This window comes from Podarcis bocagei, assembly GCF_964188305.1.
Source record: "Podarcis bocagei genome assembly, chromosome: 7".
NCBI classification, from domain to species: domain Eukaryota; kingdom Metazoa; phylum Chordata; class Lepidosauria; order Squamata; family Lacertidae; genus Podarcis; species Podarcis bocagei.
Window position 1 is genome coordinate 21,493,469 of NC_138132.1, and position 143,862 is coordinate 21,637,330.

At 43.2% G+C, this 143,862-nt stretch overlaps 5 protein-coding genes across 9 annotated transcripts in view; 3 read left to right on the plus strand and 2 right to left on the minus strand.

The window, feature by feature from the left end:
* Positions 1 to 29,018: 29,018 nt before the first annotated feature.
* Positions 29,019 to 52,683, minus strand: HNRNPR (heterogeneous nuclear ribonucleoprotein R). The gene is given in 12 exon segments (XM_081201792.1): positions 29,019 to 30,300; positions 30,466 to 30,587; positions 32,427 to 32,576; positions 33,387 to 33,592; positions 36,362 to 36,497; positions 38,101 to 38,277; positions 39,473 to 39,586; positions 42,196 to 42,303; positions 42,789 to 42,907; positions 44,874 to 45,042; positions 52,592 to 52,615; positions 52,618 to 52,683. Coding segments are annotated over 12 exon segments (1,986 nt in total). The 5' UTR covers positions 52,669 to 52,683; the 3' UTR covers positions 29,019 to 29,690.
* Positions 52,684 to 55,391: 2,708 nt separating this feature from the next.
* On the minus strand, positions 55,392 to 60,913 carry ATP5IF1 (ATP synthase inhibitory factor subunit 1). The gene is given in 5 exon segments (XM_081202086.1): positions 55,392 to 55,646; positions 57,610 to 57,722; positions 57,860 to 57,972; positions 57,975 to 58,018; positions 60,822 to 60,913. Coding segments are annotated over 5 exon segments (489 nt in total). The 5' UTR covers positions 60,899 to 60,913; the 3' UTR covers positions 55,392 to 55,504.
* A 202-nt stretch (positions 60,914 to 61,115) lies between these two features.
* On the plus strand, positions 61,116 to 73,376 carry DNAJC8 (DnaJ heat shock protein family (Hsp40) member C8). Its single transcript, XM_081202059.1, has 9 exons — positions 61,116 to 61,263; positions 63,308 to 63,409; positions 64,634 to 64,690; positions 66,162 to 66,228; positions 66,456 to 66,550; positions 68,131 to 68,202; positions 69,268 to 69,359; positions 71,482 to 71,557; positions 72,596 to 73,376. The coding sequence occupies exons 1-9, from the start codon at positions 61,195 to 61,197 to the stop codon at positions 72,716 to 72,718; spliced, it is 753 nt and encodes a 250-aa protein (XP_081058185.1). The 5' UTR covers positions 61,116 to 61,194; the 3' UTR covers positions 72,719 to 73,376.
* Positions 73,377 to 80,956: 7,580 nt separating this feature from the next.
* PTAFR (platelet activating factor receptor) lies at positions 80,957 to 97,308 on the plus strand. Of its 2 annotated transcripts, none has more exons than XM_081202019.1 (3): positions 80,957 to 81,278; positions 85,391 to 85,556; positions 94,162 to 97,308. In XM_081202019.1, exon 3 carries the CDS (start codon positions 94,211 to 94,213, stop codon positions 95,270 to 95,272), a length of 1,062 nt encoding a protein of 353 aa, XP_081058145.1. In that variant the 5' UTR covers positions 80,957 to 81,278; positions 85,391 to 85,556; positions 94,162 to 94,210; the 3' UTR covers positions 95,273 to 97,308. The 2 variants fall into 2 exon arrangements, with proteins under 2 accessions (XP_081058145.1, XP_081058146.1); XM_081202020.1 differs by lacking the exon at positions 80,957 to 81,278 and adding an exon at positions 84,861 to 85,258.
* Positions 97,309 to 100,254: 2,946 nt separating this feature from the next.
* EYA3 (EYA transcriptional coactivator and phosphatase 3) overlaps positions 100,255 to 143,862 on the plus strand; it is a 50,990-nt gene continuing 7,382 nt past the window's right edge. The window contains exons 1-15 of one of the 4 annotated variants that reach the window (XM_081201970.1): positions 100,255 to 100,659; positions 103,994 to 104,133; positions 119,533 to 119,627; positions 122,202 to 122,245; positions 124,183 to 124,262; positions 126,503 to 126,569; positions 128,132 to 128,274; positions 131,735 to 131,872; positions 135,400 to 135,485; positions 135,682 to 135,865; positions 137,373 to 137,512; positions 139,336 to 139,419; positions 140,514 to 140,603; positions 140,911 to 140,969; positions 141,909 to 142,066. In XM_081201970.1, the coding sequence (XP_081058096.1) occupies positions 119,595 to 119,627; positions 122,202 to 122,245; positions 124,183 to 124,262; positions 126,503 to 126,569; positions 128,132 to 128,274; positions 131,735 to 131,872; positions 135,400 to 135,485; positions 135,682 to 135,865; positions 137,373 to 137,512; positions 139,336 to 139,419; positions 140,514 to 140,603; positions 140,911 to 140,969; positions 141,909 to 142,066 (1,306 nt within the window). In that variant the 5' untranslated portion in view covers positions 100,255 to 100,659; positions 103,994 to 104,133; positions 119,533 to 119,594. Of the gene's footprint in view, positions 100,660 to 100,860; positions 101,152 to 103,993; positions 104,134 to 119,532; positions 119,628 to 122,201; positions 122,246 to 124,182; positions 124,263 to 126,502; positions 126,570 to 128,131; positions 128,275 to 131,734; positions 131,873 to 135,399; positions 135,486 to 135,681; positions 135,866 to 137,372; positions 137,513 to 139,335; positions 139,420 to 140,513; positions 140,604 to 140,910; positions 140,970 to 141,908; positions 142,067 to 143,862 lie in introns of those variants that run through there. The other 3 variants (XM_081201969.1, XM_081201971.1, XM_081201972.1) reach the window with 3 other exon arrangements.

Genomic DNA, 143,862 nt, shown 5'->3' on the forward strand with positions numbered 1-143,862 from the left:
CGCTGTCCCCAGACCTGGGGCTGCGGGGAGAAGATCGCTTCTCCCCGCCGCCCCTTCCTTCAAAAGAGGTCCGGGGGCAGCGGGAAGCGCTTCCCGCTGTCCCCAGACCTGGGGCTGCGGGGAGAAGATCGCTTCTCCCCACCGCCCCTTGCTTCAAAAGAGGTCCGGGGGCAGCGGGAAGCGCTTCCCGCTGTCCCCAGACCTGGGGCTGCGGGGAGAAGATCGCTTCTCCCTGCCGCCCCTTGCTTCAAAAGAGGTCCGGGGGCAGCGGCAAGCGCTTCCCGCTGCCCCCGGACCTCTTTTGAAGCAAGGGGCTGCGGGGAGATCGCTTCTCCCCACCGCCCCTTGCTTCAAAAGAGGTCCGGGGGCAGCGGGAAGCGCTTCCCGCTGTCCCCAGACCTGGGGCTGCGGGGAGAAGATCGCTTCTCCCCGCCGCCCCTTGCTTCAAAAGAGGTCCGGGGGCAGCGGGAAGCGCTTCCCGCTGTCCCCAGACCTGGGGCTGCGGGGAGAAGATCGCTTCTCCCCGCCGCCCCTTGCTTCAAAAGAGGTCCGGGGGCAGCGGGAAGCGCTTCCCGCTGTCCCCAGACCTGGGGCTGCGGGGAGAAGATCGCTTCTCCCTGCCGCCCCTTGCTTCAAAAGAGGTCCGGGGGCAGCGGCAAGCGCTTCCCGCTGCCCCCGGACCTCTTTTGAAGCAAGGGGCTGCGGGGAGATCGCTTCTCCCCACCGCCCCTTGCTTCAAAAGAGGTCCGGGGGCAGCGGGAAGCGCTTCCCGCTGTCCCCAGACCTGGGGCTGCGGGGAGAAGATCGCTTCTCCCCGCCGCCCCTTCCTTCAAAAGAGGTCCGGGGGCAGCGGGAAGCGCTTCCCGCTGTCCCCAGACCTGGGGCTGCGGGGAGAAGATCGCTTCTCCCCACCGCCCCTTGCTTCAAAAGAGGTCCGGGGGCAGCGGGAAGCGCTTCCCGCTGTCCCCAGACCTGGGGCTGCGGGGAGAAGATCGCTTCTCCCTGCCGCCCCTTGCTTCAAAAGAGGTCCGGGGGCAGCGGCAAGCGCTTCCCGCTGCCCCCGGACCTCTTTTGAAGCAAGGGGCTGCGGGGAGATCGCTTCTCCCCACCGCCCCTTGCTTCAAAAGAGGTCCGGGGGCAGCGGGAAGCGCTTCCCGCTGTCCCCAGACCTGGGGCTGCGGGGAGAAGATCGCTTCTCCCCGCCGCCCCTTGCTTCAAAAGAGGTCCGGGGGCAGCGGGAAGCGCTTCCCGCTGTCCCCAGACCTGGGGCTGCGGGGAGAAGATCGCTTCTCCCCGCCGCCCCTTGCTTCAAAAGAGGTCCGGGGGCAGCGGGAAGCGCTTCCCGCTGTCCCCAGACCTGGGGCTGCGGGGAGAAGATCGCTTCTCCCCGCCGCCCCTTGCTTCAAAAGAGGTCCGGGGGCAGCGGGAAGCGCTTCCCGCTGTCCCCAGACCTGGGGCTGCGGGGAGAAGATCGCTTCTCCCCACCGCCCCTTGCTTCAAAAGAGGTCCGGGGGCAGCGGGAAGCGCTTCCCGCTGTCCCCAGACCTGGGGCTGCGGGGAGAAGATCGCTTCTCCCTGCCGCCCCTTGCTTCAAAAGAGGTCCGGGGGCAGCGGCAAGCGCTTCCCGCTGTCCCCAGACCTGGGGCTGCGGGGAGATGATCGCTTCTCCCCGCCGCCCCTTGCTTCAAAAGAGGTCCGGGGGCAGCGGGAAGCGCTTCCCGCTGTCCCCAGACCTGGGGCTGCGGGGAGAAGATCGCTTCTCCCCACCGCCCCTTGCTTCAAAAGAGGTCCGGGGGCAGCGGGAAGCGCTTCCCGCTGTCCCCAGACCTGGGGCTGCGGGGAGAAGATCGCTTCTCCCTGCCGCCCCTTGCTTCAAAAGAGGTCCGGGGGCAGCGGCAAGCGCTTCCCGCTGCCCCCGGACCTCTTTTGAAGCAAGGGGCTGCGGGGAGATCGCTTCTCCCCACCGCCCCTTGCTTCAAAAGAGGTCCGGGGGCAGCGGGAAGCGCTTCCCGCTGTCCCCAGACCTGGGGCTGCGGGGAGAAGATCGCTTCTCCCCACCGCCCCTTCCTTCAAAAGAGGTCCGGGGGCAGCGGGAAGCGCTTCCCGCTGTCCCCAGACCTGGGGCTGCGGGGAGAAGATCGCTTCTCCCTGCCGCCCCTTGCTTCAAAAGAGGTCCGGGGGCAGCGGGAAGCGCTTCCCGCTGTCCCCAGACCTGGGGCTGTGGGGAGAAGATCGCTTCTCCCCGCCGCCCCTTGCTTCAAAAGAGGTCCGGGGGCAGCGGGGAGCGCTTCCCGCTGTCCCCAGACCTGGGGCTGCGGGGAGAAGATCGCTTCTCCCCGCCGCCCCTTGCTTCAAAAGAGGTCCGGGGGCAGCGGGAAGCGCTTCCCGCTGTCCCCAGACCTGGGGCTGCGGGGAGAAGATCGCTTCTCCCCGCCGCCCCTTGCTTCAAAAGAGGTCCGGGGGCAGCGGGAAGCGCTTCCCGCTGTCCCCAGACCTGGGGCTGCGGGGAGAAGATCGCTTCTCCCTGCCGCCCCTTGCTTCAAAAGAGGTCCGGGGGCAGCGGCAAGCGCTTCCCGCTGCCCCCGGACCTCTTTTGAAGCAAGGGGCTGCGGGGAGATCGCTTCTCCCCACCGCCCCTTGCTTCAAAAGAGGTCCGGGGGCAGCGGGAAGCGCTTCCCGCTGTCCCCAGACCTGGGGCTGCGGGGAGAAGATCGCTTCTCCCTGCCGCCCCTTGCTTCAAAAGAGGTCCGGGGGCAGCGGCAAGCGCTTCCCGCTGCCCCCGGACCTCTTTTGAAGCAAGGGGCTGCGGGGAGATCGCTTCTCCCCACCGCCCCTTGCTTCAAAAGAGGTCCGGGGGCAGCGGGAACACCTTCCCCCACCGCCCCGCTTCGGAACGGTGCTCCGAAGCGGGGCGGGGGGCGGGAACACCTTCTGAAGGCTGGCGGGGGGCAAAAGTCTTTGTCCCCCCTGCCTGCCTTCCCAGGGGCTTTTAAATCGCCCCGGACAGCGGAGAAGTCCTCCGCTGTCCCGGGGCGATTTTAAAATGCCGCCCGCCAGCATTTTAAGATTGCCCGGACAGCGGAGAAGTCCTCCGCTGTCCCGGGGTTTTTTAAAATGCTGAGGGTGGGAAGAAAAGCCCTTATCCCCCCCCCCCAGCCTTCAGAAGAGGTCCGGGGACAGACTGTCCCCGGACCTGGTCTGAAGGCGGTTTCCCTAGGAACGCATTAATTGATTTTCAATGCATTCCTATGGGAAACCGTGCATCGCAAGACGAAAAACTCGCAAGACGAAGAGACTTGCGGAACGAATTAATTTCGTCTTGCGAGGCACCACTGTAGTTGGAGCCTTGATTGGATTACCTAGGGGCTCTTATATTTACCATGCGTGAAAGCACCTTCACATTGTACGCCATCAGTGCGCCGCATGAAACCAAAATTTAAGTTGCTTGGCCCTGTTTCAGGTTTAGCTTGCAGGTTACAGTGTTGAAAATAGGACAGGAGTTGGGATTTGCCTGAAACTCCAACATTAATATTCAGCCCTGTTTCAACATGCTCCGGTGCAGAGAAGAGTCAAGCAGAGGTGAATGTCAAGGATGAGCGTTTAGAACTGAGTGTGCAAATGAGCTTTCAAAGCTTTCTGCTCCTATGGGCTCATTAGAATACCCCGACAGTGATTTCAAGAGTCATTTGCACTCTTGTCTAAACATTTATTTGCATACCAAGAAGGGAACCTCTAATCACCGTGATGATTAGGTACCACCAGATGGCCTCTTCACCCTTGAGCAGGCCGCCAAAAGTCTCGCTCGGAAACTATTCATCAGGCAGCACAGCTCTGAATAGTAGCAGCTAGTGGTCATTAGTGCTGGTGGGCTGGAAGTTAGAGAGATCAACAATACGTGGAGCCAGAGCCAATTACAGGGAGCCCCCCCCCCCCCGTGACGCAGATGTAGGGAACCAGAGAGCCAGTGTGGTGTAGTGGTTAAGAGCGGTAGACTCGTAATCTGGTGAGCTGGGTTCGCTTCCCCGCTCCTCCACATGCAGCTGCTGGGTGACCTTGGGCCAGTCACACTTCTGTGAAGTCTCTCAACGCCACTCACCTCACAGAGTGTTTGTTGTGGGGGAGGAAGGGAAAGGAGAATGTTAGCCGCTTTGAGACTCCTTTGGGTAGTGATAAAGCGGGATATCAAATCCAAACTCTTCTTCTTCTTCTTCCTTCAGACGTTGCCAGGCCGCAACCCCCATTGTCCCTAATTGGCCCTACTGGGGTGGAGTCCAGCACCACCTAGACTCCCAACACGTGCTCTGAGTGGTTGTATGTCCAGGGTACTTTGTGGGACCACTTAAATCCTTATCTCCTATCTCAAGTCACCGATATCGTCTGCAGGACCACCAGTAGTCATTCTCTAAGTTAGAATCATAGAATCATAAAGTTGGAAGAGACCACAAGGGCCATCGAGTCCAACCCCCTGCCAAGCAGGAAACACCATCAGAGCACTCCTGACATATGGTTGTCAAGCCTCTGCTTAAAGACCTCCAAAGTAGGAGACTCCACCACATTCCTTGGCAGCAAATTCCACTGTCGAACAGCTCTTACTGTCAGGAAGTTCTTCCTAATGTTTAGGTGGAATCTTCTTTCTTGTAGTTTGGATCCATTGCTCCGTGTCTGCTTCTCTGGAGCAGCAGAAAACAACCTTTCTCCCTCCTCTATGTGACATCCTTTTATATATTTGAACATGGCTATCATATCACCCCTTAACCTCCTCTTCTCCAGGCTAAACATGCCCAGCTCCCTTAGCCATTCCTCATAAGGCATCGTTTCCAGGCCTTTGACCATTTTGGTTGCCCTCCTCTGGACACGTTCCAGTTTGTCAGTGTCCTTCTTGAACTGTGGTGCCCAGAACTGGACACAGTACTCCAGGTGAGGTCTGACCAGAGCAGAATACAGTGGCACTATTACTTCCCTTGATCTAGATGCTATACTCCTATTGATGCAGCCCAGAATTGCATTGGCTTTTTTAGCTGCCGCGTCACACTGTTGGCTCATGTCAAGTTTGTGGTCAACCAAGACTCCTAGATCCTTTTCACATGTACTGCTCTCAAGCCAGGTGTCACCCATCTTGTATTTGTGCCTCTCATTTTTTTTGCCCAAGTGCAATACTTTACATTTCTCCCTATTAAAATTCATCTTGTTTGTTTTTGCCCAGTTCTCTAATCTGTCAAGGTTGTTTTGAAGTGTGATCCTGTCCTCTGGGGTGTTAGCCACCCCTCCCAGTTTGGTGTCATCTGCAAATTTGATCAGGATGCCCTTGAGTCCATCATCCAAGTTGTTGATAAAGATGTTGAATAAGACCGGGCCCAAAACAGAACCCTGTGGCACCCCACTAGTCACTCTTCTCCAGGATGAAGAGGAACCATTGATGAGCACCCTTTGGGTTCGGTCAGTCAGCCAAGTTGGCAAGGCTCATCTGACAGCAACAAGAAAATGAGTCTTTCGTATCATCAGCCCAGTCCTGGAGAATGCTCTGCCTGTAGATATTCAGCCAGCACCTTCTGTTTCATGCTTCATGCCACCAAGTGTAAGCCAACAGTTAAGAAAATATCCTTCTAGGAAATATCCTAAAGGTAAAGGGACCCCTGACCATTAGCTCCAGTCATGACCAACTTTGGGGTTGCGGCGCTCCTCTCGCTTTATTGGCCTAGGGAGCCAGCGTACAGCTTCCAGGTCATGTGGCCAGCATGATCTTCTCCAGTTTCTGTTAAACAATATTTCTTTTAAGTCTAGGTGTCTCAGAATCATTCATTTGTTTTTCCCAGGAAATATCCTAATTCTGGGATGTTTGTTGTAAACCGCATTTGTTTGTGTGTGTGAGTCTGTGTGAATAGCAGTACACAAATACTTTTTATAAATAAACATTTTTAAGACTGGAGGTAGGCGGAGCACTGCCCCATTTGCCCAAATGTACCAGCTTTCAGGGACACGGGTGGTGCTGTGGGTTAAACCACAGTGCCTAGGACTTGCTGATCAGAAGGTCGGCGGTTCAAATCCCCGCGACAGGGTGAGCTCCCATCGCTCGGTCCCTGCTCCTGCCAACCTAGCAGTTCGAAAGCACGTCAAAGTGCAAGTAGATAAATAGGTACCGCTCCGGCGGGAAGGTAAACGGCGTTTCCATGCGCTGCTCTTGTTCGCCAGAAGCGGCTTAGTCATGCTGGCCACATGACTCGGAAGTTGTACGCTGGCTCCCTCGGCCAATGAAGTGAGATGAGCACCGCAACACCAGAGTCGGTCACGACTGGACCTAATGGTCAGGGGTCCCTTTACTTTACCTTACCAGCTTTCAGGGGCTCTGGCTATCAGTGGCAGAGGTTATCTCCCTCTTGCCATTCTAAAATCATCCGACTAGCTAGAGTGTGAAACAGGATGCTGGAACAGGAAGACTTCTGGCCTGATCCTGCAGCGCTCTTTAAGTGCAGCACCTATCACCATAGGACAATTCACTATCTAGTGTACTGAAAGCCTACTTTGCTATTTATATATTCATTTATTTGTTTCATTTGGGGTTGCTTACGCAAAGCTGAAAGAGAAAATACAATTCAAGCAAATTCCAGACTCTTGGTACCTAAAAGGGCAACCAGCATCCTGCTGTTCAGATATTGAGTTCCATGTTACAGACTCATACAACTTTTCAACTATACGAACATTTCCTATAAATAACCAAAAGATCTAGACATTGTATGTATAGAGATATGCCAACATACTCAGCCCTGCCAAATTCTGCATACAATATCCACTGTAATACAGAATTTTGATTCCCACTTGAAAACAGTGGGATATAAGCGAGCAGTGCCTGAAATTAAGAGAAATATCCAGGTAGTACCAACACAATAACCTTGACTGTTCCAAGAGTAGGGACCTGTGGCATTTCAGATGTTGTTGGACTACAACTCCCATCAGCCCAAGCCATCAAGGTCAGGAACGATGTGAGTTTTAGTCCAACTGCGTCTCATCCCTGATCTTTCTAATAGCAGCAAAAACCAGATCAAATCCTTAGAATCCTTCAAGATTATAGTTCGCATTGCTGCAATGGAAAAGTCTGAATGCACACAGACACTTTTGAAAAACCAATAGATCCGACTGACAAGTTTTTGGTGGTTAGTGTTCTCTGAACTTCAGAATAAAACGTTCTGCTCAACAGTTGCATTTTAAGGAGAAACACACACAAAGGTTTCAAAAGGTGTCTGCCTGTGTTGGATTATTAATCAAATGCATTAATACTTTTTTTTAAAAAAATAGGATAGTAATAAGGCGTTCTTTTAGAAGACTTCATTCCAAATAACCTTTTAAAGGAGAACTCTCTGTAATTTGCCTTTGTTCCTGTGAACACATCACCAGCTTAATTTGGGGATTCATCTGCATGGCTTGCGCTCACAGTGAGCAAAGCATGTACATTGTGGGTACAAAGATTAATATACTAAAGAAGGAAGAAATCACACGTACAGCGTTATGCTGGAACGGGCTCTTCTTTTAAGATGAACATAGTGGGCTAAAAATAAGGAAGGTGACACCCAAACTGCTGTAGAATCCTTAAATGCAGTCTGAATGAAAGCCTACCAGGCATCAGCCTCAGCAAATCACTTGACCCACAACACATGCTGCAGAAGACACGATCAGGCAAGTTTGGCACCATGCCAAATCTCTTACCCACTTATACAGGGCATATATATATATATATATATATATATATATATATATATATATATATATATACACACACACACACACACACACACACACACACACACACACACATATATATATATGCAGGTTTTGGTGTCTTCGGGTGTCTTCCCGTGTAAGAGTTGGGGTGTCTAGGCGACGTTTCGACGAGGTCTCACTCGTCATCTTCAGGCTGGTGCTTTCGGCTTCTTGTTACTGGAACAGAGCAAGATCTCAGTTTTTGAGTTCCTATAAATACTGTTGAGGGGGTGTGGTGTATAGCCTCCAACGTTCTGGGCAGAGAGGAAGTTCCCAGGTTAGTGTGCCTTTTCTTCTTTTGTTCATTAATTACTTGAGGGATATCTTGAGTGATTTCTTGAGTGATAATCTGAGTACCACTTAGGAGGGTCATTAGGTGTGGATTAGTTGCTAAAGCTTTCGTGTCTTGACCTCTTGAGCTTGTGAAGAGTTTTTCTGAGAAGATGGCTGTACTGCACTTAGTTGTGCTCTGGCTTGGCTTCGTGTATAGGGGCGAGCTGTGGTTTTGTGCCCTGTGCCAGCCAGATCTGTGTAGGGATTGCAGGGGGGTGCAGCATCCGGAGGTGCCACTATGGTTTGGCTACTGGATGGTGTCTGTAATTTATCTGTGGAGAGGGTCTGGGTTTGGGTCTGGTGTGGTTGATTGGAGATGGCGTTCTGTGTGCTTCTGGTTCTGGTTCTCAAGATATCCCTCAAGTAATTAATGAACAAAAGAAGAAAAGGCACACTAACCTGGGAACTTCCTCTCTGCCCAGAACGTTGGAGGCTATACACCACACCCCCTCAACAGTATTTATAGGAACTCAAAAACTGAGATCTTGCTCTGTTCCAGTAACAAGAAGCCGAAAGCACCAGCCTGAAGATGACGAGTGAGACCTCGTCGAAACGTCGCCTAGACACCCCAACTCTTACACGGGAAGACACCCGAAGACACCAAAACCTGCATTCTTGTACCCGTGAAAATCTACGAAAGCAAATATATATATATATATATATATATATTCCTAATTTTGCAAAGTCCACTGCCGCAAAACCTCCAGAGATCCAGTGCCCACATAAAAACCAGCGAATGCTGTTAAATAGGCTGGCTTTCTACCAATTCTGCATTTGCTCCCTTCTTAATGGATGCTACAGAACCTTGGTCTATTTTTGTGGAGCAGAAGGGATGGGGGGGGGGGAGAGGAGATAAGGGAAGGAAGATAGCATTCTTCTTGAAAGGATGCCATAGCGCAGTCGTATTTTCCTTTCATTGGCCCCATTGTGTCCACATGCTCAAACTGCCTCCATTTATCAGGGAGTTTTTACTTTCTGTTTCTCCGTACATTTCAAGTCCCTATTTCTGCCTTTTAAGGAATGCCTCAATACAACTTTCACCAATACAGATTGCTTGAGGCGCTTCTTCTCGAGTCTAGCTCCTTCCTCTAGGTCTCTAGAAAGGGGAAGAGGGATGCGTGTCACAACTAATGTACATCTGTGTAGACCAGGATTGAGTCTTTTTCAACCCAAGGGCTGTATTTCCTTGTAGCAAATTTTCTGGGGGCTGCACACTAGTGGCAGGCAGAGCAATTAATTCAACCCTTTCCTTTGTCCAGTAGGCTGTATTCCAGCCCCGCAAAGTTAGAGGTTTTTAAACACACAGGCTTTCAAGAACCAGGCTTGCATCCTCACCCTACAGGGACAAGGAAACATTCTAGTCTGGCAAAACTATTTGAGAAGGGCAGAAAGCAGGGTCAACGAGGTGTGTGGCCTGGGGAAGAGTGCAGGCGGTCAGAAACAGAGGTCTAGAGGACTTCATGTAGCCCCCCACCCCCAGGTTCCTCATCATTGATGTAAAACCATACACCTGCACATCAAGGTGCCCTATCTTACAGTCTACCATAGAAAAGGACTTCCGGGGTGGCGCCATCGGCAATGTCCCTCTGAATTGGAGGGACTAGCTCTGCGCGAAACGGGTCTTTTCCGCTACGGCGAAGCGGGGACCCTTTTAAAAATCACAGGCGGATGAAGCCTTTCGCACCTTAAAGGAACAAATATTGACAAAATATCTGAAAAAAGGAAACTCTGTTGCTAGACTTGTCTTTAAAAGAAAGATTAAATAGAAGTTTTCCCCCTAGAGGGAGACTGTGAAACTGTAACCATATTATGCAAGAATATTATGGTTATGAGAAGTTGGTAAAAATAAGATTTAAGTTTTAAGTTTCAAGGTTTTTTATAGTAAGATAAGAGTAAAATAGTTTAAGGTAATGTAATGACAGAATATTATGAAATATGGAAAGGATTTGCTGTGACAATTAACAACCAGGATACAAGGAAGGGGAGGAGGAGGAGGTCAAGGAAAGAGGGTAATGATAGTTGAGGAGTTGAGAATAATGCATTTGTTTTTAAATGTTTTTAAATGTTTGTGGTGTATTTTTGGGTTTTTTTTGGTTTTCTCTTATTTTGATGTATGGTTGGAAGTGGCTTGGGTTTTTTCTTCTTTTTCTACTTTGTTTTTCTTTTGTAACTTTAAAATTTTTTCCCCAATAAATATCATTATTTTTTTAAAAAAGGTGCCCTATCTTACAGTCTACCATTTGAGAGGGCAGCAAGGCTGATTTTGAACAGCGGACAACAACAATAAATTACATGGGGCCATTCTTTTTCCAAATCTTGAAACATAAAAATGCAACCCTTTGAAACAGTGGTGGGCAGGTTATTCTAAAAGAAATACAGAACCCTACAGAATGAAGAGACGTCACTTAGTACGTTTCCAAGCACAATTCAAAGTGTTGGTGCTGACCTTTTAAGCCCTAAACGGCCTTGGTCCAGTATACCTGAAGGAGCATCTCCACCCCCATCGTTCAGCCAGGACGCTGAGGTCTAGCGCCGAGGGCCTTCTGGCAGTTCCCTCATTGCAAGAAGCAAAGCTACAGGGAACCAGGCAGAGGGCCTTCTCAGTAGTGGCGCCTGCCCTGTGGAATGCCCTCCCATCAGATGTCAAAGAGATAAACAACTACCTGACATTCAGAAGACATCTTCAGGGAAGATTCAGGGAAGTTTTTAATGTGTGATATCTTAAGTGTATTTTTGGTCTTTGTGGAAGCCGCCCAGAGTGGCTGAGGAAACCCAGCCAGATGGGCGGGGTACAAATAATAAATTATTATATTATATAGTTCAGCCCTTGGGCAACATGGGAATCCTGCAGCCACCCATCTTCTGCTGAAGTACCTCCAGCAAAGGAGATCTCACCATCTCAAGACAGTCTCCATCCCACTGTCAAGCAGCTCCTACTGCATAGGAAGCATCTCCCAACCTGCAGCCAAAATCTGCCTCCATGCAATTTTCACCAGTTCTAGTCCTGCTCCCTGGAGCAACAGGGAGAAGTCTCCTCTGCCTTCTGCATGGCAAATTTCTGATGAGTAATGGAGGAGTCCCCTTCAGCCACAATCCTTGGTGGCTGTAAGGGTGTTATAATCACGTCTCCATTTTTATCTGTGAAATGTTAAGAGAAGGGAGAGGGAAGCTGTGGCTCTTGGGATGAGGTCAGCAGTCCACAGCTCCTGTCTGCTACAGATGGCAGGTCTATTCCAGAAACTGTGAAGCTGAAGGTTTTCCCCACCGCTGCATTAGAGGGCATAAGATTTTTCCTGTTTGCAGTTACACCAACATTTCAGATGGCACAATGTGTTCAAGGCCTGTTTTGTGCAAGACGATTTAAGGCAAAGATGGCAAAGAAATTTGGAAGTCAGTGGCTTTTTTTTTTTGCAGTGTAAGACTTTGAACTGTTACCTAGCAAACTTCCTTGTCTAAGCAGGCAAAGTAAGGTTAGTTTGTGTGTGTGAAGTAGAAATCTTTGGAGTACAGCCCTTCTCCTCTGGAAAGAAGATATCACTAAGCCAGTTTCCACCACACACTGAAAGATGTGCTGAGTCCATTTGCTATCGGGGGTACAGTGGTCTCAAGTCATGTAGGTTAACTCTCTATAAGAGTCTGCTGGGTAGGAAATGAGGATAAACCTGAATAGCTCAGTCGGTCAGACTGAGCATTTTGCTGATAATGCCAAGGTTGCAGGTTCAATCCCCCTATGGAACAGTTGCATATTCCTGCATTGCAAGGGATTGGACTAAATGATCCTTAGAGTCCCTTCCAACTCTACAATTCCACGATGGAGACTCTATGATGAAGTCCACCTTTGCCTTTACCCAATTCCCTTTCTGAGCAGCTATTATTTAGGGAACAGTTTGACAAGTAGCACGTAGAAGCTTAACAGCCGTGTTAGCTGCCGTCTTTTAAGTACGAAGGACAACTTTATCAACAATGGTAGAATGCTCATCTTTAAACAGCCAATGGCTTTTCCGCAACAAATGTTCCAATCCATGAACTGCAGGAATGCAGCTGAATGGCTGAAAAGGTAGCAAATAAATGATGTGAATCGATGTTACGAAAAGCCAAACTTACCTTCAGGAGACTAAGCGGCATTTAACTAGAACTGTGGCGTCATCTAGTGGGCCAAAGGGATTCTGCAGCCGAATTGCTAAGCAAATTCCCACCCCCTTTTAACTAATTCAGCTGGCCCAGCCGATTCCCTTTGCACTTTAAACCAGCTTCGGTTTTCTCTCTTCTGTTACTACGTTTGACGCACTCCCGCATACATCTTGTTATCTGTTTGTGTTTAAAGTTGGGTAGCTGGTTACAGCAGAGTAAAGCAGGAAGTCCAGTCTGCCATCAATTGTACCAAGGAAACTTTTGCCAACAATATAAACAGAAATGTGCTGTACAACCAGAGAGACCAATAATAAGCTGATTACGACATCCTTCATATGCACCCTAAGTGTGTACATGCAGGCCTTACTGTTGAAGCAGCATCAACATAACCTTCCCTGGCCTGTATGTGGAACTAAGAAAAGCCCCCAGCCACTCTCTGCTCCAAGTATGGAGGAGAAATAGGGACAGTTTGAATTTTCCACTCATTGTGACTTCCTATTATTCACCCGTTGACTAAAAACTACAGCAGTTGCCACTTTTGGCAACCTGCACAAAGCGTACAAGAAGACTGCAGCTGCAATGTTCAATTGTCGTTTGTTGTGTTTGTTTATTCCATACTTTTTATCCTTTATTTATGAATAATCAGAAATTTAAAACAAAAACAACCTGCAGCAGAGTTCCAGGACAACCTGCAGCAAATTCTAAGTACTTATTCTCTACTGCACTTTTTGTCGCTCCACATCTCAGGGAAATACAAGTTTGGAACTTAAAAGGAGACCAACAGGTAATTTTGCCGTGTGCTTGGTGTAAATTGTGTTAACTGAAAATTTGTTTCACTTACCCATAGCCTTGTGAACAAGTTAGTATTCAATCCTCTACCAAAAGTGTTGTTGAAGGTATTTCTTCCAAACAAGCTCTCCTTTAAAAAACAAACAAACCTCTTCCTCTCCGGTATTTTATACCATTAACCAGCCTTTAAACACACTCTATTGCCCTACTCTTACAATAACCAAATCCATTCCCATTTAGCACTTCCACTTTAAATGAAAACAAATCAATTCATTCCCCTCTGAGGTTTTTAGTGTTTGGTTATAGGTTTATAAAAACGCCAGCCATGTAAGAAACAGTATTTCAATAACCTTTCTTTGAAGGGGACTCCAATTAAAAAAAGAATCACCAGCATTGCAAAAAAAGAAAAAGAAAAGAAAAATCTTTAACAGAAGATTGGAAATAATGCATCCTGTTTCTCTGCAGTGCAGTGCCGACAAATATACCTCAGAGGAAAAGCAAATTTAATTCCAATCTACCTTGAGCAAAATGGTACTGTTTTCATTTACCTTGTTGGAAATTAAACTGTTTGGATAAGGGCTGCCACTCAAGTAGACAGTAAACTGAATGAGCTACCATTTCCATATACCTCTCCCTGTATGTGGAAAGAGACAGAAAGCTGATCCACTCAAGTTTCTTGTGACACAAGTGTGTAATTTATTATGCTTATTCATTCAAAGCTCTTGAAGTACTCTCTATGAAAATGAAAAAGGAAAGGGGAATCAAACTAGCTGCACACCTAATGCAGTATCGTGTGGACAAGCGGTTATGATAAAACACATGCAAAGCAATTGATGTATTAATTAAACCAATGTGCATCAACTTGTTAAAAAAACGCTGTTTAAATAGACACTTTAAGCACACACGGCTGCTTTGCATCACTTTTGAGCCTCAGCTTTTATACAGAGCCTTAAGAAGCCTTTGTCCACTTTTGGGATACCAAGTTGAGTCAATGATGAAACTAAACCCAAAATGTTAAGACCCACATCCTGAGCATCTGCCTGAAGCACTTTTATTTTCCTTTGTAGGGGGGGGGGCTTCCAATGGCATTAACAACATAGCACCCCTTGCCTCCTCTCCTACACATCAGAGCATATTTCTGAGATGTCCTTGCATCTACCAGCCAGCCCCAAAAATGCAAGCAGAATTTTCTATCCTCCCCTTGGTTAATAAGGGAATACCAACAACAGAAAGCGTGACATGCATTTCTCTTCTATCCCGTTCTTCCTCCAAGGGCTGTGTTTTATGTGCACCTTTTCCCAGTCTCCCATACCAAACTTAGTGATCTCCAGCAACAGAACTGCATCGTGTATCTTTGTAAAGTTCTCTGAGCAGGAACAAGCAGACTCTCGGAAAAGACCACAACACACTCACTTCGGAAAAGTGTTTATTTAAGGAAAACAAGCCATTTACATAGAGTTAGGCAGGCAAATGAAACACAGCATAGAGATTTCTTTCCCCCAGTTACTTCTTACTTCTTTGCTGGAGGTACTATACCCATCTTGCAGTAACTCCACAACCCAATTGGAAGATGTCGTATCTTTCAAGGCAATCTGTCCTATGTAAATTTGTTTTTTGCACCACCCATCCTTGTATTAAAATACCCTGTATTCTTCAAATATATATATAACAAGATGCCTGCTTTCACCTCTTAAGCAAGTGAGCCTAACGGCCTATGTTTAAAAGGGTGGTTAATACTCAGCAATGCCCAATTTTGAAGTGATTCAGAAATGGATACTTTTATTCCAACCAATTCTTATTTTCACAGAAGCCTTATTCAGGCATTGCTACCAACATGATTACCATTGCAGTAGGAAGAGCAGGCCTTCATTTACCCAGCCACCCACCTCTTAGGTGTAACACCACCCTCCACAGCACAGGATTGGGGGAAAGGGGGAGCAGGGAATGCACTGTCAGAAACCGGGAGCACCAACCCACCTACTTGGTCCATGTACAGTAACTGGGAGACTAAGAACACCTGAACTGGGCTAATGATGTACAACCTTCTCCAACTGTTCTAGGATGCACACCTCATTTTTCTCATGTGCGCCTTCAGAAAAATAGCATAGAATTTGTCTTTTGGGAGATTGAGGGTGGGTAGAAATTCATTATTACAATGCTGCCTATGAAACATGAGCAAGTCAGGGAGAGAATCCTAGCCTAAGCTACACAGAGGCCCCCAATATTCACATCCAGGGACTCCCAGGATCACATCCATGATGCTAGGCACCACTCAGTTGTGGGTAAATGATGTGATGCGTAAATTGTATTTGTACAATGTGTGCATGTGAGCAGAGGCAGCCGCTCCTCCTCCTTGCTCTTGTCATTACTCACTTGGGGGAGCTGGCAGTGGGCCCCTGCCAAGCCTTGGCCAATACCCTATAATGCCTAACCTTGACATCAGATGTGTACTCAAAAGCCAAGAATCAGGGTTGTCCCAGTTATGCATTTTGCGTTGGTTCTTTGGGGTCCTGCCAACACTTACTTCGCCTATTTGGGATGGGTGGTCTTCCACCCACCAAGAAGTCAACCCAGTAGCTAACTCACCCCTTTTGTCTTCCCAGGTCTGGGTGGTGTCATCATTCCAGAATCACAGGAATCATAGCAGCATAGTGTCCCCAAAGGGACCTTTCTGTCTTCCTCATTTGACACTTCTGAAATTTCAGGGTTTCACAGCATAAGCAAGACATTTTCATTATAGCTGCAATTATACAAACAAACCTGATCTGTGGTCTTTATTCAACTATACATGCCACTTTAAGGATAGTTAACTACTTTTGTTACTTTAATTCTACTAGTTATTTACTGATTAAATTCTAGCTGTTTTCCAGACAGGCTAGGAAAGTTGAAAACAGAACGTTCATAATTTGTGTCCACATAAGAAATGGTGGCAATGGTGGAGGAATCCCGAAAGAAAAGAATATTAAAACCAGCTTCATAGTGGGCCAACTTCAGTGTATAAAATATGGGATTTTCCAAGTAATATCTTTAATGCCTCGCCATTTAAAAAATATTAGTAGTATTTTAAACAACAATTTTGCAATGGAATGTTGCACTTTCTTTTCACATTAGTGTGGCGTCAGTGAACTTAATTCCAAAGATCCTTCAGATGCTCAGGAAAACCTGAAATGTCTAACAAGGTTTGTTTTCCATATAGCCTCTACTTAAAGTAAGTATGAAGTGCTGTATAACACAATTACTGTTTTTTGTTGTTGTTTTTAGAGGGGGAGCCTCTCTCTAAGCCATACAAGCTGCCTGTGTTTCGCGCATGTCTGATCAGACAACATAAATGCATGTCTGATCAGACAACATAAAAGCTATAAATGCTTGTTCTCTAGTATCTATCATGCCTATCTGATTACAAAAGATCATAGAAACTAATTTTAGAAATGTGATGGTCTTGCTTTTCCCTATACAGTGGTACCTCTAGTTACAAACTTTAATCGTTCCGGAGGTCCGTTCTTAAACTGAAACTGTTCTGGTACATGATTTCCATTCTCATCCTGGGGCAAAGTTCTCAACTCGAGGTAACTCTTCCAGGTTAGCGGAGCTTGTAACCTGAAGTGTTTGTAACCTGAGGCGTTTGTAACTCGAGGTACCACTGTAATGGAGCCAGTTGATTAGAGATTAGTTGCTACGGATATCACAAGCAAGTCTCTCAGGTGAGGTTTAAAAAAGTTAGTTGGAAGAGGTTAAGTGGGTACACCATGTAGGGGAATAGGAACCAATAGCAGACAATGCAGTCTCTGGCTTCTTTAAAGATAAATAAATCACAACCTTCAACTAGTTAAGCTTCTGTGTTAGGTTTGCTCTTACTTTACTGATGAACTCTTTGGCCATTGTTCAGCACTGGACCATAAAGGTAAATGAAACAAGACACAGTAAGCTATGCTGTGGATTAAGAAACTGGGTCAATCACTAAAAGTTAAGGAAGCACTTAAATCCCAATTTGACAAAGCAGTTATACGAAAGGCACGTCTGGGAAAATGTCCATAGGCAAAAAGAAAATGCAACCATATAAAGTAGAACTCTTTTGATCAAGCTGTGCCTATTATTGTTTTTAAATCTGCAGCAAATGTTTATAATTTAGATGGACTAGAAACAGACTCCAGGATATTCATCTTTTTTTCTGGTACTATTCCCCCCCCCCAAATATTGGATGCTTTGTACAGTTTCATCTTGCTCCAGTTTAAGTGGACAGCCAGCCAGCATACGGCAGAATGCTCAATAATAGTTATTTATATGACCTGCTACCAGTTGTTTTGGGTTTTTTTGCTCAGTACAAGAACAGTCTGTATAAGCATGGAATAGGCTCACTAGTCATGTTGTAAGCTGCCTTGAGAATCTTCTGAATTATAAAGGCATACGTGTGTTTTTAAATAAGCAAAAGCAGCTCTTCTGATTGGCTCTAAAGCATATGGGTTGTGATGCCACCAAATCCATCCATTTCAGAACCCATTCAAAAGCATATATATGTGCCAAGTCCTGGGGCCCTGGGTGCCCAAGCACCCACAAAATTGCCCATGAAGGGGCCGGGTACCCTTAAATTTTGGTGCCAGGGCCATGCACACTGCATGGCACCCACGGCCCCGGGGTCAGGTTGACACTCCTGCAAGCGTATCTCTGGTTGCCTTTTGTTCTTTGGTTTTACATACCTTTCTGCCACACTGAAAGCTGGTTAGCTGACTCCTGATTTTCTGCCTTAGGGAGTCAGATTCAGCCCTTGAGCAAGTGAGAGAAGTCTGTTGGCTCCAACAGAGCAGCCTCTGGTAAAGTCTCCCGAGTTCTTCCTTCCTTTATAAGCAACTAACATCTCATGGTAGCAAGTTACGAAATTATGCAGTATGTGAAAGAATACCTTCTTTTGTCAGTCCTGAGGCTACTGCCAATCAACTTCATTGAATGAGCCTCGAGTTCTTATATTGAAAACTTATCTCATAATTGTATAGCTTCTTATTGTACCTGTCATTCCCCCCAACCAAAAAAATCTGTAAATGAAGTTTGCCTTTTCTCATAGCGAAAGTGATCAGAACCCTTAGGCTGCAATTCTGTACCAATTTATCTGTGAGCAATCCCCGTTGAACTAGCGTGACTTACTCCCAAGTCGCATACTCTTACCTCTGCCTGTTTTGCAACATTAAATGTGTACGCCTGGGCTTTCTATTCCAAGTATAGCCTCACCATATATTTATACAGCAGCATCATACTTGTCATGTTATTTCCAATCCCCTTCCAAACACAAGGATGGTTCTGAGCGAGTTCTCCATCACAACCTCAAGATCTCCCTTCTTGATAGTCACAGCCACTTTCATTTATATTCAGAGCTACTCAGGATTTTAAAAATCGAATATGCAACACTTTGCACTTACCTGCAGTTTGGTTGCCCATTCAACCACTGGAAGAGAGAGCTATTTACAGCATGTATGGGAAACCTGTGGCCTTCCAGATGTTGTTGGACTACAACTCCCATCATCCTTGACCATTGGCTACACTGGCTGGGGCTGATGGGCATTTCAGCAATATCTGGAGGGCCACATGTTCCTTACCCCTGCTTTACAGGTTGCTTGAGTTGAAATACTTCCAGGGAGAAGGGCATGAACCTCTTTTAAAGGAACGATTCATTCATGCTAAGTGAAAGCTTGCTACTGAATGTGGGAATCTGAAGTAGTTTGAGCCAGTGACCACAGCACGAGTTCAGGATCAGCCATTGAGGTGCCCTCCAGATGTTGTTGGGACTCCCATCTTGCATCAGCCCCAGTCAACATAGCCAGTTGGCACAGAGTTGAAAGCCACATCTGCAGGGCCCTACATTGGGTACCTGTTATATTCTGATTGTTTATTTCTCCTTATCCTGGTGCTATTCTCATGTGCTTATTCTTCCAGGATTGAGATGCTTATTGTAATTTTTTATTTAGAACTTAAGCTGCTTGCTGAATTTTGTGTTCTTAATACTTAACGACGAATATATAAATTTCATTAATAATGTAAGCTGCCTGTGCCATCTTCATATGTGGGCATGAGCTGTCTTTGTGGAGAGTACAAAAATAGGGATTTTGCATTCACCCCTTCTCTCCCCCTTTCCAGTAATACAGATGGCAGAATAAGTATATTATTATTAAGGGAGGGAGAACAGCTCTTACCTTAGAGGCTCAGGAAGACAGACATTCTAGGACGCTGGTTTAGATTAAACGGAAGGGAAATCTGAGAGGGTACTTACTTTTGCATTGGGGGGGGGGGAAATCTTAGGTGCACCTTCAAATCAATGACAAGACCTGGAATTAAATGCAGATGCACCAGCATTTGCTAGCATGTTGAGGTCTTTGTCCTTAATTTTTTTTTAATAATCTAAGTCCTGAACACAGGGCACCTCACGTGCAAAAAATATTACTAGCCCATTTTTTTATTTTTCACAACACTGTAACTACTAATAAGAGCTAAGAGTGGATTACTTTGGCCAGACTCCAATAAGCAGTAAAGCCAGTGGCCTAAGCTGAAAAGGTTCCAATTTTCCTCAAACAGCAGCTTTCCATGCCTTGTGGCAAACTGCTTTTGAAACTTACTGAAGAAAGATATTAAAAAATCCCACCAGAATACTGCAAGCACACTGCATGAGCCAAACTCTTTAAATTGCAGTCAGAGTTTTAACGGTACTAACAGAATAGCCCTGCTGTAAAATGTAGCTCTTCCAGATGTCAAATATTTGGGGGAAATATACCTAATGGAGAAACAGGAAGCAATAATGATTATTTATTTCAACCATTAACCATAAAATGCTCATAAATTCCAGGCTGATGCTTGAACATATGAAGAGCACATGAAGTCACCTTCTACAATGTTAAGACCACTGAGCTAGCTAGCTCAGTAGTTTACAGGGAACCTTTGGCTCTCAGCTGTTGGTGGACTACAACTCCCATCATCCCTGACTCCTGGCTATGTTTGCTGGGCTGATGGGAGATGTAATCCCAAGAGGGTCTGGGCAGGGAGGGCAAACTTTTCCCACTACTAGTCTAAACTGACTGGCTGAGTCACAGGTGTGTGCATGCGTGAGTGCACTTTTCAGTCTCACAGATCCTTCTGGCTAGGGATAAGAACACGAGAAGAGCCACTGGCACACCTAGTCCTGTGTCCTGTTCTCATAGCGGCCAACCAGATGTCTGTGGGAAGCCCACAAGGAGGACCTGATCACAAGAACACTCTCCCTTCCTGCGGTTTCCAGCAACTACTCCTGTGACCTCCAGATAAAAGGGATTAGAGAACTTCTTCGTGGAAAACAAGTGCTCTACTGCAAAGACACCGGGACTTTGTGGCACAAATTGGGAATTTTTTTCCAGCCAGCATCATGACTTAAGATTAGTTCTGCTAGCTACTGAACGGCAAGAAAGTGGATTTCACTTAGCAGTAGGTTCACCAGAGGCAAGTCATTGAGAATACTTGTCAATCTAGCATATATTTAGCAAAAAGTATTGATTCATTTGGTGTCTGAATAACTGGCTCTTTTCTTCTTTTTAATTGGATTGTAATTTGGTAATGTGGATTTATTGTATTGAAAATTAATAAAAACTATTATACAAACAAAAAGTATTCCATTGGTATTTCAAAACATTAGAATCCAAAAGGCCTCAGTGTAGTTCTTGACAGCTGGGCAAAGTGTATGATATGCATTCATTAAATGCTTTTGCATCCTGGAAAAAAAGCTATCTCTATCTAGAACACATGACCCTGGGGCAGTGGGAGTATAACCCCTTGTTGTTCCAGGAGGCTTTCTGCACATCAACCGGGGAATAGACAGTACTGGGCTAAATGGACCAAAGGACTGACTGTGCAAAGTAACTTCATACTCTCTTACTTTGAATACCAGCCTTGAGTTATGAAAAGACTGCAAGGAAGAGAAGTTTGCCATCTAGCCAGAACTAGGCTAACATTCCCAAAAGGATTCCTTCAAACAAACTCCAGCCAAAGTTAAATCTGCCCGGGTTCTGTTGACAGAATATTTGTCCCCAGAGCTCATCCACTTGTCTCACCACTTCCCTCCAGGAATACTCATTCTTTAGAACTGATTTGATGTTTGCTCCGATTTAGCACTAGAGAGCAGGCTTCCCTTGGGAAAGTGGTGGGACAAACAGAAAACCGCTTGGACTCGTGGTTTCTAGGCACGGGGAGCATGCAAAAGTGTGGATAAGCCCTCAGTTTAAAAGGTTCGATCCAAGGAAAATGGTACCTTTTATATGTACAGCAATTCTCCCCATTTAAACCCACGTTCCAATTCAGTACAAAGTCTTTATGGTGGCTTTTTATTTAATTTTTTACCTTTCGATTTCCAGTACACACACGCCTTTGCTCTGTGATGTCTTCCTCTTGAAAACTGACAGCACCTTTGACCAGCTGGACACCAGGAGTTACGATGTTCTCTGCAAGTTATTCAGCAGCTGAAACTTGTTCTACAAACACATCTCAATTGACAAAAACTAGTTGTTACTAGAAAGCGTTCCATGTAATGTAGCTATACCAGTGGAATTCAACATGTGATGGACGGATCAGCTCCCGCAAGGTTAGATTTAACAAGGAGGAAGCGACTTGTCACTGGATACTAAAAAATAAAATGTGATGGCAATAATCTAAACAACCCTATAAAATTAGCAAGGTTTTGTCAAGAAAATTGGCTCAAATAATTCTACTAAAAGTTGACATACTGTGCAATTAGGAATACAAGCCAACCAGACCTTTTGCATATTTTTATGGAAGCAGGGCCTTTTCCAAAAAGATCTGCTGCAGTCCACTGCAAAGGTGTTCCTCTTCTCTCAGCTAACCAAACCTCCACTCTGCTCCTGTATTCAGGACACTACTTCCTAACACAGCTCACGCCCCTTTAAATGCAGTTACCCACATCAGAGTCTTTATGAAGATCTTACTCCCCTCCCCTGCCCCTTTTATTTCATTCATATTTCGCTGTTTTATTAACTGTTTAGAAATGAGGAGCTATCTATATGCAATTTATACATAAATACACACAACATTTATCAGAACACACATTTTCAGCCACTTATTTCCACTGAAAGAGTTTATGATTTCAGTTAAAACCTTTTTTTCCCCTTGTTAAAGCTTAAGGAGAAATGTTACAAAATACCATTCAACGGTTTCTTACCCCACCTGATTAAATGGACTATATATATAGAGAGAGAGAGAAAGACAGAGAGAGAGAGAGGGAGGAATTGTAGTATGTGGTGGAGATCTTTCTGGCAGCTCCTCATGCTCTACTGTTTGTTATGCTTGGTTATAAGATTAGTACTGGAATATCATCATTAAAACAGAATGCTTTAATTACTGCAAAAATACTGGTGCCAAGCAAACAATGTACGGAACCCACCTGCTCTGAAGCACTGGTTAGCTAAGATATTGTAAAACTACAGAAGTGGCAAAGATAAGTAGTTACATTTGAGAGAAAGTGAGGGGGGGATAAGACTGAAGCATTCCAAAGAGCAAAGTCACCCTGCAATTTTAGGAGAAATTTGGATAATACTTGTATAGAACTTTTGGATTTGACTGACAGGCATCCCCCCACTTACAAGTGATTTTCTCACGCACAACCACGTATATGCACAGCACCAGGAAATAATTCATTAATTCAATTCATACCTGGAAATGGCGGGAGTGATAAGAGTCCTCGTGGTTTGCAAGGAGACCCACTCCGAAGCCCAAAGAGGATGTCAGTGAAGGCGGAGGAACACCCAAAGAGACCAGAGGTGCAGCAGGGCTTTGTTTAGGCTGCTCAGCCTCCCCAGCTAGCAGCTGACACACGAGGTGGCGCAGCAGCCCTTTGACCGCACATCCTCCAGCCTCCTGCTGGCCCCGGAGCTTCCATTCTAGTTGTAGATATTTTTGGATACAGTATTTTTGAATGGATTGAAGAGGGAGTGGCAGACAGGGAGTTTAGAGGGCGCTCCCCACTTTACGTGATTTCACTTATGCACGCAGGGGGCCTGGAACATAACCCCCGTATAAGTCACCTGTACTTGCATATTTGTTTCCATTAAAAACAACAACTTTTGTTCAGGATGAGAGCTAGTCTTAGTCCAGACCTCTCCAATGAGATCCCCTTCAGTCAGCTGGGTTCAAATTCCCACCAACCTAAGCCAGCATGGCAAACAGCCACAGGTGATGGGAGTTGTAGTCCAAGAATAAATGGAGAGTGCCACTTTGGTAAATCCTGCCTTGGTCTAAAGTCTGTGGGAACTCTTAGAATCATAGAATTGTAGAGCTGGAAGGGACCACGACGATCATCTAGTCTAACCCTCTGCAATGCAGAAATCTCAACTAAATAATCTATGCAGGTGGCCATCCAACCTCTGCTTAAAAACCTCCAAGGAAGGAGAGTCCACCACCTCTCATTGGAATATATGCCACTGTTGAATGAGAATTTGTAGTAGTTCTGAAGGGCCCTTGAAGAATCCCAGGAAGAATGTGGTACAAGACATTTAAGGAGAGAGAGAAAAACACTTGGTTTGGCTATATCCTAAGCAATTTTCTTAGCAGAAAAACTGGATCCTTTCTGTCCAAGTTAGAAGTTCTTTGCCAATGACTAGAAAGAAGGTATTTCATTTATGCACACTCCTCTGAAATTTAGTACAGCTGGAGGAACCCAGGAACTCCAGTATTAAGCAGAAATCTAGGTAAAATCAACTTTACATTGAGAAATCGCAAACATATAGTAGAAATTAGGCAACCTAGGAAGGCAAGGATGAAATAGGCTCAAGCTGGTAGGGGGGAAAAAAGTTAACTGTGCCAAAACAAAGGAACGCAAAGAAAATTTATTGGCATGTTTAGATAATTCATTTAAGGTTTTATGAAGTAAGCTAAAATGAAGTAGTCAAGAGAATATGTGATTGTTAAACCCTCTACAGCAAAGCTTCAGTTTATCTGAATTCAAAAACAGCTTGTTAATGTGGAGGTTGCTTCTCTTTTTAAGCCGACCTGTGTCATGTTCAAAACACAGCTCCTTGAAAGCATGAGTATATGAACTCCGGTATAAAACTTCTCTCTTTGCATCCAACCCTCTGGGAAACATCCTGTTCCCCATTCCTGGTTGCTAGAAATCTGGCCATTTCCGCCCCAAACAGGATTAGCATTCTAGATTTAACTGTGGCAGCCTTCCCTCATTTAGCATCCTCCATATGTTTTGGAACTACAACTCCCATCATCCCCACAAGGCACAACCATAACTATAGTCCAAAACAACTGGAGGGTACCAGATTGGGGAAGGCTTAACTACAGCAATGCTGTAAGGGTCAAGTTTCTACTAAAGTCTGGTGATGAAACCACAATTCTTCTTAGGGAACCGAGAGATCGTTCTTCTTAACCAAAAACTTGGCTCCAAAAGGTTTGTCACTCTTGTTACCTTGAAATCAGATTATATTTTCATCAAACCAATCAAAAGAGCTAGTTGAGAGTTTCCAGGGACTTGTGTGTACCCAGATATTATTTATTTATTTTTAAGAGCACACTACCATGCCATATCACAAACTGCTTTTGAAATTTCCCCATTTTTCAAAAAAAGAAAGAAAGATGGTTTGCCAGTTTCATTCCCAAACAGGAAATTATGGGAGGTACTGCCTACTCAAAATTAATAAAATGTTAAAATGAAATGTGTCAAAAACCTTGAACATGTTTCCATCAGATAAGCAAGGTATCATGTGCAGAGACTTTATTTTGCACTCTTTAGCAGCAGAAAGAACAGCCACCCAGAAAGGCCCATCAAATTCTAGTACAGTCATGTGGTTTAAACATCTCTGGAGTCACTTAAATGGGGAGAACTCATTTCGTAAGAACCAAATATAAGACTGCTGGGTTTGTTGAAAGTGTTTTTATTGGACTGATACGTCTGGGTTCTGGAAGTTAATTTTCTTATTTAATTTTTAATGTAACTATACAAGTAACAAAATGGAGGGGGGGAAATGTGCCCTTTTTTTTTGAGGGGGGGACACTTGCCATGTAGCACAATGGACTACAATTCAAGAAACAAAGCTCCAAACCTCCTTTGTTCAAGGAACTCTATGCTTTGGCTCCAGAGAACTGTGAGCAGAAGGAAAATACCCAATAGTGCTTGCAGGAGTTCATGCACTGTTACAGCAGGTAGGTCCAATAGCAGTTCTGAAATTAATGGCCCTAACTTAGTAATGCTCATTAATTTCAATGGGCCTACTCTGAGCAAGACTTGCACTGGATACATCCTAATGTATCTGGAAATTGTTTCACTTTCCTCACTAAACTGCTCTAGTGTGAGATGCAGAACTGTCCCAACACAAGCAGAAAGCACTTTTGGGTCTATGACTCTTATGAACTGCTTTTCTAACCATGTTTTTTACACCTTCAACAATCTTCTTCCCATATAATTCAAACCTATGAACTCCAGAAAACCTACAGGGTCTCGTTCATACTCACCTCCCACAGACAGTCAACTCCTCTACTAGAATGAAGGGCTTTTTTGAACAAGAAACCCAAAACAATTAATAGTTTAGTAAGAGAGAGAGAAGGCAAAGAGCACAATCCTCCCGCCACCCAGAAGAAAGCCAGCCGTTTCATGTTATTTCGAGAAAAATGAGAAAGGAAGTTCTCTTACCGATAACTCCAATGGTTACTGTCCCCTGCGAACCCCACCTAGCAAGTCGACATCGTGACATGTCAGGTCAGGGCAGCCTCAACCACGCTTCCCTGATAGTCAGGTAATAAAAGGAAGGAGTTAAAATAGAAGTTACGTTTGCAGATTTCTGGATAACATCAGAAAATGTAATGCAATACATTCCGAACTGTCATTCAGAGCTTCTGGTAACCGCCTTACAAGGTGTTAAAAATATATTTCTCCAGAAGAAAATTAAACAGAAACAAAAATAGTTTTTAAGCAGTTTCTAACCAATACCCAGATACTTATCATGATATAACTTCATTGTGTAATGAAGATCAGAGGCATTAATAGCCCATTTCTACTGAGGGTTTTCCCCCCCTATTCCAACAGCTGCAAAAGTTAAACATGTGCACCTTGGTGAGCAAGTTTGTACTTTGTAGGATTTTGTTATCAAATTCATCAAGCAAAGCAGTTTTTATTTTAGCCCTAAGTTAACAGAAGCTCCCATTTTCAGAGAAATGGGAAACACAGCCCAGAGTTCTCATCTTATAAAGCCCACAGATCTTTAGTGGCTTCAAGCTTTCATTTTTAACCACAGAAAATCTATTTGTGCCCACTTTCAGTATTTCACGAAATACTCGTTCACACAAATATTTCAATCTAAACCAAAGGATTATGTGCAAGGTTTGAAAAATCTGGCTCGTATATGAGGAGTTGCAAGAACCCAATTCATGCTTTGGCCAGGCAAAAAAAGCCCTACTGAAGTTCCAATATTTGCTTGCATAAGGACTCCAAGAATCCCCTTGGACTCCCTTTTATCAAAATATTTTCATACATTTCTTTGCTTTGCTCATAATAGCCTTATTACAAGCATGTTATTTAATGTTCAAAATGCAAATGAGGTTCAAATAATGGCATACAAATGCAGACAAGGTGAAAATATAATCAGGCTTTGATAAATGATGGTCATTCATATAGCCGATTATTAAGCTTAATACCTCCAATACGTTTGGATTTTAACAGAAAAAAATGCTTTAAAACAGTTAAAACAATTGAAGATGGCTATCTTCAGCTAGAAAAAACAAGCCTTACTGAAGGAACTGTAAGCCTAGAACGATTACTATACCTCTAGAAGTTTTAGACATTTTCCTTCATAAATGGGAATGGTTCTGTTAAGTGGGTAACTCTGAAGTATAATCTGGCTTGCAATGCATTGCTAGATCTATGTAATTAGGAATTTGTAGAAATCTTTTGATATAGGTTTCCGAAGTACCAAAACTCTGGCATCATTTTTTTTTTCAAAGTCACCTTTGTATCAATAGAGACATTGAAGCAACTGCTATAAATGAGTGATCAAATATTGAATTCCATTTCATGATTCCGTCCCCACCTTGAAGAACAAAGGATTGATACTCTTCTGTGACAGGGTTTTTGTCCCTCTGAATTGCTTTGCTGAATAAAAGGTCAAGGCACAGATGAAGCAAAATATATTTTGGAGTGCGTTTTTTATATTTAATTTTTTTTTGTGAAGCAAAGTTTCTTAAAGCCATGAATGTCTAATTAGATTGTGTTCTGTATTTAATTTGAAACACAATTGTCCTCTTCATAGCGTATACATACCACTAAGATATCTGGACAATACTGCTGTCTTTAAAGATGGAATTTAAAACAGAAGTTTGCGGACAGGTAGGACTGCTAATTTTGTATGCAGAATTTGCTACTTGAAAGAACTTCCAGAATTTAGTTGCATTTTGGATATAAGAATTTTACAGACTTGACGTTTGGGCAAGATTAACAAACACATCACAAGATTCCTCATTATGCACAGGCACATGTGTGTGTTACATTTCCAAATCTTTCTAGATTCTGACATAGACATTTTCACATCAATACAAAACTGCTTTTTACCTCTCTTGGCAGTCCTTGTGTATGCTCCATCGTAAAGGATAACTTTAAAGCCCTTTAGGACATGGGCAAGTGTTTTAAATTGGCACAAATTTGGTTTCACCAAATACTGTTAAGCTGTGGAGTTGATTGTCAAGCACTTGGATGAGTGAGTGAGTGTGTGTGTGTGTGTGTGTGTATGATTTAGGTATTAGAAAGCCAGCCACTTCTACTAGACCTAAAAGCCAGATAAGCTTCACAAGACAAATCCTGCAGCTTTACTCAGACAAAACAAAGACATATTATATGACCAAGAGCTACAGGATTTTTTATTTTATCAGAACCATGGTCAGTTACTGTTACCATAGTACCCCAAATATCTGGCTGGACTGAAAAGCCATTTTTCCTTCCTCAATGAGTCAAGAGCTACAAACCCACGAAAAGTATCTTCCTGACTCACAGCATACAAAATTGTAGGAAGAATGAACACTGTTCGCACAACAATGTAATTCTGTCAAACAGATAATACTAATGGAGGTTCAGACAAGCAGCTTGTTCTCTCCCAATGACTTGTTATTTTTCACTATGTTCTAATCAAAGGTAAACTCATAAATTTGGGGCTAATTATTTATTATGGATGTTCAAGTTGGCCAATCTGATCTGTAAATTTAAGACCTATGAATTTATTTCCTATAATGCAAATGTACTTCACTGCAGTTTAGCACAGTGCAAAAGATGCAAACAGGTAAAACATCATAAATTGAGTCTCAAATGAATATTAAAAATATGGCAAAAATAGAGTTTGTACAAAAAGTTCTTTAGACTCTGAAGATATCTCAAATCAATGGGAATTTGAGCTTTAAATCATTCATTCAGAAGGGTGTAAAATCTAATATTATAATCAAATTAGCAATTCTATTATCTAGAGCATAAAATATTTATTTACATTTTCACTGTACTTCGTAAGAATTTACAACCATTCTCATATCTTTGTTCAAAGCAAACAAAAACAACATTAAAATTGAGCACATAATTGTCTGTTTTTATGTTTGCACACTATCAAATTGAGTTGAAGTCATTAGATGTTATCCATATTAGTAGAATAAAAACAGGATAAGTTTATTGACTGCCTTCCTACATGAAACTTCTCATATATCCAGACAGTGGGACTTAAAATCATATGACTAAAAACAATTTGCACAAGTTTACAAATGTACTTGAAGCTGTTAAGAAAGCAACCAATTGAAAGTTAAATGCAACTAGATTAGATTAACAATTACGAAATTTCAATTTGATGCTATGATTAGACCTAGCTCTGACTCATATGCCACAAGTGCCAGATGTTGGAAATTGCAAGAAATTTGCATGAATTTGATCACTCACATAGGCAGTTTTTTTATATCTAAAAAAAGATGTTTCTTGCAAGAATTACCAATAAAATGTTTTAGGACACAATTGAATTTGAAATAGGTAATGTTTTGAATAGATTTTTGAGTTTTATTGAAATCTTACATGAACAAGAAGAAATTGGAAATACAATCACATCAAGGAACAAATTGCCACGGATTTGACGTTTAGGCCAAACAAAATTTGTAGGGCAGATTTTCAAAAAGGTGTGAAGTTATAACAATTTAAAAACACAGTTAACCTACTTCTAGGAATGCAAAACATACAGTCATGTTATTTTCAATACAAGAAAACTTAATTTTGTTTTAATTTCTTAAAACTACGGAGACAAAGTACTAGCTTTACTTTATGTACAGCATATGCCTATGTAGTCTATCCCAAATCCAAAAAAGAAAAAGGAAAAAATGAAACTGTCCAAAAACAGAAGGTCTGCAAAATCATGATTTAACAGTGTCGCCCATCCTGCTGATAAACTGCTAAAATGAAGCCTAAAACGATAAAAAGCACTGTCTCCCAAAACTGTGTTTGGGAATTCTGCAAGCTCAGTAATGTCCAAGTGCATTTATGAGAAAAGAAAAAAATAATAAAAGACTTGAGTATATACACAAGAGAGTGATTCTTCAGCCCAATACAAATGGCAGCCAATCACTACTGAAGGATGAAACATTAATTTTTGGAAGGATGTAGAGCTATAGCCAAATTCTATCTTTCCAATATTCCCACGCCCTCCTTATTTGTCTTACTTCCACTGTTGCCCATACGTATCCTGATAAAATTCCTGGTTGTCATTATTGTAACCATAGTTACCGGCATAGTCACCACCTTGCTGAAGCGGCTGCTGAGCGATGGGTTGGGAGCCCCAGTTCTGCTGGTTGTTGGTCTGGCGGCGCTTGGAATCCGGTTGGTTGTACCCATCAGCCTTTCTCTTGCCTCCCACGTTGCCCCCACGGTTGCCCCTGGCTCCACGAGCACCACGTCCTCTCTGCTGCTGGGCAGGACCCCCTCTCCCACCCCTGGCTCCTCTTGGTGGTCCCATTGGTGCCCCCCTCTGGGAATAGCCAGCTCTACCTCTTGGTGGTGGTGCTCCCCGCCCCCTAGGTGGTGGAGGTGCGCCTCGCCCACCCCTTCCTCCTCCTCTTCCTCTTATAGCATAGCCATCATCATAGCCGTAGTAAGGATCTTCATAGCCACCACGGTAGTCATGATAGTCATAGCCATAGTAATCATCATAATAATCTTCATAGCCATAGTAATCTGGGGGATAGCCATAGCCGCCTCTCCCTCCACGCCCTCGGCCTCTAATTGGAGGTGGCATACGAGGTGGAGGATAGTAATAATAATCTTCGTACCTAGTGAGCAGGAAAAAAGCATTAGCATTAGTTCATGCTGCTTTCTCAATTTAAAAGTTCAAGCGGAGTTCAGCATGCCAGATTAAAGTAGATTTTTATTATGTTGCTATCAGACAGAAACTCCCGTCTTTGAGCTACGGTACAGTTAATGAAGTTAACACTCACGCAGTACTTCTGGAGGCTTGTCTGGCAGCCTGGCGTTCTTTCCTTTTCTTATCTGGAGGCTTAGCTAATACTATTTCAATTTCTTCCCCCTCTATCTCTTTTCCATTCATTTCGTTCATGGCCTGTTTGGAAGGGGAAAGAAGTTTAAATTCCATTCTACAGAGAAGAATCCTTCAGGATTTCCCACCTTTCCACTCTTCTAAGTCCTGATATTCTCACGTCCACAGTAATTTCATTTCAACACTATGCATATTTACATACTGAATGTTTTAGGAAGTGAATCGCTTTAAATTTGCCTGAGACAAGCACAGAACACCTGTGTGCCTACTCTGGTGTAGGAGAGACTTCTGTAACAATGAAGAGCTACTATTAGCTCTTTGTTTTAAAGCAGGGCATTGGACTGAAGGCTGATCACCCTTTCTGGAAGGAAGACAAGACAGTCTCCATTAGTGCTTCACAGTGAGAAACACTTTTTCTTGCTTGAGCTGCTTTTAAAGATGGAGAAGACTGGAAAGCAAATACAGTGGTACCTTGGTTCTCAAACACCTTGGTACTCAAACAACTTGGAACCCAAACACTGCAAACTCGGAAGTAAGTGTTCTGGTTTGCGAACTTATTTCAGAAGTCAAACATGCTCCGTTTTGAGTGCCACACTTCCGTTCTGAGTGTTACGCTGAGGTCTGTCAGTTTTTGCTCTTTATTTTGCATTTTTGTTTTTGAGGCTCTTTGATTTTGTGACTGTGTGGAACCCAGTTCAGCTACTGATTGATTGATTGATTGATTGGTTGATTGATTGATTGATTGATTGTGTGACTGCAGTAAATTCTTTATTGCTTTCATTTTATGGATCAATGGTCTCATTAGATAGTAAAAATCATGTTAATTTGATGTTTTACGGGTTGTTTTTAAAAGTCTGGAACAGATTAATCCATTTTGCAATACTTTCTATGGGAAAGCATGCCTTGGTTTTAGACCAGACTTCCTGAATGGATTAAGTCTGAGAACCAAGGTACCACTGTAGGTAAAGCGGAAGGAAAAGTTGGGGGTCTTTGGGGGGGGGGAGATTATTTTCCCCTAGAACTTTGTTAATACAGTGGTACCTCGGGTTAAGTACTTAATTTGTTCCAGAGGTCCGTTCTTAACCTGAAACTGTTCTTAACCTAAAGCACCACTTTAGCTAATGGGGCCTCCTGCTGCTGCCGCGCCGCCGGAGCATGATTTCTGTTCTCATCCTGAAGCAAAGTTCTTAAGCCGAGGTAATATTTCTGGGTTAGCGGAGTCCGTAACCTGAAGCGTATGTAACTTGAAGCGTATGTAACCCGAGGTACCACTGTACAAGGCAGCATATGCTATTTAAAATATGCAATGTGAATAATGCGCTGGTAAAACCTTTCCAACGTACTGGGGGTGAGGGAGAGCAAGAAGATTTAAATGGAAAGTATCAGACTAGATGAACCAGTTACAATATTCAGCATTTATAGAGCATTTTTGGGGGGTTCGAAGCATATACATTGGATTGCCTCCAATACCATGCTTGCATGCGTTCCTGCCATAGAGTCTGCAGTATGCCCTGGAGGTTAGGAAAGAGGCTCAAGAAAGGCATGAGATGTGGGGCACAGGCTGTAGCGGGAGGGAGAAGTCAGGTAGAGGCTGACTGCAGCTACCATCTTGCTGAATAATGTAGGTCTGTATGCATCACCACGACATCAGATGAAGAGTTTTCCTTTGCCTGTGCAGTTTGAAATCAAGCTGCACAGGGAAAGGAACAGCAAACGCCAGTTTTGGCTGGGAGCTTTGTTTTCATCTACAGTGCACTTAACGTTATATATGACCTCATGTGTTGGGCTGGTGGGCGTGGCTTGGGGGAAACAACCTCACAGGCCAAAATAGGATTCTTGCCAGGCATAATCAGGGACTGTTCCCCACCCACTGGCCTAGATAATGAAATTGTGCATACCTACCTTGACCGCTGCCCCCCTATCTTCAAAATGAACAAAAGCATAGTCTTTTAATTTCTTCACTCTTTCCAGCTTTCCAAACTCTGAAAAGGATTTCTCCAGTATTTCTTCCGTCACTGTAGTGGCCAAGTTTCTCACAAATAAAACTTTCACCTGTTAAAAAAGGGGGTGGGATTTTGACATCAGCTTCAGAACTCCAGTAACTCTTACAATACATGCTTACTCAGATGCAAGAGTGCACTAAATAACCATCCAGGAAAAGATGGCTTTATCTCTGTATCACAAGAGACATTAATTTTATCACTAAAACTGAAACAGCAACTAAAAACACGGACCACTGACAGCATGTTTCAGTGTTGGCTTCTGGAGAAATGATTAGGCCTCCATCAACTTTTACTTTCAAGATTTTATTTAAGAGATACAGGCACACTTCCATGTTGCTTATTTTTTGTAACAGATTCCCAGGAAACAGATGGCATTGACCAGCATCAGTACATTAACCCTACTGCCAGGTTGAGGAAAAGCATGGATGTACCTGGAATTGTATACTTCAGTAATTCTTACTCCCCAGGGAGGGGAAAAGGCAAAGTATCATCGCAGACATGGCCACCCTACTGTAATGGCAAACTACTTTTGGCTCAAAGGGCTGCATGTTCATTCTTGGCCAAACCCTCTGGGGTGTCCAGGTCAGGGGAGGGTGTGGTCCCCCACACCTCAATTGCTGCATGCCAATCAGCTTGGGGGGTGTTATTGGCCCCTCTGGGCTCATCAAATGATTGATCCGATGACTGGGGAGAAGGCAATTTGTGTCCCCATCAGGGTGCTGGGGTCACCCAAGCATAGTGTCTTCTTTTAATTCATTTTCCTCCCCTCCCCCCCCCAAATTTGTGAGATCTTGGGGGATGGGATCTGTGTCCCAATCTGGGGTTAGTCACTTCAGCAGTACAGCCTTTGCTCTATTACCTTTGCCATGACTTCTGGATCTGGTTCCTCTACAGGGTCAGCCCATTCCACAGTAACGACGTTTCCCCAGACTTTTACTTTCCCACTCATCAGCCGACGCCGAGCTTGAGCAGCTGATTTGTGATCCTCGTATTCCAGGAAGCAGAATCCCCGATTCTTCTTTTTATCATCAGGTTGGTGATACAAGATTACATCCACTAAACCTTCTGTAAGAACAAGACACCCGGATGTAACACAGAAGCCTATTTCTAGCTTGAAATGCGAACTGGAATGCAGAAGCTTCAGCATAAGCAGATCAAGTCTTCAGCACACTCAAATGATGCAGTACCAGAATACACACACAATAAAGTTCTCCCTTCTCTAGGCACTGGCTCCATCAAACTTACTTCTAGCACGAGGAGATGGTAGAAGTAATGTTTCTTTGCCCAGCACTCAAAATCTGATCCAGGGCTGCCATTCCTCTTCTTTTATCTGGCCTCCCAGGTTGTGAGGTCTGCATCATAAAGGTGACACCACCTACCAAATCTAACACCACCTGGGTGGAGGGAGATTCCTCCAATGAAATGGCAGCGCTCCAAATGGTCAGGGCCAACTTACCCATAGGCGCTAGGGGTGTGGGGCAGCCGGGCTCTCAGGGGCGCCCGGCTGAGAGTCTGGGGCCCAAGAGTTGAGTCTGGGGAAGAGCCCGCCCATCGGTCAGAGTGCCACAGTTGGCTCTTCTGCTGCAGCGGCTCTGAACCACAGGTTTGGGGGGCGACCAAGCCAGTGAGACGCTGAGGTGGCCGGCTGGCTCCGCCCTCCTGCACGCCTGGGACTGGGCAACCTGGGGGGTGGGAGTGCCAGGCAGATCTTTGCATCCCGGCATCGCATATGCTTAAGACAGCCCTGCAAATGGTACTGACATTCTCATTTTGCTGCCACTGGGAGACTCATTTTTACCATAGATGACCTCAACATGCATCCAAGGGATCACCAGTTCTGACTGGATTTGAACTTGGCTGTTCAATATCGTACCACCCCACTCCTTGCACACTCTCACCCCTCTTCTGATACTTGGAAGCTCCCCCACCTCATCAAAACCACTTCTGGGCCATTACAGGGAGGCAAAGAAGCACCTGGTACAGCACATCACTTCCTCTAAGTGGGAAAGCATTGGTACCCAAATGTATAGATTCTCCCCATGCCACCTTTTCCCTTCCCAGTTATTTTAAGCCAATGGAAGAGGAAAGGAGGGGGGAAGCAAACTTGTTTTAAATAAGTACCAGTGGTCTTAGGGTTAAGAGAGAGAGAATCAAGACCAGCCTGCAACCCTCTCAAAGAGCTCAATTTTCATTAGACTTCAAACACCCTGAAATTCCCAAGTCCAAATGAGTGCCTGCGACTCCTACGAAATGTCTGCTGGAAGTTCAAGTAAAATGCAAATTAACTGCACAGCCACTTCAAGCTGGATACCATTCAAACCCTATAAAAAGGAACTGGGTGGACTTCCGGGGTGGCGCCATCGGCAATGGCGGACTCCCTCTGAACTGGAGGGACCAGCTCTGCGTCAAACAGGTCTTTTCCGCTACGGCGAAGAAGGGACCCTGCTAAAAATCACACGCGGGTGAAGCCTGTGACCATGGGACTTGGCGGGCACCCTTAGCGCCCCCCCAACCCACAAAGGAACCCACTAACGGGCTCCGAAGTGAAGAGGGGGAAGTGGCGCGGTGCTGTGAGTAAACTGCTATTTCCGTGGAGCAAAGCCGCACAGCCGTTGCCGGACAGCGCTGCCTTTTTCCTGGGACAATTTGGCTTCTAAAATAAGCACCCGTGAGTACTTAAAACTTTGAACAATCGGACCTTAAATAAGGACTTGCGAGCAGAAAGGAATTGGACTTAAAAATTTACTCTAATTTGGTACTGAAACGGGAAGGTCTAAACAGGAAGTCAGCCTTCCGTTTCTTTGTAGACAGAATAAAGCAAAGACAACGTAAACTAGAGCTCAGAAAATCGCTGCTAAAGGATTGGCTTTCATCATTTAAAATTGTTGAACCCCCCTTCGGCAGCAGGAGAAAAAGGGGGATCTTTTTTGGACTGTTTAAACCTGCAGAAGTGGAGTTCCCACGATTGAAAGGAGAATATGAAGAAGAGCTGCGGAAGGGACATGGAAGAGATTTAAGGGCCTCGGATATAAGGTTGCCAGGTTAATGCGCTAGATCGATGCGATAAAAAGGACTGACAAAACCCGGGACCAGGAGGAAGGGACGCTGGATGAAGATTGGATTGTTTTTATTTCTCTTTTTGTTATCAGGATTGTTTTATAGGGTTGATGAATGTTAGAAAAATGTTGGAACGAAATTACTTGGCTCTAGCAAAAATGTTTAAAGAATTAGGTAAGAATATTATTTGTGAGAAGTCGGTAAAAATAAGATTTAAGTTTTAAATTTTTAAGGTTTTCTATACGATAAGATGAAAATAGATTGGGGTAATGTGATGACAGGATACTATGAAATATGGAAAGGATTTGCTGCATAATTATTAACCAGGATACAAAAAAAGGGAGGAGGAGGTCAAAGAAAGAAGGTAATGAGAGTTGAGGATTCGAAAATGATGGATTTGTTTTTGTTTGTTTGCGGTGTATTTTTGTTTGTTTGCAGTGTATTTTTGTTTTTTGAATCTGTATTGTTTGATGTGGTTTTTTTCCCTTTGTTTTCTCTATTTTCTTTTTCTGCTTTGTTTTTTCTTTGTAATTTCAAAAAATTTCAATAAATATCATAAAAAGAAAAGGAACTGGGTGGTGTTTCATAGGTTAATATTGTTTGGTGTGTGCATTTTAAGTGGTGCCTTAGAAGGGTTTATATTCTGAAAGATAGAAGATATAACTGTACTAAATAAATTCAGAGTCTTAACAGGCATGTTTATTATTAACACTAGTCTGCTTCTTTCATGAGTGAAATGTTAATGCCTTACAACACGTCATATGCTCAACTCCTTACCTGTAACTTTGCTGAACTCTTCTAGTATGTTTTCCTTGGTCTTGTTTTTTGGAATTGATCCAACAAACAGCCTGTTGTTTGCCACAGAGATGCATACGCCAAGGTGTTTACCAGGACGGATTTCATAGTTGTCACACTGAAAAGAACGTTAAGCTGAACACTCATCTTAAAGTTCCAATTTAATGGTACACAGATCAACAAACTCTCCACCTGCTCCAATGGGGAAGATCTCAAAATAAAATGCTATCTACTACAAAAAAAGCTTCATACCTGCATCCCACTTGGGAAAGATTTAAGGTTTCCAGTAATCTAGCTCATTTCCCAATAATAGGCGTTTGCCAGCTCAAAATACACTGTCTAAGGAGACTTCTCAGGTTTAGAATGCTAAATCTAGCCTCACAAACTTCAGGCTAGATGTCTGAGAAGCTCACATGCACAAATCTCCTGTTTCATCCCAGTACCTGGTACTCAGGGGTACACTGATTCTGAACATGGAGGTTAGATTCTTAGCTATCATGGTCATTGTTGTTCATAAATGTCTCTATTAAAGAACTGTGTACATTAGTACAATTCACTGTAATGTAGCTCTGAGGGCTATCTTCAAAAGGAAGATGCTCCATTCCTAAGCACATCATCTACTGTTACTTCACTATCAATAAAACATCCTTTTTCAGATCAAGCAGCCTGGACTCAGGAAATTTTTATGACAGTGAACACCCCAGAACTTATATAAAGTCATCACTATTATACTTCCACTTTATTTTCAATCCATTTCCCAAGTGTGAATTTTCCTTTATCGCTGCTGGTACACACTAACATTTTCAGTAAGCTTTCTCCTTAAGGAGGTTTTTTTTTTAGGCTGTTACCAACAATTTACAATCCATTAGTGTATCAGCGAAGTTAGTATTCCCATTTACCCACTCAGTACATCACTCAAGATGCTCTTGCATAGCATTTCAGCTTCTGCTCTGTTTGAAGAGAGCTTTTTATGGAACAATCCAATTGGTACTTACTTGAGAGTAGGTCCTGCTGAGAGTAAGTCCTACTGAACTCAAAGGAACTTACTTCTGAGTAGACTAGTTTAGGATTGTGTTAGTGCCCGATTGGTAAAATCCTAATTTGCTATTATCTGCACACTTAGCTAACTCACCAATTAACTGTGCCTCCAGTTAATTTATGAAAGATAAATACCATCAATTACAGATCCTTGGGGACCCTTCTCTGTACTCAGAAAACTATCAGTTAATTTTCCCTTGCCCCTTTTTAGCCAGTTTTATCCATCATTTTGTCCCTTTTCTATCAAACTTTAGGAGCTTCAGTGAGGAACCAACCATCCTTACCTACAACTGCAAATAATTCAAAAAATGTTAACCAAGCCTTTGCAGATGCCTTGCTATTTCATGTTTTCAACTAAAATTTACCTGGGCTGAAAAACAGCTATCAAGGAGGTCTCAATAATAACTCTGTGTCCAAGGTCCAAAAGGAGAACTCAAGTCAGATTCATCCTGCAATTTTCCTTATTAACATCAGATGGCATGGTTAAATTGAGAAGTGCCTTAAGTAGCAGCAATTAATGACTAGTTGTTTATAACTAGCTAACTGCTAATTTATAGCTCATTACTGAGTGATCTAGAATACTATGGGAGCCCACTTGCAAAGAAAGTATCTATGAGTTACAGGATGTGACCACAGCAAAGTCATCCCATCCTCCAACATATATAGCATGGCATGACACTTACCAATTTAACTGCTTCTTGTGCTGCATCTTTACTACAGAAAGTGATGAAAGCGTAGCCTCTGTTCTGGCCAGAGAGGGGATCCATCATGAGCCGCAGGTCCCAAATTGGGCCTGCCTTCTCGAATAGTGGTACCAATTCATCTTCATACAAATCCCTAGGAATTTTACCAACAAAAACCTGACGAGGGGAAAAAAATATTTTGTTAGAAAATGACATTTTTAAAAAAAATTCTTAATTCATTTAATAAAAACAATAGATTTGTGTAAGGTGATATTTCAAAATGGTTGATCTTTTCAAACCCTCAGAACAGAGAAGCTCTCGCTCTAAGCACATGGGCCACTACCTAGAGCTACTTTAGGAATACCCTTTCTTTAATCACTGCACACAATACAAATACTGGCTCAGTTCAGATGTAACAGGGAACAATGGTTTCCCACTACACAACCTTGGGCTTATGCACTCCCCTCCTTCCCACCCAAAAGGACAGCAAAAGCTTCTGTTTTCAATTTTAAACTAGCCGCAGTTCCCTGTGATGGTGAATTTGTGGAACTCTGGTCATTTAACCCAGCGGTGGGAACCATTTTCAGTCAGAGGGTCACATTCCTTTCTGAGCAACCTTTTCAAGTGGGTGAGGCCAGGAGCCAGTCCAACTGATGGGACTCTTACCTTCACAATAGACTACATTCCAGTCAGGCAAAAGTCAGAGGTTTCTACACACACATTTCTCCATTCCCATCCAGGGAAACAAGAGGAATTATCATAGTTCAAGGACTCATTCCAGCTAGGCAAAAACACTTGGGAGGGCATGGAACACGGTCAGGGAGAGGTGTGGCCTGGGGACAGTCCTATGGGCTGGAAAAAGAGAGGCAAATGACCGCATTTGTTCCCCACCTGCTTTGTGAACAAATCAGGATTTGAAACCTAATTTGATCCTGACTTGCTGTCACTAACCCTAGTTTAAACAAACCACAGTTCCAAGTTGGGCTGTCACGGGGCACCAAGGCTAGTTTAAAAATGAAAGCAGAAGTTTCAATCTCCTATTTGCAGGGGGGTGTGATGAAGAGTATGTGAGCTCATCGCTTATCGTAGCTCAAAGCTGCAGTGAGTAAACCACTGTTTTCTATTACACCTGGAGGGCCACAAGTTAGCCAAATGAACAACAGCTCTGAATATTACTGCAGTTAAAAGACAGGCTTTCAAAGTGTTTCCTGTCAAAATTTGGTTGGAAAACTCAGCTTAACAATTATTTTCATTATAGCTAAAACTAAATAATTAGTTTTTAAGTCTTATTAGACGAAATTGGCAACCATTGTTAGGTAAGGACAATCTTTATGTATCTGCAATTTATGTGCAGCAGTATGTACATACAAACCTCTGTGCCGATGCCAGGCTGGGATCCTGAGTAGACCGTATCTGGAGGGGGGCCACCATACTTCCGCTGGCCTGTAGTCACGTCCAAAGTATAACCAGTCCTCTCTAGCAAAGCCTGAATAAAGGATGAAGAATTAGAAGTAGATGTTTTCATCGCACAAGTGGCATTCAACAACACATTCTTTACCAAGACAGAAAAACAAACCAGAAACAGCCCCATCCACAGAACCTCTTGCATATTTTATCTATCTATGTATGTATCTATCCTATACACCACCCTATACCCCGAGGTCTCAGGGCAGTTCACAACAAGACCACAACATATAAAATCAAACCAAAAGCAGTAACCCAATAACCCCCCACAAAAAGGCCACATTCTAAAAGGGTGTTGGATGTCAATAAGATCAACCAAAGAAGAGTCTGGATTTGATATCCTTGCTTTATCACTACCTGAAGGAGTCTCAAAGTGGCTAACAATCTTCTTTCCCTTCTTCCCCCACAACAAACACTCTGTGAGGTGAGTGAGGCTGAGAGACTTCAGAGAAGTGTGACTAGCCCAAGGTCACCCAACAACTGCATGTGGAGGAGCAGGGAAGCGAACCCGGTTCACCAGATTACGAGTCTATCACTCTTAACCACTACACCATGCTGGCTCTCAGGCCTGGTTAAAAAGGAACATTTTTGCCTGGCACCTAAAGGTGTAAAATCATAGAATCATAGAGTTGGAAGAGACCACAAGGGCCATCGAGTCCAACCCCCTGCCAAGCAGGAAACACCATCAGAGCACTCCTGACATATGGTTGTCAAGCCTCTGCTTAAAGACCTCCAAAGTAGGAGACTCCACCACACTCCTTGGCAGCAAATTCCACTGTCCAACAGCTCTTACTGTCAGGAAGTTCTTCCTAATGTTTAGGTGGAATCTTCTTTCTTGTAGTTTGGATCCATTGCTCCGTGTCCGCTTCTCTGGAGCAGCAGAAAACAACCTTTCTCCCTCCTCTATGTGACATCCTTTTATATATTTGAACATGGCTATCATATCACCCCTTAACCTCCTCTTCTCCAGGCTAAACATGCCCAGCTCCCTTAGCCGTTCCTCATAAGGCATTGTTTCCAGGCCTTTGACCATTTTGGTTGCCCTCCTCTGGACACGTTCCAGTTTGTCAGTGTCCTTCTTGAATTGTGGTGCCCAGAACTGGACACAGTACTCCAGGTGAGGTCTGACTAGAGCAGAATACAGTGGCACTATTACTTCCCTTGATCTAGATGCTATACTCCTATTGATGCAGCCCAGAATTGCATTGGCTTTTTTAGCTGCCGCGTCACACTGTTGGCTCATGTCAAGTTTGTGGTCAACCAAGACTCCTAGATCCTTTTCACATGTACTGCTCTCAAGCCAGGTGTCCCCCATCTTGTATTTGTGCCTCTCATTTTTTTTGCCCAAGTGCAATACTTTACATTTCTCCCTGTTAAAATTCATCTTGTTTGTTTTGGCCCAGTTCTCTAATCTGTCAAGGTCGTTTTGAAGTGTGATCCTGTCCTCTGGGGTGTTAGCCACCCCTCCCAGTTTGGTGTCATCTGCAAATTTGATCAGGATGCCCTTGAGTCCATCATCCAAGTTGTTGATAAAGATGTTGAATAAGACCGGGCCCAAGACAGAACCCTGTGGCACCCCACTAGTCACTCTTCTCCAGGATGAAGAGGAACCATTGATGAGCACTCTTTGGGTTCGGTCAGTCAGCCAGTTACAAATCCACTGAGTGGTAGCATAGTCAAGACCGTGTATAATGAAGGCGCCAGGCGATCTTCCCTGGGGAGAGCATTCCATAGACGGAGAACCACTGCAGAGAAGGACCATTCTTGTGTCGCCACGCAAACAACTCGGTGCTGCACCCAGCTAAATGAAGTGCTCTTCCTCTTGCTGCTTATTGGGACCACAGACTAGGCGTTGTATCCAACTAAGTACTACTCAGACTAGGCTTACTGAAATTAATGACTAGGGCTGGGTAATACCTGCCTGCCATCGTCGTAATACACCGACAGCTAAACACTGTGATATGGTGGTATATTACGATGTTGGAAAGAAGGCGGGGAGGAGGAAGGCAGTTGCCGGCCACAGAGACAATTAGTGTCACTGTGCACAGCTTCTGCCTCTTCCAAAACTGCAGCCACCTCTTCCAGTGCACGGCGCATGGAGGAAGGAACCCAACCATGCAAGGAACAGGGCGAAGTCGCCTCCTCCTCCAGCTCCCACCCATTCTAAGGCAACTGAGGAAGGCTCACAAATGCTCCATCCGTGCGCCTGCATCAGCCGCTGCCGCCTTTGCATGGACGGGTGGGGGAGGGCTGCCTCTTTCTCCCAGGAGAAAGAGGTAGCTTGCACATGCTAAAGTGATTGAGGAAAGAAGCGGCCATCGAGTCCCTGTCAGGGAAAAGGGTGGAGTATAAATTAATAAATATATAATAATTATAATAATGGAGGCACGTTTCTCTCCTATATATAGATAGGGCTCTTTTGCTATTACGCATTTGCAACACTCGTGATTTTAACTATTTATTTCATGTCATACAAGCCCTCCCCCCTCAATACGATTCTTTCCTCCAGTACAAGTCCTTAAAGCAACACCAGAACAATGCAATTAATTACTTAAATACAGAAATATCTACATAGAAGTTCAGAAGAACCTTTATCTGTTCCCCTGTACACTCAGCATATGTATACATTACCTTAATCTTTGCTTCATCTGGCCCCTTTGTTGATTCTTGTACTTTGCTTCCTTGTTTCTCTCTCTGTCTGTAAGTCTTCATAACTCCACATAAAAATGCACTTTTGTTCTGCAGATACAATTTATGACATCATTCAAGAGGAAGGCATAAAAAGAAACCTGAAGCCATTGAACCTTGCATAACACTCAACTGCTGCAACTTTTGACAGAACTAAGTAGAGTGCTTCAAAAAAAAATCACTTTGTACAATTTATTTAACACAAACAACCACTCCATTGAACACCACATCAGGCCAAGGACTCTGAAAATGAGAGTCTTTTTACACGCATGCAACTCTAGACTTTAACAGTGCAGCCCTATACATGTCTACTCAGCAGTAAGCCCCACAGAGTTGAATGGGATTTCCTTCCACTAAGGAAACATAGGATTCCAGCCTAAATGCAGTGTTTGAGGGGTAAGGTTGTCAAAAAGACACAGTGCAGAAGAGTTCAGAAAAAAGTATGACAACCTTTGTTGGTGCTTGTTATAGTCATGTTAGAAAGAATGCTACATTTGTGAACCTATTTCTTCACACCACAGGAGCTCTTACCTTACCTGTACATGCGACAGGTCACTTTCCTTAAACTGCTGTAATACAGAGAGGGCTCCTTCTTCGTTAAATTCTCTAAGAGCATCTATTGCTCTCTCATCAAGATCAACATAAGCTACCAATCCTAAAAAATTAAAAATAGAAAAAAGTTACAGATTCCCATTTAATTATACAGAGGCAATTTCATTCAAAAACACTATTTTATTTTGCTAAATTTGAAGTAATTTGAGCTCAGTACATCAAGGTAACTACGGCAAACTAAAAAGTTATATCCAGAAACAGGAACTGTGTGGATATTCTGCTGCACAAAGCAACACTACATATCAGGGTTTGAAACAATGACCTCTGGCTCACATTTCCTTTTAGGATATTTCTTTAAGATGGAGCCATTACAAACGATGCATAAACACTACATAATCTAACAACAGTTGTGCTACAGCAGCTATTTGAGCAACCTATAAAACCAACTTCTCCCCTTCAAAAAAAACTAAAGTGAAAAATTATCCCCATTTCTATAAAAAGGAGATTACAATGAATGTTTTTTACTACAGATAAATACCGTTTTGCCACAACTTTCCAGCCAGTGACATTATTTCAAGCCCTGTTATGTACATCAAGTACACTAATATTAAGCTTGCAGGTGCAGACCCATATACAGTAGGACCAGTTCTGAAGCATAAAGTACTTTCTTTTACATTAAAGTTAATATCAGTTTATGAAAAATGTAGAAAATTTCTAATTCCATCAGTATTAAATGGTAAGGTGCTGAGATATTTGTACCAACTTCCAATAACTATCCAGAGTGTTTTGAATACTTCGGGATTTTAAAGAGCACTGAAAACATCTTTCTTCTCTATCACACAGAATAGCAGTGCACAAAGACTGCATTTCAGAATTGATCCTGCATATTGGAAGCCATATTTTGTACTGGGACAAAACTCAGCAGAGGTTTTAAAAGTAATGAAGTTCAGCCCCAAGTTTAATTATAAAATTAGTTGTAGCGAACACTACTAACGGACACCAGTGGGGAAAGTTTAACCATGAAGATAGTTGTACAAATATTGTTGAATACTAGGTAGTAAAAAGTTTTAACATTAATGCACTTTCAAGTTTAGATAAATGTCAAACTCCTCATGACACAACCTCAGTTGCAACACATTCTAAAATCCTGTACATGCATTTCTCAGACACCTACACTCAAGCCACTAAGTGTACATCATCATATAGCACCACCTTAGAGAAGTGTCTCTCTAAGGAAATAAAAGCTATCTGGCAGGCACTCATTGGGATTGTCATTCAAGACAGATCAGCCACATGAGTCAAAATATCAACATAAAGAAGACAGCTATGGTATTGTTTTGAACTGCCTTAAACTTGCATAACGTTTGGAGTATTTTAGGGGGAAAAGATAAAGCAGATCTTGTCACTGAAATATTTGAGATAAGGGCATGAAGCAGTTCCATTTATATTTCTAAATATATTCACAACACGCATACTAAAGAGGAAGAGGAAGTTTCTATTTCACACCCCAAAAAATATGTGTTTCCTAAGCAGAACATGTGTTCTCTCTCTCTCTTTAGAATACACAATAAGCCACTTGCTCCATGCAAGATAAACGTAATTCAAATAATAATTATTAATCTGAACACATCAGTATAATTACTGATATGGACTGAAATATTCACTAGGAGCTGGACAAACATGAAATTCACTTACAGACTGGAATTCAAACGTAGCCCTAAGTCAAGCAATCAAGCTATTTCCCTCAATAAGCCAAGCACCTATTGAAATATTAAGTGTTTAACACAGTAACTATAAATTGGTGATTATTTTATAGAGGAAACTTACAATTCAGTAAGCTGGAATGTCCACTTTTACTTGTGTCTATGAAACAGTTAAGTGCCCTGATGACCTAAGATACTGTCAACATGTCAAACCCAATTTGACCTCAAAGAAGTGAAAGCAGCTGTACATTCAAAGCTACACAGTACAAAACACAAGTAAATTTTTTCAACTTTAAAACCTAAAAATTTGAAAATCGTTTGCCTTCACTTTCATAACCAATCAGAAACAAGAAATGCATATTATACCTGTCTGAAATATTTCATCAAGTCTCTCTGCCACCTTCTGTGGGAGGCCTGCCTCTATCAGTGTCTTGTAGTGTTCTGTGTGAGTTACACTGGAAGTATCCATTGGTTCTTCCTCTTCTTTTAACTGTACCGCATTACCATTCACCTGATTAGCCATTTTATTATGCTGCTGGAAAAAATTCAGGAGCTATATTACATAAAGCCAGAAATAACTAATTTGTAGGACAATGCATTTATCTAAACTAATTTGTAAACATGCTGCAAGTGACTTGAATTAAACCTATTATTTAAAGCCTTTAGAATGCAGCTCACCTACATTAAAGAAGTACAGTTCTAAATACTGTGGAACATGTACATGGAATAGCGCACAATTTTAAGCACTTCATGTACATCAGATCTAATTTTGATTTTGGCATTAATTTCTGTGATCTTAGTGGTGGGGAGTATACTGAAATGCATGAACATCTGCCATTATTACCCTGGTCTCAAAAAGATTTTAAGTTAATGTGCTTAATACAGAGGCCTACAGGGCAGCTTAATGTGCAAATGTCAATACTTGCTTTCCATCTTTCCCATAGTTTTCTGGCTTATTTCCATACCTTCCTTCAAATCCTGTTACATAAGAGAAGCCATGCTGCTTTAATGTACACTAGTTGCCAGAACACTTTTTTTAAAAAAATAAAAAACAACATGCCACATTAGGTTTTGCACAAGTGGAACAATCGATAAACGAATTGCATGTCACATACCAGCAAGATGAACTTGTATTAAATTCTGCATATCATAGCACAGCATGTTATTCCAGATATTAGAGTTTAAATGAAAGGTTTAAACGAAAGGCAGCACCTTCAATTTTCCATATCAGTGAGAAAGACTTGATGCGAAAGTCAATAAGAAGACTGCAGAGATATGAATAAAAAAAAAGTAGCACTATCTTCTCAAACAAATACTGAGGTATTTTGCCAACTTATTTTATGTGTCTGATTACAAACTGGTGCTTAATATTCAGGCATGACAGCACAGGTGATATAAACAACTACTTAAGGAAGAGGGCTGGTTGACAGTGCCATATTAGCAGAGAGGCAAAGCAATCTTGATTTCACCAGAAAACTCAATAAGACATATGAAACAAATATTTTTTAAAAAACGTTTTAAGTGCAGAACACTAAAACTAGTCCTTCAAATACTAGATACAACTTTAAGATAATCATCCAATTAAAAGCATGCAATACAATTAATGTATCAAAAGCAAGACAAAAGAAGATGTCCCACTCCAGAAAAGTTTTGCCATCAAAACATTTTAGTTCAAGGTCAATGAGTACTTTAATGGGCTATGACCATACTGTAGCTTGTGCAGAATAACTGGTACACTATTCCATTTTTGTAGCAGATGCCACCACACTCCTTTCTACTACAGACTGTACAAAATCCCTGAAATTATTGCTACTTCATGTTTCTGAGCACATGTCCTACTTTAAGACCAAAAGAACAAAATGCTTTCAAGCTGAACAAAACTGTTTTGGTGATCCACAAAACCGGGGCCTCTAGTTTATTGAGGTTGCTCCTTAATACCTCTGCACTTACATGAAAAGCAGCAGTGGTGCATTAAGAGACAAAACCCCACAAAGAATTAAGACCAGTTGCTTCTTAGCAAATACTGCACCTTGAACACGGGATTATGATGCTACAAGTTTCCCCCAAAGAATTTCTCAGTGGTTAGTCTGGTTATATTAAACCTCATTTTCCCCCCTCAAGTGAAAGCATGTTTAGAAGTGTTACATCCACACTACATGCAGCATTTTATGGGTTCCAGTTCTACTTTGTCACCTGTTACTTCCTTTGCGGGGAACACAACACCGAAAAAAGTAGGTCTGCCACACACAAAGCCATTTTTCTAGTGAAAATTGTATCCAAGCAAAGGCTAGTGGGACAAATGTAACCCACTTTGGGAGATTCATTGTTTCTAGATACCTCATGGGCACTATACAGTGAACTCTTAGGTTACGTACCTCTCTGGATATGTAATCTTCGGGTTGCGAAAGCAGCAAACCTGGAAGTATTTTTCCGGGTTTCGCCACTCGCGCATACGCGGAAGCACTCTATCATGCAGTGCCCATGCGCAGAAGCGGTGCCTCTGGTTACGGATTTTTCGGGGTGTGCATAGACCCCCGGAACAAATTAAATCTGTATCCAGAGGGTCCACTGTATATTTAAAACATCATCAGACCACTAAAAACAGCATCTTCACCCTAAGACTCCTAGTTTATTAAGGGTGCTGAGAGTATTTAGGAGACCCCCTGGTACTATCACTGAGCTCCAAACTCCAGTCATCCTCTCTTCCCATAGAACTCTGTGAATTGTAGCTCTCTAAAAGGGAACCGAAGTCTATTAACAACTCTCAGCATCCTTAACAACATACACTTCCCAGGATTCTTTGGCGGAAGCCATGACTGTTTAAAGTGATATAATACTGCTTTAAATAGAAAGTGCAGATGGGACCCTTCGCCTGATCACAGGAACTTGGGCTTGATTATCTCCAACAATGAAATGCCAACACTACCAAAGCAAAGACAACTTGAGGGATATGGGGATATGTAGCACCCAAACAAAAAATAACACCACCTTATTCTAAATACTATTGTTTCAAAGCATTCTCCTCCAAGAGAATGTTCATATAGCTGACATTTATAAAGATTCTCAATGCACTTCAGTGCATCTCTCAAGGGCTTGAAAAAGAATACAGAAGAAACAAGCATGTCTATCAATGTTTTAGTGATAAAAAGATGATTGGTTGATTAAGATATTTACAGATAAGTTTAGTTACCCTACGTACATAGAATTCCTAGAAAATACTTCAAGGCCATTCTAATTTCTCTTCAGAGGTGGTAGCACAATGAAAAAGAAACTTGGCCCTTGTGGGTAGAGCTTCGCCTTTCTGCAGACAGTTGTGGATTCCACAAGGAATCAGAGTCTAGAGTGTTTATGGGGAGGTTCATATTTTATAGAACTTAGTTATTAGCACTATTAGAAATATGCTAATACAGCTTTATTAGCAAAGCAGTAACCTTGATGAAGCTAACCAAGTCTAGGTTGGCTCAGTGGATAGATGAGAGACTCCATGGGAATCCTATGTATGCTGACTTTTAAGTGTCACAAGAGAAGGAAGGTAAGTGTATTAAATAAACTATTAAAGAACAACAATATATCAATCCCAAGGAAATGACACCTTCACCACAGTTCAGTTTGTTACACAAATTACTTAAATATTCATGTATGAAAATTATATACAGTATAAGCAGAATGTCAGAACAAGCAATACTCAAGATTTGTCTCCATATTTTACTGTTCTATTCTGCATGCAGCTGTGAAAGAACTGCATACAAGCTTTGACATGAAGTAAGCTTTTGGGGCCAGGGAAATCCTTTCTGGAGGAAATGTGATTGTACCCCCTCCCCCGGCCATGCTGATAACATTCAGGCACCAAACTGAAAACATTTATGTCTAGGCTTTTGGAATACAGTTGGTATGGAGCCTAAATCTATACTGCACAGTACTGTTTATTTTTCACTACATGGCATTATAGTTCTTCATATAAACAGCTGATGGTTTAAATTGCTTTATCGTGTTTGTTTTTTATAGTTGCTGTTAAGACACCCTGACCTTCTGTAGAAAGATGGGAAGAACAAAAAATAAACTAACAGTCACTGTGCAATCGAAACCCATCAACAAATTCACATGATCCAGTACTACTACTGTTTTTGAGTTTTACCTTCACAACTCACTATAATGGACTCATTTGCACTGAATTTACAAATGCAGATAAAAAACATTCAATAACACAGTTTATGATCCAATACAATTAGTTAAGAATTTTCCTCACACATTTATCAAGCTTCTGTCCTGCCTTTCCATAAAGATGTTCAAGAGGATTCTCTTTTCTTCTGAATATACCAAACTATGGCAAACTTAAAAACTAAACAAACTCGTTACACAAATAATTACAGAAACTGGGTATTTACCAGGCTATTCTTCTCAGCCTTCTGCTCTAATATTACTACTACCACCACCAAGCACAGGTTGCTGCAAATACAGCAATGCATATAACTAAAAGCCTGATGCTATGCTCAGAGGTCCACAGATTCACTCATCGCAGTTACCATGGCAACCACCCCTCTTCCCTAGACTCTGACTTCACATTGCGCTTTCGAGTCACTAAACTTCCAAAGCAAGATAAAGAGACTTACCCTACCTCCCGCTGCCCCAAGTCTGGAACTCAGGCTAAAGGCACTCAGAATGCCTCTAAGGCACAGTGTGAAATCAAGGGTGAGACCCTCCCACCTATTAACCTTATTCCAAGCTCAGTCTCTTACACTGCATGACACTGTGTAGTGTCAGAGATGGAGCACACACACATATAGACACTCTGTGCAGAGGGGTAGGGGGTGGGGCCAGGGTTGGAGGTGACCATACATAATGGCTGGCTACCAAAGCCCCACATTTGCGGGCTCCTTCCCAAACACCACTTTTTTGCTTTCACCTGTGCAAAATAACCTGCATCTTATGCTCCAGTCATCACTCCATGCAAGAGCAGGGACGGGGTGGCACTGTGGTCTAAATCACTGAGTCCAGGCTTGGTTGTAAAGTGGGGTGAGGTCCTGCTGCTTTGGCCCAGCTCCTGCCAACCTGGCAGCTCAAAAGCATATCAGTGTGAGTAGGTACTGCTGTGGCAGAAAGGCAAACGGCGTTTCCATGCACTCTTGCACTTGTCATGGTGTTCTGTGCACGGTGCACCAGAAGCAGTTTTGTCATTCTGGCCACATGACCTGGAAAAGCTGTCTATGGACAAACACCAGCTCCCTTGGCCTGAAAGCAGAGGTGAGTGCCACACCTCATAGTGAAATTTGACTGGACAACCATCCAGGGGTACTTTACCCTTTTACCATGCAAGATTCCTTTGCACTAGTACTTGGCTGATATTCTGTCAATGCACCTGTGGCTTTTGTAATGCCCCTGTGAGATATATTTGCTACCCTATTCTATGTTCTAGCAACCTGCTACAGTGTGTTAGACCAAATATTTGTGGAATGACAGCAGGACAGGGCAGCTGTATGAGATATACTAAAGAATCTTGTTTTGACCATGAATGTTGTAAGTTCTTATGTGCAGAATGGAGTATATGCGCTGCTTATCCTATGGGCCCCTGCACTTGGATATTAGTCTTATGCATTTAGTTATCATTCATGTTTCAAAAGTATAGCCTTGCACTAGTGCCAGTTAGGGTCCCAATTCCAGCATCCTATGCAGGAGGGCCAACTAATTTTATGCCTCCTATACACACTGTTATCCACTTGGAACTGCTGCAAAGCTTTATAGTTCTATGTGTTGAACTGGGCTGCCCAAGTTCACTGCACTAGTGTAGGAACAGGGCTTACAGACACACTAATGCAGGGCATATCCAAAACAATCCTAAGCTTGTTTACACTCAATTCCCACTGTATTCACCATAGGTTGCTTCCTTAATTGTGACCCTAATCAGCTCAGTTGCTTCCTGACATGACTATGACTCAAGAAATAAACTTATTCTAAGATTATAGAATAACTTTTTACACTAGAGTAATGTGAGGTTTATTCTATTTTAGTGTTTCTATTTTTATACCAAGCAAAAATCTTAATACAGTAAGTTTGATCAAAAGTTAAAATCAATTAAAATAGGCACACAACCAACAGACAACATTGTTCTTACACTGGAATTTTATATCCTACTTCAAGAGAAGGCAAATAAGCAAAATAGATTTATTGTTACCAGAGTAGCCCACTACACTCTACTGAAATTTGAGAAATGAGAGACATGTATAGTGCAATCCTATAAAGAAGCAAGTCCCATTGAGTTTAATGGGGCTTATTCCCAGGAAAGTGAGTCAGTACAGAGTTGCAGGATTGTAGCCACAGATAATGATCTATAATAGAAGCTAAATTATAACTTAAACCACTGCAGTACTACTGACACCCTTATACAACTTCTGAAAGAGGATATAGGTATGACAAAATGCTATGACAAAAATATTACGGACTACTGTTTAGCAAACTACATTAAAATTATTTGTGTATATTTTTTTGTAACTGAAAAGTTATTCAGCAAGTTTCCCCACTCCATAGCAAGTTACTATGTTTTTACAAGCTAACAACACAGCCCAGCTGCAATCTTTGTATGTGGAGTTTTTAAATCCCTTCTAACTCACATCAAGATTTCAGTGAGAGCTTCAGAAATAACCCAGTTATTTCTGAACTTAAAAATGAAAGCCACAGCTCTCAAATGATTCTATATGTCACCACAAACTCATAATAAACTCTACACTGTCTCTGCATATGTAAAATAAGTATATATGCCTACAATTACAAGTCACCTGGCAGAGTAAACCAAGTATTATCACACACACTCAGGATGGACCATATACCTAATATACCTAAACAGAACATTGAAGTAATTCCTGAAAATAGCACATGCTGCATAAAGAACTTAGCTAGCCTACAGGTCCCATGGATGGTGCTACAAATACAGTAACTTCACAAGTGTAGTACTGTTACAGTTAAAACATTCCACCCCATTTCCTCTACCATCAAAGTTAAACAAGTATCAGCAGCTGTCAACAGCTCCTATGGTATTCTCATCAACCAGAATTCCCAATTAATCACTGTCTATCACAAGGAACAAAGAACCCTTACCACAACCAAATCTGATTCTGACAGCGCCACGAAAAAGCACTGCGATTAAGTTTCAAATCAAATGGTACTTGGGGGCGGGGCAGGGATATGCTCCATTTGCCAAAATAAAAAATGGGGATGAATCCAGGCTCCCCTTAGGAAAAGGAACATTTGGCAGATGGGTGTTTGTGGGTTTTTTTTTTTTAGGGCAGTAACTCAAGGCACATTTGCTCGGAAGCGAAAACCGTGCTGTGTTCCCGCAGGCCAGCGATGCACAGGAATGCAGCCCTGCAGCTCGATCCCCGAGTTACAGCTTCACCCACAACTTTAAAAAGCCCTGCCGGCTTCCAATGGGACTCATTCCCCGATTTCAAGGTGCCTAAGGCTTATCCGAGAGAAAGATTATGCCCGCCGGCCTCAACTCTCCAAGCAAACACCCCTTAGGGACCACAACATTCAAGGCGGCAATTCGCAAACCGGAGGAGGAGAAGAGGCAGGAATACTACTACTAATAATAATAATTTCCATTTCTACAGGAATGGAAACCCCCTACAAACACGCCACGCGCTCAAAAAGGCAACCCGAAAGGAATCGCCGCATTGGTTTTAAACACCCACACACCTTCCTTCCTCCCCATCCCAGGTCATGCTAGCGGGGTTAGGCCTCCTTCCTTTCCCATTCTCCCTCTCCCGGAATGCGGCGGATCAGGGCCCTCCGCACTCAGCTGAGGAGGCCCCTCTAGAGGGGGGGGTCGCACGCACCCGGGCCTACCTTCCCCGCCCCCACGTCGACGGCGCGGGGCCTGCACCACTCAGACGCATCCCGCCAGGCGCGCTGCGGCCACAAAAGGCGCCTCGGAGAGCGCGGGCCTGGGCATCTCTCTCTTCTCCCCCCCCCCCGCGCGCGCCGCCGCCAACTACGAGAGCGCGCGCTCCTCTGTCCCACCCCGCCAACATCCCTTCTTTCCCCCCGGTTACCGGTTCCTCGGCCAGGCGGGCCTTGGCGGGCAGACTCACCGGAGCGGGACCTGCGCGGCGCGGCTTGGAGGCAGCGGCTGCAAATGGCGCGCGCTCCTCCTCTTCCCTCCCCTCATGGACGGCGGGAGCGACCCCGGCAACGCGAGGGGTTTCCCGGAACTGTTTCCAGGGACTGCTCCCCGGCGTCCAATCCGGGGGAGGCGTTTCGGAGAGGCAGGCCGGAGACTCTATCGGCGCCAGGAGGCGGGAGCAGGCGGAGGGCCCCCGCGGCCAATCAGAGCCCGAGGAGAGCCCAGGCCAATCCGCACGGCTGGGAAAGCCATGGCGCGCCGGTAGGGTTAGGCGGGGGAGGGGGTGGGAGGGGAGAGAGAGGGAAGGAATCCAGCGCTTAAAAAAAAGAGCGGACGGTTCCCGCTTTTTGTAGTTCTTTTGCAGACAAAGGAGGCTCGCTGGTCGCCTCGCACTTTCAGCCTTGCGAAGGCCTCTCTGTTGAGGTATCTGGCGGTACTTCAGCCTGGACGTCTTTGAAGGCTCCCTCTTGAAAAGCACCCAAAATAAATCCCTTCACAAGTAAAAACCAAAAACAAAGCCAAGTTTAGTACAGATTCTCTCTTCCTGACACGCTACTCTTCTAGATTTAGGGATTTATCCTTATCATTTTATGGGGGCGCAGGTGTATTTCTGCAGCAGAGGCAGTGGTCGGACCTTTTCGGTTGTAGCCTCTAAATCACAAGTCCTTTCTTCCCAAAGACGTCTGTGTACTAGGACCCTTTCTTAATTCCCTTTAATAAATGGATTGAAACATTTCTATTAGAAAGAAAAAAAGAAGATAGGGCATTAGCGTTTTATATTACTGTGGTTTTTTTCTTTCCCTTTAAATATATATATTGCAGTGCGTTATTTTGTTGATTTTTTGTTGGACTCGATTTAGGTTTCAACCCCCTATTTAACTCAGTGGAATTTATTTCTGTGTAGATATGTATAGGGCTGCACAATGTTGGCTTGTATATTTGTGGATTTTCAACTTTCTATATTATATGATATGTTACACTATATTATATATTATGTGTAACATAAATTATAAACAATTGTGGGCTGCTTGGTCCTTATACTGCTTATTTAATTTTAATGTATTATAAGTTATTTTGAGTTTTAAACATTAAAACACTCTTGTAAAGACTAGAGGCATGTGCTTTATATGTGTTTAACCTGTTGACTGTATATTGCTTGATGATCCATTTTTATTTAATTTTGAATTGTAATGACCTTAGGCTATTAAGTTATAGTTTGTGATGTAACATATCCCATTACATTTTGTGGTTGTCATCTTCCTCCAGTGCCGTTTTTAATTAAAGGAATATAAATGTTTCAGTTAATTAGTGAAACCACACCTGAACTACATGTCACAACGGATGCAACTTTAGCTGTGTACACGTAATACATTTAAAGCATGATCTCCCACAAAACCAAATTCTGAGGACTGTAGTTTACCTCCTCACAGAGCTACAATTCCTAGTACCCTTAACAAACCACAGTTCCCAGGATTCACTGACTGGACCACACTTTGAATGTCCATTAAATGCATGGTGTACATGCAGCCTGAGAGGTGTTTATCATTTCAGTAAGAAGAAAACAAAATGGGAAATGACCCATGCTGAATCCAATTGAAGGTGCTTGGTTGTCATTTCAAAGCCAGACCATTGATTCATTTAGCTCAGCATCATCTGCAGTGCATTGACTAGACTTTCCGAAAGTATTTTCTCCAGCTCCATCTAGAATTGCCAAGGTTTGAACCTGGAAATTTTGAATGCAAAGGATGCCCTCTTTCAACAAACCCTTCTTCCATCTCTTCTTTGCACTGTATAAGGCCATATTACATCCTGTCTGAAATGTGGTTGGTAGGCATTACTTGCCATGCTGATATAATTCTGTAGGGTTTGTTTGCGTCTGTTCAGACTTGGATGTTACTGATAAATCAGAAACTGTAGTGGAAGTGTCCAGATCTTTCATTCTCTGATTTCACTGAATTTATTCCAGTTGTTTATTCACACTCAATTTAGCAATTTGGTGTTGCCTGTGCTTGTTCCATGCCCATCTTGGCTACTGATCACCAGTGGGCAGTCACCAACATATCAAGCAGCTGACACTACACTTTGAAGCCCCAACTATTAGGACTATAATGAGCAGCACCTCCATGCTGCTCTTTGATCCTACAAAAACTAGAGGTTCTGAGGCAAAACCTCTTCTTTTTTAAGGGAGCCTATATCAGACATCTAGCAGGGTTCTAAGGCAACTGTCCAAGGATACCAGGTTCTGATGCTGGCCCTGCTTTACTGGGCAAAATGCTTCTGTTGGGAATAATCATTTGGGCTTGATGAGAAATACTGGATTCTGATATAAAAGTGGTTTCTCTTAACTATAATTTCACTAGTGTTCACAGTCCACATTCATTCTATGGCACTAATTGTGTTGCTGGATGTCAGCTCACACCATTCTGGCCACACAGGCTGGAAGTAAAGAGAGTTTCAAGTCCAACAGCGTTTGGAGAGGCACATGTTTCCCACTCCTGATGTAGTAGCAAGTGACCAGTTATTACTACTCCCCGACTAATGCAAAGGGAGTGTTATATTTGCCAACAGTTACAAGAAAAAGGTGCACGAAACAGTAAGAAAAATGGTTTGGTAATGCAATCATTACATCCCAAATTGCTCCTCAATGTGAGACTTTGCTAGCAATCTTCAATGTAACCCCCTGCCATCTCACCCTGGGGGAGGGGGAAGATTCAGTAGACATAATTATGGCTAGATATGCTGCTAAGTAAGAAAAAACTGACCAGGAAGAGAGTGAGTTGTTTTATTTCATACTGTGATAAGAGCAAGACCTTGGATGTCGGCAGACACCATTTTTAAAGCAATGCCAGATACATCTCACAACAAGAAGGACTGAATTTACTTAATCATCATCAGTAAGCTTCTTGAGCTTGTACTTATGGCGTTCAATTTCCTTCTGCAGGCGCTCTATTTCTTTCTTCTGATGTTGTATTTCATCTTCATGATGTTTTTTCAATTCTGCCAACTGTTCTCTCTCTTTCTCCCTGCAATAGTATGGTATGAATTAATAGTGCAGATTACCACAGCTAATCATTCAAGTTTCAGCTAAAGACAATGCACAAAAGATAGGGCAGTACAGTGTATCCCCCATCTACATATGCAACCTTAGCAAGGCTATTAGATGTGTACAATTGTAGGTGCAGCCTCACCATTTCACACCTTCACCCATATTCAGCAGATACTTGTTGACATCTGTCTATCTTAAGAGACAATGGATTGTGCTGCATTAGCAACACCAACGTGATTTCTCTGGGGTGGAAGCCTGAGCTGTGTGTATGGAGAACCTGGGCTGCCCAGACAACAAAACCTCCCTCTTGGTCTTGCTGATGTGCTCTAAACGTCTTGTGTGCCCTATCTGCCAGAGCCTGTCTACGCATGCAGGGGAAGTCTGTAACCCACTGAGGGTTTGAGACCCATTGGCTACCCTCACCTGGTTTAGCTGGACAGTTGAAGCTGTTTCCAGGACCGTAGGTGCTGTCGCATGCTGACAGTTTATAGGAGCCACAGATAATTGAGCGCAGGGTGGGGACCAAAGATGGACAACGTACCCCAGAAGGAGCAGTGTGTCACCCACTAGAGGTACTACCCCTCCTCTAACACCCCATATACCCCAGTCAGCAGATACAGCAATATGATAAAAATAGTCCAGCTCATTCAGAGGGCACAAAACAAACCATAAGGTAGCCAGTAACTGCTAATTTCCAAGGTTTGCCACGGAGTTTGATTCCTGTAATATTTACTATTACTACATTAATAATCTGCCTTTCCTTCAAGGAGCTCAAGCCACTATGTATGGTTCTTTCCCATCACAATCTAACACCTTAGGTTGAGAAATTATAGTGTTGGGTCTTCCTAGTCCAATTCTCTAGTGTAACAAGTATACTGCACTGGCTTTTGGTTAACTAAAAGATACTATCTAAGATAGTACCTGTCATTAAGTATCTTCAATGGCGTAAACAGACTAAGCATTCCTTCCACATTTACTTCTAAACAAGTTCCACTGAGTTAAGTAGGCCTCTAAGGATGCTACATGCCAAGCTACATATTACAATAAATTGTCTGTTATAAAAGCCCTGAAATGATGACTATTTTGTGAGGTCAAAAAAATTAGAATGGCTCAATCTTCCCCCTTCTGCTATTTTTCTACATCAAATCACATTTCCACCGCAGCCCATCTCCTTAAAGACTGGGGCAGGGGAAGAAGAGAAAGATGAACCACCATGATTTATGTTTCAATTTAACTCTAAGAAGAAAAGAACAAACACTAAAAGAAAAAAATAGTACAATAACCAAATTTGTTTATTGTGGTATAAGCTTTTATAATCTATATCCAACATCAGATGAGTGAAGTGCTATTCTTAATAGAGGGGCAGGTAGCTCATTCACACAAACAGAGCAAAAATGTGATGTAATGGGGCTAAATGTCCGTACAATTCAGGGACTGGAGCCTATGGCATTTCTGTGCAGAGTTCAAAATGTACATAAAGCAAAGTCACTGTTTTGTGTGTGTAAAAAAAAAAAAAGCCCATTACTTTGCTTCCACCACCAAGTCACCAAAAGTAGGGGAGAAAGAAAGGGACAGTTATTTCCTTTAATAAATGTATGTCCTGCATTTTAAGTGGCAAAAACATGGTAAGAAAAAAAATCAACACAAAACACTCTGGTAAATAACACAATCGACTAAAATAATAATCCACGAACCTAAAATAATTCGCCAGTTTATTTTGGCACACAAGGCCAAAGTAAAGAGAGAGAGGAGCTGAACAAATCCTACGAACGCCTCCTCTCCCAAAACTATATCCAAAAATCCCAAAGTATAAGTTGCAGATCCGTCTTTTAGTAGCCACTACGTAGTTACGACCCAGAACTAGGCGTGACGCTTCCAGCAGCACATTTAGGCAGCAGATAGGATGGCGGGGGTGGAGGGAGGAAAGAAGAAGAACGTACCTGAAGTAGCGCTCCTCCATGGCGGCTTCCCGCTTCCCAAAGGCCCCGCCAGCTTCACGGACGGAGCCGCCTCCGCCGCCGCCCTTCCCAGCACCTTTGCCCAGCTCGCCCAGCTGAGGGAGGGAAGAGGGGGAACAAGGGGAGAAAAGGAGGATCAGGCTCCGGGTGTGCTTCCCTCTTCCAACCGCGCCTGCCGAGGCCTTTCGCGGCCCCGAAGCCCTCCGCAGCCCACCTCACCCCAGCCCAGTACCTGGTCGGCGCCAGAGCTCCAGGCCCGCTGTTGCTGGGGCAACGCCAGGGCTCCTCGAAAACCGCACCTCAGTACGGAACTCACCGCAGCCATCTCAAGTCTGCCCTTGTCGGGGGCGTGGAACCAGCCCCAGCAAAATCTGATGATGCGCCTTCCTGTCTGGGAACCGGAAATGAGGGGGGAAGTAAAGCAAGGGCCAATCAGGGCGAAGGAGCGAGACATAGCGGACCAATCGACGTTTCGCCCTGAAGGTCATGCGGAAGTGGAAAGGGAGGAAGGCGAAATCATAGAGATATGAAAGGTAGAGGGGAAGAAAGGCGGCAGACGCTCACATTCTGAACTTCCGGCATCATGGAAGGCTCGTGTGTGGGTTTTTTTGTGTCTTGGTGGTAAGCTATTCTGGGCCAGTTCGCCGAAGGAGGAATGTATTGATAGGAGAGACTCTTCAGGCTACAGTTCTGCGCACGTTTATCTGGAAGTAACACTCAGTAGGCATTCGTTCTGAATAGGGTTGCACAGTGCTTTTTTTCTTTAAAAATGTTTAGGGGCACACTCATTTTCCTATTCATATTGAAATGCTGCCCCTCAATGAGGCCAAACTTAGATTCACAAAATGTTTAGGTGTATGCGTACCCCCAGAAAAAAGTACTAGGGCTACATAGACATAATGCCATCCCCAACACACGTGCCTTGAACTCAGTAATACTAGGCATCCTTGGCAATCACTAGTAGCCAAGTAAGATTGCCTTCCATAAATGCAGTTTTAGCAGTGTGTCCCTACATGACTGTGGAGGCCAATTCTGGATCCACACATCCTTCCACAGTGGGGACATAGGTTTCCAGGTGGGAATTGATCACAGTGAGGATTTGCCAGACGTCCTCTTTGCTTATTTCTCCCTTTCATCCAATATTTGTGCTTCAAAATCCATGATGCCTTGGGTAGAAGCTATTCTGCAATTGGAGTGCTCACAGGCCAGTGTTTCCCAATTTTCGGTGCTTATACTGCTTTTCTTTTGCCTTGAGAGTGGCTTTAAACCTCTTTTGTTGTCCACCAGTATTTTGCTTTCCATTCTTGAGCTGGGAATAGAGTAGGCCTCAATGGAATTTACTTATGAGTACAGTGGTACCTCGAGTTAAGAACTTAATTCGTTCCGGAGGTCCGTTCTTAACCTGAAACCGTTCTTAATCTGAGGTACCACTTTAGCTAATGGGACCCCTCACTGCTGCCACACAATTTCTGTTCTCATCCTGAAGCAAAATTCTTAACCTGATGCACTATTTCTGGGTTAGCGGAGTCTGTAACCTGAAGCGTCTGTAACCCGAGGTACCACTGCAGACATATAAAATGCAGGTTGCAAGCCAATTCATAAAAAGAGCTAGATTGCATTAGTCCATAGACCAAAGCAGAGTAAAAACAGAAACATAAAAGCCAATTAAATCTGTAGGTAGTACATCCTACATGACTAGAAGGCACTGATGACATTAACTGGTTTACACCTCTTTTCAAGCTGTTCAAATTGGAAACCATCACCACTTCTCATGGAAGCAAACTCCATCATTTAAAAACATACCGTGTGAAGAAGTACATCATTTTGTCTGTCCTGAATCTTCCACCATTCAACTTCATTGGATAGCCCCAGGTTCTAGGTTATGAAAGAGTGAGAAAAACGTCTATCTACTTTCTCCATACCATACATAATTTTATAAACCTCTCTCATATACTCCCCTTACTTGTCTTTTTCCCAACTAAAAAATCCCAAATGTAACTTTTTTCTCATAAGGGAGTGGCTCGGTCCTACCAATCATTCTGGTTGCCTTTTCTTCGCTTTTTCCAACAGTGCAATATCCTTTTGGAGATACAATGACCAGAACTGTGCATAATATTTCATCTTATTTATAAGGCTTCACAAAAGCACCCACCTTTCCTAGTTTCTCTAACAGACACTCAACCCAAGCCATATTGCATACTGCCTCTGCTCTGCACCCTTCTCAGGAACGGTTGCTTGGCTGAATGTATCATTGAACTACAATAATGCCTCTTGGTTTTTCTTAGCAAGAAATCCACTTTTTCACAGCAGCTGCATTGACATTTTCATTTGAGCTATCCAAATGTCCCCAATATCTTTTCCAGATATTGGGGTTATCTTTTACCAGCTCATGTGTATGTGAAGTTAGAATGTTTGCACTCGTGTGCTCAATACTTTATGCTTACTTAAATTGAACCACAGTAGTACCATAAACTAAGTTGTCTTGCCAGGTTTATCTATGTCACTTCCCTTTAGTTTGGTGGGAGCAAATAGGCAAATTAAGCATTTGTGTTGTCTCCCCCCTTAGTCTACCCAAGAAACTCAGTGTGTGAAGAACTTTGAGCTGGTTTGCTCCAGCTCAGCCACATTGCTCTCACCAGCCATTCTTGTGTTCCTATACCAATAATTTAGAAACTTTCACTACTTTGTAACAAAAAAAAGGTTTTACAGTGGTACCTCGGGTTAAGTATTTAATTCGTTCCAGAGGTCCGTTCTTAACCTGAAACTGTTCTTAACCTGAGGTACCACTTTAGCTAATGGGGCCCCTCACTGCTGCCGCACAATTTCTGTTCTCACCCTGAAGCAAAGTTCTTAACCCAAGGTACTATTTCTGGGTTAGCAGAGTCTGTAACCTGAAGTGTATGTAACCCGAGGTACCACTGTACTGCTTCTGACTGATGTATGGAAAAGCACATGAACCAGACCTTTGAAGGGTTTGGTGGTAAGTAAAGCAATTTGTAACTTGCCAGACGTGTGGCCTTTTCCTGCGTGGGGGAAGAGGGACATTTTACAACTCACTTGGAAGGGCTAACAGCCTATATTTCCACAGCCTATATTGCCTATTTTGTGACTTTCTCTGCTGGAATTCTCTCACCCAGGAGTACTTACCCCAAACTTGGAATATGTGTGTGTGTGTGTGCACCATTAGCATTGACCTGATAAGGATTTGGATGGAACCCAACTCACAGGGTTGTTGTGAGGCAGGCGGAAGGAGAGAGGGAGAACTGACCATAAGCTCAAAAGGGCAGGTAACAACGTCCCTTGTGGAGGGGGCGGGGGAAAGCTGCCATGTCGCTTAGCCCCGTTGGTTGCTACAGCACACCTGCTGCCGGTGGCAAGAGACCTGCAACATAAGACGCGCTGACAGTCGCTGCAACCGCGCACTGGCCCTTTAAGAGCCCCTCCCGTCCCCTCCGAGGCAAGGCGAGCAGCTGCCGGTCACGTGTCGGCGGCTTCAGCCGAGGAGGGAGGGGAAAGGGGGTCCGTATCACGTGGGAAGGTCGAGCGGAGGGTCACGTGGCGCGAGAGATGGCGACCCCGGCGGAGCGAGAGGCGGGCCGCGGCGCCGAGGAGGCGTTTCTCACTTTCTACACGGAGGTGCTGAGTCCCTGGGCCCCTTCCCCCCCTTGCGCTTCGAGCCCCCCGCTTTCCCTCGCCCTCCTCGGGCCTTGGCGCTGGCTAGGCCGCGGGAGGAGATCAACAAGGCGCTCCCTCCCCTCTTGGCCTCTTCCTTTGGGACCGGCCGAGGGCCTTTCCCTCTGTCGTTCCCCCCTCCCCCCTCCCCCTCGCTTCCTGGGGCGGAGGGGCCCATTTATCGGGTGTTACTCCGGGGTGCATCGGCGGCTCCTCAGAGCCCCTCTTGAACCCCCCCTCCTCGACTGTCCTGGCTATGGCTGCCTGGGGTTGCCAATGTGGTGTTTTTGCGGGGACCCCGGGGAGGGTCTTTAATGGTGAAGGAGGGGGCAGAGGGACCCATTCCTCATCTGGTGTGCATGCAGGGCCGGATTTAGGTTTGATGAGCTCCTAAGCTACTGGAGGTAATGGGGCCCTTTATATGTCCAGCTGTCCTTTGTCAACAACAAATGGTCGCTGTTTTGTATGTTGAATATATGCTATATGGTAATTTATGGACCTAATAGGTATCTAAAGCCATTTGCACATGTTGCCATGAAACCAGTCCATGCAGAATGTAAAGGTAAAGGGACCCCTGACCATAAGGTCCAGTCGTGACCGAATCTGGGGTTGCGGCGCTCATCTCGCTTTATTGGCCGAGGGAGCCGGCGTACAGCTTCCGGGTCATGTGGCCAGCATGACTAAGCCGCTTCTGGTGAACCAGAGCAGCGCATGGAAACGCCGTTTACCTTCCCACCAGAGCAGTACCTATTTATCTACTTGCACTTTGACGTGCTTTCGAACTGCTAGGTTGGCAGGAGATGCAGAATGTAGTCACCCTATATATAGAAATGAGCACCCAGTGATATATTAGGGAGCAGGCTAGCAGGCAGGGCCCATTACTTGCATCATAGGAGCCTACACAACACAAAAGACTGTTGCTGTATGTAGGTTTTATTTGTTTTTTATCTTGTATTTTGGAAATGTACGTCCAGTTTTTTTCCTTTACATTTTTGGGGGGCCCCAAGAGAGTGGGGTCCTAAGCTGTATGGCTTGTTAAGCTTATACGTAAATCGGCGCTGTGTGCATGGCGTTGTTATTATTATTCATAATAAACAATTGGAGGGCTGAAAGTTGGGGATGCCTGGTTTAATGTATCCATCCTGTGTAAAGTCTTCTAAGTGACTAACAGTTGTCGGTGCACACCTGGAATAATTAATGCAGCTGCAGTTGTGTGCCCTCTGGAATTTGATACCTCACAGTCCGATCCACATGTTTGAGTACTGGCACTTACTTGGTGCAGGATTCTACCATATGATTGCAATGTGCAAATGCAGAAACTGGTATCGGGCACAGAAATCGTCATTCAGAGAATATCAGCCTTCATTATAATAAATGTCTATACCATGGTTCAGTTAGTCATTTGGCAGCACCTGATGCTGTAACATTGTAGAAGCCAAGCAGGTGTGGTAGACCTGGTTAACTCCTTTAATGGGAGACCTCTTGGAACCCCATGTAAGAGCAGGATGAAATAATGATAATAATATATACACTGAAAAGAAAGCCTATACTATATCACTGAATTCACAAACCAGTATTCATCTCCTTTATTTTGAAACCTGTTGCACTATAAATATGGCTCTGGCATGCACTATATATTATTCACACATCTGGAAAATATTTTTTTACAGCAATGTAATTTGTTTTTGAGGAAGGGACAGGGAAGACAGTTTGTACCAGTTTTCCCTGAAGTACCCCATACTGCCTCTCAGGTTGCTGCAAAGGTCTCCTGACCCTCCAGGACAGCTGTTCAGGCGGCAGGGGCTTGCTGGAGGAGGAGGGATCAGTCAAAATTGCTTTCCACTCCTCCCAGCATGAGCAGCACCTCTCTGAGTGCATCTCTGAATCCAACCCATAATGATGCTTTGCTCTTGGGCTCTGAAGATAACCTTTATTTACAGGTGTTCCTTTCAACATATGTTTTAATAATGTACAGTTCTAATAATTGATGGCTGTTTAATTTCTGCAGGTGAAACAAATAGAAAAGCGGGACTCTGTTCTAACGTCAAAAAACCAGATTGAGAGGCTTACTAGACCTGGATCATCCTATTTCAACCTGAATCCGTTTGAGGTAAGTCCAAGCACATTTTCATTAATACGATTTTTTTTTACAGCTGTTAATTTGTTTATTGTGTGATTGACAGTCATGCTCAGTTTCATAGCTAGCACTTTCTTTAAGGCAGATGGAAACTGCAATGTCATACTTGTCTCTTCAGTTTGCACCTGCAAAGGGTACCTACAACAAAGTGTTGCAGTGTAGAGTGCTCTTGTTCAGATGTTTTATTTCTGATTTTCAGATATACACATTTCAATAGTTTTACAATCATTTTAACATTTCAAAACTCGACTTACTCCTCTTTCTGTCCTAAATTTGCAAATTTCTTTTAATATCTTCCCAGGTTTTTACATAATTATCTTTATGCAGATTTATATTATTTGCTGTTAACCATACACCTAGATACTTAACCTTTCTTTCAATCTTTAGACCTGACACATCTTGTAATTTATTTTAACTCTCATCATTCATATTTTTTACCATGAGTTTGGTTTTGTCTTTATTAATCTTAAGACTTGCTACATCTCCAGTTTTTTAAATCTCTTGTAATACTTTTGGGATTGACTCTATTGGTTTTACAGATATCACGTCATCTGCAAATGCTTTTAATTTAATACTGTCTCTGTCCCACTCTTATACATTTAATTTTTTTTATTACAACTTATTCTTTGCGCCTGCCAGCCATTCTGTTTTCCAGGATACTCCATTCCATTCTCTGCTCTGCCCTGGCTTTCCACACACACACACACACACACACACACACATCCATAGCCAGTGGACATTCAGTGGTCACTGGGCTGTTTGGGGACTTTTTCACCTATGCCCCCTGGCCCAAGGTTTTATATTTTATATTTTTGCAAACATTGTTTTCTGAGCCTGTTGGTGTCTACTTCTTATACATGGATGATGTGGGCTACATAACTGTCATCACCTGGAAAACGAGTTTATTTGTATATAGGATTTTCTGAGGCAGACCTCTTTCAAGGAAGCCACTTCTGTCACTTTCTCAGTCTGTGTACCAAAGAAGAAATGCTCATTTAGGCACACACAGGCCTAGATCCAGTTGCATAACCAAAGATGTAAGCTTGGGAAAGAGCATGAGTTTTGGCATGACATGTTATCACAGCCTTGTCTACTGGAATGTAACCCTTCTGCTGAAGAAAGTTTTATGTAGTTTCCGGATTGCAGAAAGGCTCAGAATGTAGCTGCTTTTGATGATGTTACTTTGGTCTCTTCCAGGTGTTGCAGTTGGACCCTGAAGTTACAGATGAGGAGATAAAGAAGAGATTCCGTCAGGTACATGCCTTTGTTGTTATTTTTGTAATACAAAGAAGCTTGGAGCAAATCATTTGAGGAGAGGGGAAAGTACTTCTCCTTCAAAGACAGTTTAGCAGAAATAGGAGGGAAAGTGTTCTTCCCTAGTATTCGCAGAGAAACAACAATGGCTTTGAAGTTGGATATGAGCTTCCCCCAGAAAAACTTGGGGTTTGTTTTCCCAGAATGTATTCTTGGTGGCATAATTATACCCACATTTGGTTTCATGTCCTACTGATTACTAGGCATCCTATATGTTCATATACACATGCCTAGCCAGAGTATTTGTTAGAGAACTAGTTATTTAATGGTTTATTTATTTTTACTACTACAGTGGTACCTTGGTTCTCAAATTTAATCCATTCCGGAAGTCCGTTCCAAAACCAAGACATGCTTTCCCATAGAAAGTAATGCAAAATGGATTAATCTGTTCCAGACTTTTAATAACAACCCCTAAACCAGCAATTTAACATGAATTTTACTATCTAACGAGACCATTGATCCATAAAATGAAAGCAATAAACTGTGTACTGCAGTCACACAATTAATCTATCAGTAGTTGAACTGGGTTCCACATAGTCACAAAAACAAAACAAAAAAAAGCCACAGAAACAAAAAATGCAAAAAAAATTAGCAAAAACAGACCGACCCCAGCGTAACACTCAAATCCGAAGCGTGACACTCAAAACGGAGCACGTTCAGCTTCTGAAAAAAGTTTGCAAACCGGAACACTTACTTCCAGGTTTGCAGTGTTTGGGTTTCAAGTTGTTTGAGTACCAAGGTGTTTGAGAACCAAGGTACCACTGTCTTGGTTTGGGATGTGCCGTGTGTCATGGGTTGGGACTGTGCAAGTAACCCTGAAGCCCCATCCCCACCACTGTTCTAACTCCTTGAGCACTGGAAGTTCAGTTCTGACTTAGGTTGCATCAGAGACTACTCATTTTTGCAAGCTTTCTCTTCCAACTAAATAGTACGCAAGCTGTGTGTTGTTGTTTTGTTTTATTTGAAATTGAAGCTGAGACTCTCAAAATGCCAAATTTTGTACCAGGTAACAAGTCCTGGTCTTGCACTGTGAAATCACAGATGTGAGCACTTTGGTGTTGTTTTATTATTCATAGTTTGAATAAATTGCAGGGGAGCAAGATTTGAGGGCCGTCTAGAAAATTAGTTTGAATATCTGTGAAAAGATACACAGTATTAAGGTCCACAAATCTGTAGTTATTTGGGGTGGGTTTCTTCAGTTGATCTACTCAGCTGCTTTGCTGAGATTGGGGAGGCCTGGGAATCCAGATGAAGGGCTTATTCCAAAAAGAGGAGAATGAGTGGTGAATGTTTGATGCCATTTTATTAATAAACAAGGCACAGAAGCCAATGTAGAGCATTCTGTTATGGGTAACCCTGTGATAACAGCACACCTTTTGATAAAAATACATTTTTACTCTGTCTTTTACAGTTATCCATATTGGTGCATCCTGACAAAAACCAAGATGATCCTGAAAGGGCACAGAAGGCATTTGAAGGTACCTCGCTGATTTTCCTGTGCTTCCAAAGCTCCAGATGCTAGCATTGCACCAAATGAATGCGGTTGGGTTTGATGCTAGAGCTTGGAAAGAGAGCTGCCTACTGCTGCTCCGTTGAATCTCTGGAAATAAACACGGCTTAGTGTTTTCTCAAGCTCTGATCGCATAAGCAGTGTAGACCATTCAAGTTATGTTGAGTGTGCTGATAGAAATGTTTGGTTTGTCAGCTGTCGACAAAGCATACAAGTTGTTGCTGGACCAGGAACAAAAGAAGAGGGCCTTGGACGTGATACAGGCTGGAAAGGAATATGTAGAGCACATTGTAAGTACCGTGGGTGTGTGACAGCTAGCCTCTGATTTGAGGGAGGGGATTAAGCGACTGAGCTTGATGCCTAGGGAGGGGGTGCAATTTTATGTTTGCCGAGAGCTAAAGTGTTTCCTCATCATAGTTCAGGTTAGAACAGAGCTTTTCTGTATTTTATTCAACTATGATTTTGATTTTCTGCAAATATAACTAGAACTGAAATGTTAGAAATGGCAACAGGGAGGCATACCAAATGTAACTATTGGTGCTTGGAATTTGATGAATGTTAATTATTGTGCAGATGAAATCTAATTGATAATTTAAACTTATTTTGAAGCCGTCTTATTAAAATTCTGCTAGGAAAAAAATGTAACTTAAACATTTTTGCTGATGGGAGATAAGATTGATTTATTCTGATACTTTCTGCCATATATCATCCTAGACACAAGCTTGAGTGGATTATGTTAAATTGTTTAAACATTTTCATGTGTTCAGTGCTTTAGTTTGGCTAGGCCATATCCCTTCATAGCTCTCTGCTCCCACATTGCTCACATTCTTGCTGTTGAATTAGATGGAATTCTTGCTGTGCCACTTTACCTTTGAGTATGTGATGGGTGAGGAGCTTAGGCATTAGAATGCTGCCTAATTTTCCATCCTTGTCTAAATTCCTCACTCCTGTCCTTTGTCTCCAACCAACCCCAAAAGCAGAATATTGCAGAGCTAGAAAATGAGCTCTTTTAAAAGCAAATGGGAAACTGTTTGGGACTGAACTGAAATCCTGTATCATAATCAGGGTGAATCCAGGGGGGTGGGGGGGATGCATTTGGCCTGTGCCTGAATTTTAGATGCTTTTCATTTCTTTGGCATTCGGAATTTTTTAAAATGTGCATCACACAGATGTGACACACTCTCAGCTTAGAGATGCATCTTTAAGCAAATAAGAGATGAGATGTAGTAAAAGACATGGTTTGTTTGTTAAATGATAAAGATTTTGCCACATTAAAGAACTGTAACTTATAGATATGAATAAAAAGATATCAGTTCTGATGGCACAAGATTAGACAGATCAGCATGTTCTCTTAAGATCAGGTGACTATCAATCCAGCCAACCACCGGCTCTTTTCTATACCTCCTTCCCGATATATGTCATCATTTTAAAATTATTATTATGGCTAGGGGTCCCAAAAGCTGGAGGTGGCCTGGGACTCTATAGACTTCTGAGAGGGCCTGTCCATAATGACATATGTGTGGGAAGTAGGAGAAAGTTACAGAGTGTCCAACTTCTGTTCAACTTGCAGTCGTTTTAGCTAGCCTCCTTTTAGCCAGGATAACTATAAACTTTTCTTTAAAAAAATAATCCTGTAGCATTATCACTGATCATGTCTCCTTGTACTTGCATTTTCATATTTTTAACTTGCATATCCAGGCAGTAAAAGGTAAACAAATTCGGAAATCTGTTTTCACTCGGGGCCCATGACATCAGTGCCTGTGCTGATTGATCTTGTGACTGTTGGAATGAACCGCAGAAGTGATAACAAGCCTGGTGCAGTTCAGACTCTGTAAGATTTCTGTGCTCCTTACCTGTGATACCTTTTTAGGCAAAAGAGAAAAAGAAACAGTTAAAGAAAGAAGGCAGGCCAACCAACATAGAAGAAGATGATCAAGAAGTAGTAAGTTGACCAGCAGGATATACTTGGTTGGCAGGGCTGGGTTCTCCCAGGCCTGGGGTGTACCTCGTTGCTTTATGATTTGGGAGCAATGCACATCTTGGAACATCTGAGGCTGGAGGCGTGTAAACCTCCTCAGTGTCTCTCCCTCTTACATTTGTGGGCCCCCAGTAGGCTTGACAGGTGGTGGGATGCAACATCACTCTTATGAGTGCTGGACAGCCAGGCTGTTGCTATGTAAATTCCCCCACAGTGCTACTTGAGGGACATCTAAATGACAGCACTCCCAGACCTGGTGCCTGATATGTATGGCCTAGTTGCCATTCTTCTCTTAATGTCAATATGCTTACCACCTGCTCACTCAGACCCAGCCACTTGGTGTGCTGGGGAGGGTTTGAAGATGGGGACACTGTCGGGTTGCTTGGGTGCCACAGCTGTCTCAGGCTGCTGATGCTGGGCCCGGTCTGTTTTACCGTGTTTTAAATATACTGTGACCTGCTTGGGAAACCTCGGCTAGCAGGTAATATGGAAGTATTCCCAATAGATATATATATATATATATATATATATATATATATATATATATATATATATATATTTGCGAAGTCCCTGCTCGCTCTCCCTTCCTTTTCATTATTTGGTCCTCATTTTACTGTTGTGTGCTGAGATTTACTGCTTTCCACTGCAGTTTTATGAGACAGCCTTAACCATGTCTACTCAGAGATTGCAGCCTCTGTTACCTTTCCCAAACTCGAAAATAATTCCATTCTTAAGAACTTTACTACAGGGTGGTGTCTTGTATAAACATTTGAAAGATTATTCTGGAATGTTCTAGCGGCGTGATGGGTTGGTAGAAGATGTAGTATTTCAAGTCCCGGCCTCTGAAGTGTCCAACTAGTGTGTGCTGCGGTGTCATTTTTTGGTGCATGCAGTCCTGCGGAGGGGGATGGGGGAAGGAGTTTTGATTAAAGCTTTTCATTGCATTTTTCCAGGCCCAGGGGTTATGAAATGAAAGGTTACATTGCAGCCGGGCCCTTGGTATGAATGCTAAACCTGTGTTTCTTACAGTTCAAACAAGCGGTGTACAAACAGACAATGAAGCTCTTTGCAGAACTCGAAATTAAAAGGAAAGAAAGAGAAGCAAAAGAAATGCATGAAAGGTAAGAGAAGTAGTGGGGTATTGTGTTTGGTGTTGCTTTTCTTGAAGCCCATGTAGTTAGGAATCGTGGAGCATGTAGGCAGCATCTGAAATCTGAGTTGTTGGGGTTTTCCAAAAGTAGCCTCAGGGGAAGTGCTTAGTGGGAGGGAAATGCTATTTTATTAAGCATTTTTATAACGCTTAACCCCTGGGTGGGCAAACTAAGGCCCAGGGGCCAGATCCGGCCCAATCGCCTTCTAAATCTGGCTCACGGACAGTCCAGGAATCAGCGTGTTTTTACATGAGTAGAATGTATCCTTTTATTCAAAATGCATCTCTGGGTTATTTGTGGGGCATAGAAATTCGTTCATTCCCTTCCCCCCCAAAATTTAGTCCAGCGCCCCACAAGGTCTGAGGGACAGTGGACCGGCCCCCTACTGAAAAAGTTTGCTGATCCCTTGCTTAACCCAATGAGTAGCTTTACACATCCTCCCAGAGAGAGACAGCTATGTTAAATCTGTTGCAAGAAACATAACAAAGAAGCTTTTGACACCTTAAAAAGAACCCCAATACATCTTGTTGTTGTGTAATAAGCATGTGTGGTCTAGCACCTACCTCATCAGATGCATGAACTGTTACCCTGAGTTTACTTTTTTCTTGTGTGTGTATATAAATATATATCACACACATACACCTATCTTTGTGTTTGAAATTGAAAAAATGGCCAAGAAATACAACACAATTCTACAGAAAGCTTAAACGTATACAAGGCAGTCATGGTGACCATTTATGGACAGCTGTAAATAGGTGATAGCATAGCATGCTATAATGTGAGTGGTTTATAAATCTTCCAAGATAAAAAATGCCAAAACTAGGATATTGTTTTGATTAGAATTCATTTTTCTACCTATTGCTGATGGTGACTGTGGTACCTTGTATAGATGTAACCACAAACTTGTACCCTTTTCTTTTACAGGCATTTGTCCCACTATTAAAATAATTAAATCTATGCCTGTATACATGAGCCCTTACCACAATAAATCTTTTATTATTTAAGTTGCCACAAGATGTTTTGTTTAGCTTATGATGTATGATACATTAAGGGATTGATACTTGTCTTATGCAGCCCTCTGAGCTGTATTGTGGAGCAGGGATTTGAATTCACCCTAATACATGCCCCAAACCAGTGCTCTGCCCACTTATACCGCAGACTTAAGTTTTGTAAGAGAAAGAGTATTGCACTACATAAGTTATTCGCAAGGTGATGAGGTGGGTTGCAGTGTGTCTCATGTACTGGAAAAAGTAATAATCTAGGATGACTAGGAGAAAATACATAATTTAGGTATATGAGGGAAAGAGCTCTTGCGTTGTAATATCGAGATTGGAGCTCCAGGTGGCAGTCTTTGTTTTACAAGGCTTGTAGGCTGAGAGATCCAGTTAATGTGCTTTCTGCCCTTTTCTTTGCTCTGAAGCCAGGTTTATTTTTGTTCTAAGTGCGTCTCCTCTGGGCGGATCCAAGTCCTGCATTTTATTTTGGGCCCCGGCACTCAGCACCCAAGGCCCTTTTCATTGCAGCAAGCGTTAAATATGCCAGATTTCAACCCATTTTCAAAAGTGTCATCTTATAGCAGGAACAAGCTGTTCCAAAGGTCTTTATCCAAGACTGTGTGGGTGGCTTGCCATATAGAAGCCTAATGTAATATTTGCTAAATTCGTACCCTGTCCTCTGCCAAGGGTTTGTTATGGGTAATACGCTGTTTCCTTTTCAGAGGCACACACTTAAATTTAAAAGGTGGTGGTGAGGAGATACATGGATGGACATAGCATAGAGATGTGGACATATTGAGGAATCTGACTCTCTAGATGTTGTTGGGCTCTCGACTTCCACCAGCCCCAGCCAGCATGGCCAATGGCCAGGGATGATGGGAGTCATATACACAAATAGGATTCCTTTCCCAGATTTCTCCCATCTGTTCTGTCTCATGTATCCTTGTCGAGGGAAACATCCAGCTGATCTCCCTTAACTCATCCTGTCTCATTGCTGACCAATGCTGATCCTTAATCTAGTCCTGGCCCCCGTTCCCCAGCACCATTTTACTCACAGGGAATGCAATGCTAATTTTTCTCCCTGGCTCTTATTCTAGGAAGCGGCAAAGAGAAGAAGAAATAGAGGCTCAAGAGAAAGCCAAGCGTGAGCGAGAGTGGCAAAAGAATTTTGAGGTAATTGTTATTTGCAGCTTTGGCTGTCCTATCAGCATTTTAGCAGTCTAATTTCAAAGCGCACTTATTCTCTAGTAAGTCCTACTGAATTCAGTCAGACTTGTGAGCAAATGTGCTTAGGATTGTGCTGCAAGGCTTGTGTTGAAAGGGTTATTATACATATGTGTGTATGTATGTACAGTGGTACCTCGCAAGACGAATGCCTCGCAAGACGAAAAACGCGCAAGACGAAAGAGTTTTCCGTTTTTTGAGTCATTCCGCAAGATGAATTTCCCTATGGGCTTGCTTCGCAAGATGAAACGTCTTGCGAGTTCTTGCGAGTTTTTTCCTTTTTCTTAAAGCCGTTAAGCCGTTAATAGCCGCTAAGCCGCTAATAGCCGTGCTTCGCAAGACGAAAAAACCGCAAGACGAAGAGACTCGCGGAACGGATTAATTTCATCTTGCGAGGCACCACTGTATGTACGCATGCCTACCTACATATACTGCCCTTTTTACCAAAGTGCACAGCTTTGTTCTGGATACTCCCAGCATTCCCTGCAGATTCAGATATTAATTCTAGAAGCAAAGAAACGCCCACCAGGGTGCCTCAAAAACCGTATAGTTTAGTTTTTCTTTTGCATTTGAAGCTGTCATGTCTGGCAGTGGCCTTCCAAACTCTTAGCCTGATGTCCCTTTCCCATCCCTGGTAGCTGAAATCCTGTTAACTTGAGGTAGCGTGTACTGAAACAAGAGCCTTTGACTCCAGAGCATGTGCTCTGCCACTGAGCTGTGGTTCCTCCCCATACATTCTCCCCACTCGTTATATGGCTTTTCTCTTCTTCCCACAAGCCCTAGCTGTTGTTACTAAGACAGACTACTACAAAATCTCTTCCACCAACTCGCCCTTTTAGTGCTTTGAGGCCCTTTCCCTACTTCTGGCGACTTGCGCTCCTTGAAAGGCGTCTCAGGAAACGCTTCCCTTTAGATATAAACAGGAAAGGACACTCTGGCGTCATGGCACTTGCTTCTTGTTTACACTCTCATCTTCCTTATACGTAGGAAAGTCGGGATGGACGTGTGGACAGCTGGAGAAATTTCCAGGCAAATACAAAAGGGAAGAAAGAGAAGAAAAACAGAACCTTCTTGAGGCCCCCCAAGGTGAAGATGGAGCAGCGTGAATGAGCCTGGCTTTTTCAGACTCCAGCGGACAATCCCATTACCGTCACGTTGAACCCTTTCTTGCTTTTCCAGTAGGATCTTTGTTTTCAGTATGATTGAATCTTGGTCAAAGTATTTACTGCCTCCTGCCCATTTGCCCTGAGGTTCATGATGTGATGTCCAGGGCCAAGCCTACTGCACTTAGAACACTTGGCTAAGTTAGGAAGACCCCCACCATAACTGCTGTTGCATTTCCTCGTAGCCCCTGTAATTTAATGTTCTGTATTCCAAGGATGTTGCTGTTCAAATCGTCGTTAGGCCTAACCTGTGAGTGTCCAGCTAAGGCAGATGCTGGAGAATATGATGCCTGGTGATTCCCTTGTTCACCTAGGCCGGTTGTCATGTCTCTGTCTGCATCAGTTTCCACTTGTCAGTAGTGAAAATTGGAGCCTGCCATGGAGATGGATAGCTGGACTTTGCAAAAGTTCCCAACTCAGCTGCATGGAGCTGAACTTACGCCCCAGCTCTGACTTGCAGCTTGGCAACTCCTTTCTTCCAGGATTGCAGATGAGTTAACTGGCCAACTAGACTACCAGACCCCGCCCCTTGTAAATAAAAAGTCTTGCATTGAATATTCAGTTAGTGGCAATGTTCAGTATGTAAAATAAATTTTTACCCAAAACCTTTTGGTGTTGATGCTCAAGTCGCTCCTGAAATGTGAGATTTGCCTGCTCTAATAACATTTAATCTCATTTAAGAAACTGCATTTGATTTGTTTAACTAGCATTGGTGGAAGGTTGCCTCTACTGCCCAATGTACCGAATGGCTTACCAAACTGCTCCCCTAACTAGGAGTACAACGTGCTGCACTAGCAGTGCCTGACAGTGCCTTTCAGATATAACACAGCCAAGTGCGGCCTCAACCCTGTTTTCTGAGGAAGTTTCACACACCAGACAGTTGGCTGCAGTTCCAGCTCCGCCCCAGAACAACAATCGCACGCTAGAGGACATCTATAAATAGTTGCAGCACATAAGTAGATCTAACACATTTGGGGTTGTGGCTCAGCTGCTCACAAGCATACTAGAGTGCAGCTGTCCTGAGTGCATCCATTCAGCAAGCTTTTGTAATTTCTTAAGAAATAAATTCTAAGATTGTAGCATGCAAAGCACTTCTTGTTATTGGGCTGTTAGTGAGGGGTTTTAGTCATCGGGTAATACCCAACTAGCCGTTTACATGCTGTCAGCCATGCATATCAGTCTTCATGGTTGTATAGTCAAGCACTTTCATCAGAAATCTTTCCTCTTACTTCATGCCTGAGTGCAGGCATGAGTTTTGAACATGAATGTTGCTACAGGATGTCCTCAGTGGGAACACCCTAAGGCATTTTAGGCCAGACTATACAAGTGGAGCACATTTCCAAAGAAGGTATCCCGCAGGGTGCAGCTTTAGCAAGCCTCCAAGATCTAACATCACCTTCAGCTGACACTCCTATTCTGATTCTGGGATTCAGTCTTTCATATAAGCCAGACATGGCCAAACTGGGCCCTGCAGCTGTTTTTGGGACTACAACTCCCATCATCCCTAGCTAACAGGACCAGTGGTCAGGGATGATGGGAATTGTAGTCTCAAAACATCTGGAGGGTCAAGTTTGGCCATGCCTGATAAGCAAACATGCGAAGAAGCAGAGGTACACTTACAGTATGTGCCATCCCCCCTCCAGGGAGTCGGTCATCTGTACACAGCTTAGGTTCCTCTAGTTTAGCTCCCCCTATGAGGAAATATAAGAAAATTGGAGCTTTTTAGTTCAGAGAAGAGGAGACATGGAACCATATAAATTGATGTGTGGCACGGAGAAAGTGGATAAAGAAAAGATTTTCTCCCTTTCTCATGACAGTAGAACTCAGGAAGAACAAATGAAGCTGAATGTTGGGAGATTAAGGACAGACAAAAGAAAGTTTGCCTTCACACAGCACGTGCTTGCAACTCTTGCTTTCCTTTCCTTTGGACCACATCCTATCGGGGACGATAGGAATTGTAGTTCAGAAACTTCTGCTTTAAAAATCATTATCCAGCTTCCTTGCTTTGTCCAGACTACTGTATTTTTCGCTCCATAAGGCGCACCTGACCATAGGGTGCACCTAGTTTTCAGAGGGGGAAATCAAGGGAAAAAATATTATTTCCCTCCCCAGCTCAGGGAGCAAGAGCTTCTCAGGGATGCCGGGGGAAGCCCGGTTTCCTTTCCCCCCCAGCCCCAAAGAGCAGCTCAGTGTGCGCAGCCTGTCCACTACTCTTTGGGGCGCGCTCTTTAAAGGGTGTGCGTCTTCTGCTTGCTTTTCTACGAGGTGGGGGAATTCCCCCATCTCCCACAAAAGCCCACAGTAGCCGCACACCCTTCAAGGAGCGTGCGGCTCCTGCGGGCTTTTCCACCAGGAGGGAGAAGGGACTGACTGGCCGCATAAGTCCCTTCTTCCTCCTGGGGAAAAGCCCGCAAAAGCCGCGGGGGCTTTTCCTGCCTGCCTCCCCGCTGCATTCGCTCCATAAGACGCACACACATTTCCCCTTACATGTGCGTCTTACGGAGCAAGAAATACGGTAATTGGCTGCTAGCATCCTTAATGCAGTAAGGAATGAAAGCAGACTTATCTCCGTTTAGGTTTGCTGAAGTGTTGTGTGTGAGATGGGGGAGGGGGCTTCTGTAACCCTCCCCCAATCCACAGTGCTGCTTTGATGCTACGTTAATGACATCTCATTGAGTTGTATGAGCAGCAACATTCTGACAAATCCCAGCTTTAAAAAGCAGCACACACTTATGCGCCGGCTTGCTACAAATGTCTTGGGAAACTCCCTAGAGCTTGAGCAACTGTGGTGAGTTCAGAGCACATGTGAGAGCTCTTGTTGCAACACCGCGAAAGCGGCCACCCTTCCCACTCCTGCTGAACTTCTGCAATCCACACATTAGCACAAATGCCTGGAGAAGAAGCATCCATGTGAAACTAAGAAGGGCAGTTCCTCAACTCACATTTAAAGCACATGACTTTCCTCCAAAGGATGCTGGGAAATGGAGTTTCCTACTCAGAGAGCTACAATTTCCAGAACTGTTCACAAACTACCGTACAGTTCCTGTAATTCATTGGGGGAAGCCATGTGCTTCAAGTTTATGGTATGAATCTGCCTGAAGAAGCCTTAAGCACAAAAAGGCTTGAACAAGTACAATCTGCCTCATCGTAATTGAGTAATGGGGGGGGGCGGATCTCAATATTGCATTTTGCTTTTATTTCTGTGCCGCTCTTGTTCCAAGGAGTTCATAGTGGAGTGTTGCTGGCTTTACATCTGGGGGGTCCTCCACCCAAGTGGTTGGGCTCTCTGTGTCCAGTGGCCTTCTCTGTTTCAGTCTCCATCACTGTCCAGGAGAACAGCAAGGCAAGTGAAGGCTGCTGCCCATACTCCCTAGCTGCTTACTAGGGTGGCAATATTAACCCCGCCATGTGGGGCTCCTTTGTAGATGACCACAGCGCCTGGAGACGAGACAGTCCGGGTGTGTATGCACAGCAGTGACCAGAGAAGGAATGATCACCAGGAGGAGGAGAAGAAACACCATAGTACATCTGCATCAGCACAACCAGATGTCTTCATCTGCCCTAGCTGCAACAAAACATGTCTCTCCCATATCGGTCTCGATGTTGGACTGGACAGAGGAGGAATGGTGGATACCGCCTCCCCCTCCTCCTGAACCTTCCAGAGAAGAGGAAGATGGTAGTATAGATTTACAGCAGTGGCTTGAGGAAGGTCACGGCTCAGAGGTAGATGACGAGCAGAGTTGGGAAGTAATGGGAAAGGAAGGGGGAGGAAGCAGAGCTGGCTGACATGTTATCACTAGGAAGCATTCCAGACCCCCCTTCTCCCAGAACCCGGCAAGCATTGAAAGTAGGATGGCAAAGGGCTCGTAGTCAAATGGCCCTAAGCGGCCACCATAAAGTGGGTGGTGCTGTTGACGGTTGAGGAGAGAAGTGGGGTGGAGTTTACTTGGAGCAATGCCATTACTCCAAGAGGTGGCATTTCTAAGCCTCTCTCTGTGAATATTTAATAAAAGACTTTGGTAAGAGCTTCCCTTGTCTTTCTATTCTCGGCTTCCTACCGGCGGGGAGTGTGTGGATCAGATTCCCTGACGCCTGACATCTACAGCCACAACCGGCTCTGTAACTCTCCAAAGGTTTGACTTCACCCTCAAAGGCACACTCTTCCATTGTCTCCCAAGACAGACGGATGCCAGTCGCCAAATCACATCTCTTATTTGCTTAAATTTGCAGTTCCAAGCTGCAAGAGTGTTTAAACTGTGTGAGAGATTTTGGTCCAATGTGCATAAAAACACGCAGTGAACGTTATCAATGCCAAAAAAAATTAACGTGTGTGTAAATTTGAAGCCCCCTTTGAGCTTGAAGTGGGACGCGGGTGGCGCTGTGGGTTAAACCACAGAGCCTAGGACTTGCCGATCAGAAGGTCGGCAGTTCGAATCCCCACGACAGGGTGAGCTCCTGTTGCTCAGTCCCTGCTCCTGCCAACCTAGCAGTTCAAAAGCATGTCAAGTTCAAGTAGATAAATAGGTACCGCTCCGGCGGGAAGCTAAACAGCATTTCCGTGCACTGCTCTGGTTTGCCAGAAGTGGCTTAGTCATGCTGGCCACATGACCCAGAAGAGGTACACCAGCTCCCTTGGCCAATAAAGCGAGATGAGCACCACAACCCCAGAGTCGGTCATGACTGAACATAATGGTCAGGGGTCCCTTTACCTTTACTTTGAGCTTGAAGCCCCAGGCCAAATGGCCTTCCTGCCCTCCCCTTGTCCCATCCTACCCTGATAGTCCCTGTTTGGGGCTCTGCAGACCTGCAGCAAGATATTTGCTAGACCAAGGGTGAGGTCTAGCCTGTGGCCCTCTGGATATTTTTTGATGATTACTTCCATTATTCCTGAGCATTGGTCATGCAGATGTTCTTGGATGCCAACTCCCATCAGCCCAAAGTCAATGGTCAGGAATGATGGACACTGGAGTCCAGAATCATCGGGGGGGGGCTGCAGGTTCTCCATCTCCACCCTAAAGAAACTAGGAGTCATTATATTCAAATAATCACAAGATGGTGCTTGTATTCCCTGGATTGTGAAGCTGTCAGATTGAGTTTACTGTTTAATATGCATAAACACAAGGGATAGTTCCTGCAACAGAGGCATGGGGAATGTACACAGCTCTTTTGGTTGCAAAACAATAAAAAAAAATGCCAAAAAGTGGGGGGAATTAGATCTCCGTACAGAACCATCAAAACAGAATACTATCCCAGCACATTAAACTGATTTATCTTTCCAAATACTGACCTTTCAAGAATGCCTACCAACTGTTAGCATCAATAGGGAATGTTGCAGACCATTTGCATGTGTGATCCAGCATTGCTTGGAAAATGTGCAATTTGACCAGAAAGTGTGGAAATCCTCCTGTTTATGTTGTCACTTTACAAGCATTTTTCACATTAACCGGAAGGGTGTGGACCACCAGCAATGTTTATGAAAATCCATCATTTAATTTAGATTAACCCCTGATTCATCAAACTGTGGTAACAGCAGTTGAGTGTAAGGTATAAGAGCAAGTGTGGCGATCACACAGGGTCCCTGGACGTTTGACGGTCTATTGATCCCTGTGCCACCACTGTGATTGCTTCTCCGCTGCCACCAACCCGTTTCTCTCGGGTACACATGGAGTCCAGACAGTTGTTAACATTAAACCAAATAAGTTTATTTTATAAGCATTAACAAGTTTATGGTTTCAGATAATTTTTCTTGTCAGTTTCTTAATCTTAGTTTCTTTACCGGCCTATACCTTCCTAATAACTTCTAACTGATTATCCCAACTGTCTATCTGACTCCTCTTAACAGATTCCCTCACTCTCTCACATCAAACTATCCCAACCCACAGACTTATCCTCCTTCTCTCTTCTCTAACACCCGACTGACTCCTTAACAACACTAACTCTCACTCTAACTCTAACTCCTCCCCTTGGGTTCCCACTTGCCAATCACTTCACACTCATTTAACCCTTTCCTTATGACCCAGCATGATGTCACCTAGGAGGGCAAACGCCACAGCAAGGCTAGAATGTTAGACCGGGTCTGAGGAGACTTGATGTCATGGGCTCCTGGGACAAACTCTCCATACTTGAGGAATGAGGCTATAAGTGCCAAGAAAGATGAAGAATGGAAGAGGGATTCGATCTCAACGCAGACCCCAGGTGACCCCATTTACTGCAGCGCCCCTGAACCTGAGGGACTGTTGGACGTCATTCTGTCACTATTTCCCCCAACCTAAGATCACATTACCATCACCTTCAGATTTCAAGGACTTCATCAAAGAAACTGCAGTTGAGCTTTGATCCACTCACTGCTCCTTACGTCAACACTCTCTCAAGAGGATTGCACTGAGAGCTGATCTCTGCTGGCCCCCAGAACAGCAATATGTACCCACCACAGGAAGTGGAAGCCAAGAGCTCTGGATTGCCATTGGTAGATTTCTACTTGGCACAAACTCTTCCAGTGATCAAAAAATGCCACATTTAAAGAGGAAAAGGCACAGGACAGTGGTGGGATAGGGGAGACCACCATGGGGATGCCTCTATATTAACGGTAAACAGGCCAATGCAAATCCACATTATGCTCTGTTGTGGGCCAGCAGCCCCAAGGGAAGAATATCTTCAGAAGCTGGTGGAATGTCAATACAGAGGGGACCTCCCATATTTCAGCAAGGAGTGCAGTCTGTAACTCCAAGATGGCACTAGATCCAGACCAGCCAACGCTGCAGAGATGGGCAGGCAAGGTAAGTTTGCAAGGAGAAACAAGCCCAATAGAGGACAGTTTGATCAAGATCTGCTCAAGCTGGAGCCAGACCTGGTGGCCTTGAGAAGACTGGAGCCAATGTACCTAACTAGTCTCTATTGAATTTTCATGCCTGGAATTGCTATGCCTGTCCTCTGCACATCACATCAGCGGTGATGGTTGCGTGCAGGAGGACCATGGGCTTAAGTGTCAGGATGACACACAGGGTACCTTTGGTGGTGTCACTTTTATTGCTATTGCACAGTTATTCTTCTGCAGAGAAGGAAGCTGTTTGCTGTGATAAGCATCCTGGGTGTATTCCAGGATTAGGCAACTGCATGTTGACTTACCCTTTCATGCTATGTCCAGTGGATCACTTCCAGAGCCTTTTCAATATATACTTGTAACATTCTCTGAGGGGACGGCTTGCTTGTAACACAGAATTGGAACACAACTTTGCAAATCAGTACTGGGCTCAGGGCCAGCCCTACCATTAGGCAGAGTGTCATGAATCATCGGCCTCCTCAGGGAGTTGATGTGGGTGTCATGACAGGGCAGAAAGTTTTTGTGGGTTGTTGTTTTTTTTTTTTTGTATTTTTGATGGTGTTTAATTTGAGCACTCTGTATGATTCTTTGTGAGGAGTTCCCTCCTTTAAAAATGAGATACGGCAGCGGAACCCCAGTGCTGGCTTTATTTAATTTGTTTCTGAAGTAAAACCAGGACCAGAAGCACAAAGTCCTAATTGAATTTCTGCTAGTAGCAGGATGTAATAATGATCATCACCATGTTTTGGAAGGACTTCAAGGGAGCAATCCCAACATCTTGGTACAAGAGAGCATGGCAGATAAAGTAGCTCTCATGGGGAAATTAACACAGAAACTGAAATTAGCAAAAGGAATAAAACACAAGGATGCTTTTGATGGAGAATGTCGGAACCTTATTATGTACACAAACATTCCGGAAAGTGAAAGACCAGTCTCAAAGCTGTATGCCGACTTGTGGATAGTGTAGCAAATAATAACCATTGCTTTGTTTGTTTTACCTTCTGTCATAAAGCAATGTGCTACAGTTGTAAGGGAAATGCTAACATCACATGGGGGTCCCCAAAGCTGAAGCTGGCGTGTGGTGTTTTTCTGATGAAGAGTCCTTGTTCAAATTGTGTTGTATGGGACTGTAGGTCCTGAGTTCCTGGAAAATAACAATGAAAATGATTTTTAAAAAATGGGATGCAGAATTTGTTGGATAGGTTGCTCTCTCAGACACAAGGTGATACCAGAATAAAATTAGAAGCAGAGACCTGCTGAAGCATGCCATGGGGCTGTGACTCACTCACCAGAGAGTCCACTCCCTCTGCGGCGTTTTTGTTTTTTGTTTGCTTCCTGCTATTACTACTAGTAAATGAGTTGGGCAACACATCCAACATGATGGGATTTCCCAGGGCTTAATCCGTAAACACGCAGAGAGAGAGTGTGTGCGTTTCGGTGCTTCCGGCGCCCTACTCTTTCTACATAGGGAAAGCTTCCCTTTGATTTTCAACCAGTGATTATTCCCTTCCCGAATAAGTAAAAAGCCAGGCAGAGCACCTCTGACAGGAAGAAAGCCTAGTAAAAGCCGCACAAGCCCTACCAAGGAAGACGTTCCCTCAGCTGTGGGAGAATGTGGAGCAGGATCTGAGAAGTAGCCTGAGGAGAAGGTCCAGGATCTGGGCTGATCTATATCCTGTGGAAAGGGGTAAGACCTCTGCTTGGTTTTGAGGTGGCGCTAAATAGGGATGGGTGAATCCGGCAGTTCCACTTTCTCTCAGTTTCTCTTTTTTCAAGCCTTAAGTTCAATCTCCACATTTCCGCATTTATTTTTTTAAAGTCCTCATGAAAATTCATCGGCACTTTGTGTCAATTTATCCTAATATGCACACATTCACATGTAGTTTTGCCTAATAGACACATTTTTGAAGAACAGTGTTCCCTGATGGAATACATTTGTATGAATTTGAAAGATCCGAAGGTAAGAAGTGGGCTCAGTCAGAGTGTTATGGAGCCCTAAAATCTGTAACCCCCTTGAGTGGAGCATCTTCCTGGGTGGTTAAGTGTAACTTTAGGCAATTTATGGTTTCCACTGGCTCCTCCTGAGCCTCAGATTTGTGAGGGCTAGTAGTGGAGGCCTCCTTCCCTGACAAGGGTCTCTTTTCTTACTCTCTTTATCAGTTGCTGGCATGACAGAGATTCAGATAGTTAATGATGCAAAGAGAGCAAAGAGGATTTTTCTAATTATTATTATTCCCTCACTCTAAAAACCCCAATTCAGAGTTATCAAATGTTTTGGGAGGAGGATGCTGGGATAGACAAGGCATTTTGTACTTCAGGCTTTTATTGAGCTTACTCTTTTAAGTTCTGGTACAGACCCCTGGCCTTTGCATAAGATGTGCTGAGCAGAGAAAAACCAGGATGTACATATTGTTGAACATAACAAGGAACTATTTATGTCACATATGAAGAACTGCCTCATCAGAAGGGATGGAAGGCTGTCAATTTTGGTTCTCTCGGTTTCTCATGCTTCCATTCTTAAATTCAGTTCTCTACATTCCTGCTGCACTTTGCTTTTTTGAAGAAAAAAAAATCCTCATGAAAATTCACCAGCATTTTGGTGAGAAATTCTCCTAAGAAATACATTTTTGTATGCTGTTTTGACTAATATACACACAACTTTTGCAAACGACATTTCCCAACTCAATGCATTTTTGTCTATTATTTTCACTAATTTGTTAAATTTTATGTGCACTTTTCCTGAACATATGCATTTTTGGCAAACTTTGATTGGAGAACCGCATCACAAAATTGGGATAGGTTTCAAAGAAGGGCTATGTTTCTGTTCTCATATGGTAGAGCATTTGCTTTGCATGCGAAAGGTTCCTGATTCAATTCCAGGCATCTCCAACTAGGGCTGGGAAAGACTCCTTACTGGAAACCTTGGATAGCCAGTCAAAGTAGTCTATATATAGCTCAATGGACCAATTGGTCTGACTCAATACAAGGTGGCTTCCAATGTTTCTTGATTATGATTACTACTCTCCAAGAGACACTTATTTCCACATGCAATTGTGTGTGTGTGTTTGTGCATTTCAAATAGAACATGAGTAGCAGTGGCAGCTCCATGTTTTGGAGGGCCCTCAGGCAAGAAACCCTCCATGGGTCCTGTTGTGATTAACTGGGTCAGTTGCCTATTGAACCCCTTTTGCATGCGGAATGAGCAACATTTGGCGAGTGAACCTTAAAGAGTAGACTTCACTTGTTGCAATCACAGTCATGCACAGTGATGTTTGTAGAGTAAGAAAAATATCCAAGTAGTTCATTATAGGATGAACATAACTTGGATAGAAATGTTTCCCGAGCTATCGTAACTCAGAAGGTTAGAGGTACAGGGATAATCTGGGAATCTGGGGGTCCCTATATATCGTGTTGAGGGGAGGGGAGGTGATTTCACTCACTTCCCGTACACCCACTCCCTTGTGTTTATTTACGAGAAGCCAAGTTACAGGGAACCAGGCAGAGGGCCTTCTCGGTAGTTGCACCTACTGTATGGAACGCCCTCTCATATGATGTCAAGGAAATAAACAGCTATCTGACTTTTAGAAGACATCTGAAGGCAGCCCAGTTTAGGGAAGTTTTAATGTTTGATCATGTTTTTTATATTCTGTTGGGAGCCATCCAGAGTGGGCAGGGTATTATTATTATTATTATTATCATTATTATTATTATTATTATTATTATTATTATTAGTATTATTAGTATTATTATTATCATCATCATCATCCAATTATCATCCCTGGTCTCTTCATGCCTGCTTAACCCTTTGTTTTACACCCCATTGGCAATGCTCTGATTTATATCATACAACTTTTTCTTGTGCGGAGAGAAGGTATGATGCAATTAGTTGATGCCAGACTGTGTGGGGTGAACAGGTTTGTTGAGATCAGAAGGAAATTGCAGAAACAAGGTCTCCTGATGATTCAGAGCCCTATTCAGCAGTGGTGCTAAGATTTTGATCTGTTTTCATATCTGGCCGCCCTGAAGTTTCAAGCACATCTAGACTCGGTCATAAGTCAAATTATGGTCATTCTCATCTTCACAAGCTCCAGAGTTCTTTGGCCTAGTAGCTCTCACAGCACATAACATTGTACTTTCATGCAAGATAGCACAGAATTCTGTCTGTTGGGTGGCATGGGGAATGATGATGATGATGATATGAATATGTTACTTATACCCACCACCCATCAGACTAGGTTTCACCAGCCACTCTGGGCAACTTCCAACAGAATATAAAAAATATAATGAAACACCAGACATTAAAAATTTCCCTATACAGGGCTGCCTTCAGATGTCTTCTAAAAGTTGTCTAGTTATTTATCTCCTTGACAACTGCTGCAAGGGCGTTCAACAGGGTGGGCACCACTGCCAAGAAGCCCCTCTGCCTGGTTCCCTGTAACTTCTCTTTTCGCAATGAGGGAACTGCCAGAAGGCCCTCAGAGTTGGACTTCAGTGTAGGCTGAATGATGGGGGTGGAGACGCTCCTTGAGGTATACAGGGGCAAGGCTGTTTAGGGCTTTAAAAGGCTTGTTGCTGTTGTATTGTTCATCAGCCAATGGGGCAGTAGGCAAGGGTGCCATCTTGAATAAAATATTGGGGGGCCCAGGTAAGCCCCGCCCTGCATATGTAGCACATGCACACCAGTTGAATGGCAATGCTCATTAACTTTTTGGGTGGGCTGGCCCCTTCGTTGTTGGACTACAACTCCCAGTAACCCTGGCCAGCATGACCAATCAGCAGGGATGATGGGAGTTGTGGTCTAATATAACATCAAGAAACCCACGCGTTGTCTATTCTTGAACAGGGATGGGAGACAAATTTGATTCCATTTGCATTTAAAGGTGAACACTTTCTGAAACAATACATAGGCCGAAACAGAGCCAGACTTCTAAATTCAAACTTCTTCTTCGAATTTGGCAATGAATTTATCCAGTCAAGTAACGTGTACAAAAATGCATACGCTACGGTAAAGTGTGCATAAAAATGCATATATTAGTGAAAGCAACATTCAGAAGAGCATTATACTAAATAAAATTTCTCTGCAGAAATGTGCGTTTATACAAAAATGTGTATATTTGGGGAAATTTGCAATTAAATGCTGATGAGGACTTTAAAGGCGGGAAACCACAAACTGGTGTTGAAATGTGAAGAAATGATCTTGAGATAAAAAAAAATGAAACTGAAAAATGTTACTGATATCCTGTGTACAGAGAGGTATGATCCAGTGCAGGAGATATGTGCCCTGCTTCTGACCCTCTCCAATATCTGTCAGGAAGCCTTGTGAGCATTGCATCATGTTTTACTGGTTCCATTTGAATCCTACCCTCTGAAGTGGCTAAGATTGTTGTGAGAAAAGCGTGTCGTTGCAGGCGAAAACGTGCCACTCCAAGGGCAGCTGGGGTGGGGAGAGAGGTTGTCTGCCTGCTGCAAACTGACATTTAACTTGCAAAGACCAGATGAAGGCGTCCGTGCAGCTTTGGGGCAATGGCTTTCTGTGCTTGCTGGAAGGAAGTCATTAAACGTTGTCATTAGATTTATGACTAATGATAGTGAGAAGCTTTTTCCCTGGAGCTTTGGTAGCAGGCAGACCGTGGCTCGGTCACAAGAGCCTTTCAGAAGCAAATCTAGGTTAGCAATGGCTTGTCGTGGCTCTCCCGCCCTCTTGCAGTTAATTGTCTTCCTCTTAGCCTTACTCAACATTGCATTTCCTTGGTGACAGTGATGACACCCCTTGTTTCTTCACTCCCAATGACTACGCAGGTGCCTCTTGCAGGGTCCTTCTGGTTTGTGGAAGTTGGCAGCGTGGCAAAGAGCCTCAAGCTTCAGACTGGCAGAGGGTTCGTTCGCAAGCACCCAAGACTCGCCTATTGATGAACTCCCTCTATCAACTTGGATTCAGTGGAGAATATCCTTCCTCTAGACTCTGGTAAGTGGAGACTGCTCTTACAGATGCAATTCTTAGGGCATTTGCTGGGAATATCTTCTGATTTTGCAGCACTTTCCCAAAATGCTCAGAGGAGCTTGGTTGCACTCACAACACTGCATTTCTATTGAACAATAAGTACAATTATTGTTGTGATTGTGATTATATTTTTATTTCTTTCCTACCCTTCACCACTAGGTCTCAGACCTTGTTTCTGCACTTAATATTAAAATTGGTTCAGAAGAAATAATGGTGATGATATTTAATAGTGTTAAAGTAATTATTATTATTTTTCAGGTCAGGCTTCCATTGGACTTTTTAATTTGTCTCTTAAACTGTGTCAAGGATTAACCATTCCAAACATATAAAATTCAAATCATGTTGTTGTTGTTGTTTAGTTGTTTAGTCATTTAGTTGTGTCTGACTCTTCGTGACCCCATGGACCTCCACTATGACCTGGCCATCTTGGGTGGCCCTGCATGACATAGCTCATAGCTTCCCTGAGTTATTCAAGCCCCTTCGCCATGGCAAGGCAGTGATCCATGAAGGGGATTCAAATCCTGCACATAGTAAATACTACAAGGTTGATGTATGCTAACGCCCATAAACCATACAAATCAGATATAACGAGGGGAAATGGTGAGCAATAAAATTTTATTAGATTAGCAACTATGTTAAAGAACAGAGGAAACTATCAATAGCAACTTGGCGAATGGCGTTTACTAACCAGTTACATAAAAAAGGGAACTGAGAATATCCAGAGGCTGAATGGACTACTTTCTATTACAATGGGTAAAAGAGGTTTACAAGTGTAATATCATAATGCTTGAGGTGTAAATATAAGATTATTTTCACTAAATGGTGTGTGTGTCTGTGTGTATGCTTAATAATGTTGTGTATTTTGATATGGTCCATTACAAATGCAAAATTTTTCTTTTTTTGGTATGCTTCTTCTGGTAGAAGTAAAAGATTTTGAATTTAATAATAATAATAGCAGTGATGATGATGATGCACTCAAGGGGTCCTTCCCTGATTGTTCCCCTCCTCTTTGCCACTGTCCCTGCGATCCTAAGATTGCCCTCTTCCTCTGGGCCCAATGTGAATAACCGTCCATAGAGAACAGGTGGGGTGAGCTGAGGTTGTTCCTGTCACTGCTCACTCAGTCCAAGAGAGGGCAGAGGACCGGCCATGTCTCAGGGACAGAGCATCTGCTTTGCATGCAGAAGGTCCTAGGTTCAATCCCTGGCATTGCCAGGTAGGGCTGTGCATGCCCCCTGCCTGAAACCCCGGACAGCCACTGTCGATCAGTGTAGGCAAAATTGAGCCAAGTGGACCAAGTGTTTGACTTAGTTTAAGGCAGCTCCCTATAAGACATCAGGGGTCAGCAGTGAGTATGATGAGGCATGAACTTCTGCAGGTAACTAGCACACAGGCAACAATATGCAGTGGTACCTCAGGTTAAGAACTTAATTCATTCTGGAGGTCCGTTCTTAACCTGAAACTGTTCTTAACCTGAAGCACCACTTTAGCTAATGGGGCCTTCTGCTGCCGCCGCACCGCTGCTGCGTGATTTCTGTTCTCATCCTGAAGCAAAGTTCTTAACCCGAGGTACTATTTTGGGGTTAGTGGAGTCTGTAACCTGAAGCGTCTGTAACCTGAAGCGTCTGTAACCCGAAGTACCACTGTACAGCAGCAGCGCCATTATATGTGGTGGGCAGCTCTGAGCTGTCCACCGTTGTAACTACAGTGGTATCTTGGGTTACATACGCTTCAGGTTACATACGCTTCAGGTTACAGACTCCGCTAACCCAGAAATAGTGCTTCAGGTTAAGAACTTTGCTTCAGGATAAGAACAGAAATTGGCCCTGACTGAGTTGTGCTGCCTGAAAATGCTGGCTACTTATGCTACGTCTATGAGCTGGAGGCTGCATGCACACAACGTATTTGAAACACATGACTCCCCCTTGCCCAAGAATCCTGAGAACTGTAGTTTGTAAAGGGTGTTGGGAATTGTAGTTCTGTGAGGGACAAAGTAGAGCTCCCAGGATTCTTGGGCAAGGGGAAGTTATGCTGTTTAAATGTTTGGTGTGTCCGCAGATAAGGTGTTTAAACTTCCTTTCAATGTATTGCAGAGCTGTACCTACTGAGGTAGGTGGGCATGTGACGGACGGGTCCCCTCAGCAATGTCCCAAACATCCAACTTTCATTTAAATAAAAAATCAAATTAAATTAAGTCTCCAGCCTTTTGAACTTGTGTGGAGAGATAAGAGGACCTGACTGCAGGCATTGTTCTACCAAATTACTCCCTCAGAAGTATCTTTGGAGTGCTCATGCGCCCCCCTTGACATTCCTTTTATCCATAGGACTGTTCAGTCCAAGCCTTGTTTAAAGATAAATAACTCGAAGAAGGGCGAGATGGGGGTGGAGGCAACCTGGAGTTAACAGCACCTGGAGAATGAATTCTAGAGTGTGAAGAGAAGGGCCAAAGTTCAATTATGGTGGTGGTGATGGGACAAGGGGAGGGAGAGCAGAGAAGGAAGAAAGATTTGTCCCACATTTTAAGACTTCTGAAAGAGAAATGACACTGTATTCACACTCCTATGCTAAACATTTTTTCTCTGAAGTTCCATTGATTTGGATAGACTTCGCTTATAAGGACGCACCCTCAGAATTCAGGGATGTGCAAATCTATCAGTTTTGCTTTCTATCTGTCCCGTCCCCCCCAATTCTTAAGTTTGGTTCTCCACATATCCTTGAGAATTTAAAAAAAACAACTTCCCATGAGAACTCATCAGCCTTCTACGGTATATTTCTCCCAATAAACACATATTTGTATGTGCATTTGTATACAACACTTCACTAGAGAACTGCATTGCAAAGTGTGAATTTCAACAGAAGGTTGTGTTTTGGTTCTCATATTGTTTTGGAAAATGCATATTAGGGAGGTTCACCTTTAAATGTGAACTGTTACACTTGGGTGCAGTGTTGAAGGAAGTATGCTGTACATGAAATGGAATGGGTGTGTGGGTGTCATGGATGGAAGGATCTGCCAATTTCAGTTCGCTCATTTTCTCATTTTTCCAATCTTAAATTCCGTTCTCTACATTTTGCAGCTATTCGTGATTTTTTTTTAAAAAAACAAACCAGCATTTTTGTGAGAGTTTCTCCTAATAAACAGTTTATATGCAGTTTTGCTTTCTGTACAGAGTTTTGCAAGACGTTTCCACTAATAGATGAACTTTTGCAAACACTGTTTGGTTGGAGAACTGAACTGCAAAATTCTGCTAAGTGTGCATTTTGAAGAATAGCTGTGTTTCGGTTTGTGATAGGAAGTTATATTGTTTTGAAAAGTGTGGACTTGATAAGATTAGGCTTTAAATGCATACCAAATTGAACTCTCCCGCTCCTGTCCCTAGTCAGTGCCATTTTGCTCTTTGCCTCAGACAGCAAAATTTCTTGGTCTGCCTTGCTCAGGCCTAAGATTCCTCATCCCTGCTCTAAAGGACAAGAGACACCCAAAGTGTAAAGAGGCTTCCAGAGTTAATCATGCCACAAAGTTAATGGGCAGATGACCTTATCTGGAAAAAGTGGTAAAAAATGACTGTGGGAGGAGGAAGCTCAGAGTTCTAAGAAAGAAAAGGTGTTTGTGGTTCTACTTCCTCTTTCCAAGCAACAGAACTGAAGAAACAGGAGCTTACCAACAAAAAACAACAACCCCAAAACACACATTTAAAATATTTCATGCCAGGGCCAAATAAGGGCACAAACTTCTCTATTTTCCACTTAGTTACTTATTACTCTAATTCCCCACCCTTCCTCCAAGGAGAACAGGGAAGTGTTTGTGGGTGTCTCCCCCCCCTCCTTTTTTCTTTAAAATTCTAACACCAATCTTGCAAAGTAGATTAACGAGAGAGAGAGAGACAGAGACATTCTCCGAGTCTACCAATGAGATCTTCGTAATAGCTGAATAATGATTTGGGCCCATGTAACTCCCATCCTAATCTGGCACTGTAACCCAGACTTCTGAATAAAGTTAATAGCCTGCATTTTTTGCTTTTTTTACTACCCTGCTGGGAGCTGGCAAAAAATGGGAGGGTGAGTCCAGTCCAGAGGCAGATTTAGGGCAGTGCAACCGGTCCCAATCTCAATGGGTGCTGAGCGCAGGGGGTGCCACAGGGCGTTGCAACTATGAGCTGGTGAATTGAGCAGATGGAAGGTGAGGGGCAGGAGGGTGAACTGAATTTTGGCCTTCCACAGGAGGCCATTGAAATCTGAAAGACCAATATCTGCCCCTGTTCAGTCCTCCCTGCAGCAACCTGTTTCATTTTGGCGTTGAGCACAGAGGGCAGACAGAGCACTCTGCCCATCCTTTCCCAGCCTTCCCACCTGTGTAGAATTCCAATAATTCACCTGCTTGCATTTCCTTCACACCTGTGGGTATCAAGCTAGTGCTTAAATACAAAGCTGTTCTTACTACTACAATACACTCTCTTTGTTTAAGGCTGTGTCCACACAAGGGTTTTCATGTGTGTGTTTGTGTACCTTCAGTTTTATGCCTCTGAAATCTCTCTCAATGTTTCCCATCCATACTAGTGGGTGGTGCTTGCTGGGATATATTCGGGATGTTGTTTCCTCCCCTCAGTTAACAGTTCCCCACCCTCCCTAAGTTCCTCAAGTCTGAGATCTGTTCTGGGCATGCACCCAGGTATTTGTGCAGGACCCTCAGGGAAGGATAACCTCAAAGGGGACGTGCGCCATGACTTCCATAAGAGGTCAAAACAGAGGCAGCAATGTATGTCTGCTCAGCTGTAAGTCACTTTTTATTCCAGAAATGCAGCTTCACTTTATCAGCTTGCACCTCAGGCCTAGATTCTTCCAGGCACCAAGTCCTTCAGCCCAGCGTCGTAGCGTGGGTTGTCAGCACCCGGGGCAAGGCAAGTAATTTGCGCCCCCTAACCCCTAACCTGCCGCCGCTGCCAGCTTCTTCTTGCTGCTGCCTGGTCTGGTCTGGTGTGGTTCTCTCCCGCGCTCAGCGCTGTGGTGGGCGGCCGCTGCACTGTCCCTCCCCCAGATAGTCCCTCTCTCTCTCTCTGCACCGCACGCCTGGCACCCACCCCCTCCACAGTGGGCGGCGACCCAGCGGCTCAGATTGGATTCGCACAGCCAGCACTGCAGTGAGAGAGAGTGAGTGAGCCAGGTAGGGACAGAGAGCTGCGAGTGCGAGCGCGCCCCCCAGATGTTGCGCCCGGTGCGGCCGGCCCCTCCTGCACCCCCTATGCTACGCCACTGCTTCAGCCAGACCTCTGCTTCTCAGGGCTACTTCAGCGTCGTGCTTTCTTCAGAGCATCAAACTCTCCTTTCTCCAATATTGTCTCCTCAAGAGTAAGTCCCAAACCACAGGGACAGTCAATTCCACCCAGAGCTGCCTCAGGATTCCACGGGAGGCTCTTCCCCAAAGTGGACAGGGGTCTTCTGTATCAATTCTCTAGGCAGCGCTTAAATCCAGGCCTCACAGAATAGCTCAATTGGTTAGACCGTGGTGCTGGCAACACCAAGGTTGCAAGTTTCTTTTTTTTTTTTTTATAATAATTTTTATTAATTTTCCAAACATATAATAAAACAAAAACAAAACAAAAGCATACAAGACATACAAACAAATAAACATGTATAATTTCTTAAACTTATTTTCCTAAACCTTCTTTCCCGGACTTCCCCATACCTCCCTTTTTCTGCATCCTTATGTTAACCCTTTCTCAGCAACCCTTCGCTTCAGCAAGGTTGCAAGTTTCAACCCAGTAAGGGACAGCTGCACTTTCCTTCATTGCAGGGGGTTGATCCTTAAGGTCCAAATTCTATGATTGTATGAGATTCTATGAGATCTATGCCTCCCCAGGATGCAGGGGGACTAGATAAACATGGGCTGTTGGTCTCACCCCTTTGGCCACACCCCATGATGCTTAGGGGAACAGCCTGAAGAAGACCTCCAATGGGAGAACCACCTAATTTATGTGGAGGTATCTAATTTCGGCATTCAGCTAGACCAGCCTGTTCCCTGTGTCTCCATTAGGCTTCCTCCTCTTCTCCCCTCCCTCTGGTGCTTTTTACATCCTCCCTGTCTCCCCTTCCTTCCTTCTGCCTAAGGTACCACAGCTAAGCTCCTTCTCTGCCATTAGGTAGCAGGTGGAATGTGCCCTGCCCTTCTTCTCACACAGGTGTGATCAGGCGATGTCCAAATGTGGTCTCCTCAGGAATCAATGCCTGGTTGATGCCTGCTGGCCATGCATGCAGGTATTTGTTTAGCTGTGACTACACATTTTTTTTAAATAAAAAAACCATGTTTTCCCATATATGAGAGCCGCACAAAAGAGGAGTCAAAGATAAGTAAATAAATATGAGTCACTTCAAATCAAGCAAGCATTTGGAGCTGATTGTATCGAAGGCCGCCACTTTCTGTCTTCCGTTCTTCCTTTCTGACATCCTGTAGTTGCATAAGTAAATGTTATTTTTATTTTCAATGCAGATATTTTGGCAAACGGTAGTTTTCCACAAGAGCTCTGCTAAAAGAATAAAAATAAAGTTCCGCAACAACTAGTAGGAAAGGACAGGCTACATCCTTTCCTTTGGGCTGATGGAAGCAAAATGGAAGCCGAGGTTTTATGACAACAGAATTGCCACCACACATGTAAAAATATCTGTCTACACAGCATGCTTCACTTCAGTATGTCCACAGCTGGGTAACATTCAAGTTTATATCAGATTTTTGTTCCCGGTCTGATTATCCGCAGATTGGGGAAATCTAAATTTAACAGGGGGGTGAGAAGGACATTAGGTGGACAACACACAAAAATATAGACACAAGCAGTTTCAAATCCACATTAAACTCCAGTGTGGATAAGTTGCTTGTGATGACTGTACTCAAATCATTTTCACCCCTTGGCAAAATGAGTTTTGCAGGCTTTCTTACTATACAAAAAACGCACACAACCAAATCTGTTTGAACAGAAACAGTAGTATGGGGAAAGAGGTATGTAGACCATAAGAGGGTCTGGAAATCAAGCCTTACAGGGAGTGGTTGAAGGAGTTGGGTATGTTTAGCCTGGAAAAGAGGAACCTGAGTGGAGATATGATGACTACTGTATCTTCAAATATTGCAAGAGCTGTCACACGGAAGATGGAGAAAGTTTGTTTTCTCCTGCTCTGGAAAGTAGGACTCGAACCGATGGAATCAAGTTATAAGAAAGGAGATTGCAACTGAACATATGGAAAAACTTTCTGACAGTAAGAGCTGTTTGCCAGTGGAACAGACTCCCTCGGGAGGCTGTGGGCTCTCCTTCCTTGGAGGTTTTTATGCACAGGTTGAATGGCCATCTGTCATGGATGCTTTAGCTGAGATTCCTACATTGTAGGGGGTTGGACTTGATGACCCTTGGAGTCCCTTCCAACTCTATGATTCTATCTTCTGAAAAATGAATGTGGTTTTTTTTCAGCCTGAGACTCAATTTACACCCTGTGAAAGGCAGAATCCTAAAATGTGAAAACCCAGTTAATTGATGAGTTGGCAGTGGTATCTCTTTTACAATTACTATTTACTTTTATTATATTATATATTTACAGTTTTATGCTGTAATAATATAATAATAAATTATTGTTCCTAAGTAAGCATGCATAGGACTGCAGCATTGTTGTTGTTGTTTAGTCATTTAGTCGTGTCTGACTCTTCATGACCCCATGGACCAGAGCACGCCAGGCACTCCTGTCTTCCACTGCCTCCTGCAGTTTGGTCAGACTCATGTTTGTAGCTTCGCGAACACTGCCCAACCATCTCGTCCTCTGTCGTCCCCTTCCCCTTGTGCCCTCCATCTTTCCCAACATCAGGGTCTTTTCCAGGGAGTCTTCTCTTCTCATGAGGTGGCCAAAGTATTGGAGCCTCAGCTTCCGCCGGCAGCATTAGGCCTCATAAAAATAGCTGTTTTCAAATCCATTTATTTTTTTTAAAAATAAAAGCATAGGCATCTTGTTGTTTTATCCGAGAAAACACGAACAAATTAAGCAGGGGATTTTTATTTTTTTTAACCACACCACATTGGCAAATCACACAATTCTTTCTGTGGTTAATGTGACCCGTGGGCACTTCTCAATCTCACGGGGAAAGATCCTCTTCTGCAGATGTCTCTTTTCTGCAGAGCTTTCACTTCCTCTTAGGAAGCAGTAAGAGGTTTAACATAGTCACACAGCTTTACAAAGTGTCAATCAAGCTGTGTAGTCTGAAAAAGTCAAATGATTCTTCTGTTCGGAAACAGGTGTGGTACCATTCCGGTTTTGCAGGGTCTAGTCTAGGGCCCCCAAACTCCAGGTGCTTTCATTTGGGCCCCAGATCTCCTATCCCTCCCCCACTTTTCAAAAACCTTTTTTAAAGCTAGGGATGTTAAAGTCTATCAAAAATGGAAATGGGAACTGAAGTGCCAGTTTGCTTATTCATCCCATCTTAGGACAGCGGGTGTTAACCACCTCTCTGTCAGGGATTGAACTTCTGCATACAAAGCATTGTGTTTCATTGCTGAATGTTGCCTCCCTCTTGCATTATTCATTTCCTTCTCTCTCTTTTCAGGATAAGAAAAACAGAGCTTCATTAAAAGAATAACGTGATTGCTGCAGCCATGTCCCGAAAGGGTGAAAGTAACAACTTCTCATTGCTTCCCGTCGCGAAGGAAGATTGCCACGTGGATTCCGAGTTCAGATATACCCTGTTCACTGTCTACTATAGCATCATTTTCATTCTGGGCTTCATAGCCAACAGCTACGTCCTGTGGCTTTTCACACGGGTTTATGCTACGAAGAAACTAAACGAAATAAAGATATTCATGGTCAGCTTGACGACAGCCGACCTGCTCTTCCTGATCACGTTGCCAATGTGGATCGTGTATTACCACTACAGAGGAGACTGGATCATGCCCAGCTTTTTGTGTAACTTGGCTGGTTACTTATTCTTTGTGAACACCTACTGCTCAGTTGCCTTCCTCGGGGTCATAACGTACAATCGGTACCAAGCAGTCACAAAGCCCATTTCAGCAGCTCAGTCTACCACGCGAAGAAGGGGCATCTATGTCACAATAGCTATCTGGGTCCTGATCGCGGGCCCTTCTTCGTACTTCCTGTTTGGCAGCGGCACTACCCAAGAGGGGCATGTGACACGCTGTTTTGAGCGCTACGACCCAGAAAGCAGTAACATCCCTGTCCTTGCCTCCCACATCGTCATTTGCATTTGTTTCTTTATCACCTTCCTGATTGTCGTGGTATGCAATGCCTCCATTATCCGGACACTGCTCTCCCAAAAACCTCAAGCTCGGAAGAGCGCCCACATCAGGCAAAGGGCACTCTATTTGGTGTGCACTGTCATGATTGTGTTTGTGGTCTGTTTCGTGCCTCACCACATTGTGGACCTTCCCTGGACCTTGATGGTTCTGGGCAAATGGGATATAAGCTGTAGGAGCAAAAGGTGGTGGGATCACATCCACCAGGTCACCCTGTTCCTCCTGGGGGCCAACTGCGTTCTGGATCCTGTCATTTACTGCTTCCTCACCAAAAAGTTCAGGAAACACCTTTCTGAGAACTTGAAAAACATAAAGGACAGTCGAAAGTGTTCCAGGCAAACAACAGAGACCACCGTGGAAGGGATGGTGGCGATGGAAGAGGGCTTCCATGCCTCCATCAAACCTTAAAAGTCTTCTTTTCTGCTTATGCAGCAGCAAATTCAGGCTGGTGACTGACACAGACTCTGCATTTCATCAAGAGCCTGGCAGATGCACACAGCTTTCCAGCTCTTCCCTAGATGCAATGGCAGGAACTGAAATGCACTTAGGAGGGCTAGAACACTGTGACTCAGGAAGAACGCGGACTATCTAAGTTGTCCTTTGTTGTAACAAAAGGGAAATGCTTGGAATCATTTATGATGTCTTTTAAAAAGATGGACATTACATTCGTTTTCTGGTTCGGATGCGGATTGTAGTGACATTTAGTTCCATAATTTCATCCTGAAGCTAGCTCAGAACTCTCCGGAGAGGGTTGGGCATCAGGGATGGGCATCCTTCAGCACCTGCTGAGATTTGTCTCTCATCTCAAAGCCCACTGCCAACCCTTAGAGCCTCCTGGCTCTCTACTTATTCCCCCAGAGTGATTGAGCTATCTCAGCTGTGATAGGAACAAGGAAAAGGAACAACAGTGTTGGCTCAGCTCAGCTTCCTCCTTTGAGTAGCCATTCAGATTGGGCCTACAGCAGTGAAAAGCTGGACAATAAGGGCAAATGGGGCACAACCCCACAAGTTTGAGCCTACTCCCACCTGCCTGCTTTCTTTTTTACACTTGGCCAGGGGATGGCTCTGGCTCCTACTGCTGGTTTCCCTGACTTTCACCCAGTGGGCACCAGCCACCCTGACCCAGAGAAAGAGGATAATTGACTGGCAACGGTGACAGTGGCATGGAGAAGGTGGGCCTGTCAGGGAGGAGGCTCCACTGAAGGCATCTAACCTAAAATATGCACACTTCCCCCAATCACTCTTGAATTAATACTATTTGGGCTTCAAAAGCAACAGGGACTATTGTAACACTCAGTGGCCATAGAACAGGGGTGGGGAACCAATAGCATTACATAGATTACATCTTCCATCGTGCCATAGCTGTCAACGTTTCCCTTTTTTTAAGGGAAATCCCCTTATCCCAAATAGGATTCCTCGCAAGAAAAGGGAAAAGTTGACAGCTATGTATCGTCCCTGATCACTACTCATGCTGACTGGTAGCTGAGCCCAGCAACAACTGGAGGGCCACGTTCTCCATCTCTACCATAGGCTGTCATCCAGAAATCATCATAATCTGAGAGCAGAGATTTTGCATAAATTTACCTGCAGGTCTCAGGTGTGCATTCAATGTACACATGGTAGAAATTTCAGGAACTGAGGGGAGAAAAGGAATGGGTTCAGGAATGGACCATAGCTCAGGGGTTGAGAACATGCTTTTTCTATAATCAGGTCGTTGACTGATTAATGTTCTCTGACCTTCTAAATGTTTTTGTGGCGAGGGGGGTGTTATCTGTTTGTTTTTGTTTTATTGTGTTATTTTGTGTTCTCATTTTGTATTTTTATGCTGTGAACCGCCCTGTGATTTTTGGATGAAGGATGGTATACAAATTTAATAAGTAATAAAAAAAATAATGCTGCTTCTCATTCAGAAGGTCCAAGGTTAAATTCATGGCTTCTCTAGCTGAAAAGTTCAGATAGCAGGTGTTGGCTAATATACAGATTGGGTATAAGACTGCTTAATGTGTATTTAAAATATTTCCACATTTCTGCTTTTGTGATGTGAGGAGGGTAGGAGAAAGCCCTAGATCAGGCATAGGCAAACTTGACCCTCCAGATGTTTTGAAACTACAATTCCCATCATCCCTGACCACTGGTCCTGTTAGCTAGGGATCATGGGAGTTGTAGGCCAAAAACATCTGGAGGGCTGAGTTTGCCAATGCAAACTCTAGATCATAGAGGGCTGGTCCCTACCCAAATAGATTATCCATTTTTCTGCTTGGCAAACCATAGCACCAATGGAACGGCACTCAGAAGTAAAAGTGAGAAGCCACTGTAAACACCATGCTTATTCACTGCATATACAGAAACTATGCTAACACCATACTATCATGGAAATCCTGAAAAGTTGTATACCTGTTGCTTGTCTGTAGTTTCATTAATAAAAACGACAGCTCTAACCATTATAGCTGTTCAGCACTACTACTTTCAGCCCAGTGGGCATGTCTGTAGATTTTTTTGGTGTAGGGTCATATTGAGGATCACACTAGTACAGATGTCTGGAAAAGAATAGCAGATTCTAGGCTGGGGACTTTTACCCATGGGCTGAGGACACCAGAGAGGGGCAGGAAAACATGAACAGGATGGGAGACAGAAGACCACCAAGTGGAATGTCTGGGATGTGGAAGAGCTACACTGCAGCTTCTGAGTCCACTAGAGCATGAATCCTCACACTTCCTCCTGCTGTCAAATCCAGGGAGATTTGAGCACTGAAACTCAAACCCAAGCTTCCTCAATAGAACAGGAAGGCTGAATGACATTGTAGGGCAGAGATGGGGAACTTGTGGTCCTTGAGATGTTGTTAAGATTTCAATGCCAATTGATCCCAGCCAGTAAGGCTAATGGTCTGAGATTACAGGAAGCCAAAATTTGGAGGGGCATAGGTTGTTGACCTCTGTTCTAGGGAACTCTATGGTCAGGAGACCTGGTTAATTCAATCCCTTAAAGGAGAGACCCTCTGTGAATATAAAATTATCCAATGATGTTGGGGTGGGGCCCACCAATGTATGATGAAAGGAGAGAAAGTGGAGAGCCAAATGCATACCATCTAACATTTCACAGATGGAAATACAGACATGATTGCCATACTCACAGCGCCACATAAAGGTTACCACTGCAGTGTCCCTACGTTACACACTGGTGCTCTATGCTGCTTGCTGAATCTGTCTATTATGCAGTAGCTTTGTCCCAATGGATTTAAAAGCCAATAATGTGATTATTCTTAAAGTTAACAGTATACTATTGTCCTCCAATGTATCGTCAACAATTCGAAACACAGCCCAGCAGCTTCAGTGGGTGAAATCAACCCTCAGGAGGGAAGTGGAACCTGAGTAGCAACTCACATTAACATTTTAACATATTTACTCATCTTTTTTATATATATATTCTTTGAGTGCTTTCAGAAGTAAAGTGTCATTAAATCAACCAATAGGTTTATTTGAACCAGGCAGAGGGGAATGGAAGGATAGGAAGATAAGAACCAGAAGGGGGCAGCACAGGCGAGAAAATCAAATACCAGGAAGCTAAAAAAGCAACAGATGTTTTTGTTGCACAGGCAAAGGGCCAAGTACTTTCTTAACAAAGAGCCAAATATAGCAGGTCAGGTGGTGCAAGATGAGACAGTTCTTGCTGGGAGTGTCTGAGGAAACGGTGGTTGCTACTTCGGCCACATGCAACCAGGACTTAACATCCTCATCTAACCCTTTGCTGTTCAACAAGACCATTGCAGGAGGTGACCTCTGATCTTGGTTTCAGCAATCTACAGGATAGAAATGTTCTCCACCCCAAGAGCTGTGGGGAAAGTGTAATATGTCCATATCATAATAGAAAGGGGTTTCGGCTTTTGCTCTCAAACTTTTTATTTGGGAAAGGTTTTTTTTTTTGTATAAACTTTCTGTATTATTACAGAACAAGCCTTACCATCCTAATACTTAATCAGAGCACATCAGTAGCCTCACAGTAATAAAATCAAACCCATCTAGATATTAGATGTATACTCATTCCTTTAAAACAGAACTACAGTTCTGAGAATGCTTACTCGCAAGTCAGTTCCACTGAAACTAGTGGGACGTGCTGCCATGTAAATGTAGATTGAATTGAGCTGTAATCCTAATTACTAGGAAGCCTAGGGCTTGCCGATCAGAAGGTCGGCGGTTCGAATCCCCGCAATGGGGTGAGCTCCCGTTGTTCGGTCCCACCTCCTGCCAACCTAGATTTGAATCTTCAGTTTTAAAAAAATGAACATTGAGTATGGGTTGTTTTTACACAAGCATGGATTCTACAAAAAAAGCCTGAAAATACATTACATGAGGCCACATGTAAGGGAACAATGGGCAAATCTCCATCCTGGCAATTACAGGAAGAGAGGCAATCTGGCAACTCCACACACATCATTCTAAGATCCTGTGAGGAAAAGCTGGAAACTGGGAAAGCCAAAACCCCTCAGATGTAATTGCCCTCACTTAAGTTTTTCTTTGCCCAGACTGGCATACTTTTAATAATGGGTAAGGGAGATTAGCAGACTTGGATGTTCTGTGCAAGACACCATTTCAGAGCCTAGCTTGTTGTGAGGATAAAAGGCTGCTCTGAGCTTCACAGAGGAAGGGATTATACAAGTAGAAAGTTACAAAAACTCAACACTTTCTAAGCTGAACCCTTGCGATAGGCAATGGGTCCAAATACTTCGTTTTAGGAGTGTGCTAGCATAGGGCACCCCATTGCCCAATCCTTGGAACAGCTGCTCCAATTAAGGCAGGGGTAGCTGTGGCCCTGCAGTTGTTGGGGCTGTAACTCCTATCACCCCTGACAAAAGATTATGCTGTCTCAGTTGGAATCCAGCCGGTTCTGGATTGCCACAGGTCCTTCATCTCTGGTTTAAAATCCAACCTGCCAAGGGTTTCAGGATGGCTTGTGTAGGCTGACTAATAATAAAAATAAAAGTTCTTATATATTGCCCTATGTCCTAAAGCAAACCAGGGCAGTGCACAACGTAATAAAAATTGCATGCATGCATTTATGTTTAGTACAATCGGCTGCGTGCACACAAACTATCTAAAGCGCACGACTTCCCACAAGGAATCCTGGGAACTGCAGTTCACACTCGAGAGTTCTACCTCCCACCACTCTTGAACTACAGTTCCCAGGATTCCCTTGAGAGAAACCGCGTACTCTAATCGCACGGCGTGCAGGCAGCCGCTGCGGCGGGCGACACCTAGGGGCGGAGACGAGTAACGCCGCCACATCTGCAGGCGGACGGCCGTTGCTTCCCCGCCGCCCTTTGCTAACCTTTGGCGAAGGTCGGGTCCGCAAAAAAAAAAAAAAAAAGCTGCGCATGTGCTGTGATTGACCGGCCTCCAGCGGGGAGCGAAGGCAGGCGAGGCTAAGCGGGCCGTTGCCTGACAGTCACGCAGCCCAAGCCTCATTGCGCCTCTCTTCCCCCGCCCACGGCTACCAACGGTCACTTTGAAAGACAGAAACGAAGCGCCATGTGGGGATGGGGGGGGGGGAGAGAGAAAGGCTCGCCTCAGAGAAGCCCATAGCAAAGATTCGGCCAACCAAATCCTCGCTTTCCCCTCTCGTCACTTCCGGCACAGAACTTCCGCTTCCGGGTGTGAAGCCTAGCCGAGGTTTGCCGAAGCGGGTCTCGGTTCCTTCCTTCCCTCCCTTCCTTTTTTCTTCCTTTCTTCCCTGAGAGTCCCGTCCGTCGCCGCTGCCATGTCGCCCAGTGCTGAGGTCGGCCGCGCAAACGACTCGTCACGGTGAGAGGGGAAAGAGCTCTTACTCCGCCTCCTTTCCTCCGCTCTCCCCCCCACCTCACCCGCTCCTCTTTCCTCTCGCGCGATCCGCTTGCGGTCGGTGGGCGTGGCCCGGGCAGCTGTTGGCGTGGCTCCTCCCCCCTCGCTCGCCGGTTACCTTGTCAGTCAGCGCAAGGAGGGAGGGAGGGAAGGAGAGCGGTGGGAGGGAGAGTTGCTCGCTCCCAGGAACGGCGTGGCGGACCTGTGGAACTCACTGCCACATCATGCGTGTGATGGCTTTAAAACATGGGCAGAGAAGCTGTGGTCCTGCAGATGGTGTCGCGCTACAGCTCCTCAGCAGCCGTGACCGTTGGGCGGGCTGGCTGGGGCTGGCGGGAATTGGAGGCTGATGAGGGCCGCAGGTTTCTCACTCCTGCAGCTAAAAGCATACTTCGAATGTCACACGGTTGATAGGGGTTTTTTGGAGGTCAGACGAGAGTCACAAAGGTGAAGAAGGTGTGTGGTCCTCTGAAAGGAGGGGGAGGACATAAACGGCATTGCTTTGCATTGTAATTTCTGGTGGCTTAAATTGAGCCACCATGTTCAGAGGCAGTGTATCTGAATACCATGTGACTGTGGCGATGCACCCAGGTGGAGGAAGGGCTATTATTTTCAGGTCTTGCTTGTGCAAACCACCACCACCCCCCGGCCATATCTGGTTGGCCAGTCTGGATTCTAGGCTAGATAAGAATTTTGGACTGATCTTGAAGTACCTCTTATATAGGGGTAGTTGGGTCCCTGAGGAAAATCTCATGTTTAAAATAAGATATGAGTCTAATACAGTGGTAAAGGTAAAGGTACCCCTGCCTGTACGGGCCAGTCTTGACAGACTCTAGGGTTGTGCGCTCATCTCACTCTAGAGGCCGGGAGTCAGTGCTGTCCGCAGACACTTCCTGGTCATGTGGCCAGCGTGACGAAGCTGCTCTGGCGAACCGGCACCAGAGCAGCACACAAACGCCGTTTACCTTCCCGCTATAAAGCGGTACCTATTTATCTACTTGCACTTAAGGGTGCTTTCGAACTGCTAGGTGGGCAGGAGCTGGGACCGAACGGTGAGAGCTCACCGTGCCGCGGGGATTCGAACCGCCGACCATGCGATTGGCAAGTCCTAGGCGCTGAGGTTTTACCCACAGCGCCACCCGCATCCCTAATACAGTGGTACCTCACGTTAAGTACTTAATTCATTCCAGAGGTCCGTTCTTAACCTGAAACTGTTCTTAACCTGAAGCTCCACTTTAGCTAATGGGGCCTCCTGCTGCTGCTGCTGCCGCCGCACCACCAGAGCACGATTTCTGTTCTCATCCTGAAGAAAGTTCTTAAGCTGAAGTACTATTTCTGGGTTAGCAGAGTCTGTAACCTGAAGCGTATGTAACCCAAAGTACCACTGTAATATAGGACTCATAACAAGTAAAATGTCAGCTCAGCTGTCATGCCGATGTAGTTGCTGCGCCCTTTCTCTGGTGGTCTGTAGTTTTATTTGTTTACTGCTGATTTGAAAGGGGAGGAGGGTGGTTGGAAGTAGTAAGTGAAGCTGAAAAATGTGAATGGAATCAAAACAGAAATGGTCCATGCTTCTGTATTTGAGATAGGGAAACCTGTGGCCATTTAAATGTGCATGTGTTGCTCACAGTTGATGGAGTTGTGCATCTGTTTTGCTATTTATGTACCCCAAGTTAATTTCAACTCCCAAGTGTGTGTTCTTTGATTGCCCTTGTGTGGACTCTGGGAATCACAATTTATTGAAAAGATTCATGAACCACGCACAAATGGGCAGTGGTACAACAGTTGTGGCAAAATGCTGTACGGTGCTGGTATTTCACCACATGACGATCTTTTAAATCAACTATACTGGATCCAGAACTGCAATGGGAGTAATACCAGTAATAACACTTCAAAAATAACTCTCATATCAAAACATTATTAAGACATCCCCAGGAAGGGATACAAAATGGGATGATACATGTAGCTGAACCAACTTCCTGTTGCTATTTGAAGAAGAAGGTACATAGGTCAGACCTGAACCAGAAAAATGGAAAAAATAATTAATTTTAAACCCTAATGGCTGCAAAAGGTATTGGAGCTCCATCATTGACTTGCTCTGCCAGCAGAGGCATTCTAACAGTTGTGACATACCACTGTCACTTTACTATTTTTTATTTTATTCATTCAATTGCAAAAATGTTACAGGAACAGGCAATTCTCGTAAGTTCAGCTTGGGTAATGTAATCTTCAAACATTAACCTGTAAGACTGTTTTGAGATCTGAAGTACGTGCTTGTAATATAGAAGCATAATGGGAGTGGGGAATGTGGTTTGATGCCTATTCCTGGATTTCAAAGTTATTTGCAGAAGATAAAATAAAAGGCATCTTTCTTTTAAATTAGATTGTTGAGAGGAATAAAAGTGGAGTGAAGAGATAAAGATTGGGGGTACAAGCATACATCGTGTATTGCTCTTCACATATATTGCTCCTTATGAGACTGGGTGCAATTGCAAGCAGCCCAGCCACATGGGGGAAGGAAGCCCCTTGCTGCCCCTCTTTTGGCCATGGGAGTGGAACTGGCTAGGGTTTCCCCCCTCCAACTCCTGCACCCAGAGGGTGTCTGATTTAATAGACTGCAGTATAGTGTAATAATAATAATAATAAATTTTTATTTGTATCCCGCCCTCCCTGGCCAAAGCTGGGCTCAGAGCGGCTAACAACAAGAAAAAATAGCACAGTCTACATAAAATCACACAGTCAATTAATTAAAATATATTCTTAAATCAATTCAGAATCAAATTAATGCCAACCATTGAGTTAGAGTTCTATGAGGATTACAGAAGGAGAGAAGGGGTCAGACTGTGCCTTGGCCAAAGGCCTGGCAGAACAGCTCCATCTTGCAGGCCCTGTGGAAAGATGTCAAGTCCCGCAGGGCCCTAGTCTCTTGTGACAGAGCGTTCCACCAGATCAGGGCCATGGCCCAAAAAGCCCTGGCTCTGGTCGAGGCCCGCCTAACCTCCCTGTGGCCCAGGATCTCCAATATGCTTTTATTTGAAGACCATAAGGTCCTCCGTGGGACATACCAGGAGAGACGGTCCCATCGGTAAAATATAACTTTTATATGCATGGGGGAACCAAAAAAGTAGTGACTTTACTGCAAAAAAATTGCTTTACTGTAAGGGTCTAGAACTGAACCAACAATATATTCTCTGAGGTATACTTGTAGTTTTTGTGGGAAAGAGCAGCTCAGTTCTGGGATTGAAAAAAATTCCTGTCCTGAGCATGTAACCAGAGGTACCCTGTTTCTTAATTCTAGGAATATTTCTCCCCCCGGCTATATTTTTACACCTGGTTTCAGTTGGTGGATCTTGAGGTTCTAATAAAAACAACAGCAAAAAGAAAATAGATCCTGCAGCAGCAGACAGAAAGACCCAGAAGCTAACTATGAAGACTCAGGTAAAATAACTGAGTAATGGAGGTGGTGGCCATTTGTGTACATGATCTTGCATGCTATATAGACAAACCTGGATTCCTTTGAAATCTGGGTTAGCTAGGAGATTGTAAGGTACACCTGACAATGCCTATGGTGTAGTGGAGCATTCACACAAATGGTCACAATGTTAAACACAACCACCCCATCATAGAATTGTGGAGTTAGAAGGGACCCCAGGGGTCATCTAGTCCAACCCCCTGCAATGCAGGAATCTCAGCTAAAGCATCCATGACAGATGGTTGTCCAACCTCTGCTTCAAAGCCTCCAAGGAAGGAGAATCCACCACCTCCCAAGGTTCCATTCCACTGTCAAAACAGCTCGTCCTGTGTGAAAGTTATTCCTGATGTTTAGTCAGGATCGTTCCCTTCCTCACGCAACTTGGCAGAGTGGCAGGGCCTTGTTTCTGAAGCCAGTCCAAACTTCAGAGACTATCTGAAGAGCAATTGCTAAGAGGGTTCTTTGCCCCAGTTCCAAGTTTGGGAGTAGGGCAAGAGCTTGCCAGGGGTGGGGGAGCATGGGGCCAAATGAGGCTCTAGGATTCTCTCCAGGCCACAGTAAAATAGGCTTTAACTCACTGTTAAACATTGAGACATACTGATAGACAATCATGAGATTATGAGCGTATACTTGCCTTGTACTCAGATCTTAGTTTATATCAGTTTTTTAAAAGAGACAATATGATTTTAAAAGAAAACTTAATTAGATTTCAGTAAAATTCTGATTTTCTTGATTTTTTTCAAAATAATTTTTATCTGCATTGTTTTGAGCCTGTTACTATGGTAACATGGTTGCTAAAGCATAAAGCATTAGACCTGGTTGCTTACTGCCAAATGGCATGGCTGCTTCTTGCTTTGAACAGCGTTCTTGTCAGAGGAATAGGCTAATGCAAAGCACTAAACATGTTTTGGAAAACAAATATAGAAGATCTTGCTAGAGATCTATACAGGCAGGATGTGCAGAATCTTGCGGCCTTCAGTGGTCAACATTTGAAACTGTTATGTTTAATTGTCTACTTACACATCTATGAAAACGAATAAAAATTACTTACAAAAAAACCCCAACAACATATCGAAGCCCTGCACACATTTGGAACATTTTGCTCTTGCTGGTAATTGAAGCAAGCATTAGCTAACTAAATTAAGACTGATAGCAGCCTTAGTTAAATAAATACAACTCTTGTTTAGTGCTTTGATTTTGTCAGCCAACTGCTAGCAGCACAGAAAGGTTAAGGCAGTGCACTTGCTGAACGAGACTTTCTTCTGAGTAAACATGCTTAGGATTACATCACCAATAGCTCAATCCTGTGCATGTCTACATGGAAGTAAGTCCTGCTGTTTTCAGTACGGCATCCTCCTTTGTCAGATTGCAGCCAATGTGTTTCTTTAAAGCTGATTGTTTTTCTTTTAATTATCCTGTACTGTAGTTGCAGGTGTTCAGAAGAGATTTAAACAGATTATTCATAGATACTAGTTGATCAATCAGTTCATCTGTCAATGGGTAAAAACAGTATTTCTGAAGCCAGGGACATTCTTCCTGTGTTTTTAGATTATGCACATATATACCATAGTAAGCATCCTCCTTAGTCATTTATCTTTCATTGGAAATAAGAATGCTTCATTTAAGATGCTGCAGTTTTTAAGGACTTGTACTAAGAAATTGTGTATATCTGCTGCCCGATAAATGGGAGTTCCTTTATAGTCAGTGTAAAAGTTTTAAAATTGATTTATCTGGCTAAGTAATAGACTAAATGTTGTAGCTATAATTTTGACACAAGGAGTAGGGCAAAGTCTTGGTCTCATTTTTTGTTGTGTGTGTACAAACCTTGACATCTGTTTTTGGTGGGGCTTTTTAAATTGTGAATCAGTTTGGCAGCCTGGAATGTTACAGTGGCAATTCTTGGTTTGTTGGTATGCTCAGATTTAAAACAGCAACAATAATTATCTTAAGATAATTCTAAATTGATCACACACTTTCACTCTGTTGTTCCCCAGGAACCTGCACTGAGTTTCTGAACTTGGAGGTAACATATTGATTTCTTGACTAAGAGCCATTGATGGTCTGCTATTCCAAGAACTCTTTTAAAGCCCTCTATAACAGGCATGTCCAACGATCCAATATAAAAACTGGCAGTGATCTACCAGCCAGGGGTGGGTGGGCGCACGCTGCTGGCTGCTTCTCCTGAAGGGACAGGAATGGGAGCAGGGTGGGCGGGCGGTTGCTGGCTGCTTCCCCAGAGGGGGCAGGGATTGGTGCAGGGTGGGCGGGCGATGCCGATCCTGCCTTCTCTCCCTGCCTCCCTCCACCCCTGCGCAGGCGATGCTGTTGCTGGTCCTGATCTCGCCTTCCCTCATCAGAAACCCGGCTCCTTCATGCCCCAAAGCCGTTGTCTTTATGGCTGTTGAGGAGCGTGCTGTGTTCCGGCTGCCTTGGGCCGGCGATCAACCCAGATCAACCTTGTGATCGACTGATCGATCAGGATCAACGGTTTGGACATAGAGGCTCTATCTATAAGAACGTAATAAATCACAAAACGCTGATTTTTTTAATTGGAGGTTTTGGGGTGCCCAATCATTTGCATGGCATCTGAATTCCCAGTTATGTCTGTGCCCTCTGCTGCTAGATTATGCATGAAAAACAATGCATTCTGCTTCAGAATTTGGATTTCTGACTCCATCAGATCATGATTATTTATTTAATATGTATACCGCCCTATAACTGTAGATCTCACTGTGGTTCACAGCATAAAAGTACACCATAAAAGAACCACAAAACACATAATAAAAACAAAAAAGAGATAACCCAATAATCTCTCCTTCCACAACACATTTTAAAAGGGCATTAGCTGTCAATCAGCCAAAGGCCTGGTTAAAGAGGAATGTTTTCACCTGGTGCCTAAAAGTGTATAATGAAGGCACCAGTCAAATCTGGGAAGAGCATTCTGCAAGTGGAGAACATTCCTTCCTTTGCAGAAAAGGCCCATTCTTGTGTTGCCACCCTTTGAACCTCTCGTGGAGGAGGCACATGAAGAAGGGCCTCAGAAGATGATCTTGGGGTCTGGATAGGTTCATATGGAGAGAGGCGGTCCTTGAGGTATCGCGGTCCTGAGCTGTTTAAAGTAGTTAAAAAACATAACACCTCAGTAAAAGTTGATTGCATTAGAAGTTATATTCCAAAGGCATGTCTGAAAGCAAAGTTTTTAAAATATGCCTAAAAGAAAGCAGGGATGACTCCTGCTGAATTTCTGCTGGCAAGCAGTTCCACAAGGCAGGGCCTGCCTCACTAAAGGGTTGGCTCCCGAGAAAGACTACCCAAACCTCAGGGGCATGGGAGATTCCCAAAAGTGCCCAATCAGAAGTTGTCAGTGATCAAGGCTGTAGCAGCATGAGGAATCAAGCAGTCTTTCAGATACTACATTTATTTCTCACCTTTCCCCTAAGGAGCTTAAAGTGGTGTATGTGGTTCCCCAATTCCCCAATTCTGTGATTTCATTCTCACAGAAACACTGTTTGCATTATGTTCAGCCGAGAGACAGTAACTGGCCCATAGCAAGATACAGAGCTTCATGGCTAAAAGGGGATTTCAACCCTGTTCTCCCATGTCCTCCAACACTCTTAACCACTACAGTATTCTGGCTCTCAAATCCAGGGCTACCTTGGGAATGTGGAACTAGTTGTGTTGTTTTTTTGGCTCTTTCCCAGTGATAGGAAATGTAAGATATGTTGAATAATAGCTAGATTAGTGGTAGTAATTTTAACAATTTATTGCTTAATAATTTTTTAAAAAAATGTTGTGGTTCCTTCATTCTGGCGTCACAATATTTTTTAAAACGGCAACATAGACAGTCAGCTCTGTAATGCAAGCTCATCTTAAATAAATTATAGCACTTTGAAGTTGTGCTTATGGTCAGAATGCCAGAATTATTTTAATTTTTTTTTAAAAAAAATCATATTGAGTATTGTTACAAAATAAAATAAAGTACACTGTGCTTTAAAGGGTATTAGATTTGTTCCAAACATGAAGGTTTTTTCGGAAAAGCAACAGGCAGTGCTGTTGAAAATTTATTTGTGACGCCTCCAGGAAAATTAGGTCATATGATGTAATTATAAGACCAGAAAAAAATAAATCTCAAGCTTCATTGTTAAGCATGCTAACAGGATTTATTTCTGAGTAAACATGGTTAAGATCAGGCTACAAGTTGTTTAACAGATATTACTCTTTGTTACTTTAGTAATTGATTGTATTTATTATCTAAGGTGGTTGCATAAGAGTGAGAAAGCAACTTCAGAAATCCCTGCTTTTCCCCAGAGGTGTGTCCACACCAGCCAATTTTTCGGTGATCTGTTCTCATTTAATCCGTTTTTTCTGCAGACTGAACCAAATGCTGTATTCTGTCTGTGTTTGAATTAATGAAAAGCCATTGTTTCAAGATACTGAATGGAAGCAAATAACCTCTCTATATATGTGCTTTGTTTTTGAATTTATAAGACATGAAAACGTATACCACATAATATTGGAGTCAGCCTGCGTGCTGTCTTTTGCAGTAGAAATGCCATTGTGGAGAAGCATTTCAGAGTTTTGTCTCATTTTGTAGTTCTATTCCCACCTCCTCAACCTGTGTTGGAGTTCTGTTTAGGTTTTCTTTTTTAAAACAGTCTTGACTTTCCCCCGCCTTCCTCTTCGGCAGTCTTCACAAAGTGATATACTGTATATTCTCTTCTCATTGTTTTGTTGTTTTCTGTGTTTTGTACGTGGATGTTACCTGGAACATCTTTTTCTTTTCATTGTCTCCCCTTTAACATTTTTTTGCACACTCCCATTACTGTACTGTTGCACTTCTGGGGGTGTTCAAGTATCGGCACCGTTACAATAAACCCAAATACCATACTTTCCCCCCCCCCATCCCAAGCTAGAAAAACCTGCAGCTCTATTCATTTGGCTTAAAAGGTACAATGGGCAAATCTCACAGAGATGTGAAGGAACAAGGAGTATGGCCTCTTCTTGGGTTGCTTCAGAGTTGTAGAATGAGTACTAATTAATTTTTTCTATGATTTTGATTAGCTTTCTTTTATGCATGTATTTTTAATTGGTTTGTTAACTATTGCATGAATGTATTTATTGAAAGACAAGCTAGGAGTATTAGAAAGAAGGAAATAAATACTAAATGGGAAAACAAAACATTATAATAGTGAAGGTCTCCTGGGGTAGCTGTGCTTCAAAATGGGGGCAATTAAGAGATACATGAATTTTCATTGGCTGTATTTTAAATAGTTTTATATTCTCACCATCTCCCAATTTATGCAGTGCTTCTCATACTGTTTTTTGAAGTGCTTTTCATTCATTTATTATTTGAATGACTCTTCTCCCACTTTTCTACGCCAATGTGTACTTGAGGCCGCTCCCAATAAAAAGACACCTGCAAATCAATTTTTAAAACCCAGTTAAAAAGCAATAAAATGATGCAGGTCTATAAAAATCAATACAAATGAATAAAATGCAAAATGTTAAAATACAAATCATGAATAAACAGTTAAAATCCGGCTGTTAAAACATCAAAGAAGGCTAATAAAGAGAATGCTTACTTGAATTTTGTTATTTCTCATCTATCCAGCCAAAGGGTTCAGGGATGATAATGATGCTATTAAAAAAAAGTCACTTACCTAAATGCCAGTGGCATTCATATAGCGCCCCACTCCTAATCAATCTCATTTTTCATTGCAGAATCCAGCTGCGTCTCCATCATGGTGTTTCCCAGATTGGCATTGTTCAGTAATACATGTCAGAAACACGAGGGATGAGTGATTGGGGTGGGGTTTCAGTGGAAGCAGGATAAGCCATATACTAAATATACTACTGCTGTGGTGGCTGGGACCTTAAATGGCTCTTTGGGGAGGAGAAAACAGAAGTTGATGCAGAATTCCTGAGTGCCTAATTCATGGACATGATGGAGTGGCTATCCAGGACAGCTGACTCAGAAGTGAGTCTGCAAAGACCACTTGGCATGTGAAGGTTGTGCTAAGACAAGCTGCTTTTCTGCAGTTGAGGAGAAGAGAGTCCCTGCCCGGGGAAGGGAAAGGAAGATTCCCTGAACATGCTCTGTAAATTTGGCTGGACTCTGACAGTAAGAGGAGGGCACTAGGAATCAAAGATATGTTTTAGTACTGACATATGCTTACTTTTTGGAATGTAAGTAAATTTACCTGTTGCAGTGATGCAGTATCCCAAGGAGTGGAGACAGGTACAAGTCCTTAACACATTGTCCTAAACCAAAATAGACATACTGCCATTCTGTTTTAGCTTTATTTGAGACTGGTGCTATACTTTTTGCCCCAGTGTGTCAGTTTTCTACACATTTGAGAAAGAGGCTTGTTTCCTGAATGCAAGGATTTTTTATTTTAAATGGGGCAATCATCTTAAGTAGCGTAGACCGGGGACGACTCTACCATGTGGTTTTTCAAAGGTTGGCTCCAGTTCATTCCATGGGTGCAAGAGACCACCTTGGTTGCAAGTCCTGGGGAACATGCTTCCTGGCTTGCATGACTTTTCCACCTGGCCTAGGAAGGCAGGGCGGGGGTTCTGTTGCTGTTACTGTTGCCTTAATTGTTTTAAACTGCTTTTTAACTTCTGTGTTTTTAAATTGGGGGGTTTTGTTGTTTTTTAAAATTAAGGGACCTAAGATGTGCCTGGGAAGAGAGGAGCTGGGGAGAGCAGGGATGACTCCGATTGATGTGGTTCTGTGCAAGGGGAGGTATTGTGTGCAGGTGGGGCGCATGGCATTCGGACAGTTAGCAACTGTTCTGTGTGCCAGCCTTCTTCCAACCTGAGGAGTTGTGGTTGTCCTTTCAGCCAGCCCTCAGATGTGCTTGGATGGTTGTTTCCAGAGGGTGATGCTTGGAGGAGTGCTCTTTAGCCTTGTGGAGCCTTCAATCTGGGGTTCGATTTTATCCCCTATGCTGTTTTAACATCTACATGAAACTACTGAGGGGGGTTATCCAGAGTTTTGGAGTATGTTGTAAGAAAGTTGCTGATGACACACAGTTCTACTTCTCCTTTACATCGGCAGGTGTGGCTCTGGATGTGCTGGACCATTGTTTTGCCCTGGTAATGGACTGGATGAGAGCCAACAAACTGAATCTCAATCCAGACACTGTTAGTGGGTGCTTCCCTAGAATGGTTGGATGGGAGGTGGCCTGCTCTTGATGGCGTTACACTCCCTCTGAAGGAGTGGATATATAGTTTGGGGGTACTGCTAGATCCTTTGCTGTCACTTGAGTTCCTTATATCAGCTTTAGTTGCTGGTTCAGCCACACCCCTTATTTGGACAGGGATAGCCTAACTTCCGTCATCTATGCTCTGGTATACATAGGGAATAACTGTCTGAAGATGGTTCAAAAACTTCAGCTGGTGCAGAATTTGGTGGCCAGGTTGCTAACCAGGGCAAGGTGATTTTAGCATATTACACTGACCCTGGCCCAACTGCACTGGCTGCTAATTAGTTTTGTGTTCTCATTTTTTATTTTTTGTTGTGAACCGCCCTGTGATCTTCAGATGAAGGGCGGTACACAAAATTTATTAACAATAAATAAATGCAAAAATAAATAAATACATAAATTCACCAAAATATTCAGGGTTATATGTAAAAGAGGTTTTTGTGTAAACCAATTTTATGTAAATCACTTCTGATGATTAAGGTTCTGATGATTGAGTGGTATATAAATCCTGTTCAATAAATAGTAAAGGGGTGATTAGAATGGTGGTGGTTTTCTTTTCTTTGTTTTCCTTGCAAACCATGTTTTTTGCTGCTGCAGATGGAATGGAACAGTGAATTTCTTACTGGTGATTGTTTTGGTTAGCCCTAGTTTTTACCTCACCCCCCCCCCCACTTTTTATGTTATGCTTTTGTCATTTCCAGTCTTACAAGTAGACTCTTTTCTTTAAAAGGCATCAGTTTTGTTTCTTAGTCAGTGAGAGGGTGTTTTTTAACATCTTAAACTTTACTACGTATAGTACACCACAGAAGCTGGATTGTTTTTGAAATCTCTTTCTCATACCAGCCAGTTGCATGAGCAGACTGCAGCCATGAATGCATACCATCTGACATTTCACAAACAAAACTGGGGGTGCCCTTATCTATTCATAATGCCTCAATTCTGACACAGAGGATTATTCCCAAGTACATACTCTGCTTAAATATTACTCATTGTGGATGGCTCCTTCTTGATTGCTGTATTAATTTACCTTGCAATAACTGCATGCTAAGAGCATTAAAAAAAGAAGTTTCCCCAAAACCTACAGACATCTCCCTCTTATGCATTGGTGGCACCACTTTGACAATACAGTGGTACCTCGGGTTAAGAACTTAATTCGTTCTGGAGGTCCATTCTTAACCTGAAACTGTTCTTAACCTGAGGTACCACTTTAGCTAATGGGGCCTCCCGCTACCACCGCCACGCAATTTCTGTTCTCATCCTGAAGCAAAGTTCTTAACCCGAGGTACTGTTTCTGGGTTAGCGGAGTCTGTAACCTGAAGCGTCTGTAACCCGAGGTACCACAGTATAAGGATCCATGCTTGGAGAATTTGCTGTTAGTATACTTAGGAACACAGGAAATTTCCTTATATTGAGTCTTACCATTGGTCTATCTAGATTAGTATTGCCTACTGCACGGACTGGCAATGGCTTTCCAACATTTTAAATAAGGAAAAATCTCTCTCAGCCCTACATGCAATGCCAAGGATTTAATATGGCATGCAAGGCAGATGGTCTAGAACTGAGTTGTGGCTCTTCCCCTCTACTTTCCACTGGTTAAACTCTGCCTCTCTAGATGCTGTTGTGTTCCAACTTCTGTCAGCCCCAGGCAGCATAGCCAATGGTCAGGGATGATGGGAGTTGAAGTGCAGGAATATCTGAATAGCCATAGACTCCTGCTTTACAGGATATGAAAGGCTGTCTGGAAAAAGAAGTCTAAACACTCAGCAATTTGCACATACATCCGTGTACCTGAAATTGTACTAAATTGTGTACAATGGTACTAAATTGTGGTCACACTAAACAAGTAAGAAGCATCTTTATTGGTCAGAAACTAGGGGAAGGGAAACCACAACAACTCCCGTTATAAGAAGACTGGGGAAGACGTATATGGCACAGAACGTTAATTTTTAAAACAATGCATACTGTAATAGGAAATTTTGGAAAGGATCTCTTAAGGCAAAAACCCAATGCTCTTTGAATTGTAGTATATATTTATTAGGTATTGGAACCAAAAAACACTATCAGAGTCTTGGAAGTAAACGAAACAAACAGCGTGGAAACAGAACCAGTGTGATTTATATTCAAAAACATAGATAAATGTTATATATTTTATTATCTAGTTTGTTAATGTTTTTGTCTTTTTCATTTCTTTAAAAGGAACATTATCCCATCCTAGATTATAGTGCTAAGCACACTCGTATGACAGTCAGTTCTATTACAGATGGAGGGATCTGCTCAATGTCATTTCTAAAAGAAACCGTTGAAGCCTAAGGGAAGAAGAGACAGATACCCAAAGTAGTCACTGTCCTTGATATATTGAGAAGACATGTGTGTTTTTGATTATTTTCAAAAGCAAAAGGCAAACCTCATTCCTTTTTTAAAAAAAGAACTTTGTACCATAAAGGCTTTTAATAAAATTGATAGACTGTTCATTCTTCAAATTAATTTAAAATACCCACATCTGTTTTCCTTAATAAATGGACTTTGGATTATGACAAATAGTTATATCATATTCACTTAACTGATTTTAGCACAGATTGACACAGAATGTGAGGTTGGTCTCATCTTTGAATGTTTATTAATGGCAATAAGAAGCGTAAGTGTTGAGTCATGGTATCTTTCTATAGAAGCACAAAAAAATTGCATCTTTTGTTTGATAACCACCTTTTGAGTCAATGAGTCTCAAGACAGAGTTAAAGGAAATGAAGCGAAATGCAGTCGATAATGCGTTTGTAATTTGTCGCGTTCTTTCTGTACAGCTTCTGGGGAAGCTCGTTCAACCAGAGGTTGGTTAATGAAGCTTGCTTTTTTGCTCTGCACAGTTTCACATGCATTTGCTTGTAGTTGCTGTGCGGGTTTAGCATTTAAGTAATTTGAAGATCTAAGAAAACAATTGGCATGGGCATTAAACGTTGCTAAGCAATAGGAAATGACACTTTGTAGCAAGGGAAATTTATACAATGTTGTTGGGTTTGGAAAACGGTGGCACATGCTTCATTAAAGCTGCCATTTAAAGAGAGAAAGTTGTTGAAAAGTGGCAAATCTGGAGAACGAGGCATTTGGATTATTTGATTTTTCTGGGTTTCTGTGGGATGGAACCGACCACGCCACAAAGCTGTGGTATCAAAATTACTATTTTGATCAAAGGGAGATCATTGTTCTTATTCGCCGTTCTCGGTTTAAAACTCTTTTCTCTTGACAGATAAATCTAGTGGGGTGAGGGCTGTGGGGGCTGTACAAGAAAACAAAAAATAACCCAAATACTGCATCAGGGAAATGGGATTTCTGTCTGCTGCATAGAATATGCAAATGAACTAAATATGTGTGTAGTTTGTATGCTTTTATCTGTTTATAGTCCTGGTGATGTTTAAGAAGCTATGCAAGAGACTGAACTCCACCCCCTGGCCACCGGATAACCAACCCCCCCCCCATACTTTGTATTGCCTAGATCAGCTTCCCCAACCTAGTGAGCTCCAGATATTGGGGACTACAACTTCTGTCTGTTCCAGCCAGCATGACCAGTTAGCAGAGATGGTGGGAATTGTAGTCCAAAACATTGGAGAGAGCCAGTTTGGAGAATGCTGGCCTAGACACTTTCAGACCCATTATTTCAGCTATAAAGTTTCATTTGATGCACTCTAATCTACGAAAGCTTATGACATAATAAATGTGTTAGATGCCGCAATACTTTTTGCTGTTTTTGCTGTGTCAGATAAAGTGGCTAACCCTCTGGAAGTTGCAGTCATAAATTCTAGAAATGTGGCACTTTCTGCAAATGCAAAGCTGAGATTCTTGGGCTACGATGAATTCTGTAGCCAGAACCAAATCCCCTGCTACAATATTAGAATACACACACCTGTGGAGAACTGCCCTTAATAATTTCATCATAGTTTGTTTGGATTTATAAGGTATAAAAACTCCTCTGCAGAAGTGCCTACTTGCACATAAATGCCCAGTGACAATGCTGTTGTTTCTTTATTCTCCCTGGGATTATATTTAGTGTTTTGATCTGCCTTGAAGCATTTAATGTTTCAGTTTTGCCCTTACAACATCTCCTTACTAATTTCTTTAATGTTATAAGGTAGCCCCCCCTTTTTGCATTGTTCCAGGAGTGCATTATGTTAGCCTTTTTCAAAAATTAAAAATAAAACATACGTTCAGAAAGACACATTTAGCCTTGTTATAGGCAGGAGTGCAGTTAAAACATGCAGTGAGGATTTGAGTGCAAATGATGCTGGTATTTAATATTTCTCAGATTACAGGCGTTTACCTTGTAGTTTGTATAAAATGATTTGTGTTTTACGGATGAAACTGTAGAGTTCGGTAGAGTAAAAATATTGAAAGCAATATTTCTAATCACTTAGTTTTGCATCATCTAGATTTGTTATCAGAGCATTTCTATTATAATACAGAAAACAACACATATGAATAAATAACATTTTGGAATTTACAGTTTCAGTATATGACACACCTAATTCTAAGTAAATTTGTGTGTGGTTGAGATCTTTTCTTCATAGATTGAATTAGTTTCCTCATCACATAAGCAAAGCTGCAATCAGATACACAGCTCCCTAGTGGTAAGTAGACTGATACAGCTAAGTCTGCTTTAGGAAATTTAGAAAGATTAAAGGCCAAAGTTGCAAAAATGTTTTCCATATAATATATATGCAGACGTTTTGTAAAATAAATGCATGAAATTCTCCACGGAAGAGTTAACCTTTGAAAGCCAATTGTTGATAAACTATCTTACAAATGCTAATGCACACTGGACATTGTTGTTGATAAACAATCTTACAAATCCTAGTGCAGGCGCATATTGGCGATAAACCATCTTACAAATCCTCGTGCAGCCGCAGAAAGACAGAGAGAGAGCAGAGAGCAAAAAGGTAGTAACATTATGTTTAGCAGAATCATTTGCTGTTAAATTTTAACCTTTCCATGGAGAGCTTCAGTACCAAATGCAGTTTTTAGTTGCTGTTGGGTTTTATGTCATCTTCTGACCGTTTATTTTAAGAAATTGTTGTTTGCCATCTGCCGGAGCCCTTCTCTCTGTGCCTTCCCATCAAGCATATAGCCATTTGACTGAGGACCTTTTCTGTGGTGGCACCACAAATATTATTAGTCTTCTAGTAATGGAAATTGGTTGAATTTTTTCTCTCCTTCTGAGTTAAATGTAATTGTGGTTGGTATTGGTTTTATTCGTTTGTATTGGCTTTGGAATTTACTGTTGACTATATCCTTATGTGATCTTGTTGTCATGAATTTGTTGTATGACATCTAGAGAATTGGTGTGAGACACAGCACCATAACAAATATACACATTGGGGGGGGGGGAATTATGGATAAACTGTGGAATGCCCCAGGGAGGTTTTCTGCATGATCATCATTTTCCCCTCAGGCAAAAATATTTTTATTCTTCAAGAAATTTTATGCATTTTAGATCTGCTTATGACAAAGTGATTTGCTGGCTTATCTTAATGTTGTTGTGACTCTTTATTGTCATTTTCTGTTTTTAGATTATGTAGGATATTTTTCCTTTTTTGAAGAAGAGCAGTATAGTAATATTTTGCATAAATATTATATAAAACTATATTGAACTAGTCCAGAAATTTTGATTCATCTTTACATTGTTTCTGTTTATCATTTATGGCTCGAGAGGATACTTTTTCCTGTCCGTTTTATACTGAAGTATATGCAACCTGTGCATTTTTTAAGACAAATATTATTTTATGCTGCCTTTCAGGCCAAAATCCTATCAAGAGAGTCTTTAATAATTATAGAACTATGAAAACCATATAATATAAGTTCAGGTAGGTAGCTGTGTTGGTCTGACGCAATCAAAATAAATTAAAAAATTAAAAAATGGTCCAGTAGCTCCTTAGAGACCAACTACGTTTGTTCTGGGTATAAGCTTTCGTGTGCATGCATACCCAGAACAAACCTAGTTGGTCTCTAAGGAGCTACTGCACCATTTTTTAATTTATTTCATATAACAAATTTGAAAACCACAAAACTACAAATGCCATGTTTATTATTATTTTTTCATAAAGCTAACAGCAGTGCCTAATGTTGTTTAAAACACATTTCAGTCTGTGGTTATAATCTGGAAAGGGGAGCCCTCCTGATTTTGGATATGTACTGTATGTGCTGTTTTGACGTTGCACGGAGACATGGGCGTCAGGTATTGGGCTGCCCCAAAGTCTGGTATGTCCTTTGAAGAAGAATTTACTTAGGGAGCAATCCTATGCACAAGAAGCTGATGTAAAGCCAGCCATTGTTAATCAAGTCGGCGTAAAGTTACGCCAGATCCAAACCCTGTTCAGCAATGGGGCTGCTGCTGCTCTGCCTAAGAGAAAACGAGCCTTTAAAATAGTGTTTCTCGCCAGGTCATATAAATGAGCTGAATGAGTTTAGGATCCAGCCTATGCCCTCCCTCTCTGGTCCCACTCCTGGAATGCCCCTTTGGGGATTTAGACTGGTCTTGGCTCAGCCAGCTGAACCCCAGCTGAGCTGGCATGAGCAAGTTACACCAGGGTATCTTAGGCTAAGCCAGGGTTGGGGACTTCACGATGGCTGAGCCGGAGACCTGCTACATCCTAAACTGCTCATCTCAGTGGATCTTGCCATAGGATCACCCTCTTGAACTCCCCAAACTGTCCAGTGTGTTATTATAAAGGCCGTTTGGGGATTATATGATTATGTTCGTACAATATTTTTCACATCCCTTCAGAATGAAGTTACTACCTTGATTTTTTTTTTAATGCCTTTGGGAAGGGTTCAGCCCAAGGTAAGGGTAGGATAGCTATCTCTTTTTTATTAATTTTTTATCAGGTAATCCTTTCAACATAATATCTTTCCAAGGAACCATTTTGTATAGGGACTATTCGGATAAATCGGCACAAGGTGCTCTTCTTTCCATTTGTTTTAATGTGTGAAATTTTCAACGAAAAATTAATTCTGAGTACATATTATAGGCCCGTCTGGATTATGCATGCATTTTAGAAAGGCAGGTTAAAAATTATCATAAAAATAAATAAACGGGAAACAGAATCAAAGAGCCGCTGCAGAGGCAAAAAGGCTTTATCCTTAAATATTTTGTGGGACAAAAATGTTTTAAAACACGCCCAAAGACTGCAAGAAAGGAGGCATGATGGATTTCCTCAAAGTTGTGTAGTCATGCCACCACCACCACTGAAAAGGCCCTGTTTTGAATGTTTGTTTGTTTACAAAAATTGCAAGATGTACTCTTTTGACTTTCAGCTGTTGGTGGCTTTCTAAATTGATAGATGTCTTTTCCTGTTATTGTTTGTGTTATTTGTGTTGTTATTCTTGGAAAATAATTAGAGCAACTAGGGAAAAAGTGGCAAATAAAACAAACAAACAAGAAATTAAGAAACTGGATCCATCTAGTCCTGATTTCTCATTTCCCAGTGTGGTTCACCTGATGCCTCCAGGAAACCCGCTGGCAAGGCATGAAGACAATACCAACTTGCCCCAAACTGGTTCTCAGTGGTATATTTGTTAAGAGCCATTGATAGACTTTTGTCTAACCCCCTACTTTATGGCCATCTATACTAGTGGCATTTACCTGTTTGTGCAGCTGTGACTATAACTTTTGTCCTGGTTTTGCGTTGGTGATATGTTCTTGCGCATGTGTGTGTGTGACGGTTATGTAAGTGCTCTACATTAAAGCAGGTTAGATTGTATCATAGCGTTCACTAACAACATGGCCTGGACTTTTATCATTTTAATGTAACTCTGGTAATCCTGAAGTATTTCTGCAAGTGCCCCACACGTGGCTCTTCTGAAGTACTGGAAATGCTGTCTTTTGTGCAGGCTATGTTGCAAGGGAAATGTTGTGGAAATGTGCCACGTGCCGCGGTGTGCACACATACACAAGTCTCTGCTATCTTTCCCTATCTATTGTACCTTGGGGCTTAATGGTAAATCTTTGCTGTTTCCCCTACGTGAATGTGGTGTCTCTTTGTTTTGGGCAAGCCCACCTGTTTTGTTTTGTTTTTAAAACTGTCACATTAGATATGAGTGTAGTCACTGATAGCCTAGATGATAAGCACTTCCAAAAGTACATAAAGCTATGGCCATCTTTTGTTCCAGACTTTGAAGACAGCAGAGGAAGACACACATTCTGCCCACTGGAGCATTTTGAAAAGACATCCATGGAAGAGGTACAAGATTTAGCGGAACAGCCTGTGAGTATATAAGAGAAACTGCAATAGCTATAGACAAACCTATTTGTGTTTCACGTGAATGAGTGAGTCTTCTGAAGTGTGATACATTGATTGTGTGTCCTATTTGGCTTGCAGGAATAGAAAACAAAAGAAGTAGAGAATTTTATATCTGAACCCAGTGGTTAATAGGCAGGATATTTGTAGAGTTCATTGATATGTATAGAGTTCATTGATAACATTTTAATGAATTTATTTTTGCCAGAAAAGAAATTTTAGAAGCAGTCATTTCAGCATTATTTTTTAATCTCAATTTTCTGTGATGCTGTGGGAAAACAAAGTTTTAAAATTCAACTGTATCTATCTTGAGTGCACATTTGCTGACGATTGGAAGCTGAAATTTGACTTGGGAACTTCTGGCATACAAATGCATGCAAAAAACGTTTGCCTCATAAATCTAAACAAGTATTCATCACAGTTATAGGTATACCTTCTGTTCCATAAATACTGCTTTGGGGCAATTCTTCATTCAAAAATAGCTCTTTTTGCATTTCTACACAACTGAAATGCAAGAGGCAGCTACCTAAAGCATATTGTGAAACTGTGGGCTCAATGCAGTGAACAACAACAACAACAACAACAACAACAACAACACAGGAACTTCAGATAGTTTCCCAATCTGACCTTCATCCCATCACTTCTTTATACTGTCTCCTGAAGGTCCATAATTTGAAACACAGATAAGAGAATGGAGGTATAGAAATATTAAAGGATGAGATTTCTGTGGCGAACACTCATATGCCGATGTCAACATGTGGCAATATTAGCAAAAGCCATAGGAGAAATTTTAATTCTTATGAAGGTGTATCATGTCAGATCTCTAAGACAACGAGGTTCCAAACAAGAGAGAGCTTTGTAAATTAAACTTGGGAACCTGAAGATTATTGTAGGGGCTGATCACCAAATTGTCATGTTTCCTTACACCATTTAATGTATTGACATTCTTCACTTTTTGGCAAACTTCTTCAGCCACCACTGAATCTCCTGTTTGCCACAAAATGTATGCGTTCCCCCCTTAAAAATATTGTTAGCTTTTCTACCACCACCTGAATAATAATAATAATAATAATAATAATAATAATAATAATAATAATAATAATAATATACCGCCCTTCATCCAAATATTGCAGGGTGATTCACAAGATAAACTTTCACTGAAAAAGTTCCAGCTTTCAGAATATTTGCAGTAGGGAGTTAGCAGATCATGGAAACTGTTGGGCTTTCAGAGGTTTCAACACAAGAAACTGCCTTACACCAAGTCAGAACTTTGGTCCATATTGTCTACACCGATTGGCAGCAGTTTCAGGCAGGGGGCATGCCTGAAATCTCCTAACTGGAGATTGAACCTAAGACCTTCTGCATACAAGATCCTCTCCTACTGAGCTGTGGCCCTTGCCCAAGTGAAGTTCATTTGAGGAAGGAACTTTTAATACTAAAATCAGCTTCTCCAAGTGGCTAGCTCTGTTTTGGCTGAACAGTGGAAGAAAACAAAGTCTTCGTTTGCTCCTCTAGGCTGCGCTGTGCGCAACATTTATGTAAGTGCTCTACATTAAAGGTTAGATTGTATCCTCTTATTGACATAGTAACCCAGACTAGATAATTTAATGTCGCTTCCCAGTGTTTATTTCAGCACAGATGGCTATCGTTAAAACGTGCTAAGTGATCTTATTACAAGTGCTGTAGACGTGTGCCACATGCCAGGTTTGCAGGAAAATTAAAATTTCTTATCTGCGCTTGTTAGAGCTCAAGGCTTAATGGCAAAGCATTGGCAGATCTTTCCAGATGTGAGGCTGGTCTTTCATTTTCACTTCCCTAGAGAGAGGAGAAAGGTAGAAGCAGACAATACAGGCTCACTTTGGATGATTCCCCGGAGCATGGGCCCTAATGTGAAGTCTGAATTGGCAAGCTATAATTAATGGCGTGGGGGGGGACTGTTTTCAGATTGAGGGCCACATTCCCTTCTGGGGGCCACATGCCAGAGGCAAAAGCGGGTGGAGCAATGTAAATTTTACCTCAGACAATAGGCAAGTTTTAACACACCCTCACGCCTTTCTCTGTCCTTCATTGTGGCAAGCAAAAGGCCTGATCACAGTTCAAGACATATTCCAGGCAGGCAAAAACACTCAAGGAAGGTGTGAATCTACAAAATTCTAAGAAAACCAACAAGCGAAAAGGGCAGTAAGGGCACTAGAAGAGGGTAAAACTACCCATATATTTGTTAGGGTCCAGTGGCTCTGAACTTGGATGGGAGATCCCGCTTTTAACATATTCCTCACCATATTTACAAAATAGGAAAAACCAATTTATGAAAACGAGATATTTTGGGTAATAGCTCTAGGGTACTTTGGCTGCTATCTTAATCGTGGTTCCCCGTAATGTCTGAGCCAAACCTTTGTGACTCGTATGCTATTTTTCATATTTAGGCAAACATAAATATATTGATTTACTACCAGCAGCATGCAGCCCTTTCTTTGTAGTATTATTGTTGTATTTATGACATGGCTAACCTGATATCACTGAATATATTTCTCTTTGCAGATGAAAAAAGCCAAGATGCAGGAATCAGGCGAACAGCTGTTAAGGTGTGTAATTCTTGAATTTGTTTTTTAACTGCACTTGTCAGATTTCTGTGGGGTTTTTGTATATTTTGCTTAAAAGAGAGAGCTATTACTCTGTTTATATTTGTACTTCGTTTTAGTATCTGTTGGACATTACAAATCTTACTTGACTAATCTTTACAACAACCCTGCAAAGTAGGTCGCTGTTATTAACATTTCACAGATGGTGATCAGGAACTTAAAAAAGAGCCATTTGTTTTCAAGGCTTTCATGAAGTAGGGATTGGAGCCAAATTCAGAGAGGGGGAAAGTCCCATTGAGTATAGTGCCCCAGTACAAGAAAAAGCCTAGTTGGTTATTATGAGAATGTGAATCTCTGAGCCTCAGGCTAGTGCACCCCACCCCCTTTCCTCTTTGCACGAAAGAGGAAGAGATTGCAAGGAAGTGCAGTTTTCTACTTTATTTGAGTATGGGAGGCTGGTTTGTAAAAATCAGAATATTGCACCATGGTTTGATCCTAGTTTGCACAAACCACAGTTTCCCATATTCTGAAATGGAAAGCTGTGGTTTGTTTCAAACTGTAGGAAGTTTTCAGGCTCTGCCCACACAGGGGGAGGGAAGAGGGAGCCATGAACACTTTAGGCTTGCAATTGCTCCTTCTCATAACAATAAACAATGTTTTTCAGATAGCTTCTGTGTAACTGTTTGTAGGATGCCACTGCATGCTATATCCCACATGCTTTTTGTGTGTAATGTTGCATTCTAGAAAATTATTGAAAGCATTACTTTACTTGCATCTAGGAATCTCCCAAATTCCATATTATACTTAGTGCAAATAACACTTCTAACAACACACAAGAACATAGAAAGTAGTCTTCTACCAAGGCAGAACATTGGTTCATCTAGCTTAGTATTGTTTACATTGCCTGGCAATGGCACCCCAGCACTTCAGGCATCAAAGCCAGGAGTTTCTGCATGCCAAGCAGTTGCTCTATTACTATGACCCTTCCCATCTCTAACTTGGAGTTTTTATAGTCATTTCAGGAATTTTAGCTAAGGGAAAACTTAATATGTATACCCTCCCACTAGGAAAACATACTTGCTACAATTAAGCTTCATACACAATTTTCAGCTGTAGGCAAATGATTACTAGATCCCAGTTAAAGCACATGTTTTCATAGAATCATTGAGATAGAAGGGATCCCAAGGGTCATCTAGTCTAACCCATGCAATGCAGGAATCTCAGCTAAAGCATCCATGACAGATGGCCATCCAACCTCTGCTTAAAAACGTCCAAGGAAGGAGAGCCCACAACCTACCAAATATTCCAAAAATGTTTGTTTAGGAATAAAACCATTGCTGTACATTGTGCTAATAAAAAATTATCACCATCATGGTGATGTCTAAAGCACCTCATGTCTACTAAGCACTGTGCACAGATTAAAAACAAGATCTAAAAGACACAACACAAAATGGATGGGTGGAGGGTTGCTGTGGGGACAGGAGAGGAAGAAGTTCCATTGCACACACACAACCACAGGGTTAAACATAGCTCTCTGTCTTGAACTGGGATAAGGAATACAGTATTTAACTTCACAACGGTTTCACTTGTGAAAACTGGGAATGGAATGAAGAACATGGAGAGGGACTTTCCTGCCCCCTAGAACATGCACCCTCAAGTCTTCCTAGATGGTATGAGATCCTCCTGCATGGGGTGGGATGGGCCATGTGGGACCATCAGAGGAGAAGTGTTACCCAAAATTGGGTGGAGGCACCTTGTGCAAGTGGAGCTCCATTTGTGCAGGGCACCACACTCAGTTTGCAATGATTCCTCCCTTCTGGTTTGTCTTCTTAACTGTGCTTAGAGAGCAAGCTATAGTTTGACCTGATGTTGAAATTGAGCCAGTGCTTCTGTGCTGCAGAGATAAGCAACAGCTTCTGCTTCTGTATTGATCCTTTCAGGCAAGTGAACAGCACAGACGATAGTGATCAGAAACCTGAATCCTCAAGCCTTGGTTCAAACCTGTCCATGTCCAATGAAAGTAAGTGGCTTCTTTATCTTTATAGTTGAGTAGAAGAACTGGGTAAGTTTGTGTGCCTGAATTGTACATACAAGTCCTTAGAATTCCCAGGTTTCTGAGGAGAATCTACACACACACACACACACACACACACACACACACACACCAGAAAAATGCAAGGCTTCCTGAATCAACGAGCCATTAAGCTATTCCTTTGAACTTGCCTGTCAGTGAAACCAAATGGGGAAGAAAATGTACTACCTCTCTCTGTCATAGAAACATAGGGTGCTGCCTTATATTGAGTCAGAACATTTGGCTCAATATTGTCTATGCTGACAATATACTGAATATTGTCTAGGTTCCTCCAAGATTTCAGGGATTGAACCTGGGACCTTCTGCAGGCAGAGCAGATGCTCTACCACTGAGCTACAGCCTTTTCCCTTTTCTCTGCTCTGTAACCACAAAGGAACCAGATGGAGATGGTATTAGCCCCATTGCCTCGTGCACTTGAGGGTGTAAAAACATCTGGCTGAAGGTCCCCTAGGACTGTCAAAGGCTAAATTCAGGTATAACACTAATCATGGTTTATAAAGCCAAGGTTTGGCATAACGTTGGCACCCGCACCTTCTTTACAAACCATTGTTCGTGAGGGGCTGCTGAGCAAGGATATCAAGGGGCTGCTGCAACAGGAGAGAACTTATGATGCTAATAATGAAAATGAAAGCCGTGAGCCACTAACACTGTTTTTTAAGAAGGGCTGTCCACCACAGTATTCTCACAAATCTCTCTGCTCCTTTAATTTGGCTGGGTCATTCTGGTGACAGTCAATCCATTGTCAGGTGAAGCATACCAAAACTGCCTTTTGCTCTCTCCTGCTGGTTCAGCCATAGCTGGCATTTGGTCCTAACCTGGGTATCTAACCAAGAGAGTACTGCTCATAGCTTAAAGGCAATGGTGGGAAGGGCTGTAGCTGAGTGGTAGAGCACACGTTTTCAGGTTCAGTCCCTGGTTTCTCCAGGTTAGGGCTGAGAAAGAATCCTGCCTGAAACACTGCAGAGCTACAGTCAGTCACTGGTGAGCTTGATGGGCTTTAGTCTGACTTTAGAACAAGGCAGCTTCCTATGGGACACAACTAATTATAGTAAACCCATCCAAACTTAGGTAACCTATAGGGAAGGATCTTGTCCTGGGCACACCACGCCCATAGCAAGTATAGTTGCAAACTGGTAGCTTGGGAAGAAGGTGCTGAGTTTCAGATACTATCGTTGAAGTGCTATGCGATCACACTAGCCAGATTGTTCTCTCCCTAACATAGAAAAAGAGCCATAGGACTCTAAGAATACACACCAAGAATTCTGGGAACTGTAGATTGTAGTGCTGAGAATTGCAGCTGTGCGCTGGATAAACCACAGTTCCCAGGATTCTTGGGGGGTGGGGGAGATATGCTTTAAATGTGTGGTGTATACTCAGCCCAAAGAAGGAAAAGGGTGTATGGTAGCATATTGAAGACTTCTAATTATACAAAGCAATTATATAAGTAATTTCTAGGACTTACCCCCACTGCCTGCTGACTTGCCTGCTTATAGATAATCACTGTGTAATATAGGAGGAGGGCATTCTCAGAGGAATATACAGTTACTTCTGTAAGCGCAGCATGCAGAACACGTGGAACTAACCATACAGCTGTCCTTGAATACCCTCCTCTGGCATAAAGCTTGGGAAAAGTAGCTCATTTTAGTGAGCTGCTACACACATTCTCACAGCTAGAATTAGCTCTTGCTGTGATTCCTTCTTTTCTATGTAATGCTTCTCTGGCTTAATAATTCTCCCATGTTCGCCTAGTTCAGAGAATCATTTAAACCAGGAGTGGAGACCCTTTGGCCATGTATCTGTTGCTCGACTACAAGCCCCATCATCTCTGACCATTAGCCATGCTGACTGGGTCTGAGGGGAGTTGAGTCCAACAGCATCTGGTGGACCCAGATGCCTTCTAAGCCATGCCTTGGATGATTGTGAATGAGTCACAGCAAGGCTCCAGGTCTAGCACTGCTCCCCTTGTCTCCTTATTCCCTCATGAGAGAGGAGGGTGAAAACTCCCACTTCCTAACTCCCACTTCCATGTATTATTTGCACTGGAATGCATATGTCTTCTAAATACAACGGTGAACATTACAACTTTGTGATGCTTGCGCTGATATGTTCAAAATTATTATTCTCTGAAATAATTTACATGTACTTATCAATCTCTATATATTTTCCAGTTATGCCATGCACTGATTACATCTCAAGGTCATCAAATGAATATACCTCACAGATGTATTCTGCAAAGTAAGTTGAATAGTTTGGCTCAACTGGTGGTTTGTTTCTCCATAGTGTTCAATAGGGTTCCACTTTCACAACAGATACTACTACCTCGGTCGATGAAGGGATGTGGGCCCAGTTTTTGTCTTATGACACTTTACGTTGACAACACAGCGTTCGCTCTCAGAGCTGTAGCAACTTTGCCCATAGCTAAAGAATACTTTAAATGGCAGGAGAGACCATGTTCTTGCAATGAAAAGGATTGTGTGCTCACATGGGGAATGGGGAGCAATCAGCCATGGGCATGACTTCTTGAAGGCCTGCCTTGCCTTCCCCCCCCCCCTCCTTGGAAGAGTTGACCTTAAAAAATGCACACCATACAGTCCTTCTTCCCCCGTCAGAAATACCTGTTAAATTGTGAGGGCAAATGCATTGCACCTAGAAATATATTTTCCTCCATTGCCTGTTGTGTACACCTTCTGCGCGACAGAAGTGCATGTAGCAATCTGGAGACCACATGCTCCTGTCTTTTAGAGGGTGTATTACACCCCAGAAGCCTGAACGTGAGCAATGAGAGACCATGAATTTCATAAGACCCCCATGACCAAGACGTCAGTCGCGATCGACTCAGGGACTGTAGACTGATTTTCGTTGATCGCAGGCTGAGAAAGGAAAGCCTTTCTCTGCAGCTGGATGCAACAGCAGCTGCTGCTGCTGCCAGTCTCATGTAAGCCTGATCTCCTCCTCCTCCTCCAGCTGAGCCTCCTTCCAAAGCTGGTTTGCCTTCCTTCCTTGCTGCCCCCTCTGCATTGCCTTCGTGCTTGACAAACTGCAGGGGGTGAGGCGGGGAATGAAAAGCTCCTTGCCTGCTCGCCTGCTAGTTCAAAAGCAAAGAAATAAATAAGAAAGGAGCCCCCCCCTCCACAAACAGTGAGGGAGGCAAAGAACAAAACACATGGGGGAAAGCCCCCTTTAGTGCTCCATGAGTTTGAGCAAGGGAAGGGCTTTAACACGCAACAGTAGGGGAAAGAGAGGTGGAGTGAGTGAGTGAGTGAGTGAGTGAGGATGCTGTGTGTGTGTGTGTGTGTGTGTGTGTGTGCGCGCGCGCGTGTGTGTGCGCGAGAGAGAGAAGTCCTGTGCGCTCTGACTGTGAAATAAAGATCTGTTTGTTTGTTTAATGACTTCGGAGAGTGGTAGATCACTGCCAGTTTTTGATATTGAATTACATATCACAACCTCCTCAATGTTGCACGTGCCTGTCATAAGAGATGAGCGTTGTCTCCTGAGTTCCCTGGCTGTGACGAGGTTGCTTTGAAGCGAGGAGCGGTTTCCTCTCTCTCCCCAAAGGAGCAAGTGTGCAGCCTGTGGCAGCCTTGTGCTATCGGGAGGAAGCCAGGAAGGGGAGGCAATTCCATGTACCCCAGGCAGACTCTCTCTTTCTGCTGTAATACTACCTATAGGGAGCATATGTTGAGGGACGGGTTGAGCTTGGGAGTGGGAAACTTCTTCACTCCCTTCCTTACCCAACCCTGTTGTCTAGTTACTTATCAACATTCCTTAATGGCAATATTTTTCTTTTCCTTAACCAGGCCATATGCACATATTCTTTCTGTACCTGTATCCGAAACGATGGCCTCTTATTCTGGTCAGACTCAGTATCAAGCACTGCAGCAGTCGCAGACATACGCTGTTTATCCTCAGACAACCCAAGCCTATGGACTACCTCCTTTTGGTAAGCCAGAGCTCTTACAGTAAAAGGTGTTTTGTGAAACTGTGTATGTAAATTACTATTTTCCTTCATAAGAACCTAAGAAGAGCCCTGCTGTGGATCAGGCCCATCTAGTCCAGCTTTCTCCTTCTCACAATGTCCAACGAGATACCAGGGGAAACCGACAAGCAGCTCTTCTTACATATATAATGCAAGAAGCCACACACGTTTCTGGAATGAGACACATGAGTCTTATATAAGAAACTGTACTTGCTTCATTGCCTGAATTATTGAATGTGAAAGCATCATGCATTTTCTAAAGCTATTTGGCATTCTTAATTTTGGGTGTGGGTGTATTAACTCTAGCGTACTAACTCTTTATCATAATGGTTTACCAAGCTGCTCACAGAGAGTTTTTTAGTAATTTGATGGCAATTTTTAAAATTTCTTTGGTGAAATTCACCTAGGCACTATCTGTCCTGTTACTGTTGTGATAGTACCACCCAACCTGCTGTCCAGCAGCCTTCTTTACCAAACTGATGTAGGAGGTCTTTGGCATGGTTTTGGAGAACCCTGGGAATATTGTCCTGGGTGACTTCAACATCCATACTGAAGCTGCTCTCAGTGGTCTGACTCAAGACTTCATGACCTCAATGTCAACCACAGAGCTGTCTCAAGATGTCTTCGACCTGGTACATAGTGAAGGGTACACCCTCAGTTTGGGTTTTGCCCTTGGTGGTAGGTTTGGTGGCCTGGAAATAAGGTGGATGGGCAGTTCTGTGACACTTTTTGATGAAGTTTGGGCTAATGGTACCAGGTTCCCCCCACAGGAGTGGAGAACCAATTAAGATGGTCCAACCCCAGATACTTGATGGATTCTGATGGAGTTCTTGATACTCTTTTCTCAATACTGGTGATCCTTCCCAGACTCTCACTTTGCAGTGGAATGGCAAGATGTGGAAGGGCATTGATATAATTGCTCCTGAGTGCAGTCTCTGGTACTACAGAATGTGTTTGGCCTCCTGGTATACTGGAGAGCTGCTTGTTAAGAAACAAGCCAGATGACATCTGGAGTGTGGGTTGTGGTGAAAGCAGCAAAGATGCAACAGCGTACTTTGCTGCCTTCATCTTATCCTCAAGTAAGCATTCAGTGGAACTCTTCAAGGTGGCCCATTGGCTGTTGATATTTCTAACTTTAGGCAGAGCCCAGAGCCCTTGGGAAACCCACTGTGATGAGCACTTTGAGGTCAAAGTCATGCACCTCCATAGTTAGTTTGATGCCATGGTTGTCACCAAGTCAGGTTTCTAATGTTTTATCAAGCCTTGTTTTGCGGGATCATTTTCAGTTTTTGCAGCCCAGTGACATGCAAGTTTATGCCCAGCCACATTCTCCCTCAAACCTTCATGGCTGATTAAAGCTAGCCAGTGTGAAAGGCCATAACTGGATGGGTCCAGGGTGTGGTGAATTGATCTTTGCATAAAGAGGTGGTGCCTGCCGCCTTGAAGGAGGAAGTGGCGCAGCCTCTCTTGAAAAAAACAACCGATTATTTAACAACTCCTACCGCTTAGTCTTAAATACCCTGTTTTGGGGCACAGTACTCAAGAAAGTAAGGCAGATATGGCTTATCAACCTAGGAAGGTAGCCCATCTAGGAGAAGGAAAACTTTGATTCTAAACCTCTGTTGCCTTGCGGGATATATTCAAGAGAAGAAAAGGCCAAGGAGTAAACCCTGTGCAAATCCAGAGTAGAGTCCCTAAGGCAGCTGGATGTCTCCTTGTATGCCTTCTTCCGGCAACTCCTGCAGCCAAGCTGCTTTCCTTGGAACCACCTCAGTGAGGCCAAGACAGGGTCTTGTCGTCTGGACAGCCCAGGACCTCCATACACACTGCTCAGGCTTGCAACCTGGGGAGGTCACTTTGGTGGTAACACAGCAGTTTGACCTCACCCTCAGAGGCACACTCTGAGACAGAAAGACATGGCAATAGAATTCAGGCATTCTTGGAGGTTATGAATTATGTAAACCCCTTCCAGTCTGGGTTCAGATCTGGCTTTAGGAGTGAATCAGGATGGATGACCTTTATCAGAAAAAGGATGAGAAGGGTCCCTGCTCTTTCTGCCCAATCTCTCATCAGCTTTTGGGTATTGGGGCACTGTTCTGCAGTTCTAACCTTATTTCCAGAAGTCAGTATTGGATGAGTGTTTCTTGGGCCCCTGGCCCTTGAGCTATGGGATGTTGCGGGGCATTATGGCATTTCAGGTGCTATTTTAAATATCTATTAAAATGTTGGGAGCGATTATTAGGAGTGAGGTGTCATCAGTATGCTGATGGTAGCCAACTCTATTTCTCTGTAACATCAGGAGTGGTTATGAAAGCCATGGACCAGTGTCTGGATGCAGTGTTGGGCTTGATCAGGACTAATAAGCTCAGCTTGAATCCTGGCAGGGTGGAAGCTCTGTGAGGGAGCAGTTCCTGGGTCCAGGAAGTTAGTCAGTTGTTTGCCCTGGATGAGGTTGCACTCTCCTTCAAGGGCAGGTACATAGTCTGGGGGTACTTTTAGATCAAGCTCTGTCGCTGGAGGTGCAGGTGTCTCTGGTAGTTAGGAGTGCCTTTTACCAGCTTCGTAAATTAGGCCTTAGAAATTCTCGCAGATTCCCTGGGATGTTGGTCATTGTTATCTGGCTTATTGTCACATGTGATCATGGCCAGGATCCAGGATCTCTCCAGAGAAAGATCTTTCCCATTAACTGCTACTTGATCTGTTTAATGCCAGGGATTATACCTGGGATCTTCTCTCTGAAGAGTTACCTCGAATCTGGGTCATTTTAAACATAGTTGACAATAGATAAAAGATTACAGATGAGCACAGTAGCAGAGAGTCGGGTCTAGCTGCTCTTGTACATGACAAGAGAATAGTTTGAGCAAAATAAATACCTTTTTTCAAATTGATTTCATCAAGTGTGTGTGCTGTTCTCTTGTGCTTATCTCTCATGTATATTCTTGGTAATTGATCTTAAATGCATCATGCAGTAATTATCATTGAATGTGTCAGTGAAATATTCCTGTGGATAGTGTGCCACGGAAACAGTTCAGAACGGAAACAAATGCTGGTAACATTATCCTCCACACAACCAGCTCCCTGTAGTGCTGTGCAGGAATCGAAAGGGTGACAATCAGCTCCTTAGCATCAGTCTAGTAAGAGTTTCATTAGAAACGCCAGCACATCCCCCCCCCCTGCAAAGGCTTGGAAATTAACCTTACCACACCTCTTTTCCCTCTTTTAATTTTGGCTAGCTTTTCTCCCCGTCTTCTTCCTCTTTGCTGTTTTCTCTAGGCTTGTGCCTCAAAAATTGCACATTAACCACCTTCCATATTTAGGTGATGGGTTTTGTCACTTGTACTCTGAGGCAAAAAGGATCTCGGTGGGAAGCCTGGCTTGACCACCACCAATTTTGTTTGTAACTGGTGCAATTTATCTGATTCAGGTGCACTGTGGCCAGGTATGAAACCTGAGAGTGGTTTAATTCAGACTCCATCTCCAAGTCAGCACAGTGTTCTTACCTGCACTACAGGGTTAACCACAAGCCAATCCAGCCCAGCACATTATTCTTATCCTATTCAAGGTAAAGGTCAGCATGGTTTTTTATCTACGTACCTCTTCCCTGTAACCCGGTCTAGAAACCGCGAAGAGGCCAGCACGTTTTTGTCTTTGTTTTGTGCATGCTTCTCTGTGCTTTGTGAGTCATGGTTCCCTCCCTCCCACCCACCTTGCCGTTAGCCTTCCTTTTTCACTGATTTGCCGAGATCCGCTGTCTGTAACAGGAGAATTTTACTGTGTCGTGCTTCTGAAACTCTCACAGAGGCAGGAGGGTGACTGTTCGGGAAAGGGAGGAATGGGTTACAGAAATCAAATGCATGCCACTGTTCAGCATGTCTGTGTTCGTTTCCCAATATCACTGGGCTTAAGCTATCAGAATGCATAGGGGCCTAGTTGTTAAGAGCTAGCAACTATTACTTTCTTTATTTTAAAGGTTTGTACCCCACCTGTTGATCAAATGGTCTCTGTGGCAGATTGCAACAATTAAGAAAGGAAATAGCTCTTCAACAGCTCTTGTTCTCCTAGCTAGTGACAGAGATCAATGTGTCCTTTCTCCCCACACTGCTGCAGTCCTGGTCACCTGGCAGCTAGAGTACTTTCTGACAGGGAAGAATCTCCTACAAGCTGCTTATTTTTTGGCCAATGGCTGCATATACACTCCAGTTCCCTCCTTCATGGCCTGATTTGCAGTAACCATAGTATCTTGTTGCCTCTGAATTAAACAGACTGTAGCTACTGCTGCAAACCATGGTTTACCTCTCAACTAGAACTGGAAACTCTGTTCCAACCATGGTTTGCAGGCCATCTGTTTTATGTTGGCATTTAGCTTATCCAGTTTGGATGTAACAACAAATTCTGGAGGGAGGAAGAAGAAGAAGAGAGAGAGTATCTGGGCCCAAAGCCCATTCATGCTGTATCTGGCTGACTCAAGTTAAGCCACTTGCTGCTTCCTCAGATTGTGGTGGGAATATATGGTTAACGCTCATTTCACTTACAGATGATTAGCTCCCCATATTGTTAGAGCTGCTATACACAACTGTTTTAACTGTTACACATGCAGCAAGTGACCTGTTTCCATCCATATTTGCATGTGATGGTTTATGCTCCACCCCAATACTGACCTTGTTCGCATGTCACAGTATTCCGTATTACCATGAACTCATCAATTTGGGTTTGCTTTGCTCCTCCCTGAAAAGGTTTGGGGGAAACAAACAATGATCCCTGGCTTAGTATTATGTTCAGACTGGGAATCATGGTTTGTTGCACTCCAAACAGTTCAATTAGAATATAAATTGGCCACCTCCTTCCTCTTCAGCTGGAAGAGGGCTGCTGGTCTCAAGCTACTAAAGCGAAGAGCCAATGAACATGTTTAGTTACATCTCTATTCTTTTAAGAATAGGGTATTCCCCCCCCCCCACAGTGTGGGGGCCCTGATCCAGATCAGCACCCTAGCATGGAGTGGGAGAGGAATTTATTTTTTTATCTCTTTGCCTTTATATAGTCCTGATCTGGATTTGGAGGGGTGGGGGTGGGAGGAGCAGGTCCCACACCTGCAGTTTGTATAAGAAAAAGTGCTCCCATTTTAGTAAATGGGAGTTTTTCTTTCCACTGCAAATGGCAGGCACAGGGCTCCCCCATAACCGTTTGGACTGGGCCCCTCACACTGGCCATTTGTGTGCAAAAAGCCTGCATTTAAACTAATGTAAAATGTAGTTTGACCCTAACCAGATTTTATATAAATGAACAGAATCATACTGCCTGTCTACATTTGATTTTGAAGTAACGCTTAGTTTTGTAGCACATTCAAGTAAGTATAATAACCTCTGTTTTGTATCGAAATCATCTAGTATTTACCCAGCTGGCCTTGTGTGAATCCTCATATTTCACAGGGTTTTTCTTGGGTTCATTAAAAAAACCCCAGCAGTGAAGAGTGTGATCTTAATGTTCTGGTTACTAGTATGCAGCTGCCTCCAAAACAAGAAACCAAACCTCGACTCTGGCACATTGTGTGTACTCTGGGTGCATGAATTTCAAAAACTCACTTTTGGTATCACTGAGCAGACCTTGGAAGAAATGCAGACCTAACCGCTTGCCCATAAGATGGAAATGCAGACTGCTGGGATAGATTTGGTGTTTTTCATCCAGATCTTATGTCCTAGTGACGCATAGCGGGCTTATTGATCAAAAACAAGCTATGAACAATGTCACATAAGCAAGATAAGGAGAGCCACAGCCAAGCAGCTGGTAGATCTGGACTGAAAACAACAGCATGCTGTCACCCCTAAGTGCACCTTTCTTTTTCTTTTCTTTTTGTCAGTTGCATTAAGAATTGTAAGCCACACTACAGCACCACTGGAAAAAAACTAGCTTTGAGAGCTTTCTGCTTATCACACAAACAGTCTACTATAAAACAAGAGGCACATAAGCTGGAAGGAGCTGCCAGAAGGATTTCAGATGCTAATGTAGCTGATTTCCTAGAATTAAGTAACTTTCTATTGCCTTTGATGAAGTAGGTCATTCACTCTGGGGGATTAAATTGTTTGCTTCAACTCCATTAAGAGCATCTCTATATGGCTGCTGCTCAGCTGTGGCATGTGACAGAGCCCCCTCTCACATTCAGCTCATGGCCAGTTTGTTTAATATGGAAATTCTCCTGCAAAGGGACAATTATTCAGCCCAGCACCCAGGCTTAAATACGGCATAGAGTGAAGCATGCTTAAACCCCTTGATTTCAGCCGGCTTCACCATGCCTAATGATATGTTGGCCTTAGTTTTTAAGAGGATCAACAAATTTTTTATTATTATTATTATTTTATTTCTAGCCAGGAAGCTGCTCTATGGTACTTCTTTCCACTCCCAGCCCCTTTCCTTTTTTCTTTTCCAGCTGACACAACATTCTGTGACTATTGAGCATTCTCAGTCCTCCTTGGGCTGTTTCTGGTTTTGCTTCTTTTTATAAAGACTTGTGCTTCTGTAAACCTCTGAGTTCCCTGGAGCACACTGATATCACTTGCATGTTCTTCAGTAGCCTTATTTTGGCTCCAATCCTATTGGCAATCACCATAGTTCTCTATAGTGATGAAGATGATGATTGATTAGCTTGGATCCAGACAGTGTTATTCACACTTGGGACCACTTGAAACCAATATGTTGGTTAATTTTTCACACTGGTTTTCCTGAAAGGTAAATGCAGATAACTTAGTCTGTTGTTAGTAATATTGTGCAGTTGAAGTTATAGTTTCCCGACTTTTATGTATGGAAGGAACAATCTTTTTCATGTAGATTTTTGTTTTTTAAATTAAAAAACTACTACTATCTGGCAGAATCTAAAAGCATTGCTTCCAGAACTGAGGACACTTGCATCCTGTTTAGGAAAAGGATGTCTGTGGGGCAGCATTGTTGCTCAGTCTTTGCAAACTCCACCTTTGATTAAGGAAAGCACAGTTGATGCTAAGAATGCCAGCACTGCAGTTTCCCTGCTCCAATGCCCTTTGGCTTTGCTGCTTGCACTTCTAACAGATTGACACATAGCCATCTGTTTGATTTTTACAGCTTCAAGTACCAACGCCAACTCAGTTTCCACCACCTCACCTGCTGTCAATATTTCAGCATCAGCAGTAGCCAGCATCTCTCAACAGGTATGGTTTCTTCCCATAGAAATAAGCCTGCATCAAACTTAATTTTACTCCATGCTTTTTGTTTTTGAATGGTAGAAAGCTTTTTATTATTTTTCAGACTGTATGCTTGAATGCTAAGAGTGCAATAGTAAGCCACGTTTACTTGGAATAAGACTTACTTTGTTTTGTTGTCCCTTTCCCTCTTATTTTTGAATAGGAGTATCCTACGTATACAATTCTTGGCCAAAGTCAATACCAGCCATATTACTCAAGTTCAAGCTTTGGAGTTGTAGCACCAGCAGACAGCAGCACAGAGAGTCCCACCTTAGCAACAACCACGTATCCTTCTGAAAAACCAAATGCCATGGTGCCTACTCAGACGGCGCAGAGACATTCCTCTGGTAATATGATGGGAAAAGGATACCGATGTCAGAATGCCCCTATATGCTCATGCTGCTTGTATGGAAATGCTTGTGTGTGTACATATTGGGGTGAAGGGGTGGGGGACTCACCTATACAATAAGCTGTGTCTTACTGCACCTTGGTCTGGTTAATGCACTTTGTTTTTATCCCTGGGAAATTATTTTTTGCTATTCTACTGATTGCCTTCTGCCCCAACCCTCAGTCCCAAAAGGTCTCAACTTCCACTTTATTTTTTAATTATTTGCAGATCACACCTTTTCCCCAAGGTATACAAGGTGGCATACATGTTCTTCATACAATTATAGAATTGTAGAGGTGGAAAGGACCCCAAGGGTCATCTAGTCCAACCCCCTGCAGTGCATCTAGTTCATGGAAAGCCAAGCACCCATGGAAATCACATAAGCAGAGCATAAGGGCAAATCATTATTCTGCTTGCGGAACCCAGGAGCCAGTAATTCAAAGGCATGCAGCCTCTGATTCTTGGGGTAGCATATAGACACCATGACTTATAGGCATTGGTCCCCTCCTCCTCCACAAATTCATCTAGTCCTCTTTAAAGCCATCCAAGGGAGTGGCCGTCTGCACATCTTCCATCAAGTAGCCAATGAATTGCCATCCAGATGTGCCAGAGACACACAGAATTGCTCCCTAATTAAGGGGGACCCAGAGTATGAATTAAGTCTTATGCTAAAGGCCTACACAGATTGAAACCCAGATACTTGAAGGAATACCTATCTCACCTCAACCTGCCTGAACACTTAGGCCACCTTCAAAGTGTTGGAAAACGCCCTGGGGTGCCCCTGCAGCCCCCGAACTCTGAGCTTCCTCCGGTATGCGCAGCTCTGGAAAATGCATTTCCCTTCATACACCAGTGCACTTCAGCAACATATATTAAATGATATATGCACACTAATCTTCTAGCATAACACAGCAAGAAGCGTGAGACATCGAAGAGCTAATCTACATATTTATTTATGCACTATGTACTGACAAAAGATTCATGGCGTCTTCTCTCTCCAGCTCCGAAAGAAGAACAGACAGAAGTAAAAGCAAAAGTACAGTACATAGTACATACAGTGGAAGAGATAAGACTGTCTTCCATTCCCACACTCTTCCCAGACAGGCATGTGATTTACACCAATCTCTTCTGCAGCATCGGAGGCGTGAAATACTAACACAAAGACCATCTTCTAGCTGGTTTCTCCACCATTTGAAATGTGGTGGGTGGGGAGAGATTCACATTTGGGATACTGGTCTGGTGCCTACTGTGATTTTTTAAAACTCATTTATGTTTCGTATCACCTGCAAATGTTTCTCACTCCCAGGTGTGTTATACTGCCTCCTTTGTTGTTTTGGGTGCCATGTTTATTACTCTGCATTTTGTTCTATTCTTTGTGTTATACCAGCTGCTGTAGAAATGCAACGTATTGAGGGTTGGTATATTGAGGCATAAAATAACGAGTCTGTGCTGTCCCTTTTTTCCAGGAGACCCATCTACAAGTCCATCGTTGCTGAGAGCGACAGCTAGTAAAGATGTAGAGGACCAGTCCAGGAAAAGCGTGACTGGGAAAAACAGGGGGAAGAGGAAAGCAGACGCTTCTTCACCACAGGACAATGAGCTTGAAGTTAGTCTCCAGCTATTATCACACATCTCTCTCTTGCTCTCTCCCTCCCCTCTCTCCAAAGCTTTAACACTGTGTTTCGTATTGTAGATCAGATCAAACTTCTGTGTTTCTAGTCCATAGACTATTGCAAAGCAAAGTTTAACAATATAAAAGTAAGACAGGATAGGTTAGTTGGACAAAACTAAACTGCAACATAAACAAACTTAGAATGCTGAAATTCCTTGGCAAATCACACCTTGCCCCTTTAAAAGGAAGTGATTCTTACTCTAACAAATACTGAAATGGCTAAAATGAAATAAAATAGAAGTTGTACAAATGTAAATGGAAGTATGTAAAACTGAATTACTGCCAATACAAAATGTGTGGTTTTATCTTGTCTGCTTAGTAAGTAACTTATAGACTCATCCCACTTCAAAATGGTAGCAGGGAAGTGGGAGTCAACAGACACTCAAGGAATAGTTCGGAGAAAAGGCTTTTATTTCTACCATCCATGAACTGGCAGAAGGAGCAAGTGTGATAAGTCACAAAAAGCATGCACGAGTTCACAATCATGTGCACAAGCATATATACCCCTTTCCAGTTCCCTCCTCCTTTCTCCTCCTTCCAGAGTCCTGCCCCATGAGTTCCTCTGAGCATAAACAGAAAGCTGTCTTGGGACTATTGGACTCTTGGCGCCCTTCCCAGGAAAGGGGGGGGGGGAGTTTCAGAGTGTTCAGATATGTTTCAATCTCTTGTTCTGGCATGGTTCCCGGACAGAAAGCAAGTTGCAATGTGGTTCTTTAGCAAGGCCAGAAGGCATGAGAAAGGCCTGAGAAACAATGGACTGTTCTCTACCTTTGTTACAGCAGAGCGGAATGTTTCTGATGCTTAGCTGCTGAGAAAATGATTTTGAAAAGCTTTGAGAAGCTTTGAGCCTGCTTTGGTGGGGGGTGACTTCGGGCCTAGGTGAGGTCACCTGTCCTCACCTTCCTTCACTAGAAGGACTTGGAAGTCATCTGTGGTGATGAAAGAAACCTCCCAGTAAAGGTACCCTGCTGACCAAGCACAGGCAGAGGGCAGGCATCTACTTTTTAGCCAATTGAAAAGTGGCATTCTGCCTGCCAATCAGAGGAGCTGATGTTGCCCACACATTACCTTCTGGAACTGAAAAGAGCTTTGTAACTTGGTCACACCCCAGCTCACAGTGGTTTACTATGGTAGGCCTCAGCCTCTGACTTCAAGCCCCAGACTCTTTGACAGTGTCTCTTAATAAACATATTTCTACATTCATGATGCAGTGTCATCAATTATCATTCCTGCACAGAAGACGCAAAACCCTCCTAGGGACATAAGAAAAGCCCTGCTGATTCGGATCAAAGGCCTGTCTAGTTCCGAATACTGTTTTCTCAAAAGCCAGCCATTTGCCCCCAAGCAGGACATGAGCACAATAGCCCTCTCCAACAAGTCTTCCCCAGCTACTGGTATTCAGAGCCATGCTATCTCCGAAACTGGATGTAATACATAGCCATCACGACTAGTAGCCTTATTCTTCCTGACTTTGCCCAATCCCAGTTTAAAGGTGTCCAAGGTGGTAGCAAATATTTTACCTTGTGGCAAGTAAGTCCATAATGTATGTGTTGTGTGAAGGACTTCCTTTTGACTCTGCTGAATCTCCTATTGTAGAGCCTCTTTGGGTGATCATCCCTTGGCTACATTTAATATTTTTTCAAAAGCAGACTTAATCTATGGTGTCCTCTTTAAGCTTCCAAAATGGAGGTGGGGGAACTTTCTAGGCAGTTGAACAAAAGCAAGCTGACCTCTGCTGTTTGTCCTTTCTTCTTCAGCGAGTGTTCCTATGGGACTTGGATGAGACCATCATAATATTTCATTCTCTTCTAACAGGATCATATGCCCAGAAATACGGGAAGGTAACTAGTGTTTTTGCTTTTACTGCAAAACTTCTGAATTTTTTGATCTTTGCTCTGAGCTAATAAATACTAATTGCAAATCTAGTAAGTGTGCACTCTAGTAGCAGTGAATCAGGGATAGTGCTCAGAAGGAAATATGAGAAACTTTTTATCTGGCCCTGTTACAGAGATGGGATGTCCTTAGATCCACACTCTCATTCTCTCTCCTTTTTGGTTTGCTTCAGACCTAGCCTTACTCCTAGGTAAGCCTATGGCCGCAGTCCCATAGACCTGGGAGTAAGTCCTATTGAACTTGCTGGGATTTACTTCTGACATGCATAGGAGTTCACTGTAGGGTATCTTTCATTGAGTGACAGCTCTACATAAAAGGTGTGACTGGAAAGTTCGTGAATGGTCACAGAAATCAGACAGGGAAAAATATTCAAACATACATACCTTACAGGCCTTCAAAGTAGGCCCCCCTCTGATGCAATGCACCGTTGACAATGTTTGTAGAACTGTTAGAAACTTCTGGAGAAGTCCTCTTTTCGTACTGCTTTCAGTTCCCTCGTCACAGCAGCTTGGATGTGTGAAATGTTGGAAAATCTGCACCTTTTCAGTGCAGATTTCAGTTTTGTGAAAAGAAATCCGGTGGGGCCAGATCGGGAGGGTGGGACAACTCAGTAACCTCAGTAACGATTTCATGCTGAATATGCAGTTCTTCCACCATCATTCGGATGGACAAACACTGATCCCGCATCAATAACTCACAAACTCCGTTGACATTTGCCGCTGTTCTGCTAGTTGATGGTCTGCCAGACTGAGGGTCATCTTCAATAGCTTGCCACCCTTCATGAAAACACTTAAACCACTCATACACTGTCTTTTGAGTTATAGCTTCATCTCTGTACACAATTGTGAGCATTTTGTGGGTTTCCGATGCCGATTGTATGTTCAAATATTTCTCGCTTTCCAATTTCTGTGACCATTCACCGAACTTTCCTGTCACACCTTGTAGAATGAGCTTCATGTTCTAAAATAACTCATTTTACTTCAATGCAGTTTAATACTGGCCTCTTCCTCTTTTCCATTCTATTTTCCATTCTAACTTCTAGGATCCAACTCTAGTGATTAGCTCTGGCTTGACCATGGAAGAAATGATTTTTGAAGTCGCCGACACACACTTATTTTTCAATGACTTAGAGGTATGTGTTCTCTTCCAAACTCCAGTTTTAATGCATGAACTTTCCAAAGGTTACTGGACTACACTTCCTATCATGCCCTGCTGCTAGCTATTCTGGCTAAGGCCGCTTGGAGTTGAAGGTCTAGCAGCATTAGGAGAGTGGCAAGTTCCCTACTCACAGGGCAGACCATAATTGGGCTGGATGGACACATAGTCTGTCTTAGAATCACAGAATTGTAGAGTTGGAAGGGAACCCAAGGGCCATCTAGTCCAACCCCTTGCAACTTGGTGTAAGGGAGCTTCCTAAACTTAATTTTCTCTTATTGCAGGAGTGTGACCAAGTTCATGTAGAAGACGTTGCATCAGATGACAATGGGCAAGATTTAAGGTGATACATTTGTATTGGTTGCTTCCAAGGTCTAAAATGTGGCAACAGAAAGGACCCCTTACAGTGTTTTTAGGGGACTTTGAAACAGGCGACATTTTGTTCACCCTACCTAGGAAGCAGTCACAATGACTTCCTGTTCCCCCTTCCTCCTCCTCCTTCACCTGCAACCTGAGATTTTTTTTTAAACTGGAGGCACCAAGTTTTAGAGCTGGAACTGCATGCATAACATCTGCGCTACCACTGAGCTGCTGTCTCTCCTTTATAGACCTCTCGAATAGGGACATTTCTGAAAGCAGCTCAAGAAACAATACTTGCTAACAGAGATTCCAGGGTAACTTGTCCATGAAGAACCCCATATTTCCCCCAGCTGTCGGGGCTTAAGATTCAAGAGGAAACTGAGCCCAAGATACAGTGGTACCTCGGGTTACAGACGCTTCAGGTTACAGACTCCGCTAACCCAGAAATAGTACCTCGGGTTAAGAACTTTGCTTCAGGATGAGAACAGAAATTACGCACTGGTGGCGCAGTGGGAGCGGGAAGCCCCATTAGCTAAAGTGTTGCTTTAGGTTAAGAACAGTTTCAGGTTAAGAACGGACCTCCGGAACGAATTAAGTTCTTAACGAGAGGTACCACTGTATTTATTTTTATTTCATTTTATTTATTAAATTTGTATACCGCCCTATGCCTGTAGATCTCAGGGCGGACCTGCCCTGATCCGGTGATAATGATAAGGTGATCAGACCCTCAGTACACAAAGTCTAAATTAGAACTGGTATTCAGGTTTCTGAGCAGCAGATCAGCAGGGAATGGAGCTGAGGATTTTCATGTGCAGGGAGATCTGCTGTGGGTTATGCAACAGGACTTGAATCATCCATCTAACAATGATCCAGTTTGAAGTTGCCAGTAGGTGTAATACAAATACAACATTTTCTGTCTCAGCAACTACAATTTTTCCACGGATGGCTTCAGTGGCTCAGGAAACAACGCCAATCATGGTTCAGCGGGAGTCCAGGGTGGAGTGGATTGGATGAGGAAGCTGGCTTTCCGCTATCGGAAGGTGCGCGAGGTCTATGACAAATACAAAAGCAACGTAGTAGGTGAGTGTGAGCAGCATCCATGTTCTTGCTGCAGCCTGAGGGTATAGGCACTAGGCTGCAGGGGTAGAGTTCTTCTGACTTTATTAAGCTCTTCCATGTTGGAGAGGTGGGGCCACAATCAGCCAACCAACCCTGAAAATTGGCTGGGACTTGTATTCCACCACTCCAGGGCTTCTGTTTTTTTGTTTTTTGTTTTAATGCAATTTATTAATTTTATAATAACAAAAAAAATCATAAACAAAATTTCAAACCACAATTTTTAGCTCATCTGTATATACAAACCATAATATCACCATACTTCACCATAATATCTGCTCCCCCTCTTGGTTCCATTGTTTTGTGCTTATTCATGCATGTCCATAAAGCCTTATATTCTTAACAATCCAATTTTAAAACCTTATTCATCTTATTGCAAGTGACTTTTAAAAGTTCAACTAATGTAGAAATCTTTACACAAAGCTTAAAAAATATGCATTAAACATTTCCCTTTTTTAAAAAATCAAAGTTCTCTTTCTTTCTTGGGTTTCAAATTATCCAATTTGTCCTGCATAGTTCACTGTTATTTTACCAGTCTTCTTTATCCTTCTTTGGGGGTGGGCTGATACTGGCCTGGCATCCACTCTCAAATACAGGGGCAAAGTCTTTTGCTCCATAAGCCCATCAAGTCCTGTACATCTCAACGTTATAGCTTCAGGTTTTTTTTAAACAAAAAACATTTTCAAAATTCTCTTCAAGTCTTTATATGTCATTTCCCAGGCCTTTTAAATGATTTTACATTGGCACCACATATAGTAGCCTCTCATAGCTTTTGCAGGGCTTCTGTTTTTGATTAACCACAGTTTAGTATGTCATCCAAACACTAAACTCTGAATGATTAATTTTATCTATGGTTTGCTAAATTGATCTGGCCCTTAAAAATATGGTTTGAAGGAGGCTTCTTTCAACAAACAATAGTTAAAATTAACCTCAGTTTGTTAAGTTTGGACAACATAGGACGCTGTGATTAATCTAAAACATCAGGGAAAGATTCTAGATTTCTTGTAGCCATGCACATGAGGGCCCGAGGCTTGCAGCAGCTCATCCTCCTAATGCTAAACTGTGGCTTAGCATTTTGTCCAGACTGGATAAACTGGATTGTCTTAACAGTTTGATATCTGAATTGTCTAGCTTGAAAGACATATTGAAGGCAAAAGAGATAGCTAATCCATGTCTGTGAAATCCTCTGTTTTATAAAATAAGTACCTATTCCCACATTGGTGAAGAGGGTTTTTCTTAAAACAGAGTACTCAGAGATCTTTCACCTTTTTACAATAGGTTATTTATCACTGTATTTTAGCATAAATGTGTCTGTGAGAGCGCAATTCAAAAATGAGTTCCATTAATGGAGAGCAAGATTGTTTTTGTGCAATGTGGAATGTTTTATATGTAACCATTTGCAAACCATCTGGAGCGCAGAAAAGCAACCTATAAATTCCAAAATGAATAAACGTTGGGGTTGAAAATGTTTCACTTGACATTTTCATAATGTTATTTCTGTATTGAAACAATTCCAAATGAAGTGAATCCAGAAATCACAAAGTTGGGCCCTTGCTCTGATTGCACCGATAACATAGGGTTGTATCCAATGTGAGTCAAACTCAGATCTGTTTAAATTAATGGCTAACTTAGGTCCATTAATTTCAGTGGGTCTTCTCTGAGCAGAACTTAGTTTGGATACAACCAATTACGAGATATACAGTGGTGCCTCGCAAGACGAAATTAATTCGTTCCGCAAGTTTTTTCTTCTTGCGAGTTTT

Coding starts and splice junctions, on each gene's coding strand:
- PTAFR (XM_081202019.1), top strand. CDS start 94,211: ATGTCCCGAAAGGGTGAAAGTAACAACTTCTCATTGCTTCCCGTCGCG.
- DNAJC8 (XM_081202059.1), top strand. CDS start 61,195: ATGGCGACCCCGGCGGAGCGAGAGGCGGGCCGCGGCGCCGAGGAGGCG. Junction 63,410..64,633: donor TCAACCTGAATCCGTTTGAG/GTAAGTCCAAGC, acceptor GGTCTCTTCCAG/GTGTTGCAGTTGGACCCTGA. Junction 66,551..68,130: donor AGGAATATGTAGAGCACATT/GTAAGTACCGTG, acceptor ATACCTTTTTAG/GCAAAAGAGAAAAAGAAACA.